Source organism: Amphiprion ocellaris, chromosome 16, assembly GCF_022539595.1.
Source record: "Amphiprion ocellaris isolate individual 3 ecotype Okinawa chromosome 16, ASM2253959v1, whole genome shotgun sequence".
Lineage (NCBI taxonomy): Eukaryota > Metazoa > Chordata > Actinopteri > Pomacentridae > Amphiprion > Amphiprion ocellaris.
This window is the reverse complement of record NC_072781.1, coordinates 17,118,923-17,263,101: the sequence shown is the minus strand read 5'-3', so window position 1 is coordinate 17,263,101 and position 144,179 is coordinate 17,118,923. Positions and strand designations below refer to the sequence as shown.

General features: G+C 40.1%; 3 protein-coding genes and 1 long non-coding RNA gene across 10 annotated transcripts in view; 1 reads left to right on the top strand and 3 right to left on the bottom strand.

The window, feature by feature from the left end:
- Positions 1 to 48,262: 48,262 nt before the first annotated feature.
- On the bottom strand, positions 48,263 to 58,810 carry LOC129350798 (uncharacterized). Of its 2 annotated transcripts, none has more exons than XR_008604318.1 (4): positions 58,668 to 58,810; positions 57,628 to 57,943; positions 55,026 to 55,130; positions 48,263 to 49,179 (listed from the first exon to the last, which is right to left on the bottom strand). It is a non-coding gene; the product is annotated as an uncharacterized LOC129350798 (long non-coding RNA). The 2 variants fall into 2 exon arrangements; XR_008604317.1 differs by lacking the exon at positions 48,263 to 49,179 and adding an exon at positions 52,360 to 53,907.
- Positions 58,811 to 65,255: 6,445 nt separating this feature from the next.
- Positions 65,256 to 115,638, bottom strand: disc1 (DISC1 scaffold protein). Of its 4 annotated transcripts, none has more exons than XM_055018726.1 (14): positions 114,983 to 115,637; positions 108,713 to 109,602; positions 107,595 to 107,664; positions 105,689 to 105,860; positions 104,612 to 104,708; positions 103,507 to 103,739; positions 99,100 to 99,154; positions 97,322 to 97,424; positions 96,959 to 97,147; positions 87,554 to 87,614; positions 78,652 to 78,895; positions 76,326 to 76,370; positions 68,572 to 68,694; positions 65,256 to 66,579 (listed from the first exon to the last, which is right to left on the bottom strand). In XM_055018726.1, exons 1-14 carry the CDS (start codon positions 115,050 to 115,052, stop codon positions 66,370 to 66,372), a joined length of 2,562 nt encoding a protein of 853 aa, XP_054874701.1. In that variant the 5' UTR covers positions 115,053 to 115,637; the 3' UTR covers positions 65,256 to 66,369. The 4 variants fall into 4 exon arrangements, 3 of the variants coding, with proteins under 3 accessions (XP_054874701.1, XP_054874702.1, XP_035797345.1); XM_055018727.1 differs by lacking the exon at positions 114,983 to 115,637 and adding an exon at positions 113,109 to 113,255; XR_004846071.2 differs by lacking the exon at positions 65,256 to 66,579 and adding an exon at positions 77,543 to 77,578 and having other exon boundaries at positions 68,629 to 68,694; positions 114,983 to 115,638.
- Positions 115,639 to 119,933: 4,295 nt separating this feature from the next.
- On the bottom strand, positions 119,934 to 129,627 carry tsnax (translin-associated factor X). Of its 3 annotated transcripts, none has more exons than XM_023295108.3 (6): positions 129,604 to 129,627; positions 127,441 to 127,530; positions 127,213 to 127,327; positions 126,651 to 126,781; positions 121,741 to 121,862; positions 119,934 to 120,545 (listed from the first exon to the last, which is right to left on the bottom strand). In XM_023295108.3, exons 2-6 carry the CDS (start codon positions 127,481 to 127,483, stop codon positions 120,168 to 120,170), a joined length of 789 nt encoding a protein of 262 aa, XP_023150876.1. In that variant the 5' UTR covers positions 127,484 to 127,530; positions 129,604 to 129,627; the 3' UTR covers positions 119,934 to 120,167. The 3 variants fall into 3 exon arrangements, with proteins under 3 accessions (XP_023150876.1, XP_054874703.1, XP_023150874.1); XM_055018728.1 differs by lacking the exon at positions 129,604 to 129,627 and adding an exon at positions 129,438 to 129,575; XM_023295106.3 differs by lacking the exon at positions 129,604 to 129,627 and adding an exon at positions 128,542 to 129,361.
- A 2,695-nt stretch (positions 129,628 to 132,322) lies between these two features.
- The window catches only part of egln1a (egl-9 family hypoxia-inducible factor 1a), a 20,558-nt gene continuing 8,701 nt past the window's right edge, over positions 132,323 to 144,179 (top strand). The window contains exon 1 of the mRNA XM_023295110.3: positions 132,323 to 133,295. Within this exon, the coding sequence (XP_023150878.1) occupies positions 132,615 to 133,295 (681 nt within the window). The 5' untranslated portion in view covers positions 132,323 to 132,614. The remainder of the gene's footprint in view (positions 133,296 to 144,179) is intronic.

The window sequence follows — 144,179 nt, the reverse complement described above, 5'->3', positions numbered from 1 at the left end:
TTCGTGCTTGTTTTAGTTGGACTTTCACACAGCTTCCATGTGAGACAGAGCTGTCAGCTGCAGAATTACTGCAGTGGGAGTTTTTTGTCATGGCAGAAAGGAAAAGGTCTCTTTTTGTCTACCTAGCCTTCTGCTGGGGTGCAAACGAACACTCTCCTCCTATGTGAGGTTTGTTGTCACCCTCCAGGCTCAACCGATGCTGGGTTTCCACGGCGACGGAGGCGTGAAATGCGCCCAGCAGCCAGGCTGTACAGTATGAGTGGCCATTCTGTCTCATTCCTTTGTCTTCTGTCCGTTCAGAGAGGCATGTCTGGCTAGAAAATCAATACAGCCTGGCACACACATACATGATGTAAATTCCTAAAGCTGCAGCACAGCTTCCAGAGCTCCTCAGGCCTTTTAGAGATTTTCCAAAGTGAAGATGGGAAGGTGAAGGGTCATCAGCAACAAGGATCAAAAGCTTTCATACAACAATTCAGAATTCAAGCTTAAAAATCCTAGTTTTGTATGGTATATTTGTGGGTGTTTGTGTGTTGTTCACTGCTGTGTGTCTGCGTGTTATCTCTGCTGCATATAGAATAACAAACTGTAAAACTCTGGGTACTGTACCAACAAACAGAAGCCTCTCTGCGCTGACTTTGTGTTGACTGGGTGTGTGACTGTTTTCCTTTTCAAACCACCAGCTCAGCAGTGACTCTAATGAACTGCTTATTGTCTTTGTGTACGAGCCTGCTGCTGATTAAATGTGGTCATGGTTACATGAGTTGTCTTGACTTCTTGGTCTTTGCCAGCTGCTTTTCACTGAGTCTGAGCCCTTCCACACAGACCTATTAGCAAATTCTTCTGCGGGCTTAACGTCACTTCAGAGCAGTGGGTGTAGACGTGACTGCTCATATTTGGGCATTTCTCCAAATACTTCAGTCGAATATTACTGTGTAAGCTATACAGCTTTGGATAATCCTGATTTAATTTAGGTTGGCTGATTAACATTAGGGTATATCTCGCTATCTGTTTGCTTGAGGTTTCTCATGGGGGCTTTGTTACGTTTAAAGCACAGTGAAGGTAAGAGAATTAGACTGCATTACAGTGTAACTGATCTGATTTCAACGAGGAAACTCTCTCTCTCTCTCTCTCTCTCTCTCTCTCTCTCTCTCTCTCTCTCTTTCTGCTTAGCTCAAACCTCTCAGAGGAAGGCAAACAGAGGGAGAGCAGTGTTGCTGTTGCTTTTTTTTCCTGTACTGTCACTACAGTTCACTGTGATGGAAAAGATAGAGGGAAACTTAAAGTCTTGTTTGATCAAAGACATAAATTTTATATTAAACTGGGGATGTCATGACTGCCACTTAATCTCTTGTCTAGTAGTAGAGTACATTTCATCAAAAGAAATTCTTCAACATCGTGGAAGATATGCACAAAGAAGCTATGAGTTAGAGGACAAGACTGATACCCCTCTCAGGCCCGTCTCCTGCCCCGTGCTTTGTTCTGAGCTAAGCTAACCGGCTGCTCTCAGTACTCTCATGTAGACAAGAGAGCGACGCTGATCTTCTCATCTCAACTCTTTTTACACACATGCCTGTAAAAGCACAATGAGCTGACATAATCCTGTAGTTAACATGATATAATGAGGTTAGAAATAGCAGGCAGGAGGCCAGTAAAGCCTCTGTAACTATTTTTTAATTATTGTAGAGTCGCGAGCACAGCACCAGGCCGACTGAACGATGCACGAAGGGAGAGAGTTTAACTCATGGAGACAGTCGGAAAGAGCAGTCAGTGTTCTGCAGTGTCATGTTGTGATCAGGCGTCACAGACACTTCTCCTCTACAGCCACCAAAACCCTACAAAGAGACGGCAGACGAGAGGAGGGAGGGAGGGAGTGGACATCCACCCAGGGATAGAAGGAAGCAGTCATGCTTTAAGCCTTTTTAGAGTTTTAGGTGGATGACTTTGCACTCTCTCTCTATTTGTCTGTCTCTCCCTCCTGGTTCCTCGCTCTGCCTGAGGCAAAGCAGAAAATCAGCTGACGTGTGCACAAACACAATGACCTCAGGTGTTTTGTGTTCTTGAACCAGGAAAGAAAGACAAACCAAGCAAAGACAGAAAATTGTGGAAGAGAGTGGAAATGGGGTGGCTTGTTTTCACAATTGTTAAAAGCACTGAAGGTAGCATCTCTGTCTTTTAGAAACACTTCTCCATGGCAGACATTTAGCCAGATTAAGTCTTGCTACTGCTGTTCATCACATTCTATCCAGGATGCCCAAAAAGGCAAGAAAAGCAAGTATCACCATGTTGGAAGGATGAAGAATATATAAAACTGATCATATCTATCACAGTCACTTCAGTGTTTCAATCAGAAATGTTCTTTTCTTGTGTAAACTTTTGTCCATCGTTCTACTTTGTTGGTTTGATGACACAAATGGCAGATGAGGCCCACAGGTGCAGTGCACTCACCTTTATGTCATTTCTTATTTAGGTCAAGAAGGTTCCGGTGTATGGACAAATGGACGTCTCCTGATTTATCCAGCTTTGTGTATGTGGATCTGTGTGTGTCTCCTGACAATCTGGTTTGGACTTAGAGAGAGGACAACAAAAGTCTGGCTAACTTTTTTTGCTGGCTGAATGCACTTAAGATATTTAGATATGTCCATCAATACCGACTGGATCCAAATACATTTAGCAGCATGACAACAAGAAGACCTAAAAGCAGAGTAATAATGAAGGCAGATTTGTGATTTTGGTTTGTTTCTTTAATTTTCATTAGTGTCTCTTTAGATAAAATAGATGGGGCACTTAAAAATGGCATCTCTTACATGGATAAAGCTGTTGTCAAAGTGGTTACTTCTGCGTTTTCACCCAACTGTAACATCTGCCGTAGACTTGAAGGTTGCAGGACATCTGACCTGTCCACAGGGTCACTTTAGAGAGAGATGAACTGTATCAGCATTCCCAGCAGTTTTTTCACCCGTTATTTTTCAGACAAATCTTTTTCTCACAAGCAGAGTTAGATCCTCACCAACAGTGACAGATGCTTTTTGTGGGCAATGACAGCAAAAAGCAGATTTAGCTTCGGGGCTTGTTTGACAAAGGTCAGTGGGTCAGTGTTTACATAACAGGCTAAAGGCTAATGTGTGTGTTATTTAGCAGCTTGTAATCTTGGGATTCCTCATCAGATGTTTTCCTTCACTGTTTTGTTAGTCAACTTAATTTAGCTGGTGTAGGGAAGCATTCACTGATCAGCCACGATGTTAAAACAACAGGGTGGAGCTTCTGTGGATCAGGTTTGTTTCAGTGCATTCCCCTCTGGTGCTCAATCTGATTGAGATCTCAGGAGAAATTTGGATGCCGGCTCAATGCTCTGAATTCTTTGTTGTGTTCCTCAAGCTGTTTGTAAGCAGTTTTTGAGGTGTGGCAGGGTGTACTGGGCAGCTGGAGAAGGACGATGCTGGTGCAATAATGTAGAGGTGGGTGATATATGTCAAAGTTATATCCACATCAATGCCAGAACCCAAAGTTTCCCAGCAGAATATTGCCTTCTAACAAGACTATCAATATTTTCCATTTTACCTGTCTGTGGGTTTTGTTACTGATCCCTGCTCCTACTCGGTTGGTTTGCTGAGAACTGTTATATGATTGTAGAATTGGACCAAATGAGGTCTTAAAGAAGAGCAGGAATTCAAAGTAGATAGTGGCATTTGCCTGGTTTATTTTTAACCACACTAACAGTGTTCCTCTACAGATGGGAGTGCCAGGCGGTCAATTGACTCCTACTGACTTTGGAGATAACCTGACTTTTCCTCTGGCACCACCAAGAGATTTTGAGAGGTCTTTTATGGTCTGGAGTGAAGTATTCCTACACTTTTCATATTGTGTCAACCAGTCAAAATATGAAATTATAAATCATATTTATATTATATACCTGCAAAGTAAGGCATTACCATGAGCCTCAACTGTACTCTGTGTTTAATACTAAATGTTTAAATATTTTAAAAGATTGCCTCAAATCTGTATGTCAATTGTATGGAAAGCTATTGTGTTTGAATGTCATAAAGCAGTGTCCCTATTTTTTTCTTGGTACCTACTAATGAAAATATTTTAGATTTAATTGCTTCTTGCTTTTCTTGGCGTGCTTTATTATGGTTTATGAACGTATGTCTTCTTACAAGACAAGAGTGAGATTGCGGTTTCTGGACTTCAGCTCTGCATTTAATACAATCGTCTAGCAGAAACTGGTGTCCAAGCTGGCAGCACTGGGAACCTCCTCAACCTTATGCAACTGGGTCCTGGATTTCCTGACCTGCAGGCCACAGAATGTCAGGATCAATGACATCACATCTTCCACCATCGTTCTGAACACTGGCTCACCCCAGGGGTTGTGTGCTCATCCCACTCTATAGGCAGAAACATGGATGTGCCATGGGCTCGCCAGTATCTCCTATTGTGGCCAATCTGTACATGGAAGAAGTGGAACACAGGGCCCTGACCTCATTTAACGGAGCAACACCGAGCCACTGGTTCCGATACGTGGACGACACATGGGTCAAGATCAGAATCCAGGAGGTGCAAACCTTCACCGAACACATCAACTCTGTGGACAGCAACATCAAGTTCACCAGAGAGGATGTAAAGGATAACAGTTTGCCCTTTTTGGATTGTGAGGTCCACATAGAAGAGGACAGAAGTCTGAGTGTTGGGGTATACAGGAAACCAACACACACGGATCAGTACCTGCTTTTTGACTCTCACCACCCACTGGAGCACAAGCTAGGGGTCATCAGGACCCTGCAACACAGGGCCAACAAGTTACCCACCAGTACCCAAGGCCAGGAAAAAGAACACAAACACCTGAAAGGGGCACTGAAAACTTGTGGATATCCTGACTGGACCTTTGTGAAGGCTCACACAAGATCCAGAAAGGAGAACAACCCAGTGAGAACTGAAGAGAAGGAGAACAGGCGAAACAACATAGTGATCCCGTATGTGTCTGGACTGTCTGAAAAACTGAGGAGGATCTTCAACAAACACCAGATCCCTGTCTTTTTTAAGCCAAATAACACACTCAGACAAAGACTGGTCCACCCAAAAGACCCCACACCACACAGTCAGAAGAGCAACCTGGTGTATGCAGTTAAATGCAGCGAGGAATGCTCAGATCTCTACATAGGGGAAACCAAACAGCCACTTAACAAGCGTATGGCTCAACACAGAAGAACCAATTCCTCAGGACAGGATTCGGCAGTCTTCCTTCACCTCAAGGAAGAGGGACACTCATTTCAGGACACCAATGTTCAGATTTTGGACAGGGAGGACAGATGGTTTGAGAGAGGCGTGAAAGAAGCCATCCATGTCAAAGTGGAGAAGCCATCTCTGAACAGGGGGGTGGTCTGCGACATCATCTTTCGCCATTTTACCATCAGGTCTTTTCAAAACTCCCCAAAAGAACTACTCAGCAGAATGACTCAGGTGAGGTGGCTCATGCTAACGACCACCATTAGCATACGAGGGCTTGGTGAAACTCGCATTTCAACGACCCCCTTTGTCACTCCCTGGCTCCCAACGACCATCGTTGAGGAGTCAGGTGGGCCTTGGTAATGGTCGTCGGAATGTGAATAACACTGACCACACCTCACAGAGGTTATAAGCTGAGGCAACATCAACCACCACCAGAACTGAAGAAGCCTCTTGGATGAGAGGTGAAACGTCTTCAAGGAACCTTCTTAAAGTCCAGTTGGATTGATTTAAACAATTTTGGATAACCATGACCTGGATGAATGAGAAACTACACGGTCATCCCACTGCTGTTCACACTGATGACCTACAACTGCAGAGCACACTACAAAAACAATCTCGTGGTGAAGCTCAGATGACACGGTGGTGAAGGGACTACAACCTCAACCTCAAGACCACAGAGATGGTTGTGGATATACACAGGTCTGGAACTGCCCCACCTCCTCTCCGCATCGAAGGTGCAGCTGTGGAGATGGTTCCCCCCCCCCTGTGAAGTGAACACCACTGTGATTACAACAGTGATAAAGACAAGCCACTAGCGCCTCTATTTCCTAAGGAAGCTGAAGAAGGGAGGACTGGAGGCTGATGTCCTCAGCTCCTTCTACAGCTGTGTGGTGGAGAGGACCCTGACTTCTTGATTTACTGTGTGCTATGGGGAGCTGCACTGTAGCAGAGAAGGAGGCACTGTAGAGGGTGGTAAAGTCTGCACAGAGGTCTAATGGCAGCTTACCACCCATCAGGGACATCTATATCACCAGATGCAGGGAAACACGCATCCTCCATGACCCCACCGACCTTACACAGAAACTGTTCACCCCCCTGCCCTCTGGAAGGAGAGTACGCTGTATCCAGGCAAAAGCATCCACAATGAGAAACAGCTTCTACCCAGAGGCACTTGCACATACACACTTTCAAATGGTCACTCTGCACATTCGCAACTTGCCTCGATGCTGCAACACTGACACTGTCAATGTAATTTACATCTGGTGAATAGTTGTAGCTCATGGACGCTGCTACTCTGCTGCTGTTTCACCACCACCTCAAAGCCGTTGCTGCTATTGTACGTCATGCAATATAGTACATAGGTTTTAGTTGTTGTTTACCTTAATTTCATGTTTACCTTAGCTTTATGTCAAGTTTTATGTTTACCTTAGTTTTATTTCTTTCATCCTAGTTAATTATACACACACACACACACACACACACACACACACATATATATTTTTTTTTTTTTCAGTCACCCTGTAAAAGCTGTGATGCATCAGAAAAATAAAACCTTTTGGTCCATTATAAGCTGAAATAAATATGACTTCATCTAAAGGGTGAGGACTGAGGAAATTTTAGCTTTCCTCTAAAATGTGTTCATTTCATCGTGAAAAGTGTATTTATGTCATGTTTTAACATTTCTGTACTACTAACATTGACTGATCTGTTTTACCTGCGTGTTTCTTACTAATGTGTAGGTTTGCACTTGGATAGTAGGGACACACATCTTTGCTCCCATGGTCTTCAGAGTGAGTGGGTTTCAGAAATGGCTGTTCCTTCCTTCCGAAACTAAGAGTGAGTAAGAAGCTTCCTTGTGCTTCTTTCAGAAAGACGTTGAGAGATGGAAGGAGTCTGTTGTTTGGTCAGATCGGCTGTGATTCAGTCTGCCAAGGAGGGGCTTTGGGTTTGATTTCAAGGTCCCACCAATTAGCAAAACAGCCTTTCACAAATACATTACATTGACTAAACACGGCCCAGCTAGTGTTTTGGGCGACAGTGAAAAAGATGACACTCAGTGCTGTGATGCTGTGATTAAAGCCAAATGTCAAAGTCGGCTGCAAAAATAAATAAGTCCGCAGTATCAGGGGAGGAGACATTTGAGTTCTGCCAAGTTGTGTCCAGACTCATCTCTTCAACAACTTCCTGTTTACAAATTACAGCCAGAAATAACTGCGCTCATTTCATCAAAAAGTCCTTGAGCCTAATTTTTGGTCTATTTTACAAATTCTCAAGAACTGACTGCAGAGTTGATCTAAAAATGTATATCTATTTTTAGATCTTTGTATTCTTCTCTCTCACCCAGCCCACTGTTCTCCCCCTCAGGAGAGAATCCAATTAGTCAAGATCTCTTTAAAGTTGGCATTTGTGTTAAGAGCAGGATACTGTAGTTCAACAAAATAGTTTTTACATGTTTTCATTTTAAATCTTTTATTGGGACCTTTAAGACCTTTAGAGTCTTGACAGCACATTTAATTGGATTTTAAAAATAGCTAGACTTTAACGTAGCACTCTTGACACACTTTTACTTATTTGAATGATGCACTTCAAAGTTTTAATGATATTTACTAAGCATGTAAGTTGTTTTGAACAAAAGTGCCTACAAGCAAACACACCTGAATAATAATAATATTCTTAGTTTGGTTTTATATATCTGATTTCTGATTAGATTTTTTTTTTATGTTTTTAAATGTTGTACAGCACTTTGTGTTGCATTTTTAACTCTATCAAATGTGCTCTGTAAATTAAGTTATTAAATAAAGTGATATGATTTGATTTGATTTGGATTCATATATTCTCTCTTCTTGAATGAGTTGCAAATGTCTAATAGCCTCAGAGGGAAGTCCAGTCAGGAGTGCATTACACAGAGTTTCCACCAGTGTGTTCCAAACGAGGCGAGCCACCAGTCCGGAGTTGACCCCCTGCTGGCCTTAAGCATTGGGGAAGGTGTTTTTTTTTTTTTTTTTTTTTACTTCAGTTACAGCGGAGCAACTCGGATGGAAACGGATCTAATGGCTGGAGAGCTCACTAGCAACACATGACGTTTTGCATCTCCACTGAGTCAGTGAGGCGAAGCCAGTGAGTCATCCTGGGTGGAGCCAAGCACAGAGTCCCAAGTAAGTTATATAAGTTGTCACAGAAACTAGTGGAGCTATTCTACATTACACAATGGCAAGTTGCATTGTTGGAGGTATTCAGCCATATGTCAGCCTTGATAAAGTGGACGAGTGTTGAAGTAGAGTTCTTATCTGTGCAATAAGAACTCTACTTCAACACTCAACCTCTTTATCAAGACTGACCACTTTACTTTGTATATAGTGCTTTGATTCTTTTTATTTTTAAAGAGTATTTTTTATCTATTTCTAGTCTTATTTACACTTCTGCTAACTGTCGTTTTCTTCCAGACAAATTTCGTTGTACTTCTGCACAATGATCATAAAGTCTCTTTCTTTCTTTCTTTCTTTCTTTGTAATATGTGTTCAAACCAGAAACTGATTCAAAGAATAATAAAGATACAGAAAATCCCACCCTGCCATTTGACAAGATTTCATATCTGAAGTCTGAATTTGTGCTTCTGTGACTGCCATGAATACATTAGAATATTCTGGTGGATATGCTCTGCCATGGTGTTAACTGTTTACATTGCCTATAAAAAGTATTAACCTCCTTTGGATGTTTCACCCTTTTCTTGCTTTACATGAATTCATGGGTGATATGAAAAAACTTTTTCATATCAAAGTGAAAACAAATTTTCACAAAATCATGTCAACTAATTAATAATATATAAGGTCAAGTAAATGATTGCATAAATTTTCATCCCCTTTAAAGTGACTGACCTAATTCAACAGAGGTCCAGCTAGTTGATACAAGCACAGTGTCACAATGAATGAATGCAGTTGATGTGTGTCAAGTGATTGTAGTATAAAAGCACCTGTATCTGGAAGGTCCGGTCTCTGGTTCATCAGTAGTGCTGCTACAAGTGCAACATGAAGACAAAAGAACACTCCAAGCAACTCAGAGAAAAAAAGCACTGAAAAGTATAAATCAGGAGATGGCTACAAAAACATTTCCAATTCATTGCACATCCCATGGAGTTCAGTTAAATCTATCATTATGAAATAGAAGGAGTGTACACTTGTTTAAATGTGCCTAGAGTTGATCATCCACACAAACTGAATGATCGGGCAGGAAGAAGACTGGTGAGGGAGGCCACCAAGACACCTACAACCACCCTAAAGGAGTTAAAAGCTTCAGTGGCTCACATGGGAGAGACTGTACATACATCATCTTTTCTTATTCTTCACCAGTCAAAGCTGTATGAAAGAGTGGCAAAGAAAAAGCCACTGTTGAAAAAAGCTCACGAAATTTCACCTGGAATTCACTCAAAGGTGTGTCGGACACTCCAAGGTCAACTGGAAGAAGGTTCTTTGGTCTGATGAGACAAAAATTGAGCTTTTTAGCCAACAGACTAGATGCTATGTTTGGTGAACACCAAACACTGCACATCACAGCAAACACAACATCTCCACCGGGATGCATGGTGGTGGCATCATCATGACATATAGATGCTTCTTTGTAGCAGGTCCTGGAAGGCTTGTAGAGGTGGAGGGGAACATGAATGCTGAAAAATCTCACCAAATCCTGGAGGATAATCTGATTCTGTCTGCAAGAGAACGACAACTTGGGAGAAGAGTCATTTTCCAGCAAGACAACGACCCCAACCATCCAGTAAAATCATCACAGAAATGGTTCAGAGACAACAAGGTGAATGTTCTGGAGTGGTCAAGTCAAAGCCCAGATCTCAATCCAATTGAGAATTTATGGCTGGACTTGAAAAGAGCTGTTCACTCCCAATCCCCGAGCAACCTGACAGAGCTTGAGCTGTTTTGCAAAGAAGAATGGAGAAGAATTGTTGTGTCCAGATGTGCAAGGCTGTTTGAGACATATCCACATGGACTCGGTGCTGTGATTGCAGCCAAAGATGCATCTACTAAATACTGACCTGAAGTGGGTGAATATTTATGCAATCATTTGCCTTATATATTTTTTATTACTTGACATGATTTTGTAAAAATATCTTCACTTTGATAATAAAGAGATTTTTATTGTAAATTCTTGTCAAAAAGGCCTAATTGTATAGACCATTATTTCATGTATAAAAGCAACAAAAGGGTGAAACATTCAAGAGGGGTGAATGCTTTTCATAGGTATTGTATGTTGCTCATGATGTATCGTCCAGTTTATAAAAATACAGTCATATCAACAAGATAAGGAAAAAAAGATGTATTAATTAGAGGGAGTTTTTAATGCTGTCATCACTTCATTGCTGGCCCACGCAGGTCACTGAGTTTTTACACCCCACCCACCAGGCTTAGCAACTTTTCTGGCAGAAACCCTAATTAGAGTAGCTGAAGGAAGCGTTATTGCATCCAGTTGTTTGGTTTGTAAAAATTCTGAAAATAGTCAAGACATGCTTCTACAAGAGCTTCAAACTGTGATCACAACAGTTGCCAAATTTCTGTCGTCTGATTAGCTGGTTAATTGAGCATTTGAGCTGTGCTTGTATAAACTCTTAGGATAGCTTAAGTTATTACAAAATACATTTTTGCATGTTCTTTATGTGTTTTGTATGCACAAATCTTAAACTGTAAACTACCTAAAGCTTACAGATAAATGTAGCAAACTAAAAACAACTATATTTCCATCTGAGATACTGTAGAGGAGTGAAAGGCATGAAAAGCAATGTCTCAAGTAAATCACAAGTACCTCAAACTTGTACTCAACAACAATACTTGACTAAATGTACTTACCGGTGGCTCTAACTACACTGAATCTTCTGCTCCCCAGTGATCAGTTGACAGTCAGTGTGTGAAATCCTTCACTGTTTCTTACACAGTGTGCAGCTGTGGTATATTTACACGTTTTATTTGATCACCCTCTAAAGCAAATAAGAGAAGCGGTTTGCATTGCACTACTCTCTGCTGACAATCCCACAATGCAATGTTCCACAGATGCAAAAACTTGTGCGATTCTTTCTTTGTCAGTGCTGGCACAAAATAATACTGGTTCACAAATGTCCAGTGACTGTCTGTTTTATATTATATTGAGTAGTAGTGATTTCACACACAGTAAGCTTTGACTTCTATGTTGTCTTTTTTCTTTCTGGACACTGAACCAAATGTTTGACATCTTTTCATACTTTATTTTGTGTGTTTTATAGATACATGTTAACTACACATCCAAAAACCTCTTTTTTGTCTGTGTCCATAGTGACTGCTCTATGTCTCCTTGGAAGTGTGGTGTTTCATCTCTATCTTTTCAAACACAAAAGAAAAAAACTGATGAATAGCTTCCCTGAAAGGAATCATCTCCTGATATTCTGTATCTCTGTGGAGGTCTGGAAATGCACTTTTCTTAAATCCAATTTACAGCAGGGAAGAGAAAGTAGAGAGAAAGGCAGTTATTTCACATGCACTCCTGTCAAAATGACTGCTGTCCACCCACACCAAGAAGGCAGGTATAATCAGACTGTCAGTCAGTGGGGCAAGGGCAAAAGCATTTCACAGTCAGAGTAAAATGAATGCAGGTCATAGACTTATATATGCATGTAGGTCAGAAAAACATCAGCAACAGCATGCCGCTGGATTATAGATAGGGACACCTCTGGCCAGATCCATCTCCATGTTGATGCTGAGATGGTGTAACTGAGTCCTCCTGTCAGAAGGCTAATCCCTCACAAGGACAGATTCAGCTGCCGCGTCTCATCAAGCTTTCATCTGAGTCCAGAGCTGATGTCATTGAACACGCTGCCCTTACTAACTGAGTTATGTTAAGAGCAAACAGCTTCACACCTGCTCTGCATCAGCACTGAACTGATGCTGCTGTTACAGAAGACAGACAACTGTTAGATTAATGAGTCAAGATCTCACAGGAGGTTCCCTCCTCACCAGAAACCGCAGAGCATCAGAAGGACTTGGAGTCGGTCAGCATCCTGACTCACAGACTGTCAAATGCCAGCAGGGTGTGTCGGTGATGAGGAGGAGATCAGAAGCAGCCTCAAAGCTCTGATCAGTCATCCCCTCCCCAAACCCTTTAAACCCCCTCTGGTGCCTGTGAGGCCGTCTGTGGACACCCTGCACACAGCACGCATTTACCCTTTAAGCTGCTCCCGAGCACAATTACCTTCACTCCTTAGCACAGCAACACATGGTATTGCAATAACGTATGGAATGGCCATTGATGGCTGTGTGTGTGTGTGTGTGTGTGTGTGTGTGTGTGTGTGTGTGTGTGTGTGTGTGTGTGTGTGTGTGTATGTGTGTATACAGAGTGTTGGGTTAGTAACACAACCCTTTATCCTTTCTCCCAGTTGGAAAGATCACACTGTGATCAAAGTCTCTTTGAAGATCTAATGGAGGTAAAATGGCAACTCCAATGTATTGATTTGAGAAAAATCTGTGTTTGTATTGATAATCTGCCAAGAAATAGAAGATTGTCACTGTTTGTAACAAACCATGTGCTTTTGTGGCCACGCTAGCAGCATGTCTCCAGGGATAGTAACAATAATATCTCTTAGCTTGTTGATCTACTGCTTCCCCTTTTTTACCACTCATTTATGCTCAGCATTATTGTCTTATTGATTCCTTAATACCAACATGTGTTCTTATATTTGGTTTCACCTCAAAGTAACAGACTAAACTGTCTTACCACTAGGGTTTCTTGGGCTGTCAGAATCTGCAATAATAATAATAATAATAATAATAATAATAATAATAATAATAATAATAATAATAATAATAATAATAATAATAATAATAATAATAATAATAATAATAATAATAATAATAATAATTTATTTGTATTACACAACACATGCAGCAATAAATCAAAAAAAGAAAATAACATATATTTAGAAAATAATAGCAATGAGACATATGACAATAAAATACAAGAGTCCCCAATAAAAGTAATAAACAGGTCTAATACCAGTAAATTATAAGAATTTACATTCAAACCATATAAACACAATAACAAAAGGTTACATTTAGCTATCTACTGGACCAGATGTTCTGGTATCCTTTGGAAGGCTATGACACAGAATGCAACATTTCCATATGTCCTCGTTCAAGGGGAACATGTAAGACATCAGAGTTAGAGGAACTTAGAGATCTAGAAGTGGTATAAATAACTAGCATACCCATGAGCTAGTCCGTTAAAAGATTTGAAAACTGAAAACGAAATTCTAAAATGAATTCTACAATGAGCAGGATGCCACTGAAGGGACTTTAAAATTGAATAGCGGTCTCTCTACATGTAGTTTTGCTGTGAAGTCATCTGATCATCAGAAGTTTTTTTTAAAAGATGTCTTTGGGAGGCCAGAAAACAGAGCATCAAAATACTGAAGACTGCTGGAAGTAAAAACATAAGCTGTTTGGTATCTTCTGTTGACAGGAAAGGTTGCAATATTTTTGAGATGTATTTCCAGTGATGTTTCTCAACTTCGTTGTTAAGCTATTAACTATGTGGTGACCTCTACATTTGAATGTTATTAAGACAACAAGAAGAAGGTTTATCAATTGTGCTTGAGAAAAATATCTTTCACTGTGAACCATCAGCATATGTATCAGTTTTGTGCTCTAATCATATGTCCCAGGAGCAGCATGTACTGGTGTAAAAGTGAGGGTCCTAGACTGGACACCTGAGGGACACCACAGCTGACCTCAGTTTCAGACAACACTGACTCACCCAGAGACATCACATAACATATTTTCATACCTGAACCACTTCAGAACTGTGCCTGGGATGTTATGACGGGTTTGCAGAAGTGGCCGTGATTGATGGCATCAAATATAGCAGTTAAGTCTAGAAGCACAAGAACTGATCTACATTCATTCTAGCATGATTTATTATCTTTACTAGTGCAGTTTTTTGAGCTGTGATGAGACCAGAAGCTGGATTGAAATTTCTCAGATCTCTTTAGATAAGAACCAAGTTATTTAGACACCAGTTTTTCTATGATCTTGCTCATGAAAGTTGAACCTGAGATTGGTGCGAAGTTACTGCAGTACTCCAGTTTGATTTTCATTTGAAGGGGTTTAACATTTGCGGTTGATTAAGAGCTGCGGGGATGGTAACTGTGAGCAAAGATTGGCTGAACATTTATAGTACAACTGTCCTCAAGACAACTAAAAACTTCTTCAAAATGGCAAGTGAAGATGGGGTCAAGCTCACAAGTTGAGCCTCCTGATCAGATCTTTGTCAAGAGTTGAAAATGTGTTCCACATGTTTGTATTCGCGTGATGCTGCTCTTTTCCCAGATTGCAGCAATTACTTTGGTGACTACAGTCTTGTCATAACTGTCCGAAATACTGACCAAAGCTGTAAAAATCAAACTCCAGTTGGGATACACTGGATTGTGTGTCTACATTAGAAACAATATTTACAATATCCACAACAGTGGGGATGTTGTGTGTCAAGAGGGGTGTGTGTGGGTGAGAGTGAAGGGTGAAGAGGTCTTTTGCGCTCATGCTCGCCCCTCTCCACATGCGTTTCCTGTGAAAGCTGCACACACGGCTTGGTGCCATCAATTGTTCGAGATGGCGAAGTGATTAATTTCTGTGTCAGGTCTTGGGCTGATTGGACATGCCTTTGGGGAGAGCTGGATTGATTGGATGGTTCCTGTTTCTGTAAAGCTGCAGCGGGTTGTGATGGTAGACGGGAGTAGGGGGGGAGGGCGAGGTGGTGAGGAGGCACAGGGTTGCTCTCTCTCGCTCTGTCTCTCTCTTTTTTCCTCCCTCTTTTTCGCTCCCTCTCTCTCTCCCTAGAGATCTGCTGCAAATTAATACAAATCAGAGCCCTCCTCTCTGCTCGAGCCTCGTCACTCACCTTCCCCCCAGGTAGGATAAAGGAGAGAGGACGCTGGAGCAGGTGCAGCCAAGTGCAGCGCAATCGGAAGAGAAATGATTGGAATATCAGTGAGTGAGTGCTTGAGAGACAATATGTGTGTGTTTGTGTGTGTATGTGTGTGTGTCTGTGGGTGCATGTGCTCTTGTTCCTATGTCCCAGTAGGGAGTTTGACCTGAATGTATACTGACACACTGGGATTCGTAACCGTAGGGATAAAAATTGATGTCCCCATTGGTAGATCCCAGTTTAGGGTGTTAAGACTTGGTTTTAAGGTTAAAATAGGGTTACTTTTAGGTTTTGGTATCCAGTTGTGATGGTTAAGGTTATGGTGAGGTGCTGCAGGATGTATTATGTCGTTAAGTGTCCTCACGGGGATACAGAGAGATCAGAGGAGGATGTGGAAAACTTTTATCACAAAGCCCTGGAAAAACATACTGTTCCAGTTTTGCTACTGACGGTCTTGTTAATACAGAACTGTGCTGAAATGTACATGTTGGTTTAACAGATGAACAGATGTTTGATTTCTAAATCTCCAGCTGTCATTTTAATCAAAACTTATTCACACACCAGCCCTCACCAGATTGGCAGAAACCTTGAAAACAAAATGTAAAACTGCAGGATGTGATGTAAAGCATTAAGAGTACTCACACATCTGTTTTCATGTGAATCTTGTATAAATTCAAGCTCGTCTGCACTGGAGGCTGTCATGTCAGGTTGCACAGAGGATACTAACAGTGATAGTGACAGAGTGACCCCTTCTGGTCTGATCCCCTGCACAGTCGGCTCTATAGCATGTGGGCAGTGCTCACCCAGAGCTCCCAGTCAGTGGTAGAAGTGCAGTGACATTATTCCTTCTCCTCTGTCACTAGAGCTCAACAGATGAAAACCATTTGTGTGGCAAATACATCAACATGTTGACGGAACCTCACAGTGCTTTAAAGGGCATTTTGTACTATTATATATGTATTTAGGTATATATTTTTTCTGTACTTGTTTGTTTGTATGTGTGTATATATACTACAGTGTGACTGTAAATCAAAGCTTATGGTAGAAAATAGTCATTACGTATTTTAAAGATTAGCAACAGTTTCTTTGACCCACATTATAATAAGAATACATAGTGTGGTCTATGCTTGCAGTCTATTACCTCTTAGTGACATTTCCTATTGTTTGACATCAGATAATCTGGTTTCTGACACTTGATCCTCCACACTGAGAGTATCAGGATTTCAAAAAGGGCTTTATTGATTAAACTCTACTTTCCGTCTTCCGTGTTGAGCATCATGAATCCACAGCATAAATCTAATTTTAGTGCTCAGGGCTGTATAGATAGTTGCATTACATGATACTGTTTATATTCACCATGGGATCCTACTCATTTCATTAACAAGGACTGAACTGCTCAGTGTTAATAATGAACACCAAAAATCAGTGTGCATTGTTTGTGTTGTCTACAATGAATGTGGTAATATTAATACCTTTTATTAGCTGTGAGACGTTAGTCCTTGGGGGACAATGGTGACACTTCAGATTGACAAATTGATTTCTTCTCACTTTGCTAACACAGCGTGTCACCATGGAGAGCACCTCAGATAAACCATACCCTTTAGCCCATGTCAAGCACAGCTCTGGGAGAATAACCTTGGACACCCTCCTTTGATGCAGCCGACACGTAGAGATTAGCAGTCTGGTGTCAGTTTGTCAAAATGGATCTAAGTCCAGTGGCGTTCTCTCTGAAGATGCCTTCTGTCAGAGGTAGTACAGTGCATGAGCAACCCTTTTTAGTGCTGCAGTTAATTGAGTTTCTGTGCACAAACCATCTACTGAACTACCAAGAAAAGAACATGAACAGGAAGTTAAAATGAGCTTCTAGTAGCAATAACAGCACTGTGTTGTGAGCATTATTGTCTAGCTAAAAGATCTACCTGTGCTATTATAATAAATATGCATGCCCCTTGAACTTATTGGAAGTTCCCTCACCTTATTGCTTTTCAGCAATAGAACATTTACCAAAGAAACAACTTTCAAGTCAAAGTTTAAAAAAGTAATGTCAAGTAATTACAAATCTAAAACGTAAAATTAAGTGATTGGGTAAGTATTCAGCTTTCAAGTCTTCTTCTTAAGTAGATGCACATTTGGCTGCAATTACAGGATTGAGTCTGTGTGGATAGGTCTCGATTAGTCTTGCACATCTGGTCACTGCAGTTTAACGCTAATTCTTCTCTGCAAAACTGCACAAGCTCTGTCAGGTTGCACAGGGATCGTGAGTGAATAGTCCAGCCACATACTCTTAATTTGACTGAGATTTGGGCTTTGACTCGGCTACTCTAGAACATTCACCTTGTTGTCTTTAAACCATTTCTGTAGCTTTAAATGTACGTTTCAGGTTAATGTCTTGCTGGAAAACACTTCTTCTCCCAAGACACAGGCTGCATAAGGTTGTTCTCTAGATTTCCACATACTTTGCTGCATTCATTTTACCCTCTGTCTTTCCAAGCCTTCCATGACCTGCTGCTGACAGGTATTGCAGCATCATGATGCTGCCACCACCATGTGTCTCAGCGGGCACAGTATGTTAATGATGGCATGTTATATTTGGTGTCCGCCAAACATAGTGTCTAGTCTGATGGCAAAAAAAGATCAATTTCCAGTTGGACTTGCTGACCAGTTTACTTCAGTCTCCCACTAGCCGTCTGGCAAAAGCGTCAAAGGTGTCTGGGTGGCCTCCTTCACCGGTTCTGTTTTGCAAAGTCACTCAGTTTTTGAAGATAGGATGATCTAGGTAGATTTACACACGTGTCATAATCCTTCTTTTGCTATCAAGGTGTAGTTATAGTCAGGAGAATTATCTGTGACTAGATACAGGTGTTTTTATCCTACAAACACTTGAGACAAATTCACTATACTAAGATTATCTCCATTTCACTAATTGTGTGCTTTCTAGCACCAACTGGCTGCACCTCTGTTCAATTAGTTGAGTCACTCTGAAGGAGATGAGTTCAACATTTTTAATTAATTGATATTACTTTGTAGACATCTTTATACTTTAACACGAATCTTTTTTTGTAAATTCTTATCTGAAAAGCAAAATTAAATTGATTTTGAAAAGCAATGAAAGAGAAAGCCTGTCAAGATGGGTTAGTACTTTTTATAGGCACTGTGAATGATGTGCTGACAGCAGACAGCCACCCCCCACCCCCTCACCCCCGGCATTTTGATAACCCAGACACTTATTTACATTTTAAGACACTTGTCTTGTCATGTGTACAGCACTGTTGTCACTTTCCATTTTAAAATGTGATATGTAAAAAAACTGAATTCATTTGATATAATTTAGCCTCTGGCATTCATGTTCATCCTATATGATAATCAATATGAAACCCTCTTATGGATCATACTTGTCCAAAACACTTTGACTACACCCTTGTGGCACAGTTATTAGCTAATAAAGTCCAGGAGCCAGTTGTTTCTCATTGTACCAGCAAGTGATTCTTATATGGAGATTTACACACCACTACATTTAATGGGCTGCACCATATAAATTGAGCAGAGATTAGCTGTTGCAAAATATTTACACTACTGTAATTATCAACCATGGCTGTATAGCTTACTGAATTAACTGACAGAACCAGCTTTAGCTTCATAAAATATGACCTACCAAAGCAAAGAGCAAAAGAGTAACATTTTTGATGCCATACCTATTGAAATGCTGTTTTAAACTCCTTCAGTTAAAATCGTGTTTCTTACTTTGTTTGCCTTGTTAATGTGTCCACGTGGTGCTTTGGATTTTACATGAGTGAAACAAGCAGTCAACGCCATGGCTGAGTATTTCTACCTTGAAAGTTCATGTAAAAAACTCTATTCACCAATTAGCCACAACATTAAAACCACCTGCCTAACACTGCATAGGTCCCACTGATTTCATCACAAATGCTCCTCTGACCTGGTGGCCATGGACAAGGAGACCTCTCCAGGCGTCGTATGGTGTCTGGTACCAGAACATGGGGAATGGATCCTTTGGATACTCTGGACCATTGCTGTGGGGCCTTCTGGGTATCAAACTTGTTCCATTGCATCCTGTTGATGCTTGATCACAATGGGGTCAGTCAAATCAACATCATGGGCAATTGTCATGTTCCTCAAGATGTTCCTGAGCAGATTTTGCACTGTACAAGGGTGTTTTTTCCTGCTGGGTGAGGCCAGTAACATTTAGCATTTCCATTTGCATAAGGGAGCTTACTTGTTCTGAGGCAACTTTTATTTGGGTGTCTAAGTCTCATCGACATGGATGCCACAATTCCCCAGCAGAACACCTCATAGTACCAATATGATCAGTGCTGTCCACTTCACCTGTCAGTGGTTTTAATGTTGTGGCTGATCTGTGTATATGTAATTTTGATTCACAGTGATGATTTTTTTAGGGGTTTCATCAACCCCTGAGTCAAGGGACTTTAATGAACTGGATTGAGTGTCATGGCCTAATCTGTGATCCCCGTGGTTCCTCTTTGTTCACTTGTGTCTCTTGTGCTTCTCTGTTTTGGCTGTTTGTATGTTCTCCATCATCAGTATTTCACCTCCTCCCTGCGTCAAAGCAGTTGCATACAGCACTACTCGTTTCAGTTCTTGTACCAGTCCAGCGATATAGACTCCAGCCTTCCATTCAGCCATCGCCATCTCATTCCATGCACCTTAGTGGGAGCTAATGCTCAGGGTAGCTTTGTTTATTCTTTGGGAAAGTAGTTTTCTTAACCCCGTTGTCTTTGTACTTCAGGTGATCCACGCTCAGCCTCACTCCACTGCTGCCAGCCTGCCACACAGCTCCGCCTGTAGCCCGACTACCTCCGACTCACCTGCCTGGTTCCATCGACCCCCCTCCGCCATCACCAGCCTGCCTCATCATCACTCATTCCTTTCTCCCTTCAGCAATAAACCTCTAAAACAATCGTGAAAAAGTCTGAGTCTTGCATTTTGATCTGCTTTCTGATAACATTAACTGAGAAGATCAGGTGTAAAAGAAACCGTACAATGTACAAAACACTCTGCTAATGTTGTTATCCTGTATGCAAGACAGTATCCTGAGGTTAGCATAAGTGGGTATTTTCAATTTATTCATCTTCTTTTATGCATAAATAAATAAAGCAGGGTCATATCTACACTTACAATGATAAACAGTGAAGTTTAATACAATACAATAATTTAATGCTATATACCCTTAACTGTGCAACCCAAAATAGGTAATCAGTCGATCTAAAATGCACTAATTATTGCTGAAGACTTAGCAATTACTTGTCATACAAGCCAAAGAATGGATTTCTAAATAGATGAATAGCCCACATTGGCCCCATTTGTGAGCCACGGTATGGAGCTGATGGACAAATTGTTACAGGCCTTGGGGCTCAGAATCAGCCATCAGTATCACAAGTGGGGCTCACATGGACATGTTGGTCATTTTATTCAAATGTTCCTCCAATGGGCTTTCACTTCAATCATTCACAGCACTTAAATGCAATCAGTGTGCCAGGAACCGGAGCTCATTAGCCTTATAAGAATTGATTAAAATCCATCCTCATGGAGAATACCAGTATTTATTCAGTTAATAATGGTTCTTGTATGTAGGTCAGTCTGTGTCCAGTTGTTTTTGTACAGTTTTGTCAAAGTGCAGTCTCACTGGAAAACGCTGCAGCGAGAGGACTCCAGGGCTACAAGTGGGTCGCAGAGGGACGCTTTTAGCTCTCTCACTCCTCCTCTCCCCTCCTGGTCTGTCATCATCCACACCCGAGTGCTTCTTTATGGTGTGGCCTTTAGTGAAATGGTCTATTGTGCACTAGTCTATGAGCTCACATGCTCCCTGTGCCCCCCAGGAAATCTACTGTCCACACTGGACCAACAGTATGCTGATCAGTGGCTTTTTAATTCAGTGCGATAAATCTTGTAAAACCACCTTTGTGTTTAGATTTTGTTCTTCGGCATGCTTCAGGGAGACAAAATTGCCTGTCTTGCACACACAGTTGCCTTTATCTCAAAATGAATGAAAAGCGGCTCCAAATCCTCCCTCGAGGCTATTTTCCCCATGAAACCTGTATGTCCACAGGGTAAAACACCATTCAATCCCCCTGTCCCTCCGCACCACTAATCACCTCTAAATCAGATGCCTTCAGCAATTGCACAGGACAATAGTGCTGCCATTTTTAAACCCTGAGGCAGATCACCATAAGGGAACAAGGGCAGGAGGTATTTGTAGCAAAATTGGAGCACCATATGTTTCTCAAAGGGTTTTTTTGATAATAGTTTTCTCTGATATGAGCAAACAGAGAAAGAAAGAGTGGGATGTAGGGAAAGACTGAAGGCTCAGGGAGGAGGGAAGCCCTAGATTTGTTCACCAGACATGCTGGTCAGCTGCTTCGACTGTGCTTCCAATCTTGAAGCTAAACTGAGCAGTATTGATCTTCTTATCTATCGCTCAGAAATGACATAATACTAAAATACACAAGACATAGAGCTGGAGCCAAGATGCAGCCTCATGAAAAACTATGCAGTTTAAGCAATAGTAAGTCAGGATGCTAATGGAGTCTGACAGTTATCGGAGAGGGGATTTGCTGTCACTCTGAATATCTCAGCTAGCCTTCCCAGCAGCTAATAAAGACAAGAATATAAATGAAGACAGTTCTTCATCAATAAAGATGCTACGGCCAGAAAATTTCAATAGTGTCTTGTTGCATGAAAGCAAAAATAAAAAAGTATTAGAAGATTTACATTGAATTAATATATCTTATCTTCCATTGTGATATCACGGTGAATTTTTCTGCCACTGCAAAAAAAGATCTGCAGTTTGGAATCATCACACAATGGCTGGATCAAGCGGTAAAGGTCAGAGATGGGTGCATCAGTCATATCCAGACAATGGCAGCAGTGGAGAGCGCTGGCTGGTGCTGAGGAGGAGAAACCCTCAAGGATCTCCTTTCAGCAGATGGGGGTGCATAGCAGGGCAGAGGCAATTAGGCCAGCTTTAATCCTCCATCTGCTTTTCTCCACCACCATCCCATCAACCAGAAGTGAGGCTGCCCCCAAACCCAGAAGACCAGGCACCTACTGTAGCAAGAAAAACCCTGACAGAGCACAATGAAACTAAACAAACTCTGTCAGCCATTTTTCCTTTTAATTTCGCTCGACCACTTTCTGCTTTGCTTTCATCACTTGCACCTGTTTTGTTTCAGGTCCTCTCCCTCAACACTTTGCTTCTCTAATTCTGCTCTTTTCTTCACTTTCCAGCAAAAGTGAGCCTTCAGCATCTTGAGGCTTAATGGTACTTGCTTGTATGCACTTACTGCAGACATAAACACATTGAGGCACGCTGCTGGTGTAAACAGCAAGATAGTGGAGTTAAAATTCCCTACATAAATAACACCTCTATGGCTGTTGTTTTTTTCTCTTGTGGTCTTGATGCTGTTCACTTTAGTGAGATCCACAGCAGGAAGACATGAAGTTTTGTGGCTGAACCAGCTGTGATCTGTTGTCTCATGGCTAACAGAGCAGAAACACACAGATGGGTCTAAGTAGAAAATGTAAGCATATCCAGCCATGATGCCTACTGTACCTGTTCCTCCTAGTGACAGTCTGAAGGCTTCAGTGTGCTTCAGATGAAGGTTTTGTTGGGTTGTCAGACAGTGTCTGCATCTGACAAATTTTGCAACTTTATAAACCCAGCAATTTGAGATTTACACCCACTTTATACAGTATAGTCAGTCAATGTGAGGATGGAAGAACAAACGTCAGACATTTTTGGAACAGATAAATGCTACATAAATAGGATTAGTGCCACCAAATACAGTATGTACTACAGGCAACTGACTTATGAAAGGAAATATTAAAGGGAAAACAAACAGACTGTCCTAGTAAGGGGCCGTCATATTCCACCAGAACAGCTTCACTTCTCCTTGGCATTGATTCTCCAAGTCTCTGAAACCCTACTGGAATAATGAGTACCATTCTTCCAAAGAAAATCTCCCTCTTCGGTGTTTTGATGGTGGAGGTCGAACACTTTGGTCCAGAATCTCTTCTAAGTATTGAATTTAGTTGAGATCTGGTGACTGTGAAGACCATAGGATGTAGTTCAAATAATTTCGAAACTCATCGCATCATTCAGTGACCTCTTGTCCCCTATGAAAGAGGAAGTTGTCATCCTGGAAGAAATCGCTCCCACCATGATAGAAATGTTTCATCATAGGAAAAAGGTGATCAGTCAGAGCAGTGAAACCTCCCTCTAAGGGGCAAGTGGACCCAAACCATACTAGCATCACACCTCTCGCAACATTACAGAGCCGACGGGATCCCTTTACTGTAGGCATTAAGTTCATTTGTCACCTGTCAGTCTGTCCGCCTATCTGTCTGTTTGCAGCTTTACATTTGATGGAAGAAGAACCTTCATCTGTTCCTTAAAGCCCTATTATACAAGAATTGATATGTTTTTTTTCTGGTTAGCCCTATGGGGATTTGAGATATGGAGTGAGAATAAATGGTGCCATTCTCCCGATTACAAGTCAGTTTACAATCAAAATGATTTTGATAATAGGCTGCTTTCCATAGCAGGAACTCGTGACAGGCGTGAAGTGACATTAACATTAACAGGAACAGCCTCATTAACAGCTTTTTCAGCCTTTCTCTTTCCTTTGCAGTGCAGAATCTGACAACTTCCACTGTGATAGCAATGCCAAGTGTGACAAAACAGCAGCAATTAGTAGTTACATAGGACATAGAAGAACAGACAGTTGGCTGTGTTAGTCTTTATGAATTTTGGATTGTGGATGGTGATGTTAGAGAGGACGAGAACGACATCAAGAGGGCAGAAAAAACTGCACTAGTTGTCTTTTCCAAGTGTAACCATTCACCCTAAAACAACCTAGTACCAATACTACACTATGAACATTCTCCCTAAAGACCTGGAATGAAGATGTTACCTAAGTAAAAGTAAGTAAGTAAAGCCAGGAAAATGTGCTTTAGGTATCAAAAGTGAAAGAATTCTATGCATAAAACTGACCCCACAACTGTTGTATAATGATACCATGAAATACATTTTTTTTTGTCAAGTAAGCAATACTTGTTGAAGTGTTGAAGTGGAGCCATTTTTACTTTGATTTTCTCAATTAACTGGTTAATTGTTTGGTTTGTAAAACTTGACAAAATGGTGACAAATGCCATCACAGTTACTCCCAAAGGAAACTTTCACGTTGCTTTATGAGTAAAATTATTAGAATCACAACAAAACAATGGTTCCTCACAGGACACCAAACTGTTTCCTACATGTAAGCCCTGTTTCCAAATTCCTATCTGCATCCTCCTCATACAGATGTTGTAGCTCTTTCAGGCTGGAATGTATTTCAATACTTTTCTTTCAAAACAAATAAGAATTTAGTTTAGATGAACAGGAACTGATTTTTTTTTTTTTTTTTTGAGACCGTGGTGTTGAGGCAATCTTTCATCACTCTCACACTGAGTTGCTAAATCATTCCTTTGTATATGAAGGTGCGATAATGTGAATAAATCAGCCATCATGTGTTGGATGTTCCAAAAAATCGAATAAAGAATGACGAACAGCTATTCAGTAATATGTTACTTGGTCTTTTCGCCTAATGCAACAATAATTGCTGTAATTATCACCAGGTCTGAGGTTAAGTGACAGTCCACTCATTCAACTCAGCACAAAAACTGACTTTTCACACTGACTTAAGAGTAAGAACAAAATGCGTTTCCGGCTAAAAAGCTTCTAGTTTTTAAATTGCAAAAAAAAATAAATAAATAAATCAGCTTCTTGATGGAACAAAATTGGCGCCGAACTGACTCTGCCTCCAGACTTCTGTTGTCACTGATGAATGTGAATGCTGCACATTTACTTCCTGATGTTAGAATCAGGCTAATTTTGGTCTGGACGGTTACCACTGAGCAGAAAGGAAGTCCTGATGAGTGTGCACATACTGAACATAAAGAGACCATCTGCTCCAAGTTTCTGCCTGTCTGGAAACAACATGACATTTGCTGGTTCATTTAAGCTGTCAGTCACATTAATTTTCTCATGTCTGTTGTTGTACTTACAATTAAGAATAAAGTGGCTCATTTGGGTGTTTATTCAGTAATTGTCTATAGAGTTACAGACGTATTGTTCTGAGGTGACTTGACACATTTTACTGCATGTGACAGCTTGAAATCTGCACAGTGCAGCTCACTGTTGTAATAAATAAAGCCTTGCACGACAAATATAGATACAGAGTATACTGTATTATAGGAGAAACATCCAGAGCTGTCAGCAGAACCAGGATAACCCATATATCATATAGGCTACTGTCTTCACGCCTACCTGCCCCAGGGAGAGCGTACAGCAACAATTCATAAATGTTTCTATTGTCACCAGTGGTACATTGACCTTGTGCAGTGTTAACAGGTCAGAGGGAGTACAGCTCCTGCCTCTGGAATAATCCATCGAGGCTAAACATCCTGACGAGAGGAGGCAGAAAAAACATACCAAGCATTCATGTCAATCAGATGAATTGCTTTCATGCAATTTTTTTTCGCAGAATTAGCACCTGGTGTTGCGCAAACTCACTGTTTATGTAAAAACTAATTTCATCTTGATTCACTTAACTCTACGTTGCACACTCACCAGATTGACCAACTCCCAGAAGAGATGAGAAATGAGTCACTCAGCTAGAAAAAAGTAAACCCTCTTATGTGTAGTCATGCTCCTCCTCTCAAAGAATAAGCTTTTTTTCTGAGCTGTATGGAGGTTTGTTCATTCTGGCACTCTATCCGGGGGCATCAGCGTTACTCTCTCAATGGTCTGCAGGAACACAGGTCAAGGGGTCAGTGCATTAGTTGCTGTTATTTTCTGAGTGTGGAACACAGAAGCAGCATGAGGCTGGATGAAGGAGAGGCACTTTTTCAGGTAGGCATTTTGTTGTGTCATACGATAACTAATTTCATAACACTTAACAACACAAAATTTTAAGTGATTATATTGAAATGTACGAAGCAGCTGAGGAGAATTTGTAATTATATGTCTTAAATAAGCCTAAATTGCAGATTGTGTATAGTTTAAAATCCACTACTTGAAAACAGACTTCACAAGACTTTGATGATGAAATTCTAGATAATGAATGGTTTCTATACCTCTAAATTCATATGCTAACCACACTCTTGATGTATTTCTGCTGATTAAGTCCAAACCAGCTGCTGAGCATCCATCCATCCATCCATTTTCTTCTGCTTTTTCTGAGTCAGGTTGCGGGGCCAGCAAGCTATTCCAGGGTATTCCAGATGTCTCGCTTCCCATCAGCGTTTTCCACCTCCTCCTGGGGGATGTCAGGCCAGATGAGACATGTAGTCCCTCCAGTGGGTTCTAGGCCTACCCCATGTTCTCCTTCCAGGTGGATGTACTGGGAAAACCTCCAAAGAAAGGTGCCCAGAAGGCATCCTGCTCAGGTACCTAAACCACCTCAACTGACTAATTTCTTCATAAAGGAGCAACTCACTTCCATGCTAGCCAGTTTTGATTTCATCATCCTGTCTCTGACGCTAATTCAGCCACTTGTATTTGCAATCTTATTCTTTTGGTTGCTACCCAGAACTCATGACTGTGGGTGAGGGTTAGGGAATGTAGACTGATTAGTGAATTGACAGCTTTGCCTTCAAGGGCTTTGACAAGTTCCCTATTCACCATGACAATGTCTGCATTGCTGCCCCAATCTGGCTGCCCATCTTATGCTCCATTTTCCTGTCACTTGTGAACAAGGTCCAGACATGACTGTCATCCCAGCTGCTTCACACTCAGCTACAAAGTGCACAGTATATGCTAAAGGTCATGGTCTAACAACAGAACCGTGTAATCTGCAAGACGTGGTGATGCAACTCTGACATCGCCAAACTCGACACGATGTCACATCGCCTACACCTCGATATCCTGACCATGAAAACACAAAATGGATTGGAGACAGGGGCAACCTCTGAGGAGCCCAACACCCACCTTTTATGAATGGGAAATATGGGGCTCCAATCTTGGAACCAGGCCTGGAAGGGGACCTCTCCGGCAAGCATCAGTTGGCTGAGGTTTCTTCTATGAGGCTTGTCATTGTAAAATTGTTGTCATTAGTACATGAGTGCTCAGTAATCGTAGGTTTGACCACACCCATCTTGGAATTTCATTTTGATTTCAACCATTTTGCATGGCTGTGATGCTATTGTGTTGATGAAATCTGTCTGCAGACTGACAGACATACTAACACCTGCAAGAGTACTAGAAACAGCGTTTGTAGTGCTTCCTGCCACAGCTGGTCTCTTCCAGGGTTGCATTTTCCCATGATGACACACACTCAGACTCAAAGGGTGAAACTATACCAGCTATGCTATTGTGGCTGATAACTACTCATTAATTTAATTTCTGAAACTGTCAGAATTTTTCCTGCAGGCTGTCTTTGGTCACCCAAGCTCCAAATTGGCCAATGGTATGACGTCTCAGTGCTTTCTAGGACCACCCTGTTGGATTCACAGCCTCAGTTTTTTTGTTTTGTTCTTGTTTCTCTCTTGACTGACAACTTACATTTAGAACAGCCCAAAAGTATGGTTTGTAATTAAAACTGTATGTGTGTGGAAAACAATATGGTTGGACTAAACATATCAGTACATTATGTTTTTCATATTTTTCTAGAAACTCCACATGTAAGCCTCCCAATGGCCTTGAGAAATGCTGAGGGTTTAATGTTATGGTGTTGATGTGAATGGAAAGAGTTTAATTTTTAACCCTCCATCACTGAGAATTAGAGGTCTACATTTCTAAACATCCTTTAAGTGCAAAAAGAGAACCATCATGTTGTAAATATCACATTTACAAATATGTGGATTGATTACTGGCAAAGCCATTTGGCCTCCAGATAGAAAAAAAGCTGCATTTGGCATGCACTAGTGGCCTGGGCAATCAGCATAGCCATGGCCCCACTTGATGAAATGCATTCGGAAAAGGCCACCTCTTCACATTTGTAAAAGTCACCTTCCATTATCTTCCGATGGTGGGAGTCAGTTGTTCTTGGAGCTCTGTAATATTATCCTTTACAAGTGTGGCAAGACCAGTGTGACATTTGTAAACAGTCACTTTGCTTCCTTTTCTCTCAATTCAACGTTTTTATAACCAATCAGCTCCGACTGTTCTTGCGGCCGGGGAGGCAGCCAGCTAGACTGAGGCATCAGAAGCCTTCCAGAGCTGCACTCATCTTTCTGGCTAAATGCCACAGTGTCATCGCTCTAGTATTTTACTGAGCAGGTCCTCTAAATTGTGTGTCTCATGCCACTCTACCAAATGTGACTGGATTTAGATGAAATACACCGGACTAATAATAACAGAGCAGTGTGACTGGTTTGCATTTGATTCCAAATAAAGTGTGTGGGTAAGAAACAATGTGTAAATGGCAGAGAGAAAAGGAATGTGTTAGCTGGAAGTGTGAAAGACAAACAGTCCTTTGAGCATATTGGAAAATCAGCAATCTGCAGTCTGTTGTGGTTTTGTTGGTTGAGCAAGAATCTCAAATTACTGATGCAAAATATATGTGGCTTACAGGACATATGAAATTCTCATTGTGTTCAAATTGAGACAGCATAATGATCACTACCATAATAACAAATGATGACGCCCTTTATTACAGGCATTCTTCTGTTTTTCCATACTTACAAGCTAATTATATATTTTTAATGGATCACACGCCACTGACAGCATAGCCCTTCAAAGCTGTGGAGAGGTCAGTTTCTCCAGGGAAAAGACTGCAAGCTAAACACTGTTAATCTAGTAATAATTCTCAATGAATTATTAGACAATATTTCAAATCAGTTTCATCTTGTTTTATTTATATAGAACCAAGTCATAACATAAGTTATCTTGAAGCACTTTTAATAGCATGGTGAAGACTATGCAACAGAAACCCAACAAATCCAACCACTGTCATTAAGCATGAAAGTGGGAAGAAAAAACTCGCTTTTAATAGAGATTTTCTAGCAGAACCAAAGTGGGCAGATATCTGCCTGAATTGTTTTGGGTGTGGGTATTTTTGTCTCCATGTGCACTATATGTCATGGCAATTTCAAATATTTGATCATTAAATTAATTACAAATATAAATGTCAGTTCTGATGCGAGTTTTTTCTTTAATTTTATAAATAGTATGGCGCCCGTGGAGCAGGAAGGGTTAAGGGCCCGACAGTGACCGCATCAGAGTTTGAGCTGCAGAATTTTCCATAGGTTCATTGCTACAAGAGATCCCTTTCGCATACACATATAAGAATATTCACTGGAGCAGCTTTTTTCCACAAAAAGAACCCTCACATCACTGCCCCACATTTTTTTCCATTACTGAATGCAGTCCAATCCCATGAAACCAGACAGAGAGTAGCAGTGGTGGAACAAAGACTGAAATCCAACATGAACACTGTTTAGACCCCAGCTGGCTGATTCATGGCAACACCCTCCACAAAGTGAACTGAGTGAAATATATGCCATGATCATGTCAAGTGTGGTCATGTTAAAGGTAGTGTAGCTGCCAAACCGCATCCAGTGGGACACCTGCACCGAGAGGAAGAGGAGTCGTGCTTCTGGCAAAACTCTGCTGGTAGTAGTTAATGTAGCATGGAGAGTCTGAGAGACGCTCTGCACGTGCCGTCATTCATTTTCATTATCACTGAGTGGGAGTGCCAATGGACATATCAATCAGTCTGTGGATACACATGCTGAAGCTGTCATGTACCACCATGCTGGAGTGTGCGGTGGCAGATGAAGATGGAAGACATCCTGGCACAGGGGATATCTTTAAAGTTGGAGTCTGAGATTCTGAAAGATGTTGTTGTATTTATGTTAATGGAATATTTAGATTTAGCATTGTGCCAGATTTACCATCCTTTTTGCTCCCACTGCTCCCTCCATCTCCATTTGCCCCATCCTGTGCACAAGCACAAACATGCACATGATTTAAAATAATGTTGTGCAAATTGGTCTGAGCCACTTTATTTCCCATTCACAGAACCAAGGCTGTGTCCAAACACCAGAGTTTGTTTCAGTGTACACACAGAAACGACAGGTAGAAAACTGTGAGGAGATATTCAAAATGTGTCCTGGATGCTGTAAAAACAAACTCAGTTCTAACTTCTAATTTTATTATTTATTTATCTGTTAATGATCAATTCATAATTAGTAGTTTCTGTGTTTACTCACTTTCATAGAAACACAGAGGGTCAAAAATATTTGAGACTGTCGTGATGAATGGAATTAGTCTGAGAAGACTCATTTTTCGATGTATGGAATGTAGATTTAGAGTTTGATATGTTCAAGAAGACTCCAGGTCCTTCTAGTGGGATTGATTTTCATCTGTAGTCAGCTTCATGTCTTTAAAAGTAGGACTCAGCATTTTTCGTCTGAATGGAAAACTCGCTATAGATTCAATATACAGAAACTTGGGCCAAAGGAAAGAAATTCTGTGTTCACTGTCATATGATAAACAAGCTGACAGGCTTGTTTTTTATGTTGAGAGAGAAGCTGGACAGGTTTTGTATTTATCTCCCTATTGCAATGGAATAAACTCACCAATGCGAAGTTTTCAACATGTGTTTTCTGTTTTTTAGAGTCACAGGAATCGTGCCAGTGTTCTATCCACCTTTAACATAAGAATAATGAGCCAATTGCAATTCAAGCAAAGAAAAACATTACTATGGCTGCATCTAGAGAGTTTTAAAGACAGTCTCCTTCTTTAAAAAAAGCATTTTAGTCATGTCTCAGAAATAACGTCTGTTCTTGATAACACACCTGCATATCACAATCTTTCACTTACACTGGGCAGGTTGGTGCCAGTGGAAACATGAAGCAGTAGGTTGGTTGCTTAGTTGTAGAAAACGCTACAGAGGAAGGGCAACAAAAATATATAAGGTAAAGTAAATGACTGCATAAATATCCCCACCCCACCCCACCCCCCACCCACTTTGAATTGACTGACCTAATTCAACAAAGGTCCAGCTAGTTGATGCAAGCAGTGTCACAGTTAGTGAAATGGAGATCACCTGTATGCAGCTGATGTGTGTCAAGTGATTGTAGTAGAAAAACACCTGTATCTGGAAGGTCCAGTCTCTGGTTCAGCAGTATTCCTGCTACAATCGCAACATGAAGACAAAAGAACACTCCAAGCAATGGGCTAAACATACTGGCCATGATTTCATGTATAAAAGCAAGAAAAAGGTGAAACATCCAAGGGGGGTGAATGCTTTTTATAGGCATTGTAACTCTCCGTTTTAGTGGCCCTAAAGAGTAGTGTGTAGTAGATGTAAACATAGCAAAAGTTCTAGGTTTTAAAGTTAAAATGCATTAGTATGCATGTAGCCTATGATTAAACAAACTATATAAATGTCCCTCCCTGAGTTATTTCATCAGAATGACAAAAAGACAGATTTCAGTGTGACGCTGCAGACAAGGTATTATCTCATTTTGTTTGTTGCCTTCATGCATGTCCAGGTCCACCAGCTAATGAAGTAGGTCACAGTGTGGTAGTAAAGTGACACACCTGAGCCAGTCACTGGCTGGCAAACATATTTGTGTGGCTCTTGCTGGAGCTCTGCAGCCTGGATGGAGCAGCGTCAGGTGTCTGTTCAAAAGATTTATAAATAGCACATAGCTGCTCCCCAAGCTGCAGATCTGCCTCCCTCTCGGTGTCATTAAGCCCAATTGGAGCGGTAATTGCTTATAGTGAGGCAGTCAACCACATCGCTGATGGATGGAAGGAGACGACAAGTCTATTTTTGGAAAAGCCGACATGAATGTGGTGGCAGGAGCTGAACGCCTTTCAGTGGCAAACAATTTTCTCATCAAACCTTACCTTACAGGTGCTCCCAAACCCCAAATCTAATGTTCTTATGCAGCATTTTGTGCATTTATGCTAAATTATAGAGCAGAAATAGGCCATATATACCATTTCTTCAGTATGTACAACATCAGTATCAGAGATCACAGAATCTTACATTTGACTGAGCTGCGGAGCATTCACACAATGAGCTATTATAGCTTCCCTGACTGCTTTGTCATAAACATTACGCACACCAGCAGCCGGCTGCTGAAAGGAGAGCACCCATCAAAAAGAAGAGGAACGATGCATTCCTCTTTTTAGATTCATTTTCTTTACTCATGAGGTCTTCTCTTTTTCTGGCTCTTTGGAGCAACCATCCAGAAGGTTATTTTTCACCTCACCTGTCCTGCGGCCTGCTCAGTGACAGATAAACCCAGTGGGCTTGCTCGGAGTCTTGCGCCTGCAGATGGCACGGTGGTGCTGATGGGGCACTCTGCTGTGCTGGAGTCTGCACAGGGACATGCGGAGGGGAGGTCTTAGAGCCTATCTGTAATAGTAACACTATCCGCACTGTGAAATGCCAGGGAGAAATATGGAGAATGGTTGAGCCAGTGCCATGGCAACGAAAACAAAGGGAGGGTAATAAGACTCCCAAGGCGATTGTTCATGCTCTTTTCCTGGATTTCCTTTATCACCAAATGCAAGATGTTCACTGGGACTGATAGCTCATTAATGCTGATGGGTTTGAGTGATTTCTATACAATATTTGTACATTTGCCACAAAAATAAATGAGGAAAAAAAAAACAGAAGCTGCAATTTGACATTTTTTTTCCTCATTGCAGATAAATCCCAAATCAGATACAAACTTCTAATGGATGCAAAATTAATTAGATTCTGCCGGAATAATGAACTGCATGTACTCCCCTGAAATAGTTTTTACACTTTTTCAACTAAAACCGCCTTCCTATTTTGCAACAAATGAAGCCCGGTGGAAGATATATAAGCAAAAGATTAAAAAATGCAACTACAAGAGCAGAAATGGGGGATAAATGGGGCGCCCAAATTCCAGACAGAGTTCAGTCGTAGCCGCTCCCACCAAGTCCATGACCTCGGGGTCGAACAGAGACAGATTCCCCTGGGTGTTTACAAAGGGCTCTTCAAGTTCATTTCCTCCACTGCGGGAGGACTGGCTGCTTTTGGGTCCCTCCTGGGGAGACGCTGCAAAGTGACCTCAAGGCTCTGCAGTGGACCAGCTGCAGAACTGCTCCCTCCATTGTCTCTCTGCCAGCTCTGTGTTATTGATCTGACAGCTGTATATTAATAAACCTCACCACTCTTAGTGCCACTACATGTTTGCTGTTTTCTTGTTCTGCCCTTGAAACCGCAGTGGCCTTAATTCAGAACGTAACATGGTGTTCCAGAGTGAACAAGGTCAGTCAGGTATGAGGACGAAATGCAGTTTGCATTTTTGTTCGTGCTGCTGCAGATATTTGGAGCAGGTCAATCTGAGGTCGTTGTAAAAATGATTTCATTTTCAGCCACGATGAGCTCCTCAAAGCCTTTCTTGTTCGATCAATGAAGTGTTACAAAAATAAACACAGTTTTGAATTTCTCTAAAGGATAAACAAACCTAATTCCCTCCATTCCACCTTTCTGTATGAACAGAAATAAATGTTTATTGACAATATGAACTGTAAAGCAGCAGTCCTCGTGCTATAAGAAAAGCTACTACCTTGCTTGTTTATGTGATATTGTCATCCTTTTCTATTTATCTTTTTTAAAAAAGCAAATTCTCTGAAGAGTGTTATACAATTTTGACCAAAAAAGACATTTCTGCCTGTCACTGTTGTCTAAAATTCAGTTTATAGATGTCATTTATATTTATGTATCATTTTCTGCTTTCTGGTCGCCCTCCTTGTTTCTCGTTGTAATGCACAAATTTGCTTTATTTTATTCAAGGTGATGGAGAGACTATGGGGAGCTAATTTGCAACACTAATCCTAGTCAGGTTTGAACCCTGGATGTTGCCGATGTGTGACATTCACTAAAACCATTCTGCTACATGGGGTATCAGAAGAGAAACCAAGTACAAATTAAAAAAAAAAAACAAAGACCATCTTTATTAAAATTCTTCTCTGGTTGTTGGTTTAACCCCTAAAAACTCTCCTCTGTTAGAAGTTTAGAGTTTCTTCTATCAAAATCCCCTCTTCATACCCTAAAATGGCTTTAATGTAACTTTACTGTCTCTCTAAACAACTCTATGCTACACAATGGCAAACTGTATTATTGTGATAATTAAGCCATACATGTTTGATTTCTGAAGTAGAATAATGACACTGAAAGTCCCACAAGTCCGTGTTTTTGAGACTATCATCGGTACTCTGCAGTTTTAAGATGCAAATGCTCAGCCATGGTGTTGACTGCTTTTTTCGCACATGATGTGTCTCCCAGCATATAAAAAACACCATATGGACATGTTCACAAGGTAAAAAAAAAAAAAACAAATTGACTTCCTCCAGAGGTTTTTTTTTTTAACTACACCTGACACAAGAGCTGAAGCCTAGTGCTGGTAAAGGAAGGCAACAAGAGCATAAGGGAATAAACTGAGGCAAGACACAAAGTACAACAAGACGGTACAAGAGACAAAAGTGAGGAACACAGGAGTGGAACTCAGGTGATGAACACAGTCTGACACCTGACAAGCGGAAGGACTGAACTACAAATACAGAGACAAATGTAACAAGACTCAAGGGAAAACAGTCACACAATCAGGGCTAAAACACAGCGAGCAAAACAACCGAAGACATGTAAGGAAAGCGATTAACAACGTTACACCAGACGAGACTAAGCAGTGGTACGAGACTGAAACACAGAAACAGGCCCAATAACTACCTCCACGCTCACAGCCACTTAAAGACGTGTTGACGCGAAGTACGTGAGGGTTCAGGGCTGTGCCACTGTCAAATTGTCAAGTGCAAGAACTCCGATGGCACACTATTATACACCCTTTCTCTTACTATGTATATCTACAGACTTTTACTGAGGGACTTGCCCATAGCTCATCACAAAACTGGTGATGTATAAGTCCTGAAGAGTCCTTAAATCTTTATCTGTAAGTGACAGCATCTGACTGTGGTCATTTATTGCACATTAGTGGAGTTGTTTCAGTCAAATTTCTATATAGAATTTATAGATTTTCATAGAATTTCTGACTTTTGGTGGTTTGCTGAAATGTATAAACACTGTAGTGTCACAAACAGGAAGCGATCAAAGGAGCAGCTCATCAAACTGCAGATAAAACACGAGTCCAAGATCACTTGTGTGTGGTTGTATAGTTTTCTGGCAACATGTGCTGTCACAGTAGTGTCTTTTAATACAGATTTGTGTTTTCACAGGCTCACTCAACACACTCAACAGCTGTGACGTCAGTTAAGCGTGAGGGTTTAGTGTTTAGGCCTCAGGGTGGAGACTGAGATTGGGCCAGAGACAAATAGAGATACAGGCAGAGGTAAACACTAAAGAAAAAGCAAACACTAGTAAACAGAGGGGGAAAACAAGACAACAAATGGTGCCACAAAGAACGTGGCACATTCAGCTACTGGAGCTAAATGCTAACATGCTGATGTTTATACTGCTTGTGGTGTGTTTGTCATACTAACGCAAGGTCAATGGGAATGTTATTGTTTTTGCAGGTATTAAATCCTAAACTAAAGTAACGGCAGAGTATTAAACTACCACCAGCATGTACAGCATGTTTAACATTACAATACATTGATAGACTTTATTCTGAAGGATGGATATGAAGGTCTTCCATTGCAATCCATCCAAAAGGTCCAGGACATGTCACTAAAAATGAAAAATACAAATCTCATGGTGGCACTAGAAGAAAGCTCAAAAGGTTTAGGGTTAAGGTTACACCTCAATTCAAAAAAGTCAGACTGGTTTTGAAGGCCTTCAAAAAAAAAAAAGCACATGTAGATTAACATGAAGGCGTGACATGCAGCCAGCTTATGAAATACTTTTATGTGACCTCGAGGTTAAACTGGGGTTAATTCAGATTAAGAAGATTTAGATTGAGCATTAAGGCATTTGATATGGGCTTTTGATGTATGTATTAGTTCTAGTCTATAATGTTGAGTGCCACTTTAATCAATTGACATACAGTAAGTGTGTCTCTGCTTTGCGTGTTGAGTGAAAATTCACATTCCACCTGTCACAGTTTTAACTGATCATGCTAACAGTGTGTTTTTCTTGAATTTCACTGCCCCTTGGCTGTTTACACAGTTGTGAAAGTCATAGCAACAAATTAATATAGAAAAAGGAACCACTGCAGGACAGAAAACACTGCCATAATCATCATTAAATTGCTAAACTAGGTATAAAAACAATTTGTGGCCTGAATACATTTTTTTTATAAAACGCTATACTATTTGAGGTCCTTAATTGATTCTTGACATACAAATTATGATTTACAGGTTACTTATGTGTCTTTAAGACAAAAAAACCAACAAATGTTATTCTGATATATAATGATTTACAGCCAGTGAGCAGTCAAATAAGCCTCAGTAAACACAAATACACATTTATTTAACTAGACTTTTCTTGGTGTCATGACACAATATGCAAGTTTAATCCACTCTCATGCTCTCAAACTGATGAATATTAATGTTCCATTTAAGTTTATCTTGTCTCGTGTAGCTGTGAGTCTGCTTATCGAGGTTTACCGCTTCCATTTCATCTGGATAATTCATGCTTGGTGATTGTCACACAGATGTAGGCAGCTGTAAGTCCCAACATTTAGCAGTGCAAAATGATTAATAATGAATCAAAGGACAGGAGTTCAAGTGAAACAGCAAAACATTTCAGATCTACTTTGTGTTGCAGAGGAAGAGCCTCATATTCCAAGAGGCATCTATTCTCAGCTGTGTGCTACAGCCTGCACTTATATTTATCCTCCCTACAGGAATACTCTCATTGCGATCTGTTTTCTCTGTCATTCTCCATTTCTTCCTCCCTTTTTCACCCTGCTCCCATTTTAAATTCCAAATGGCACTACTACCCTTGGGCTGCTCTTCATCGTCTGTTTGTTGCGTTACTGTGTTCACACTGTAAAGGATGGGGAAGTTTAAAAGGACCTATATAGCTGCTTTTGACACATTTATTAAAATGTTGCAAGTCTCAGGGCTAAATTACTATGAATAGTGTGTTGGGCTCTTGTCGGATACACAGAATTGAGTGTGGCTATGTGGACATGAATGAATACACAGGGTAACTATGCTACCCTGACACCCACGGCTCTGTGTGATCACACAAGTTAAGTTGAAACTGAAAAATCTTGTGGCAGAAGATGAATCAAATACTTTCATTCACACCAAGGAGTGCTTGGTAAAATCAAGATATTTAATGCTCCAGTCAGATCTGCGTCTTCCAGACTGTGACCCCTTTCGGCTGGAATGAACAGAGGCAACCTAACCCAAGTCAAGTGTCAAACTAGGGTCAGCGCAGTAATCTGGCTGACAAATACCTCATATTAATAACAGTAATAGCAGGTTAAAGGGTCAGCAGAGGAGATATTTGACTATCCAGGCAGAATACTGATATATTTCAGTATTTCTGAGGGAAAATGAAAACTATTTCCCTCTGATTATAATGGTCCAGTGTTGCTCGTCAGTATGTTATTACTGTTCTGGTCTTGTGGGATGGATTTTCCTCCTTGACCACAAGTACAAAAAATCTGCAAAAGCACTTTGTTGAGTCTTTCTATTGGGTATGTCTACAGCAATTGTAAGTACATATTTTCTTCAAAGAAAATAAAGTGTTTTTTCCCCCCTTAATATGTCCATATGTTTTTTTTATATGCTAGAAGACACATCATGAATGAAATGAGCAGCCATGGCTGAGCATTTCAATCTTGATGCTGCAGTGCTCCAATAACAACCTAAAAAACATGTATCCATAGAGCCAGGGTTTCATACATACAGTTGGGGAGTGGAGAGAGAGGTATGGACTTCATAGATCTGGAATAGAGGTACAGTTACATCTGAGCCATTTTAATGAAGGAAAGGCATATTTTCCTGGGGAAAAATATTCATATGTAGCTTTGATACACAAAGATGAATTTTCAAGGGCTAAATGAAAGTCCAGAGAGAGACTATAAAGTCAGTGCACAATATCCTAGTCTATTCAACAATGGTGGAGCTTGTTGTACATAGCATACAGTACAAATGGCCACTGGGGGAGTGAATGATGTTACAGGGTGTCTTAACATAAAAGCAAACATTGTTTCCTGTGAAGACGCAAACTACAAAAGTCTGAATGCAACCTCGGAATCCTACAGGGGTGAAGTGTTTGAATCATGTACTCTGTTCAGGATTTGTAACCTAAAAGGGTTTCATTACAAACACTCTTTACAGAATTTTGAACAATTGTGATATAGCACTTATCTTTTGTCCCCTTAAGTTATGGTTGTACATGCAAATGGTTACTTATTTACATGCCCAGCAGATAATAAGAATTAGCATTAATTTTTAGTCCTGTTTTGTGTCCATTGAGACAAATGCAAGAATTTTTACCTCTGCTTAGGCCTGAACCAGCACCTGGCACAAAAGTCTCACTGTTAAGTTGTTAAATGTTCCACTCGGCTCTATTTGCACTGAAGTTGGATGCTATCAGCCCATTAAATGGCCATTATTATTGCAGATATTTCCCATACATATGGAGACTAGGAAACTCCTCCACCTGCAGTAGGCTATTATTCAGAAAACAGAAAGAAAACCCCAATAATGTGGGTAACCTCTTGCGGTTGTGTGCATGTACAGTCTCCAGTGTAATCACCATCCTGGAAATGGACCAAACTGAGCTTTATAATGTGATAAACAATGACATTTGTATTTTAATCAAGTAGTTTTGGTTGCTTATACTTTAGCAATCACGGATTGAAATTGCAAGTAAACACTGAGTGACAAACAGTGAATGAAAATGATAATCAAAACAAGAGAAAGAAAAAGTTAAACTTATGGATCAAGATGGGAATCAGAATCAATTTTCTTGTGTGAAAATCAGAGTCAGATAATGATTCTCTGTCGGTTTTTCACTACAGATGACCCCTCTCACATAATAGCTTAAGCCATTATTATTATAAGGAAACTATTGATTAGTGCAGCTTCAATCATTTCTGTTTTACACCTGGGGCTACTAGAGCAGCCAACATTTTTTGTTGGACAGCATCCAAGAAATAACGTCACACTCTGCAACGTTGTGTTGCTCGTTCTCTGTGGGTTGCAGACTGGTCAGGACAGACAGACGGACAGCTGCTGAGAAGCAGCATCTCACATCACCAGCTTCCCTCCAGGACATGAGCCCCTCTTAGGCTCATTAGGCCAAACTGGCAGCTCAAGCGAAAGGAAAGAGGACCACGTACTCGGCTTCCTGTCGCAGAAACCTCCCCATCACTCACAGGAGCTCTCATTACTTCTCTCCCCTCCCCTCCGTCCTGCAGCCGTCCTCCTAAAGGCAGTCAGCTCCATCCATCAGATGTATCGATCCTGTCTCCCCCTGGTGTGGTACCTGTCTGTTTTTTAGACTAAGTGGGAAGGATGGCAGAGCTGGCATGATATTTCAGCTTTCCAGTGACAGCCCTGTCCTCTTGGGATGTACAAGGTGAACTAGAGACTGAGCTTCTTGGACGAAGTGTTCCTTCATAGATCTAAATGAAAGAGCTCTCCCTGGAGGAATTACTAATAATATGTTTTTCCTGCTCGGACATGGGAGTCATAATCAGTCTGTTGCTTCCTCCGCTGTTGTCACTGCTTGCTGAAAAAGACGATACTTCCAGTTCTCCTGATACCACACACGAGACAGCGGTGTCAACACATCTTTGCTCGAATCAAACTGAACCTCTTGTTTCTGAAAACACTGTCACAACTGTTGTTTCAGGTTCAGCAGTGATGTTTCAAAACAGCATGGGTACTATGTATCTTTTTACAGAGATTTGATGGTGCATTACACAGAGTTTCTCTTTACTTTGATCTTATTACTATGATGGTTTTTGGGCAGAAAAGCAAGCTTAAGCTTTTAAAGCGATTGCCTGTAAGAAAACCCTTTCAGATCAGTCTGACATGAGCACTTGTTTCACTTCTAACTGGGATTAAATTCACAGAGTGAGACATCATTTAGAAACATTTGTCTTTTTACCGGATTCATCCAAAACTATTTTAGTACGTATCCTCAGGGTCACTCAGAGTAAACTGACTAATTTACTAAGCTGAAGTTAATTTTCTTTATATAGAGAATTTTGCATGTTTGATTGGGAAAAATGATGCACAACAGAGGCCGTCCAGTGGCCCAGTGGTTACAGTAGATAATTCATTATTGCAATATCTACAATTTGAATCCCTGTTCAGTGACCTCAGGTTGCATGTCAGAGGTCAGAGCTGTTATCTATCAAATAAATGTGAAAATGTCCCCAAAAAGTACAAAATATACACAAGATACACAGCACACTTCCAAACAAGAAAAGAACGCACACATCCAGTGATCATGAGCTTGCGTTCCTCCACACACCCCACCATTCACAACATTTTGTTCAGATAACAGGAGTATTTTTGTCAATTCATTCTATGTCCACAAAAGTGTCATCATCTGTTCAACTCCCCAAAGATCTGCGAGGACCCTTCTGAAATCGTCTGTTTGCTGCCAAAAATCTGTGTTAGCTCAGTACATACACCGATCAGCCACAACATTAAAACCATTGACAGGTGAAGTGAATAACATTGATCATATTGGTACTATGAGGTGTTCTGCTGGAGAACCTTGAATTTTGGCATCCATGTCGATGACACTTAGACACCCAAATAAACATTGTCCCAGAACAAGCACGCTCCCTCATGTAAATGGAAATCCCGAATGTCATTGGCCTGCCCCAGATTGAAAAAGCATCCCACTGCATTCTAACAACTGCTCAAAAACATCTTGAGGAACATGACAATCACCCAAGATGTTGATTTGACCTCCAAACTTCTTAGACCCCACTGTGATTAAGCATCAACAGGATGCAATGGAACAGGTTTGATTCCCAGAGGCCCCACTGAACAACCCAGAGCACCCAAAGGATTCATTGCCAGCTTCCTCGTACCAGACACCGTAGGACACCCCGAGAGGTGCCCTTGTCTATGCCCTATGGTTCAGAGCATTTGTGACAACAGAAGTGGGACCTATGCAGTGTTAGGCAGGTGGTTTTAATGTTGTGGCTGATCGGTGTATATGGAAAACCAACTGAATGTTTGTCACGAGGAGAGACTGTCTCAAAAGATTTCTTGCTACCCCACTTGGGAAGTGCTTTGATTTGTTCATGCTCTCCATCAATGGAGCCCAAACAGAGTGAAGTTCTAAATTCTCCAGAAATCCTGTGGTACGTCTGCCCACTGTGCTTGGGATAGCAAAAAACTAACTACAGCTACCGGCTTGGTACACCTCAAGAATAATCATTAACATGGTGCCACATGTTCGACCTATACCTAGCTGCTAGATTTTTTTAAAAAGGGCAACGTTGCAGCCAGTCTTCCAGAAACATCCTTTGCAGTGTGTTTTCCTGTGTTCAGTGTGAGGGGATGAGGTGAGGCAGGTGTGTGAGGGCTGGAAAATACAACACTATTAAAACTGTCTTGGGTGCACCCAGGATGCAGTGACAGTACCTCTGCAAAATAACTTATTTTGGAGGACATTTTGCATGTAGGGAGGTAAGCACTGTCAGTAACCCTATGAAGCCTCAGCTATTTTTGAGGCAAGTTTAACTACCTCTTCATTCACCCCCTTTTCTTGGTCATTAAAAGTCTAGCCCCTTTTGTGGAGTCAAACAATGAGAATAAATGCAGACAAAAAAATAAATAAAGAAAAATAAAAGGTCTAGCCATCCATGGTGTATCTTATATGTATTCTTATTATCTATGGAATATTTATAAATAATTTTTTTACTCTTGTGGAAAGTTAAGTTGTGAAGTTCCACTTCATATGTGCTGCAACTTACTGCAATAAATACTTCCAAGAGCAACTGAACTGTGAAGAAAGGATGTGAATTTGAGCACAAACTGCATTTGTTAGGTTTTAACGAGGAAAATGGCAAATTGAGAAAAAATAAATGAATAAAAATAAACTGACCTGCCACTGTCCAAATCTCCATCAGAAACTACTCTTTTCAGAATGTAGGTTGCAGTTTGGAGGTTATTATTGTTTTAGCTAGAAAAGGGGATTTTGAAAACAGTAGTACGCAGATAATGGAAGGAGAGGACAGTGTCATGTGAAATGTGTGGCAGAAATGGCAGGCTTATACTTGTAGTCTACCTCTGGGCCCTAAATTCTGACCATAAATATACTAAAATTGGCTTACACTGTACCAGTCATCATGTATTGTAGCACACAGCTTCCTAAGGTTGTTGAACAAACCAAATTTCCAGAAAAAAAACTTTAGTCACAACCTTAGTTTCCTCCTCGTAATTATCGTTGACTGAGCCTCTTCTTTACCTTGTTCAAGCTCGTTTGCAATGATTCTGATGCTACCTGCACAGTTCTATTAATTACAAACAGCTGAAAATGAAAAATACATCTGTGATTGTACAAGAGAGCCGTTATTTTGGGAAGAAACTGCCAGAAACTGGGGCTCAATTATGGAAGCAAATCAGACTCATCAGATTCTGAATTTTAAAAGCTGCTGAATTTCTTACTTTGAATTTTTTTGCATCAAAATTTCGTATGTGAATTTTTTATGCCTGAATTTAGCTCATCAAAATTCTAAAAACCAGTTAAAAATTCAATGTCTTCAAAATTCGCCATCAAAAAAATTCGATGTGTTCAAAATTCACCATCAAAAAATTCAATGTTCAAAATTCACCCATCAAAAAATTCAGTGTTCAAAATTCGCCATCAAAAAATTCAATGTTAAAAAATTCGCTGTCAAAAAATTCGCTGTTCATATCTGGGGGACTCAGGCGTAAACAATCGATCCAGGCCAAAATCGAACCAATGCCCAGCCAATCACGTGGCGCTCCTCCGGTCATGTGACGCAGACGGTTCACCTCACAAGACCGAGGTCAAACAGGGCTACCAGCATGAACGACGGCGCTTCAGTGAGTGTATTAATCCTTTTTGTCCTGTATGTGGTTTGTTTTTGTGAGAGTCAGTAAGCTGTAATGCATGCCGTTAGCTGCGCTAGCACAGCGTTAGCCGCGCTAATACAGCGCTAGCACAGCGTTAGCCGCGCTAATACAACGCTAGCACAGCGCTATCACAGCGTTAGCCGCGCTAATACAACGCTAGCACAGCGCTATCACAGCGTCAGCCGCGCTAGTCGCGCTAATACAGTGTTAGCCGCGCTAATACAGTGTTAGCCGCGCTAATACAGTGTTAGCCGCGCTAGCACAGTAATGAGGTCATACAGACAGCACGTTCTGCAGCTGGGTAGTTGAGTAACAATTTTATAAACGCACAAATGGGTGGAAGTGTGATTTATGCGCCCAGAGATGCAGTTAAGTCACAGAGCAGTAGGGTTGCCACCTTTCAGAAATGAAAATAAAGGACGTCCACCACGGCTCCTTGGGGCCACAGTTCAGTAAAATCGGAAAGATATTCACAGATTCAGAATTCCACCATCAATAACTCATTATAAACGATGCCTCTTTTCCATCGCTGTAAGGTAGACAGTGTGCTACAAGCCTAGTTTTATCAACAGTAGCTGTCTTTCAAGCTGCAGAAATAACATTGGTGTCAACAGGAGCCAGTTGAAGGCTGCAGTGATTCTGGTGACACTACAGTGTATCAGAGAGAAGCTATTGAATATTTGTGTCTCTCTTTGCTGTTGCAGCAGTTTTGCAATTTGCACATGGTCCCTGTTCACTCCATAGACATCAATGTTATTCGTGCAGCTTGAAAGACAGCTACTGTTGATAAAACTGGGCTTGTAGCATATTGTCTACCTTACAACGGTGGGAAAGAGGCATCGTTTATGTTTTGACTAGTGTTGCCAACTCCTCAGTAAGGAAAGTAGCTATTGGCTGTCCTAAAAGTCACTAGAAGTCGCTAAATGATGTCATCGCCTAATTTGCATAATTTCCCGTTTGCATGTAATTGTAATCAACATTGTGGGAGAGACAAAAAGTGAGTTTAAAATACCCAAAATATATATTTCTGAACTAGAGGCTAAATGCAGTAATTTATTTTAGTGTGACAGTGAAGAAACATTTTCATTTCCATCCCGCTCTGTAAGCAGGACGGGATCTGCAGAGACTTTGATTCATCTGCTGTCTGGACATGGAGTGATGTGGGTCTCCTCTAATCAGACAGTGGGATGCTGCAGGTCACTAGACCAGTGGTTCTCAACTGGTCTGGGCCTGGGACCCACCATAAAACTGAAATGACAAGTCGTGACCCAAACAATATTTCTCCAAAAATCAACAATTTATTGATTGAGCGTTCAAAGACAAAACTTTTAAACCTGAATTCAAGTACTTCACAACAACTCAAAATCAAGCAGCAATACTAATTCAAGTACTGAGGACTTTGAAACAAGTAGAACAATAGCCTCAAGTAGTTCTCAGGATATATAAAAGTGCATTTTTTTTCTACAAAAAGTGCAATTCAACAAAACCAGTAGCTTCTCATAATACTGCACAAGTCTGCAACATTGCTGTTGTAGCTGGAGAAACTATGTATAGAAATATGTGCAAAAGAGTCCAAAACATGAAAACTGATGAAGTGCATTCAACAAATTATTAAAGTGAAGAAATGCTTAATGTCCTGATCAATCTCAAAATGTAAACACAATAAAACATTTTTCAAAGGGCTTAACTATATTTGAAAGCCAATATTTGGGGAAAAAAATAGTGTGCAATACTGAAAGAAAAGTGAAAGAAAAGACAAAAGTCACAAGTCACAATAAAAGTACTGCAGAACTACATGAAGTTCTAATGGCTTAGCTGAGGATGCTTTTTGGCCTTTACAAGAGTCTCAAAATCTGGCTGTATGCATGATAAAGCAACTCTGAGGTCATGCTCAATGTTCAGTTTTTTTCGGTATTTTGTTTTCAGCTGAACAAGAGCTGAGAAGCCACATTCACAGAGGTATGTGGTGCTGAATGGTAGGAGGATTTTTACAGCTCGACTAGCAATGGAGGGATACTCTCTCATCACATCGTTGCACCAGAACTGGGAAAGGCTTACCTCTGTGAATTTCTTTCTGAGAGTGCGGTCACATGATAGCTCCACCAGCTGACATTCATCGCTGCTAGGCAACGTGATGCTTTCCATGTTTATTCCAAACGGGTCGCGCACCCAGTCGTCCTCGGGTTGTTTATCGGGAAAGTAGTCGCTAAACCGCTCGAAAAGTTTATTCAGATGCGTGCTTATTGTTTTCGTCATTGTCTTGTCATCGCAGCGATGTTTTTAAATCCTGAAGCCGTCTGCGAAAGTAATCAACAGGTTTTTGACTCTGCGATGAGTGCTTCGTTTCCAAATGACGCTTCAGTTTGGATGGCTTCATGCTTTCACTTGCCAGTACCTCACAACACAAAATACACTGAGGCTTTTGGACTCCTTTGTCTTCGATGTAGGAAAATCCATATTTAATGTACTCGCTGTCGTACTTGCGTTTAGCCATGCTGCTGTTGCTATGAAAACATGCAGTTTCTTCTACAGTAATACGAGTGTCCTCACCGGTCGCTGCTGACACGACGACCCCCTGCGGGTGCGGAGGGGAACTACAATGACTCGCCACTAAATTGGATTATCTTTATTTTTCTCTCTTTTTAGAAAAAGGCTCGCGACCCACCAAAAACGGCCCCGCGACCCAATTTTGGGTCGCGACCCACCAGTTGAGAAACACTGCACTAGACTGACCCCCTGTGCTTTGGAAGGGGAGGAGCTCACAGCGCCACCTGCTGCTTGTTGAGGACAGTAACTGCAGAACGATCCCAGCTTTCATGTCAGACAGGGGCGGATCCAGATTAATTTTAGTGGGGGGCGGGGGGCACGGGGGGTACAACAGATATTTTGGGGGAGGGGTTGTAAGTTTTAAAGCTGCTACCGACCTGTCGCTTTTACAAAGTTTTTTTTCATGGGTTTTTTTTTTGGCTCTTTAACCCAATAGGAAAGCTGTATATGACCTTTTAATTTTGGGCTGTTTACATTCAAATTATGATGGACTTGTTTCCTTGTTTATGTGAATTAAAACATCATTAGCTGCAACATCTGCCTGTTCTGTAAAACTGGTAGCTCAACGACAGCATCCTGAGGGCAATTAAGTGACAAATACTGTGCAAGAACAGCACGATTACAACCCTGACAATTTCCACTTGTTAGAATGTTTACTGCCAATTATCACACATAAAACAAGAAATAATATTCTGTACTAATACTTCTGTACTAGCCAATACACAGTGAATAAATATTATCTGAAAGTCGGGTTATTGTTTTTTATCAGCACAATACAAAAAGATTCATGTTAGACATATTCCAGTTAAGACTAGAATATCATGATTTATGTAAATTTACCTCAATAATATGAATGTTCAGGTTAAGATTGTACAGTGATATTTATTATGTAAGTTTAACTGATTAAATTTAATGACTCTGCACTACAATATTATTTATTATTTAGATTTACATCATTATTATAATATTTAGGGTCAGACTCTACAGTATTAAGATTAAGAAATCAAATATTCTATAAAATGTAAATACACTGAACTCATTTGGATATATTTAAGTGAGACTCTACAATATTCTTTGACACAAATCTATCTAAATCAAAATTTTAATCATTTTTACTCCAAACATTTACTGGACTGATTTAAATATTAAAATCACTCCTTTCTAATCCTCTGCTGTATGTTCAAACCTGAGGCCTTAAATAGAAACACACTAGTATCTGATTGAAGGAACTTCTGCAGAGTCCTGGTTCCAGAACATGATGATAGAATTATAGACAAACTTTAACAAAAGCTGCCTGAGAGTTTACAGGTTTTTATGTTGGATTTCTTCAGTAATTTAATGAGAGTTATCAGCAATAATCAAGTGTTCATTTGATGAACTTCATTTCCTAAAACATCCAGAATTGGAGCTCATATCTTTGGCAGCTGTAACGTTTCTGCTGCTTCAAAGTTCACAACACAATGAATGAATTCCTAAAACACTCTCAATGCTGGAGAGCAATGTTCCCTGTAATTTTTCCTGAGTGTGAGCAAACACACAAACTCCCTGAGCGTCCCTTGGACCACTGTGAGCAACATCAGACGTGTGCACTGTGGTCACACCAGCATCACATCCATTCAAGTTACATGGTTCATTAAAAGAATCAAATTACAGCATTTACATTTCTGTTAAAACACTTTGTCAACAGGAGCCAGTTGAAGGCTGCAGTGATTTTAGTGACACTACAATGTATAAGAGTGAAGTTATTGAATATTTGTCTCTCTTTACTGTTGCAGCGGTTTTGCAAATTGCAGACGGACCCTGTTCACTCCACAGACACCAATGTTATTCCTGTAGCTTGAAAGACAGCTACTTTTGATAAAACTGGGCTTGTAGCACATTGCCTGCCTTGCAACAATGGGAAAGAGGCACCATTTATGTTTTGACAACCTATATCTAATGAGTTATTGATGCTGGAAGTGTGAATCTGGAAAAAAGATGCAAAAAAGGACATTTATTGATTACATATAGGCTGTTAAATGTTTATTAAAAACTAAAAAGCATTTTAAATCAAACAATTCAATTCAATTCAATTTTATTTATATAGCACCAATTACAGTCAAATTGTCTCGAGACGCTTTACAGAACCAATATGCCTGACCCTCAGAGCAAGCCAAAAGGCGACAGTGGCAAGGAAAACACCCTTTTAACAGGGAAAAAAGCCTCGAGCAGAACCCAGCTCTAATGTGGGGGGACCCATCTGCCTGCTGGCCGGGCAGGTTGACTTAGGCATTTATTGAGTCACTAAAATACTGTAGAGTACAGACCACATCAGCATGATTATAAGCATCCTCTGGTAAATGAACAACCAGATACTGATGTCTCTCACCATATGGACTTCAGGAGATGACTGGGGGATGATAAACTGTGACCTACTGGTTGGGTTCTCTCTGTTCTCATGTTTCTTACATGTTTGTCCCCTGACAGCCGGGTCCTAATGTTTTTTGAGCAACACACCATACTATGATGTTTTTACAATGATGGTTCTACTATGGAACCAGTTTGACATGTTCAGGTGTTCTTTCTTTGAAAACTCAGAGATTTCAGGGATCAGAAGGTGGTTTTCAACTTTTTGTTAACTTTCTGCTTCAACTTTAAAATAAATTTCCTTCACTAACCCCGCCCTCTGGACTTCCAGTAAGCTGTGTTCCTATTGGCTGTCCAGGTGGCTGCTTGGTGTTATCAGGAACACCTGAGCAGCTCAGTGTCTTCCTGCTTTATTTAGCTGCAGACAAACATTTCCTCTGCTTCTCTTCACCACTGAACTGGGTTTGGCTCTGTTGCTCTAGTTTGTTCTTTAGACGTTGGCTTGCAGCTTCCAGCAGTAAAATCATCTTTAATGTGTTTCTTGGTGTGTTTTAGGGCTTTGTACTGGATAGTTGTCTTGGTAAAGGTGGTTCTTTAGCCACAGTTAGCACATGGTGCTAATGTGTGCAGTGATTAGTGGATTTGGTACAGCTGAGTTGTGTATTTATCTTGGCTGTAGTGAGTCTTTAGAGGTTTTTGGTCAGACACATTCTGTATTCTTGTTTGAGAACCAACGTTGGTTGTCCAGAAGGTAAGAGTTCCTGTCCTTATTCTCTGTTCTCAGAGGTTCTCTGGTAGGCTGCAGGAGACTTTAGCGTTTGGGTTGTACTAGTTTGGTTTTTGTACAGTTTCATTTGGACGACTATCTTGAGGCCCCTCCATGTGGTTTAGTGAGGTTTTCTGCAACAGTTCTACAAAGCAACCTGCAGCAGAAGAGACTGAGAGTTTTTAGGAAGTTCTGGAGACCAGACTTTAGAGCAGCAGAAACATTTGTCAGCAGTTTAAGCAGGAGAAGGTGAGCTTCAGAGTAGAAATGAGACGGAAACCTTCTTGACCCGTGTGGTGAGGTCCTGTACCAAGAGTTTGAGCAGGTTGTGAAGAGTCTGTAGTTCTTTGGTCTAAAAGCACAAGAAGAGTCGACTCATTAGAGGAGAAAACGGGAGATATTGTTGGTTCTTCTGTCGCTCTGCAGTTTCCTTAGACTGAATGTCAAGTTTATATATTAAATGATTTCCCATGTGAGCCCAAGAAGACTTCAATAAAGTCCCTCCATCCCCTGGACACAACATATTTTATTACCATGTTAAATGTTTTTTTTTTTTTTTTTTTTTTTTTTAAATATGTTTTTTGTTTTAATCATAGTTTTAGCATAGTTTTTTCTCTTTTTTCACAGTTTTGTCATCTGTGTCAAAGGTGCTGAACAAATAAAGCTCAATTGATAAACTGAATAATTGACTAACTCATGATTGTGACAACAGAAGTATTTTCATTGTGATTTAAGGGTTTGTTTCATTTCTAAGGTTGAGGCTAAAATCTTGACAGAAAAAAAAGATTAAAGAAATAAACTACATTTTAAAAAAGCAATTAAATCAAAGGAAAAAAAACATTTAATACAACAGAACTTTTAAAAAGAAAATTAAACATTAAATACAATTAAATTATATTAAACAGACAAAATAATTAAATAAACAGAAGATACAAAACGTAATTATGAAATTAAACAAAATTTATTAAACAAAAATATGAAACATTGAAGATTAAATATTTTAGATAATTAAACATTTAAAAAATAAAATTAAACAAGAATATTACACATTTTTTTAAAAATACAAAACATTAGATTTTTAAACCTTTAAAAATACAAAACATTGAATTAAAAATTAAATGTTTAATTGGAAAATTAAATCTTTAAGACAATAAAACTTTAAATAGGAATTAAACAGAAAATACAATGAAGCATTTAAAAAGAAAATTAAACATTAAAAGGTGGTAAAACATTTAAAAAGAAAAACCTTAAAGATTTAATTGAAAAATTAAACACGGGGAAAGAAAAGGAAATTTTTCAAACAAGCCGATAAAACATTTGAAAAAACAATTAAACATTAAAAAGACAAAACATTTGGAAATCAAATCAGACAGAAAAGAATAAAAGGTGAGAAAAGAGCAAAACTAAACATTTAAGAAGAATCAAACTAAAGACAAAACATTTGAAAAGACACCAGTTAAACTTTAGAAGATCAAATTAAACAGAAGAAACAATAAAATGATCAAAAGAGCAAAAACAGATAAAGGTCTGAAAGCTTTTTCTAGTCTGAAATGAAAACATCGTTTCTTCAAACATTTCCTCTTTCTATGTTCTTGGTTTGATTGTGGACAGATTTACTAAGAACTCATTTCAGAAAACTGCTTTCCAGATAAAGTCTACTAGTAGTTGAAGGCATTTATAAAACTAATGTTACCTTCTGATCTCCATAAACTTTACTGTTCAGTGAAGAGAATCAAAGTTTGTTGAGGATTTCTAAAAACCCACAGATGAAGGTCTGAGAAGAACTCAGATGGATGGTCTAAATGTGAAATCAAGACTCATGGTCACAAGGTTTAAAGCTTCTGTTAACCATAAAGTTCAAACTAACAGAGAAGTACTGAGAAACTTTTAAAATTTCAGTCCTCAGACTGTCTAAAGGTTCAAACTAACAGAGAACTACTCAGGAACTTAGAAGATATCAGTCCTTGGACTGTCTGAAAGTCAAATCTAACAGAGAACTACTGTGGGACTTAGAAAATTTCAGCCCTCAGACTGTGTGAAAGCTCAGGTCCTGAGGACTCGGGAGGTGTGGAGGCTTTGGAAAGTCTTGGAACTGAGGGTTCCACCCTCCAGCACAAAGGCTGAAGTCCAACCTCCTGAGAAAAACGGTCGAGTCGAGACTCGAGTTAAAAAAAAAAACTCGAAAACAACAAAAAATAGATGACAAATGCGCAAAAAAAAGAAAAATTAGTATCTGAGCGAATAGCTCAGGGGATAAGAAGAGAGACTACCAACTGGAAGGTCGCAGGTTCAAGACCCACCACCGGCAATTTTCTTTCTTTGTCTTTGTCAGGATTTTGACAAAACTTTAAGAAGGGTCTGGTCTTGAACCAGCGACCTGCAGCTCTACAGGCAAATCCTTAACTCGCTGAGCTACAGATCAGATGAAAAGAAATAAATTCGTCGTCCCTTTGGCATCGTAGTTTCCGAAGTGACCACATGGGTGGAGCTAAGGTGGAGTCTGGGTGGAGTCTGGGTGGAGAGTAGGCGGGGAGGTGGGTGGCGGCCTCCCCCCTCTACTCCCCCCACCTCCCCCCACCACCTACCACACCTTCCCCCGCCCCACGAGTTCTTCGAGTCTCCACGAGTTCTTCGAGTCGCCACGAGTTCTTCGAGTCTCTATGGGTTTTCCCGAGTTTCTGGAGTTTCCACCAGGTCGGAGGCAGAACAAGTTGTCATGAAGAGGTGTTGAAGTCGGCCAGGATGGACTGACTTTTTACAGCGACTAGAAGGAAGACCACTAGAAGAGCAGGTCTTTAACCAGCATCCATAAAATCCATGGAGTCGGCTCCAGAGAAATGAAGGGAGGTCAACTTTTATCAACCTCCATCCAGATGTTCAACTTGATATCTTTACTTTGACATTTTTAGCACCACAAACCTTTAGTATCACACTTTATTATCATTTATTAGGACTTTAATGGAATCCACAAGCAGATTTAGTTTTTGTTGAGAAACTTTATTCTTGTCATTGTGGGACTGCAGTATTTAAAACTGTTCCTTCTATTTGACCTCATGTTTATTAGTTTTAGTGGAGAAAGTTATTTTAGTTGTCGATTAGTCTCTTAAAAACCAAATAAATTGGATTAGTCAAGCGGTTTAAATTTCTTACTTTGTCATATTTTAAATGTGACAGAAAATGGAAAAATAAAGTGTCTTGAGACAATTTCACCTGTAATTGGCGTTATGTAAATAAAATTGAATTAAAATTGTATGTATCTTGTAATGTTGGAGTAATTCAGCCATATATGTTGGAAAACACATTTTCTTTGACCATTAATCTGTTGATTGTTTTCTCCAGTAATTCATTTCTTGTTTTGGTTTATAAAATGTCAAACCCAAATATATTCAGTTTACTGTCATAAAAACCAAAAAGATTTACATTCATGATGCAGGAATCAGGCAGTTTTTCACTTTTTATCTTAGTTTAGTCAGAAACATAGTTGATAATGTGTGAATTTTTGCAGCTTGTGAGCCGTTAAAGGTTTTAATCTTTGGGGCCGAGTGTCCAAAAACATTTAGAAACCAACATCCACGAAACACTCAACAAAGATTTGAACATCATTAAAGGGAAATCCAACTTTTGCATGACAATGTCTAATTAAAGGACATTTATTTCCAACGTAAATGTGTGATATTCATCCTCTGGAGCTTTCTCTTCACATCGTCTTCCACCTGGACTGGTTTGGTCGGGAGCATGTGCAACAAACATTTGAAAAACTGCACTTTAACATCAATGAATGACACTGAAGTTTAATCTCTACATAAATGAGACTGAGTCTGGATGTGCTGCTCTGTCATTAACTCCTAAGTTTAGGGAAAGTTCAAACAAAAGAGGACAGTTCAGATCAGACTTGAGAATGAGCTTACTTTGAACAAACATCTCAGACTTTGAGCTTCAGCACCTCTAGCAAGATATTTTAACAACAAGCAACTCAAGAGATCCAGAAGTTGGAGAGAGTTAGCTTTAGCTGAGCCAAAGAACATGTGGGACGCTAACCTAGCAAACATTTCAGACTTTCCTCTGTGAATTCTGAGAAATAATTTCCTATTTAATGACAGAGCTACACATCTTAACTCAGTCTCATTAAAACAGACTCTAATTCAGTGTAATCCATCCATATTAAAGTGCAGTTACCCAAAATGTTTGTTGCATGAGCTCCAACAAAACCTGTCCAGGTAGAAGGCCACTTTGACAAACAGGAAGTGGACGATTCCAAGCAGATTTATAGAAGGGGGAACCGGACTGTACTAAGTGTGGTTGAGTATAGAGGGGTGTTTTGTGGGTTTTTAAGGCTGATAATGATTATTAGTGAAACATTTGGAGTAGATATTCATTTGCAGTAAATGAAAGTATTTAAAATCTTGGAGTTAAACTTAGAAGAACACAAACTCTAACAGAAAACTTTGTTGATACGTTTTTGTTTTGTTTACAGATGTTAAGTTAAAGGAGTTTTATTCGTGACAGATAACCAATCAAATCACTCCAGAAGACAGAGCGACCACAGGTAGATAAAGGTTCAGAGCCAAAGTAGCGCCATTTTTAAATGGATTTATTACCATAAATCAGCAAAAAAAATAAAATACTGATAATCAGTAAATCAGTCAGCACACAATTACTACAATTCTACAATGTATGTCTCTTTCCTTTGACTTGTTATTTGTACAATATATGATGTATATGATGGTGTTTTTTCATACCAAAGGCTATACTATGATGTTTTCTAAGAGACATACGATGCTACTGTGTTTGTTCTGGCTCTGGGCCGCTGCACTCCTCCTCTGTTGTTTTCTGGATTGTACTCAGCTGCATGCCTTCGTCCACTCGGCCTCCGTTGACTCGTCCCGCCTGCCGTCTCTGGAGCTGAAGCTGGATTGGAACAGACCAAAGTACAGTCCAATCACGATGCCAGCTGCCTCTCAAAAGGCTCCTTCATCTGGCAGGTGGCACCACTTCTTCTGAGGGGAAGCTGAGCTGGACCAGCAGAACTTTGGAGATGTGTTCCAGTGGTTGGTGGATGTGTGGGGAGATAGAGAGGGACCTTTGAATTGTTTACAAAGGAAAACAGGGAACCCATTGGTAGTTTTAGTTTAGGGTGCTACTGCGGTGTGTTTTTGGGTTTTAAGAGGTGAACAGGAAGAGGTTTTTTTCGTATTGATTATCTTTTACTTTGTTCCTGGTTGGAATGCCCATCAATGTCAACATGAAGTTCACTTTTAGTTCTGTTTATTTATTTTTATTTTACTAACACCCATTTGCTTTTAACCCCCTCACATGTTGTGTTGTTGTAAACTTAGTCTTTCAAATAAATACTCATCTAACCCTCTGGAAACCAGCGTTTGGACTGTTTTTGTGTTGCTCCTCACCTACTTCAGACAGCCGGGACACAACAACGTTTTGTGGACTAAAGGCTATACTATGACGTTTTTAGAGCGACATGCTATACTATGACAATTTTAGAGCGACATGCTATACTATGATGTTTTTAGACCAAAGGCTATAATATCACGTTTTTTGGGCGACATGCTAAACTGATGTTTTTAGACCAAAGGCTATACCATGACATTTGTTGGACGACATGCTATACTATGACGTTTTTAGAGCGACATGCTACACTACGAGATTTTTAGAGCAACATGCTATACTAAGACGTTTTTTGGACCAAAGGCTATATGATGACTTTTTTGAGCGACATGCTATACTATGACATTTGTTGGGCGACATGCTGTACTATGGACGTTTGTTGGATGACATGCTATACTATGGACATTTTCTGGACCAAAGGCCATACTATGACGTTTGTTGGGAACATGCTATACTATAGGCTTTTTTAATTGACATATTACTATGATGTGGTTTTTTTGTTTGTTTTTTAGCAACATATAATAATATGAACAGTTTTAAAAATTACTATACTTTTACTTGTGCAATGAAATATTATTCTTTTTAGGCAAAGGCCATGTTTGATTACATATAGGCTATTAAATAAATTATTAAAAACTAAAAAGCATTAAAAAATAATAACCAACTTAGGCATTTACTGAGTCACTAAAATAGTGTAGTCTATGGCCACATCAGCATTATTATAAGCATCCTCTGGTAAATTCACAGCCATATACTGTAGGAAATCTAGCTGATCTCATCATGATGTCCACTTACCATATCGACTTCAGGAGATGATTAGATGATGATAAACTGTGACCTGCTGGTTGGGTTCTCTCTGTTCTCATATTTCCTCCATGTTTGTCTCCTGATGCTGCCTTACTTCAGCCAGTCCATGAGCAACAGAAAACACAGTTTGCCTTGTTCCCATTGCCAGGGGTTCCACTCTTCCCACTCCAGTCTGTACATTTGCAAACGTTTTTGCTTCTTTGAACGTGGTGGAGTTTCAGGTGTAGACATTTTTAAACGTGCGGGTGCAGCAGCGTCTGTAACCTGGCAACCAGAGACAGGACCGGACAGGACCGGACACACAGAGACGTCTGAAGTCTGTCCACTGGACCTGGCATCGGGTCCTCGCTACGTGAGTCCTACAAAGATGAAATTGGCTGCCCTTAATATTTCCTGTGTTTTATTTTATTCATTATGCAGTTTTGATGAGTGTGTGACAGATGTGTACGGGGCATTTATGAAAATACAGAACAACTTGCGTCCCGTATTGATTCAATACGGGACGCAACAATTAATTGTCAAATAAAGGACGTTTCCGTATTTTAAGGGACGGGTGGCAACCCTACAGAGCAGTGTAAAGAAACTGGTCACCTAGCAAACTGAATTATTCTAGGTAACACTTTGTTTATTATGTGTGTTTTCTGCTCAAGTTAATGTCCTGGTTTGATTCATTTTAAATTACTCCTGATCTTGAAAGGTTTTAAACTGTGCAGTCAAAGTAGTTACAACTGTGAGCGAATAGCTTGAAATGAACTGCCCTAGACTGCCCTGTTCATAGCCGACCATTCTTTCACAGCAGCTATATCAAGAGTTATTGTGCAATGATAGATAAATGCAGCCCATTTTTCAACCGTTTCCTGTTTAGTATGCGTAACCTCCTCTTAATTTGTTCTAAAAGAAATGTCTAATGAGGCAGTCTAGTCTTTCAGTCAGGTTAAGTCATTTTTCCCATTGGTGGTTTGCATTATATAGCTTTGTTTTTCTCTGTTCTAGGAACTATTGTTAAATCATCTTTATGTGAGACTTTGTTCTCGTTTGGAGCATATTCTCGGATGCATGCCTTTGGATCTGGACTTCTTAGAGTTCACTTGCACACAAGAACTTGTGTTTTTAAATGCTTTATCCAACCAAGTAGAAATTTGCCCAGCTATTTTAAATGCACTGACACAGCTACACCATCTTATCAGCTCAGAAAAAGAAAACAGGAATCAGTACATTGCAACTGTGCACTCAGAGAGAGGAGCAGCTGGGCGACAAAGAATGGTCACATCCCCAGAGCACCTTTGTAACTTACTGGAACTTAATATGTCTGTCCCATGTATAGATAATGGTATCTGTGAAATACTAGCTGAGTATGTCAAATACTTTTAGATTTTTTTAAGTGGACCATAGACCTAGTTTCAGTATTTGTTTTTTCTCACATTCAAATTTGAGGCTATATATAATATATATGTAATATCTCAAGAATAATTCAAGATAAAAGCCTGAAATTTTCATTTATTTGTCTTGCTAACATTAGCATATCCGATTGCTGTTAAATACAGCGGTGGAAAGAAGTTTTTGGACACCTCATACATTTGTGAAATATTGCATTAAGAATCCCTCTGAGGTCTTCAAATGCAATTTCTATTAGTTCAGTCACAGCCATAATACGAAACAAATCCTAAAAAAGTCAATAAAAACTTGAAATTCATTGGTTCCTTAAAAATAAGAAATTTTGTGTATTGGGTCATTTTGGTAGAATTTAGTTTTGTTAGTCATGTAAACAATAAACAAAAAAAGCATCATTTGTGTCTGTCTAATGCAGTCACACCTTTTGAAACACAAAAGACTTTCCAACAAATATTTCACGATAATATTTGAGATTGTGGAAAATTTTCAAGGTGCCTGAAAACTTTTTTCCACCACTGTATCTGTCAAAGCATGAAAATTTGCCATTGGAAAAATGCCACTATATTCAGAAGGATATATGTGGTCATGGTTCCATTATGCCAATGTCATGGTAATGACTGGATGCAGGGCTAATTTACAAAGAAATTACACAAAACAACATGTCAGGTTTCAAAGACTGGACTTTTCATAGACCACTTCATTTTTTTCATATTTCAACTCACCCATAATCTGAGATTATTGATCTACTTGTTCAGTATTATAGATTTTTCATCATTGTTCTGAGATAGTGTCATTCAAACAACCTCAAATTTCAATGTGCAAAAAAATGCCTGTTGAAATAGGTTGACAGTGACAGCCAATTTAAAAATATTTTTTGCTCTGACAGTATTTGGCATACAATATATATATATATATATATATATATATATATATATATATATATACCGTCAGCCTATAAATATATATATATATATATATATATATATATATATATATATATATATATATATATATATATATATAGGCTGCTGTTTTGTAATATTGCAACGGATTTTCATCCCATTCACCAGTGAGAAAATAAAGTCAGTACAGTCCAGTTCATTTTTAACTCCTGCTTTAATGCTGTGATTGCACGTATTGTTCACCAGAAACATTCTTAACTTCAGATACTTTAAATGTATGGCAGAAATACGCATACTTGAGCCAGATAACCTGTCAGGTGAGTTGGGAGAACAGGTAGGGGAGGGAATCCAAAAGTGCACTTAGTTTTGTCAGTCAAGTAAAACTAACTAGAGAACAACACCTAACATATCTTGACTGGCAAGTGCAAATACAGGCCAGGATGTCAGTCTTAAATGATGTGTAGTCCTTGTAATGTCCTGGGATGTCTAAGGTCTCATAGCAGGTGGAGGCTGTCAGGTATCTGCCATTCACTACTTCTGTGGAGAGAGTTCTTGGTAGAGTCTCCCATCCAGTCCAGAATTTCACCAGACTGGTCAGTTCAGACGGTGTTGCTATGGAGTGGATTAAAATTGATTAAATAAATGGCTACAACAAATGATCAAAAACAATCTAGGGTACGCATACTAAACAGGAAACGGTTGAAAAATGGGCTGCATTTATCTATCATTGCACAATAACTCTTGATATAGCTGCTGTGAAAGAATGGTCAGTTATGAACAGGGCAGTCTAGGGCAGTTCATTTCAAGCTATTCGCGCACAGTTGTAACTACTTTGACTGCACAGTTTAAAACCTTTCAAGATCAGGAGTAATTTAAAATGAATCAAACCAGGACATTAACTTGAGCAGAAAACACACATATTAAACAAAGTGTTACCTAGAATAATTCAGGTTGCTAGGTGACCAGTTTCTTTACACTGCTCTGTGACTTAACTGCATTTTTGGGTGCATGAATCACACTTCCACCCATTTGTGCGTTTATAAAATTGTTACTCAACTACCCAGCTGCAGAACGTGCTGTCTGTATGACCTCATTACTGTGCTAGCGCTGTATTAGCGTGGCTAGCGCTGTATTAGCGCGGCTAGCGCGCCTAACGCTGTATTAGCGTGGCTAGCGCTGTATTAGCGCGGCTAGCGCGGCTAACGCTGTATTAGCGTCGCTAGCGCTGTATTAGCGCGGCTAACGCTGTGCTAGCGCAGCTAACGGCATGCATTACAGCTTACTGACTCTCACAAAAACAAACCACATACAGGACAAAAAGAATTAATACACTCACTGAAGCGCCGTCGTTCATGCTGGTAGCTGTGGTTGACCCCGGTCTTGTGAGGTGAACCGTCTGCGTCACATGACCGGAGGAGCGCCACGTGATTGGCTGGGCGTTGGTTCGATTTTGGCCAGGATCGATTGTTTACGCCTGAGTCCCCCGGATGATTTCAACTCACCACATAATCTGAGATTATTGATCTATTTGTTCAGTATTATAGATTCTTCATCATTGTTCTGAGATAGTGTCATTCATACAACCTCAAATTTCAATGTGCAAAAAAATGCCTGTTGAAGTAGGTTGACAGTGACAGTCAATTTAAAAATATTTTTTGCTCTGACAGTATTTGGCATACTATATATATATATATACTGTCAGCCTATAAATAAATAAATAAATAAATATATATATATAGGCTGCTGTTTTGTAATATTGCAACGGATTTTCATCCCATTCACCAGTGAGAAAATAAAGTCAGTACAGTCCAGTTCATTTTTAACTCCTGCTTTAATGCCGTGATTGCATGTATTGTTCACCAGAAATATTCTTAACTTTAGATACATTAAATGTATGGCAGAAACACGCATACTTGAGCCAGAGAACCTGTCAGGTGAGTTGGGAGAACAGGTAGGGGAGGGAATCCAACAGTGCACTTAGTTTTGTCAGTCAAGTAAAACTAACTAGAGAACAACACCTAACATATCTTGACTGGCAAGTGCAAATACAGGCCAGGATATCAGTCTTAAATGATGTGTAGTCCTTGTATGTGGGATGTGTAAGGTCTCATAGCAGGTGGAGGCTGTCAGGTATCTGCCATTCACTCCTTCTAAGGAGAGAGTTCTTGGTAGAGTCTCCCATCCAGTCCATAATTTCACCAGACTGGTCAGTTCAGACGGTGTTGCTATGGAGTGGATTAAAATTGATTAAATAAATGGCTACAACAAATGATCAAAAACAATCTAGGGTACGCGTACTAAACAGGAAACAGTTGAAAAAATGGGCTGCATTTATCTATCATTGCACAATAACTCTTGATATAGCTGCTGTGAAAGAATGGTCGGTTATGAACAGAGCAGTGTAGTGCAGTTCATTTCAAGCTATTTGCTCACAGTTGTATCTACTTTGACTGCAGTTTAAAACCTTTCAACATCAGGAGTAATTTAAAATGAATCAAACCAGGACATTAACTTGAGCAGAAAACACACATATTAAACAAAGTGTTACCTCGAATAATTCAGGTTGCTAGGTGACACGCTTCTTTACACTGCTCTGTGACTTAACTGCATTTTTGGGTGCATAAATCACACTTCCACCCATTTGTGCGTTTATAAAATTGTTACTCAACTACCCAGCTGCAGAACGTGCTGTCTGTATGACCTCATTACTGTGCTAGCGCGGCTAGCGCTGTATTAGCGTGGCTAGCGCTGTATTAGCGCGGCTAACGCGTGTATTAGCGTGGCTAGCGCTGTATTAGCGCGGCTAGCGCGGCTAACGCTGTATTAGCGTCGCTAGCGCTGTATTAGCGCGGCTAACGCTGTGCTAGCGCAGCTAATGGCATGCATTACAGCTTACTGACTCTCACAAAAACAAACCACATACAGGACAAAAAGGATTAATACACTCACTGAAGCGCCGTCGTTCATGCTGGTAGCTGTGGTTGACCCCGGTCTTGTGAGGTGAACCGTCTGCGTCATATGACCGGAGGAGCGCCACGTGATTGGCTGGGCGTTGGTTCGATTTTGGCCAGGATCGATTGTTTACGCCTGAGTCCCCCGGATGTGAACAGCGAATTTTTTGACAGCGAATTTTGAACATTGAATTTTTTGATGGCGAATTTTGAACATTGAATTTTTTGATGGTGAATTTTGAAGACATTGAATTTTTAACTGGTTTTTAGAATTTTGAGCTAAATTCAGGCATAAAAAAATTCACATACGTAATTTTGATGCAAAAAAAATTGAAAGTAAGAAATTCAGCAGCTCTTAAAATTCAGAATCTGATGAGTCTGATTTGCTTCCATACTCAATCACTGTTTATTCTTAAGTGAAAATTATATTAGTTGGAGTGGAGTTGCCAGAGCTTACTGTTACCACAGTGGTATTAGACACTCTTCAGTGGCTTCTAGTCGCTGCAGTATTATCATTATATAAACTCCACCAGTCCCAGTAGGTCACAGCACTTGCAAGCCTGAAGAATGTTATTATCAGATTCTTTTGCCATGAAATACCTCAGTATCCTTGATTGAAAATGTTGGTTTCTGTCCTCCTGCTGTCCTCATAGATAAATTGCAGCTCAATTAATCCACCTTTGAAAGCTTAAATATGTAAATAATTGGGTTTGTGCAGCAAAACTCTCTCTGCACTTGTACGTGTTACACACATCCACTTCTGGTCTCTCAAACTGCAATGTTCCTTCAGAAACACTCCGAGTTGATGTGTAATTTATTAAATGCCAGTCTGTCAATTTCATTGTATGAAAATACAGAGTAAAATACACAGCTTTGAAAATAATTATTAAACCACCTGTTGTTTTCTTTTGCAAAGTCGACTCAACAGGCCTTCATCTCTCTGATCAGTTCGGATTGAGTTTTATCGTAGTGTTTAAATAATTACAGCGTTTTCTGAAAGACTTGAAAAAATCTAATAACAATCCAATACATGGAATAAATGATTTTTAAAAAGATGACATATTGCAACTATGTAATGGTAAAATTCATACTAGAATTCACACTTCAACAGATAATGCAAACTAAATTATCACTAAACAATGCCTACCAGAAGAGAAAGGTGAGAAGAAGAGAAAACGATGATCACAGGGGTCTAAATATTTTCAAAGCTGCAATATATTTAAGTTCATTTATTACTACATACTGTATGAAGACTCTGTACAATATCATTTTTTCTCCATATACAAGAATCTGTCCAATGTCAGTCATTTTGGTATCAGTATTTTCTGCTCATGCAACATTCTGTGATACTAATGTTTATTAGTATCACATACATTCAGATAAACCTGGTTTCTTATATACACAGGAAACTGCACATCATCAACAGTACTTCTGTATTTTTCTTGTTTTTTTAATTCTGATATCTCTAGATATTTATAATTTATTTGCCGTTAAAACTTTTTTCATTTTATCCAGATAAAAATATTTATGCATTCAAAAATATATTTATATACTGCTCAAAAAAAATTAAAGGAACACTTTGAAAACACATCATATTTCAATTCGGGGAGAAAACAAACTTGATATTTACATTGGTATGGACTGAATAATGTGTTAGGAATGAAAAGATGCCATATTGTTTGATGGAAATGAAAATTATCAACCCACAGGAGGGTTAAATTCAAGACACCCCAAAACTCAAAGTGAAGAACTGATGAGGCAGGCTAGTCCATCTTTCTGAAATTCCATGGCAGCAACTCAAAATGGTACTCAGTAGTTTGTATGGCCTCCACGTGCAGCCTGACAATGTCGGGACAAGCTCCGAATGAGACGATGGATGGAGTCCTGAGGTATCTCCTCCCAGAACTGGACCAGGGCATCACTGAGCTCCTGGACAGTCTGAGGACCAACCTGGTGGTGCCAGATGGACCAAAACATAATGTTCCAAAGGTGTTATATTGAATTCAGGTCAGGCAAGCGTGGGGGCCAGTTAATGGTATCAATTCCTTCATCCTCTAGGAACTGCATGCATTCTCTTACCACATAAGGTCAGGCATTGTCGTGCACCAGAAGGAATCCAGGACCACTGCACCAGTGTAGGGTCTGACAATGGGTCCAAGGATTTCATCCCGATACCTAATGGCAGTCAGTGTGCCATTGTCCAGCCTGTAGAGGTCTGTGCGTCCCTCCATGGATATGCCTCCCCAGACCATCACTGACCCACCACCAAACCGGTCATGCTGAACGATGTTACAGGCAACATAACATTCTCCACGGCTTCTCCGGACCCTTTCATGTCTGTCACATGTGCTCATGATGAACCTGCTCTCATCTGTGAAAAGCACAGGGTGGCAGACCTGCCAATTTCTGTGATCTATGGCAAATGCCAACCGAGCTCCACAGTGCCGGTCAGCGAGCACAGGGTCCACTAGAGGACGTCAGGTCTTCAGACCACCCTCATTACACCTGTTTCTGATTGTTTGGTCAGAGACATTCACACCAGTGGTCTGCTGGAGGTCATTTTCTAGAGCTATTGCAGTGTTCATCCTGTTCCTCCTTGCACAAAGGAGCAGATACCTGTCCTGCTGACGGGTTGAGGACCTTCTATGGTCCCGTCCAGCTCTCCTAGACTATCTGCCTGTCTCCTGGAACCTCCTCCATGCTCTTGAGACTGTGCTGGGAGGCACAACAAACCTTCTGGCAATGGCACGTATTGATGTGCCATCGTGGAGGAATTGGACTGCTTATGCAACCTCTGTAGGGTCCAGGTATCATCTCATGCTACCAGCAGTGACACTGACCCTAGCCAAATGCAAAACTAGTGAAAAACAGTCAGAAAACATTAGGAGGGAAAATGTCAGTGGCCTTCATGTGTAAAACCATTCCTGTTTTGGTGGGTGTCTCATTGTTACACCTCTAGTGCACCTGTTGTTAATTTCATGAACACTAAAGCAGCTGAAACTGACTAAAAACCACCTCTGCTACTAACTTGACCAGATCAGTATCACACGTTTGACTGACTTGATGCAATACTTAGATTAAAAAGTGTTCCTTTAAATTTTTTGAGCAGTATATATACATGCATGTGCGTGTCTCTGAGTGCGTTTCATCCAATCCTGTGATTTCTCATACAGCAATAAGTGATGGAAAAAAGGTCTGTTTCTAAGGAGACTACAGCTCCCTCAGGCACAGTGTTTATAATCGAGTGTGATTTTCATCAACAGGCTCAGACCACAGGAAGAGAATAAAGCGGGATATTTCCTGTTGTACCAGTCCAGTCTGCTCTGGTTTTCATTTGTGCCTAACTTCTTTCAACAGTTTGACAGAGAAATATGCAGATTTGGAGTTGGGAAGACTTGCAATTAAATGATTTAAAATGCTTATTAATTCCACGGGAATTTCCCCCCGTGTTTAATTGCTCCGTTGAATTTATTCAACAGTTGAGGAAAGCGCAGAGTGAATTTGAATGAGCTCCTGAAAACACTGGAAAGGAGCGAATTAAAGGCCACTTGCAGACAGCGGTGAGTTTTGTGTCCAGTTTTGCTCAGTATAAAAAACACCTCTCAGGAGAGTTAGCTTCACTGACTCAGTGACCAGAACTGACATGCAGTCGCTCACACATAACAGAGGTGTCAGTTTCAGAGGAGGATGCAGAAAACCTCCGAGGATGTGAAAGGCTCGAACACAAGAAAAAAAACTCAATTTGCATTCATTAGTGGTGTCTGTGATGTGGGTTGAAGGGGTGCAAGAGCAAAATCTGCAACACGAACTATGATTCTCCCCATGGTTCAGAGAGTTTGTACATGTACCTGTCAAACAACATAGCAACTCAGCAGGGAATCCAATAAACAAATCCACATCCCAGAGCCAAATCCCCTGACACAGACACATTCCTAAAATCACTTTCATTTTGGTCAGAAAATATTCTTCATTCCACCAGTAAAACATTCAAACAAGAGATGGAACACCACCCCGCATTTGCATGTCATTTTCAGATGCTAAATTGACTCCGCTTTTATTATTTTTTTCATCACTTTGAAGGTAGACAAATTTTTTCATGTACAAATTAATTTGAAAAGCTTGTTGCAGTCAGAGCATTTGTGCCATGCAGGAAGTAAAGCTTGAGCAGAGGCAACAGAAACTAAGAGGATCTGACTGGATTGTACAGGATAAGTAAGGAAATGTTTGACTAATACAGCGTTATATGAGCATTGTACAATAACCTAGAAACCAGACTGCAGAGATAAAGGGCCCTACGCTGCGTGGCGCTTCATTTTACATCAAGAAACATCTCACCATGCTATATCTGCCTGCTGAAAACCATCTGGGTTTTTTCTCTGTGGCCATTTCATGAGCAGATCTGCCACGTGGGGCACAGTATGGTGCAAGCACAGATTCAATTATGAGGTGGGGGGGGTTGGCAGGAAAGTGTGTATGTGCCAGCTTCTGTCTGTCTGTACGCTGTCTGAAGCTGATAGATGAGGAGCTGTCTGGCCTGGCAAGTGCTGTGCAACCTGGCAGTAATGTGAGAAAGGCCCATTGTGCTGTGGCGGAAAAACCCCGAACACTCAGCTGTGTTTACAGCCCAGAGTGAGGGACAGCAGATAGAGAGAATCCCCGAACAGCCCCCTGCTCCAAAGAAGACACAGGGCCAAATCAGATGGAGACAAAACAACAGCGTCCCATTTTTCCTCACCGTGTCCTCTGTGAGGCTGCCTACCAATTAGCCACAGTGCTGCTGCTGAGGTGAGATAACAATAGAAACCCATGTATCCCCTAAAGACCTCACCAGAAGACCTTTATTACCGTATTGATATCTCCTACATGTCACCACTGCCCCGTCTTGCCTGGCAGCATGCCCGCACATTTTCTGTGAGGGAAAGTCACCAGAGGGGCTGTAACTCAATACAAGAAGAAAACAGCAGGACACGACATTAGGCTGAATGGTACATGCTGTAATTAGTGAGATGCTGTAAGGAATAAATATGAAAACCAATACAGCGGCTTCAAGCTGCACAGTGAATTAAAAACTGATTAATGAGTGAAAGTACAAATATGTTTTCTGGCAAGAAGTCAAGTGACACCCAGTGAAAGTATATTTGCAAATAAAATAAAAACAATCAGTGGCAGTCAGTAGGAAAACAACAACAACAAAACAGCAGTTGCAAATACTTACTTTATGTGCCTGCTGATATTTTATCCTTCACTATTTCCGACATGCACAAAACACAATTTGACTATTGTGGCAGATGAATTTTAAAAATTCAGAGCACGTCTACACTGCTTGAAGAGAGCAAAGAAACAATCTAAATATTGCATTTTCCACACAAAGAAAATAAAGTGTTCAAGTTAGGTCACGTTTCGTAGCACCACAAATGTTATTTCATGGACCAAATTACACGGAAGTGAAGTCCAGTCGTACAGAGAACACACAAAAGTGGCTGGATGACCTGAAAATTAAGTATAAGTTTTAGTTTATGTGCAAAACTGTTACCAGTAATACAAAAAAAAAAAAAACACACAAAAAATACTTTTAGATTGTCCACTTGGGCAAAATTCAACAAGTTTGTTCTGAAAAAGTTGCAGTCTTACTTTAATTTTAAACTTCTGAGACTCAACCGGTTTGCAAATGACAACAAAATTGGTTATGTTTATACAGTAAAAATTGAAAAAATATTAATTGCTCAGCAAGACATGGCATGAAATCTAAAAACATCTTAATTTAAAAATAATTACCATATAAACTCTTGGTCAAAGGCATTCTCAAGGTTTGAGAAACTTCCAAAGTTTGCAGGAAAGTGTCTCACGTGTTGCATTTGTATGAAAATGCTTCATGTTTCTCCATCTGAAGATGGATGAATGTTACACAGACTTTCCAAGGCTTTGTAGTGGAAACTTCCAGCAGTACCACAGAGGCTGGTTGTGAAGCGCTTTGAGTGAGGCTTTACAGTAAATGGATATGGGGTCAGTTCTACTGCAAAGCCGAGGTCAGGCTCTCCGAGAGCCCGTCTGTGTGTGAGTGCCCATGAAACACTACAGGATTCCATTTCAAATGTCCCAACTGTCACTGAAGTACTGGTCCTCCTCCTCTTCCTCTTCCTCTTCTTCTTCCTCAGTCCCATTTTTCATGAGGTCATTCAACTCATTCACTTCCTCCTCTTCCTCCTCCTCTTCTTCTTCTTCTTCTTCCACCTTGAGCTGTGCGAGCATAGTTTGTAAAGTGGATTTCACTTCCTGAACTTCTTTTTCTAAAGACTGTGCAGAGTGAATTAAGGAAGAATCTGATGCTACAGACAGACACACATTAACATGTAAATAAAAAAAGCATGCTAGCAGACGAATATCAAAGCAAACGTGATACTTGTGGTCCCCGATGGTTAATGGTAATAGCAAAGGACAGCCATAACCTGATGAAGTCCTCAATCTCCAATTTGGCCACCAAATGGATTACTGGGACAGATCATCAAGTCATACCCAATTTAACCCCATCCAATTCAATATTCATGAGCTCGTCTCAACTGTGAAGCTGGGCGGCAATGTGGGGACGCAAGCAAACAGACTGCCCAGCTAAATTATTCATAAACCATCAATGAAACGGGATAGAGGCTGTCATCAGTGGGGGGATTGTTTAACCTGCTTAGAAACTCAAATTAATCGAGAGTGTCCAGCTTAAGTGGCAAATCAAAGGGATGGCTTTGATGGCAGATGGGGCCTGATGGCTCGTTTTACTGTCTGAATGGACACAGATTGTCCTCATTCATAATTAACCAGCCGTTAAAGAGATTTTTTTGAATGCTGCAGAAGGTTCGACAAGCCTTTCACAAGGCAACATGGTCCAAAATGGAAGAAGTTCAGAACTGCATTGAAAACCTTTAAGTGAAGTCTCAGATACTGACAGGATTTTGCCTGTTCTTGTCTTTGCTTTTTTTCAGTCCGACTCTTTGTGGTTGTCCATACACCTCCTGTTTTTGAGAGCAGGGACTCAATTAAGACCCTTACAGACGGTTTGATCTCCCTGTCACTATGGCAACAGTAGCGCCATCACCGAGTTCAGTTTCTTTTCAATTTCTGCAAACCAACAATGCTGTCCTATGCTGTATATTCAGTGTCTTCAAGTTTCTACGGAACTTTTGTATGAGTGCAGATACTTCAAATATGAGAAATAAATGACAAATAAGGACGTGGAAACAAAAGGTGGAGAGAGTCGGCCGCTCACTGTCCATCTGCGACTGCCAGGCTGCACTGATATCATGCAAACAGTGGAGGAGCCTGTCCTGACCCGACAGTACAGCGAGGGACGAGAATCTCTAAGAAGATGCAAAAACAGTCCAGCAACATTTCAACAAAGAGACCGTGCTGCGCAACACTCTGCTTTCACGGATCTCAAAACTAAATAAACCCTCTTCATCGCTTTGAACAGATTGCAGGAAGGTATTTTTGTCAGCCCGAAATAAGAGAGATGAGATGTGACAGAAAATAAATACATAAATAAGGCGGCAGGTTAGGTGACACATTTTCTTCATCCCCATGCTGGAATATCGCCTTTTCAATCTGCCTTAATAAGCTCGCCATGCAGAGGGGAAAAGTGGAGCGAGAAAAACACACTAATCTATTTCCAATCAGCTTTCTAATTAGCGCAGAAAATGATGTATTGTGACCTGTAATCAGCTTCAACAGTTTGATCTGAGTCATTATCATGGATATTGTAATTTCCTCCGAGCCTGATCCAGCAAGTGGAAGCGGGCAGATGGGGAAAGGGAGGCGAGGAGGGCTGAGGGGAGGAAGGGAGGGTCAGCAGGAGGATGGACATTAAGATATGACCGAGGTGGAGTCATTACAGTGACATTCCTCTATCTGCCGCGGCACTGTCCCTGTCAGATGGCTTTAATCTCAGCACAGGGTGACTGGCAGTCCACATCAGCATCCCTCTAATAACCACACATGGACTTTTACTATTTCATTTTCCAGTTTGCAAGTCCAGCCTGTCAAGTAAAATCCTCTGATCCCAGTTCATCTTCATTTCCTTCCCTCAATGGACTCATAACATCAGATAAGACAAGCAGATTTTTTTTCCCCCTCTGTGAAGGTGAAGTCACAGAAGGCTAGCATCAGTCAGTGTAAAAGGTAGTTTACTTTTGAGGAGTGAAAGGACATGAGGAAAGTAGGTCCTTCAGATGGATGGACAGAGACAGACACACACACACACATACAGTCTCATTCGGGTGCATTAGAGAGATTTAGAAGGATATGGGTGAGGGCCTGATCCCGGTTCAGTATGGCCGTCTGCAATTCATCCTCTAAGGTCATTAGTCTGTCGCTGATCAGTTCGCAGCGCTCTGTCAGGTCTGTAGCCTCGGCCTCGCTGCACCCATCCTGGGTAAGAAAACAAAAGAGGATCAACACATAAAGCTGCAACTGTTCAAATATATAGGTGTGATGTTGAAAGTGTAGCAACACAGAAGTATATCTAACAATAACTACATGCATGCTTGTCTCAGTCCTGCAGTTTTAGCAAATATCAACTCGAAACATCAAACATCTTCAATTCAACTATATTAACTGTCATATTGTTACTTAGTGCATCAAACTAACCCCTTCTACCTTAGATCTCTCTGTGCCTGTTTACTCAAGAGGCTGTCTGACTACAGTGGATGTGATTTGCTGTGTTTCATTTCACTTGCATCAAAGTTAGTAGAGTGGCTGCTTTGAAGTTGTAGAACATCAGTGTTTGCTGAGTAATTGCTACGAGGCTACTATTCACTGTCTAATTTCCTGTTTTGCTTAAGCCAAAGTAAAAATCCCCATTTCTGTCGGAGGTTTTCACATCAAACTCTGTCTCTCGGTGGTGATGATAAGAAGGCTGATTGTGTTTCAAAAGTCTCCCAAGTGTCTCTTATTCATAGAGTCCAAGGTTGTTCAGTTTGGCCTCACAGTTTTGCAGCTGCTACTCACTACATTTCAGGATGTTTTTTGGGGTGGAAGTTTTCAAAGTAGGTCAGCATTTACAAATTCCATGCAGGGACACTACTGCTGAGCATGCGTGTTACCGCCCTGGTAGCGTAGCACAGATTTTGAGCTCCATGCTCGTGGACTGGATGAGATGACAAAATTTACATCACGTGGATCCTAGCAGACCTTGATATGCTAACAGATTCAGAAATATAAAATCAGTGTTATACTTTCTAAGTCTCAAGGGTCCACTAGGGTAAATTTCACCATCTATTCAGTGTGTGACAATCCATATGGGTACGCCAATCCTACAAGGGCAGTACACTCAGCAGTACATGTGAGGAAAACATAGATGCTGCATCCATGGTGTACACATCTGCAAGAGAGTATATTTTAGGCTCAACACTGACCAGACACTGGGCTTAGTCATAAGTTGGCTTAAGCTCTAAAAAGACTGGATACATTTCGCATAATGCAACTGGACAGCGTTTTTTTTTTTTTTTTTACCCTTCCTGTGTGTGGGAATTTCAGGTTCCTGAAGCCCACTGTATGCAGACTCATACTTTTAAAGCCTCTCTTAGGTTGCCTCCTGATTTGCAAAGCTCCCACCAACTTTACTCTTCAGTCAGATGACATTCTGATGACATATTAAGCCACTTTTAAACAGCTCTTTGAACCAGCAGCAAGTGCGACTAAGCCAAAATGTAAGCCTGCCAAAATCTTTATCTGGTAGAGTGCCAAGGTCATAATCTACACGAGACACAGCAGGTGAGCGGCGTGTACAACATTCAGCGGTATATCTACAGACCACATGAGAAGACGCTGCAGGGCTGAGGGGGTTTTGAAGGATGGAGGGGGTGTGAGGTTGGTGGCGGAGCAGAGTGCAGCAGGGCAGAGCATTCACAGAGCAAAGCTGGCCATAATTAGAACAGGCCCCTTCGCACACATCGTGTCCCAGTTTCCTCACACTTATCAAGCATAGAGAACACAAACACACACCCAAAAGTGCACTACAAGCAAACAGACACACACACGTGCACACACACCCAGTGTTCTCCTCAAGCAACACATAGAAAGCCTAATCTGACTTATAGCTGCAGGTAGAAAATATCAACTCCCTGCAGCTCAGAGGTGTCAGAACAATCACTGGAAAGTGGTGTCTCTGGTCTCTGTCCTGGAATAGCTTCTAATTCTCTGGATGATGTAACACCCCAAAAGAAATGTACAACAGCAGCAGGCCTGAGGCGCAACACAATGTACAAGATGGTCCTGATGCAATTAAGAAGTTGTGCTCCAAATGCAAAATAGCCCACAGTATTCAATATTTAAAGAGAACATGTTTCTGTGTTTGAGGAACTTCAACTGAACAAACAATTGCTACAATGAGTGTAACCTCAGTCCTCACCTTAGATGATACTGCAATCCTTGTGCTCCAATAACAAAGAGGATGACAACGAACTTATAGATTCACAGAGCTGCTTGTTCATCAAGGTTAGAGACATCTTCAGCAAATAAGTGCATTGTGTTTATGTAGCTGATTGATTCTTTACTTGCCAGCCTGCAGTCTGCTTTTGTAAAGTCAATACAACTACAGGGTAGAAAACAAAAGCTCACTGTGAAGAGTGACACGGCTGACAGTTTGTTAGCAACTTCAGTCATAAAAAAAACTTGAAAAATGTATTCAGAAGCTGTTTTGTTGCACCAAGCGGTGATCAAAACAATACAAACTATAGTCTTTGCTATCGCTGCCTTTGACAAACAAGAAAATATTAGCAATGGGATTTTAATTTGGCTGACACAATCACTGGCTTGCATGTATTGATGTGTTGATTCCTGTTGCACATTAGTGCTACTGTTATTAGACCAAAGGTAAACAAAGCAGACTGCAGGAGCATGAAGTTGAGCAAATTATTTAGGAATTCGATAATCAAACTCATGTATACACAGGTATGATTATTCAAGCAATAATGAGTGAGAGGCAGCAGGTAATGTGCATGCTCCCATGGGTGCTGTTCTGCCTGACACTCTGCACCAAGCGGACAAAACAAAGCAATACTATCGCGCTGATGTTATGCTGAAGGTTATAATTGTTTCTACAAACAATAAAGAGGCTTAATTCATTTTAAATAAGAAATTAACTAGCTTATGATTAACTTGTCCCACTATTTCTATTGTTTCCCTGTTAGAAAGTTCATCTTTTGTACTCTCCATTATCCATTCTTCCAAGACAAAGATCATCTACAAACATGTGCAACAAAAATATGAGACGTTACCAATTCTGAACTATAACTGTGTCCCAATGCTACAACCTCATTCAGGACAGGTTTTGAATTTGCTTGATCTTTGAACCTGTTTTCACATATATTTTTACATATACAAGACAACAGCCAGTGCATCAAAGTGCTTTCCACTAAAAAAGATAATGATTATGAAACAAACCCAACAAATTTAAATATTTGGGTAAAGATATAGTGTTATTTGTGTTGATTTAAACTGAGTAATATACATATTAGGTATTACCCCACAAAAATTATTTACAATACTACTTTACCTGACTATAATACAAATTAAAGCTAACCTTACACTGTTGTTGTTTATGGAAAATAACATAACTAATATAATAATATTGCTAAGACTATATGGTATTATAACCTTACTTACAAAAACTTATAGGCAAAGACCCTTACAGCATTAAATCAAGGCCTCCCTCGATCATGTTTGTAAATGTTAAGAGTTGAAAACTTCAGTAACATTTTTTTTATCTGTATATAAAACATTGCCATAATATCCAGGTCTGAAAATTGAAGCTAATGCAGATGTGCCTTACACTTTCAGTTTTTATAACAACCAGCAGGGGGCGACTCCTCTGGTTGCAAAATGAAGTGTGATTATATAGAAGTCTATGAGAAAACGACCCAACGTCTCCCTTAATTTCTTCCATTACTAAACATTTTTCCAAATAGTTGATGGTCTTAATTACTAGTTGCAAGTCAAACTTAATACAACATGGTGTTCATTTTGTAAATTATGGTCCCATTTACAGTAAAATATGTGATAAATCAGGGTTTTCTTTTTAGTATGGGGCTAAGTTGTGAGTGACCGGTTGCTACTGTATGGCCACGCGTAGTGTCCATCTGTCATTTGTCACATCCTACTTGAAAATGACAAAATGGCGACAGTTTAATTCCAATTTTTAGGCTTCTGAACAGGAGTGCAAAAACCAGGGAAGTTGTGTCACACATCATTACTGAGTTGTAAATGTACACATTCAAGTAAATATACTCAAAAATATCACCTTAGTTACAAAAGCTACATCTGTGCACAGTTTTAGAATGATGGGAAGGTGCAATACTTTTGCTTTTGGTCATGAATCCATCTGTAACTTTTTAATGTTACCGAAAACTGAACTTCACAATTAGAAAGCAAAATGTTTTTTTTATAATGCAATTTTTCCAAAATCTTCCTGGAAATGTGTCACCACCATTTCCAACTGACTTTAATGTTTTGCTATTCATTAGGAGGCAATAGTGGCCATCAACAGAGCACTCAAAAATCAGCCATTTCATAGTTTGCATGATGACAGTTTTGAGTGTACATAATTTGGCCACTATTCAAGAGTGAAGTGGAATTTGAATACAGCTTCAGGTTTGTGCACCTCTGTCCAACAATGCACAATTCTCCACAATTGTAAAAAAAAATCAAGCTTTTCTAGATGGTTTTTGATTGGCAATGATATTCAAAAGTTGCAGTTTGACGAACATCCGGCAGCACGTGTACCTGATCACCTATTACTACAGACAATAGACCAGATCCAAAGATACTGTGTAGTTATTAGGCTGCACAGAACACGAACACAGTTGGGGAATAAAAGATTTAAAAAAAAAAAAAAAAGCATGTACCAGTATTAAATCTTTCAAAAGTCTTGAATAACATGATTTTTTAGTAAAGTTAAACTAGGAGAACTATCACTGAGTCCCACTTTGATGTCTGTAAACATCATGGAATTTCCAGTCAGTACAAAGTGGAAAATTCAATATAGTTCTTGTTTACTGACTACAACAGCAATATACTGATATAATTAGTATACACTGGGCACTTTATACAAACAGTAAGGAACTGTTGCATAGCAGTCAAACAAATCTAATCAAAAACTTTCAACACTTTGATTTGATATTGTCTCTACTCATGTTTGCTGCTCTGGGTCAGTGTGAAGAGGGGGATGTGAGGACCTTGAGAGGATAAAAGAATAATTAGTGGAGATGAGAAGAAAACAGGGTAGCGCCAAAACACACACTTGCACAAGCACACACACACACCAATCAATCTCCATTGTGGCGGCAGGGCAGCAGCTTGGCAGCAGCTAAGTGGAAATCATTTACTTAAAGTCATTATGGAAAGGAGAAAGAGGTCAGACGCTGTGTGGAAGCAGAGAATCCAGCTCCTCCACAGCGCTATCACACCACCATCAGGAGAAAGATACCTGCACTATTAAACCGCCGTCATATCCTTTGACTCAGTGATGCATCATACTTTATTGTGATTGAACCATTTTGATGTCAGCTAATTTTTCAATAATCCAGAGTGATTTAAAGTTGCACAGTTCACACAGAGAGGCCACTGTTCTATCCACCTTTTCAAACAATGGATCCTTGATTTCAGACACACTTTCCAGCTGCCATTGTTCGACTTTACTGGCTAAACTGCCATTCTGTTTCGCATAAATTACAGGTGAGGTTCAGCGTCTTTTTCATCTGATGTACCTCCACAGGCCTGTCAGCTGGTCTGGACTGGACCTTCTTTAACACTCAGATATGTAGAAGTGGATACTGTTAAAACATTTTTCATGTAGCGAAACTGTCGCCCCTACAAAAGGTAAATACTGACAGCAAATTTTGTGGTTGTGGCCACCAGGGACAAACTTTTTAGCAATATTCTTCTAATTAGGAGAAGTTTGCAACTTTGCAAACATGTTCACCAGTGGTTTTCCACCACAGTTTGTCAGTAGTTTTAAACTCCTAGGGACCTTTTAGTGAAAAGTTTGCAATTAGCTGCAAACATGTCAGTTCATGTTTACCCTGAACAGCATTTCTGGTAGTAAAGGTGTTATTCATAGTTTTCTGGCAGAGTTACTGGTCAGCTGTACCTGCTGGTTTCCTCACACAGTCCAAAGACATGCATGGTAGATTGTTTGGTGATTCTAAACTGACTAAAGTTGTGAATGTGAGCATGAATGATTGTCTGTCTCTTTATTTTAACCCTGCGATGGACTGTCCTCTCTCTTGTCATTCGCTGGGACAAAAGATGAAGTGGATACAGCCAAAGGATGAAGTTTTCCATAAAGTTAGCTAGAAGTCCACTGCAAATTTGCTACTAACCTGATCTGCATATAAAAATATGACCTTGCTGCAAATTTGAAGGCAAACATTAACCACAGCTGTTTGCCAGAAACTTAAGATATTTTTAAGTTTCAGTTATATATTTTACATTTATCCATTACTGCCAGCTTTCAACAGTTTCAACAGTTAATCCACACTGTTAGCGAACAACTGCTAGCAATACCTGTAGCGAATAATTTAGCCTGCTTATTAGTTTTAGTTAGTTATATCAACTGTGTATCCATTACGGTTAGCTAACATTTAAACTTTTAGCTAAAAGCTTCAACTGTTAGCCAAAAATTTTTGCTCACAATTTAAGTTGTTTATAATTACTTTTAGCAAAAGGTTTTAACTGCCATATTTCTAGGTGGATAGTGGAATCTTTTATGCACTTTTTCACTTTTAATTATCTACTTTAATTCTTTAGGTGTTTCTATTTTCTGCTTGAACCTGTTCAGGTCCACTACATTGTTTAATTAAACTGTAATTTGTGTTTTTTTCTGATGAGTTGAGCCAGTCTATCCATGCAGCTGCTGACTACTACATGTACTCCTGGTTGGGAATCAGTGTATTACAGTGTATTGTGCTAAAGGGCTAAAGCGGTTTGCAGAATTGTAAAACCAGTATTATACATTCACATACTGCTATCCATGAAAGTAGGTTCGACTTAAACATTGGGAAAACTGGGTGTCTAACCATTAAGTTTTTTATCTGCATTCTGGTAAATTTGTATGTTCTAAATTGTGTCTTTTCTGCATCAATTCATGGTGGAAATTATTTTGTTATTTTTATTTTTGTAAAAGAAAACACCAAAATTAGGGAGCAGTGACATTTCAAAATATAATAACACTATACTGTGGCAATGCTTTCAGGCATTCTGTCCTGCTTTTAAATATTAATTTTACTTGTATAACAACTTTTCTCATTTACTATTATGCTTGCTCAGTCGTGCAACTTGCTGGCTGGATTTACTCTCCTGCCCTATTTTTGTGTGTTTTGTTTGGCGAAGGAATATCTTTTAATGTGCATGTGATTCCTTTTCCAAACAATGATAAATTAATTCAAATTAATTAATGAAATAATACCCACTGGGGACTCTAATGGCTCATTTGGGTTTCAGCAAGATGTGTGCTAATGTTAGAACTTTCTCTACATTCAGAACATGGTACACATATCTGTTTTGAGGTATGTTCCATCTTTGAGTGAACATTATAGTGTGTGAAAAATAAAGTTGCACATGTTCTAAATCTTGAGGGAAAAGTATCTCTTGCATCCCACCTGAAATCTACTCCTCTGCTATTGTCAGTTTCTTCTGATTTAAAATTCCTGCATGGGATGCTCCTTTAACAAGCGTAGTTGCCTCTATACTGTTTGGTTATCCGGTGTGAATAAATGAATGAATACAAAGCAGGAAGGTGCTGGAAGGAGAATATATGCTCAGCAAAACCCTCCGCTGGATGAATAAAGGTCTTAAAAGGCGTGGTGCAAACTCAGACAGTCTGGGACACCAGGCCAGGCTCCTCATGTAGATCAGTATTGATCAGACAGTGAAAAAAGGTGACAGCGGTCGTGTTGAACGTAAGGTCAACTAACAGATTCTCCTGCTTCCCCCAGCGTCAACATAACTTTAATTACGTTGATGACATTCAACCCTGCAGTGACAGAGATAACATTACCAACCTCTGGGTGGTTATCCTCCATGCAGAACAAAAACTCCTCCAGTTTCTGCAATGAAAAGGGAACATTTGTTAAGGTCCGTCATGAACCTGCTCATGAATTATTGAAAATGCAATTATGTTGGCTGTGTACTGTATGTGTGCAGCATCATCATAATAGGAATAGGTTGTAATTATTCATCACCAGAACTGACAAGAAGAAAATAGATTAACTGGCTCATCTGTACTGCAAGTTTCCTTTGTTAGCATTCAGACTATGTAATTGTACATTCTTCACTAAGGAAGGAGGTAATTACTGTACCTATTGGAGGTTAACATAGTTTTTGTGGCTTTAGGGTAAGTACATAAGAAGTTTTAATTATAATTTTTTAATTAAAAATTGCCAAGCATCTAACAGCGTTCATTGCTTTGCTCTCAGGTAAACACAGTTGGCCATCTATACATCTTCATGCAGCATCTGAGCGTTTCAAATACTGCAATTTTGAGCCACTCACACGAACATACTGGATCGCCGCTGCTGTCTCTAATTACATCCATCTCACAGCAACATGTAATCTGTCACATGCAGTTTTCTAAGAAGAGATTGCAAAGATAGTCTGGCATGCAACCAGTAAAGCACTATGTGTTTCCTTGAGATGAAAATACTCATATTGACCAAACCAGCGGTCAAATGGAAAGACATGTTTGATGGGCATGTCCTTGAGCATTTAGAAAAAAGTAAAGGAGAAGCTTTATCCATGGAGAATGATATTAAATGGCAGAAACACAATATCAGTAAAAGGCTATTTGCTTCCTCTGAGATGCAGAACAAAAATTGTCCACTAAATGTGCTGCTACACATCTTTCGTCTTTTATTAGAGACTATAAGGGGCTTGTCCTAATATAAAACATGTTAGCTGCTTAGCTGACACATGAATGTATTTTTATTTATGTTACATTTACAATACCAATATTTATACTCCGTCTGTGGATATTAGAGATTCGTTCTATTGTATTCAATAGAATATTTTTCAGCCATTTACGGAAAAAAAAAAATCTAAATCGAGCACGTCCCGAAGGATTTATGCTGAAATGTAAAACTAAAAAGTACAATTCTGCAGCCACATGATAAACTCCAGGGTGAATTCTACTACATGGAGCTCCAGTGTTTCTAGCTCAGAGGACACAAAGAACAGAGCGCACAGGACGGAGACAAAAGAGAGAAATGGTTGGCTGTCTCACCTTTTAGTTCTTGGAGAAATGTTAGGAGGGGCCGGGCTTCAGGAGGAGAAAGAAAAGCAGAGAAAAACAAAGGGAAAGCAGAAAATAGATCCATGCAATTTGTAAACTGAAGTCAGGGCAAGGCAGGGAAAGAAGACATTAGTGCAAAGTGTGTCTCTATGGATGCACAGAACAGGGCTATGAGAGAAGTTAAAGAGGTTGCAAAAGAAGTATGTCCATGAAAATCCACAAATTCTGCCAACAGCACCAGTTAAGACTACTGACAAACTTGTGCTTATGCCTACAATGCGGTAAATCACTGCATTGTCTACTGAAACAGGTAGATTAAAGATTTACAGCAAACAAGATGGTAAATACCAATCTGTGAGCCAAAGTAACAAACTATAATCTCCCAAAAACATGCCTAGAAATTGTGCAGTGTATCTTTTTTGGCTCTGTTGGCTTTGTTCCTATCTCAGATGAGTCTGACAGACTACGTGGGAGGAGGAAAGTGTGAGAAGTGGAGAGAGGGAGTCGGACTCGGCCCCGAGGCAGTGGACCTCAACTCACTGTGGGATACACCAGCGCAGAGAATTCACACAGCACACACATGCATTCCAGCTAAACGCATGTAATCGTGCAGAAACAGACTCTCAGATCTGCACTCTGCAGAATGAAATTTTTCAAGGAAGCCAAAGTGTTTCCAAGTGGTTGCCTCCCTCACGCCCACACTTTCCTCGTTTAGGAAATACCTTCAAGCAAACACGCTAATAGACTTCTGCTCATCTGACTGCAGTCGACAGAATTTCAGACTCTTACAATAATGAATGTATGAACTGAAAATGTCCTCTCCAGCCAAGTGGTAAGTCTGACAGAGGAGGCAGACTTTATTTGAGGTTACAGAAAAGCAAGTAAATCTGAAAACGTGCCATTCTTAGTTGACCTTTCAGTGGCATAGACGGGCTATCTGCAGAAAATATGTAGGAATTCAGTGGTTAAAACTCTCATAAGGGAGTCTTTTACATTCAAGACACTCTAAATCGAAGCCTCTCTCATGCACTGTAGCACCTATACATAGAAATTTTGATGAATAATACATTGTGTGTTGTTAACAAGATTTTTCCTGTTACCTTAGTGAACTCTGAGTTCTGTAAGTTGGCCTCGGGACACCAGCGACCTCCTAAAGCAGTCAACATGGCACAGTCTTCTTCCTCTTTGGTGCATAGTTGGGTTGGAGGATAAACTGTTGCGGGGGGGAGGTCTTCGATATCTGCTCCACTGCAGCTGGGAGTCCGCAGCTGGAGACCTCTCAAGAAAAGGTGACATGCTTCGAGGTCGGCTTCCCAGATTCGCTCCAAGCCTGGGCAACCACAACTAGAGAGAGAGGGAGACAAGTGCGTTATGCACTACGATACAATTACATAAAATACACCGCAATATCAGATACAATGATGTTTTATATATCTGATATTCAGCATGATATGTGATATGAGAAACACAAGAAACATCTCTCCAGACTGTACAATCAAATACAACGTGACACCATCTGAAATTATATAGTGTGACACAATAGTGCAATAAACTAGAATTAGCCTTTTGTGGTTACATCTTATTCCAATGAGTGCGGTTAAATCTACAACCATGTCTGTCCAGACTTGTAATAAACCCTGAAATGTGTAAAATTCATTGAGAGAAACAAAAACTCAAAATCCTTGCATGTGCTCACAAGCTTGTCTAATAACACTGATTCTAATTGGACACTAAGTTGTAGGCATGACAGTAAACAATTCTTCAAATATGGATTGGTGTTGCAAAGAAGCTACAAACTCTAAAACATGGATGGTTCACACACATCTTTAACCCAGCAGCACAGAAGGTCTATAGCACAATCGCCACCCTTTCAGGGGAATCCAAAATCAAGGAAACAAACTCAATAGTAAGCTCATAAGTTATCATTACTCCGCCAAGGAGGCAGAGTCTTGGTGGAGTTATGTGACGATTGGTGCACGTTTATCTGTCTGTCTGTCTGTCAGCAACATTACTCATAAACGGACAAACGGATTTGGATGACATTTTCAAGGAAGGTCAGAAATGACACAAGGACCAAGTGATTAGATTTTGGCAGTGATGCAGCTTATAGTCTGGATCCACGGATTTGTTAAAGATTTCTGTATCACTGCGAGATAGCGGCACAGCATCACTGTAACTATGACAACAAGTGAATGCTACCAGCTGCCTGCTGACAATCACATGATTGCGATCCTACTATAAATCGACCGGTGCGGACTTATGGGGACTTATCCATTGGAAATGATACAAGGAACAATTGATTAAATTGTGGGGGTGTTTCCGAGTCCCATCAACTCCCGTCACCCACCACATATTTAGGTCACGTGATTTGGTATCTGTACATAATGTACACATACATAATACACGCCTGTGCTCAGCGCAAGGTCATTGTGTTTGTGGGTACATCTATATTAAATGGCCACATTCTATAATGTCGTGATTTCTGCCATGATTTTTTTTTAAAGATTTCAGTCGTCGGAAATGATACAACGACTGAGCAGCCTTGGCAGAGTGCTGCACTCTCTGAGTACTTTTCTTGTTCATTTATCTATGTTATTTATGCGAATCATCTATTTATACTCAGTTCCTTATGTTTACTTTCCAGGAATCAAAATGCAAAAATATGTATTTTTATATTAAACCTAACCAGGCTCTCAGCTCAACATGTATGTGCGTCATACATAGGAGGGTCAAGAATAGAGACCTCAGGCACTCATGAGGAATTGGTTTCAGTCTGAAGAAGCTCCTTTGGCAACATATAGAATACAGACTGAGAATGTCTGTGATTGTCAAGAAGAGCTCTGAAGGTCAAACCTGCTGAACCATTAAAAACAAGCCCATGAAAAATGGTTTTGTGTATACTCTCATACTATAAATAGCTGGCACTCTTGGTTTCTCTTCAGAGAAAATTCTCCTTCAGAGAAATTTCTCTTTCAGGCAAATGCTGGAGAAATATCTACCTCACTCCCCTACAAAAGATAAAATTACCAAGCAACCAGAGTTTCCTGTTTTATTTCCTGAGGTCATAAGCATCGTCACAAATTCAGGATCCAACCAAAACTGAGTTCCCACTTCTGTTACTAAGTTATGCTGCTGAATAACGGCTAAAAAAAGGTTTTTGCATGTGACAGAGAAGTTGGCCTTTGACCTTTTGGGTATAAAACATCATCCATCCACTATTTTATCCTATATAACATTTGTGTGCAGTTTTGCCATAATTCTTAACATATACAAAAATGTGTCTCAGAGGTTATAGTAGCTTTTGACCACCAAATTCTAATCAGTTCAAGTTTAAGCAAAATTTGTTCACGAAATATCACATTCACAAGAACAGTGCTCCAACCATGACTATCACATATAAACATGATAAGATATAATACGACATATGCCTATGCATGTAAGTAGGTAAACAGTATGTACATATTGTCTTATGTATGTCTCTTATGTTTGGACAATTAGTAAAACACTTTGGGAAATATGCTTCAGCACTGACTTCACATTTATATGTCTTTAAGATTCTGAACATATATGTTGTGAAACAATGTAAACAAGAAGTGTAGGCATCACAGCAACACTAATATTAGCACTACAGGTGATGAATATAATGAAAATATACATTGAGAGACAGCGTGTCTGGCTAACCGAAGCACAGCAGTTATTCAGGCACAGTAAAGGACATCTTTAATAGGCATCTCTAAAATAAAGCACTGAGTGACAGTGGAGGAGTGAATCATTCAGAGCTTATAATTCCATTGACAAACTGTAATGAGAGTGAATGTTCTCCTGATAGGCTGCCCTTTTCTTCAAAGAGCTGCAGCAGAGAGAGAAAAAAAGAGGAGCCTGGAAGTGTTATCTCTGCCGGGGTCACTGAGGAGGAGTTCAGAGGGAGGACAAGAGGATTGTTTTTTTGTTTATCTACTCATTGAGTCACAATCAGTCATCCTCCTTCACTCTCCCTCGCCATGACCCTCGTGGCATCCAAGGTGCAAGTATGAAAACAGAAGAGAAGAACTGAAGGAGCTGCAGCTGATGGAATGTACTTCGAGAATGAACAGTAAGGTCACTGACTTGGTTCATTGTTTTAAGTTCTACTGTTCAAAAAGACACTGTGTTTTACAGTAAGACCAGATTTTTTGTTGTATCTGTTTAGTTCATTACAGTTATGTTACCTGTAAGAGGATGGGAGGCTTGATGTTGAATTATAAGACACTCCTCCTTTTTTTAATGTAGCTAGCTCGAATTTGAGACCTCTGACCTTTAAAATATTCTTGTTTTTTTACCTTCTTCTTTCAGTGACCTTTAGATAACAAATTCCCAAATGAGTGTGCTCCCAAGTGACATTTTAAGGCCCGAATCCATTGATCTTGTTAGAAAATTTACCTTTAATATATTTTAGACCACACACAACAAACGCACACTCACAATATCATAACTATTAAAAAGTCAGAAAAGATATTTTCGGTCTTTACTTCACACACGGGGGGTCAATTTTATTTCTAGGAGTCCATCTTGTGTAGAAAACAAACTAAAGCTGACAGGATGCAGGGACAAAGGTTTAAGGATTTATACATACGAGATGGATCAAACATCCTTAAGGAAGAAATGTCCTCCATCTCTCTCTATGTGCCAATTTTCATCCCAGGAGAAGATTCTCTGTCACAAATATTAATTCTCACATTGAGTGACTCAGAATGATAAAAACAACAATTTCACACTCCAAGCACAAATATACTTACACATAAGCATCTATAATATATTCAGTATTTTCACCTAGAGACTGCTTCCCTGCTGCGCATTCAGATTTGAGAAATTGCTCTTTCTCCATCATATGTAAACAAACTCAAAGGCAAAATGCACCCAGACAATAATGTTTAATCTCTCCCTCTGTTCCTTCTCCATCTCTCTCAGTGATGAGTCCCACTGAAAATTGAATGCCACTTGTTTTCCAGCCCATCTCCTGCCTGAAAAGGCTGCCAACCTCTGTACCCTGCCAGCGCACGCCTCTCAGCCGCTCTCTAACCTTCATTTGGCAGACAGACAATAGAAAAATTGCTCGGCCCGGCCCCTCCCCTGCCCCTGCCAATTCTGCAATAGTAGGGACGCACCCAATGAGCCGTGCCATTGTTATTTGTCTCTTCTGAAGTGGAGAGCGACGCACACACACAGATATGGGTTAGCACACATGTGTTAACTTACACACACATGCCCATAAATCACTCTCTGCTGGGATTCTGTGTTGTACAATCATAAATTCCTCTAAAAATGTCAAAGCTGGCCTCATCTATCACAAAAAGCTTCTCTTCAGCGACAGCCACAATTCATTACAAATAACTGGCTTTGGCAAAAGGGATCTGTGTACTGAAAATTCGGGCAACACGTCAGCGCTTAAGCATCCCGGTGACTGTGGCGTCCCGGTGCCCGTTGGTATGAACTTCTCGCCCAGGGGTTAATTGGTGGCAGCCGCTCGGCCTGCCATCTGACGGTGGCCGGGTGTGGGCGTGCTGCGCCGCTGATGGCCCAGTAATAAGAAGGAGAAGCAGGAAGGCACACTCCTTCCACAGTCCTCCCTGTGGGACTGCTGACTGACAGGACTGCTCTTTCTCCTCAAGGCACTACACACTCACAGCTACTGAGGACGGATTATAAATACACCAGAACTGCTGAATGGGTTTCACATACTGTCTGACCAACAGTCTGAACCAAACCCAGCTCATATGTTCGGCTGCATCTCCACGTCTCACACACCGGGCTGGATTAACAGACAGAAAAGCAGCTCCTGTCTTCATCCACAGCTGACGTCTATCTCAGTACATTCAGAGTGAACTAAGCGCTCTCTCACCAAGAAATTACTCGTGTTGAGGATAATCAAAAGCTGTATACAAAATGAGAATTCACACATTAGAAAGGAAAAGGGAGACGCTAATGTTTCGCCTTACCATTGCCATCTGAAATAACACCAGTTGTGGAGAGGTGCTAATAATACAGAGAAATACAAGATGGGAACAATTGGAAGAGGTGTGATAGATGGTGGGTGAAGGTAGGTTTGTCTCGGGGAGGTTTTTACAGCAGCCAGCTGAGCAACTAAGGTGCCTCTGTTTCAAACACATTTCTCTGAGGTGCATTCAAGGGTTTGTGCATTAAAAGTGATAATGGAGCACATTCCTGTTCAGTTTTCTTGCTTAGATGCCCACAGCGTGTCTTCTACTTTAACTAAGAGAACATGTCTGAGCATTTTAATGACACCAGTTGGTTTGTTTCCATCACACGGGATGAATGGCACCCAAAACGGTGCGGAACAACAAATGTAGGACAAATACGAGAAGCATTTGCTAATGAAACATCCACAAATTGTATGAATCAACCGTATGGTGCTGCTAATCTGAATAAAATGTTTTTTGTTCTGGTGACACACTTACAGCATCTGCGCTGCTCTAACATCCTGTTCTAATCGTTAGCAAGGAAGAGATAATTGGTTTTTTCAACACCATCCGTCTCCACGGAGACCAGACATCTCACCATACTAATCTGCCTCTCTCCTCCCCTCCTCCTCCCCGTCTCCATCAGCACGGCACTCCATCAACGGTAATGTACATTAGAGCTGACTGATAACATTTACAGTGGATGATGGGTGCATGTGTGTATCTGTTGTGTGTGTGTGTGTGTGTGTGTGTCTGTGTGGTGTACACACATGTGGGGGAAACTGCACATTCAGTCAAACCAAATATATGTCACTGTGCCAAGCAGGAGCTGGTGAAAGCTGCCGGTGTTCGCCAGAAGTCAGTGCTGCATTTGTGATTGGAGCTGGACCGCCTCTGGCTACAGAGGATGATCCAAGGTGGGAGAGCCAATCAATTAATAGAGAATGTGATGAGCAGGAAAATGATTTTAGAGCCAGCGGAGAAGGTGTCCTTTAATGTGATTTTTCTTCCGATGGTGATGACAGATGCATACAATCTAAAGCATATAATCTGTATTCTCTGCAATAAAGTATCTGTTAGAGAAACTAAAACAGAGGAGCACGAAGGAGCTCCACTAAAAAAGAAGAGATAAAACAGCCAGTAGTCAGACTGTTTGGAGGCCAAACATTCGCTGATGTATTTTTGTTTTATTGGTGTTGGTGGTCTGGGACTAACAGGGGCTGATGTTGAAACAGAAGCAAGCTTGCTGGATTTATAATCTCCAAAGTTTACAGCAGAGGAAAATAAATAAGCTATTTTTGTAATAAATTAAAGGGGCAACTCCGCTGATTTATACACCAAGTTTTGTTTATTTTTGTTGAGGAGTTTGATGTTTTCTGTGGCCCCAGAGGAGCTTTCCAAAATCTGAAAAACAAAATAACCCTGACAATGTCATGGACTTGGAGAAGTTATTAACAGAAAGTCTGTATTACAAACAGAAGGTCACAGAGAGGGAGGGTGTCGCAATGATATCATTGAGATGCATTATGTGAATTTTGGGCTCCAGCATTTTCGCATCAGTTTTGACAATTACTTTTAAATTTGACCCTGAGTCTTTTGGCTTTATGGAAATGCAACACTGAATCACCATATGAGCATTTTTTAAATATATACTCAAGGCTTTAATTCTGTTGTCTGTTCTCTAACATTTAATACAGTCTTCTAATATTTTGTTGAATATTTTTTGTAGTGCTTCTGTTTGTAAATGTGTTGCATACTTTAGAGGCTTATAAACTGCTGCATGAAAATGTTTATAGTGTGAGTAAAAAGAAATGTATTGTGGCTAGAAATGTGATATATGATATGATGACACCTGGACAAGTTACCAGTCTATCGCAGGGCTACATATACAGATAAACAATCACACTCGCAAGCACACCTATGGACAGTTTAGAGTTACCAATTCACCTGAGCATGGTTTTGGACTGTGAGAGGAAACCGGGCTACCTGGAGAAAACCCATGCATGCACAAGGAGAACATGCAAACTCCATGCAGGAAGATCCCGGGAAGGCCGGGACATGAACAGCTCTTTTAGCTGCAAGGCGACAGTGCTAACCACCAAGCCATTGTGCAGCCCCGGAATGAAATACCACTCTTTCAAAAAAACGCTCCTTCATGTAGTGTTTTCATGATGGTTGGGAGAGTTCTGTCTCCAATCAGTTCAAAATCTCCAATAAATGTTCATTTAGGTTAAGATCTGGTGGTTGTGAAGACCACAACAAATGATTCACATCATTTTATAGCTAATCAAACCATTCAGATGCCCCTTGTGTCCTTTGGGTGAGAACACTGGGGTGAAGTACGATTCATCCCATATCACTTTTTTCCATATCTGTGAAAGAGTTTTTGCTCCACTCTCAGCTGTACGTACATTCATCTTTGTAATGGGAGCTTCATACAGCCTGCTCTAATATCCATCTCTATTTTTAAAAACCAACGGACTGTTCTTACTGGCAGTCTGATCACGTCCTGCACTGCAAATGCGCGCAGTCGACCACGATTTCCGACCCTATTTACTGATATCTTTAGTCCCATAGATCTGACTATGGGACTTTAGTCACTGTTCCTGTTGTGCAGTCTTTGTGACTGCAGTTCCTATCATCTGTGCCCCAACAATGAACCCTCTTTCAAAGTCACTTAGATCTTCACGTCTTGCCATCTTGATGCAAAATCAGAATCAGCTGGGACTGCTCAGCATTTTTAGACATGCCACAGAGCATGGCTGCATGCTAACGGTATGGTTGTACGCTGCAAAGCACCTGTGTGGAATCTGCATTCATTGGGTTATGGTTTTTCCTTTAATTTGTCACCTGTCTACATGAAAAAACTTCAGAAAACTGTCAGAAGCCAGAAGTTTTGCCACTATATTTTTTTCACATTAGACACATGGTGCAGACAGGTACTCTCAGAAACATCACACAAACACCACACAAAGCAGCCATCTGCCCTATTGACAGAAAAGATCCACAGGCATGCTTCCCTGCTGGGCACTGAGATCGCAGCCATGTTGCTCTTTGACCATGCAGACCCCCAGTCTGCGCATTCCTCAGTAACAAACAGCCCTGCAGTATGTGACTGATTCCTGGCTCCAATCCAAGGAGGTGAAGTTGCCTCTCTAAGGATGCAACACAAAGAGCTAAACCTGCTCCACACTGCAAACAGAGACAAGGGTCAAACAGACACACAGGGTCTCTGATAATAAAGGTTTTTCCAAGCTCAGACTAAGCCCATTCTGCCTCACCTTCCTCTTCAAAACACTTAAAAAAAAAAAGAAAGTGGAAAATACAGCTCATATGGTGTACACAAAAAACATTATGGGCTCTATTTATCCATCTGTAAAACACAAATTGCTCCAAAATGCTGCAGAACAAGAACCAGTCGCATCACAGCTGCTTGGTGCTGCCTGTCTGCCGAGGAGATGAGCTAAGCAGCTCTAATCTACATAAGGAAGCATAAGCAGCCGTATGGTGTCAAAAGTTGACCGGGTTCCACACCCTCTGCTCGAAAATTCAGACGCTCAGCTAACCAAATCTTTCAGGTGGGCTGGGCATCCACTCACAACACGACAGACCTGTCCTCAGTGATTTAGAAGCTCTGAAACAAACAGAAAAAGACACTGCTTTGTCTAAAATGGTTTACACAAAAGAAGGGGGGGGGAGGGTGGACAATGAGCTGATGTAAATGCCAGAAAAAGAAGGTATAGGAAAAATGTGAGATGGTGGAAAGGTGGAAAGAGGAAGACAAATTGTGCAGGTGAGAGACGGAGTGAAATGTGAGAAAGGGACTCTAGGAGACAACAGCATGAGAAAAAAAGGTGTGAGTGCATGATGTGGTTGGTGAGGTGATGTATTGGGGAGATGATGCTCTGGTTAGAGGACAACGGAGGTGAGAGGAAATTCCTTGGAGGCTGCTGCTCTGTTTATGTCTCCTTGTTTATTAGTCCCGGGGAACACTGAGTCTTCATGTGTGTATTAAAAAAAGAGAAAGAGAACTGAACACAATTACCTGTGCAATCTGTCCTCCAGTAGCTCGATATACTTGGTAGTGTTCTCTTTCAGGCGGCTTTCTGTATGGAGAGAGAAGCACAAAGAGTGCGACAGCCTGTTACTTCACTTTATTTAGTACTTTTATTAGCAATGGTGGGGTATCCTAGCAACAAATCACAGCCATAACATCATTAAAATTGACTTGTTATTAGCTATTTCATACATGGACTCTGTTCACAGTTGGTGATGGCATTGTGCACAGAAACTGCAACAGTACAGTTCAATACAGAGGACCAGCTGGCTCTCTCTCTTAACACAAACACACAATCGAGGAAAGATCATTCCCTCTGCTCGAAGAGGAGATAAAACCATAGACGGCCTGAGGATAAAAGGGGATTGTATCGTGGCATAGTTCCTTATATCATGCCAGATTTTCTGTGGGGCATGAAGTTGGATGGATAGCTTATGTTGCTTCCCGTGCCCTTCTGCCAGCAGTGAGCGGTGCCTGAGGAGGCAGACGGAGGCTGGCTGAGCCTTAGTCAGGATGGAGAGGAGGGCAATCTGAGCACCGTTAATGAGCTCATGTATGAAACATGAGAATATGCCCCCCACAGCAGCAGATCCTCCAACACAATGGGATGCACTTATACCAAATTGCAGCGTGTATATATGTGCACAAAAGCCATAACGTTCAATTTAAACCCTCCTCCTTCTCCTCCTTTCCACTAAGATACAGACAGACAAAGCTGCTGGCCTCGTAAATCTGTCCATCCCAGCATCTGTGCAACTCGACAACCAGTTAGAATCAGTTCTTTCCCACAATCTGGTGCAGTGATTCCGACCTTTGAATCTTTGGGTAAAAGAGCAAGTCAGTCACAGACTTGTCTCTGGTCAATGCTATTTCCTTGCAGAATACTTGATACTTTTATCTCTCTGTGCCTGTAAAAACATTCAGAAGTTTTTCTGCTAAACTGAGCCAAACAACTCCATATTTACTTTACAGAAGCATCAAATGTCTCATTTAACTCTTGGCACGAAGAGCAAATGAAGGTATTTCCACAAAAAGTTGAACTATCCCTTTAATTGAACACATGCCTTGACGAAAACCTCAGATTAAGGGTTAGAAGAAGACAATGTTTCATTTTAAGGAGAGATGAGCCAAAAATAGCAGGAAACTACTCCAATGTAATGCCACTTAGCCTGATCACATTGAGTAGAACTCACACAGAGACAAAGTCACCTAATTGGGTGTTCTGAATCACACTGATGTTTGAAATATCATTTGTATCATTGTCTTAATGGTGGTTATTAGACAGCATCGGCTCGGAGATGAGACAGGCTTAGGAGCAGGCACAGCAGGAAGAAAAGAAAAATGTCTCTGAGAAAGTGGCTGTGACACGCACGCACGCACACGCACGCACGCACGCACACACACATATCTGTCCATACTTTGTGAAAGAGCTGCTGTGGAGATAGTTGGGCTATTTATGGGGGCTGCATGCGTGTGTCACAAAAACTGATCTTGCCCGAGTGTCGTTTTCATTCAAAGTGGCCAAATCTGCTCAATCAGAGTTAAGAGGGAGGCTACTGGAGGAGCTATCACATATCTCATGAGCAGATCTGGTGTACGTGGACCAGACAGCTCACTTGCCACCCCTCTAATTGCTATGTGAGATCCTATCCTACCTGACAAAGTCTCCCTTGTCAACTTCCATTCATGCTGGCTCCGTTAAGCAGCGTGCAAGGAGATAGCCACTGAATAATACATGGGGGCATTAAGCCTGACTTTGGATGGCACAAAGCATGTACAGATGCGAGATGACTAAGTAGGCTAAGTCTTGAACACGAGCCAAATTTAGAAATAATACTGAGCAATCAGAAACAATTCGTATAAACACCAGATGAAGATGGGAGGTGCAAACACAAGTGTATTAACTGTTAACTTAATACTTCTTGCTGTGCTAATACTGTCGCACGCAGGGGAGAGTCAGTGTGCCATCCAGTCGCCATGCCAACCGGTGGCACAACTAGTGAGCCTTTTCGGGCGTGACAGATGAAAATAATCTTTCCTTTATAGAACGGGACAAGACATCAAGCAGCACAGCCTCCTCCTGCGCTGAGTGGAACCAGAGCACTGGGTGATATTACCACTTCCTGTAAGTCTGCGGGGGGCTGCTGTCATTGGCAGGCCATGCGAATAAAATCGGCACTAAAAAGCCCATAAAGAAGACAGCCAGTCCCTTACTCCCGATACATGTGGCAGTATATTTGGTGTTGAAGGAACTTCACAAAGGCGTCTACAGAGCCTGCATTGAAAATTCATGAGCTCAGCCTCCCCCTCACACCAGTGATCTCAGCAGGCGTTAAACATCACTGATTGCTGCCAAGGACCTCGGCCAAAATCGAAGAGGCCGTTCATTCATAATACAAACAGAACTGAGACACTATTGAAAGATGAGAAGAATGTGTTGCTGGGTGTTGCAAAGAGGCTGTTTGCTTCATATAGGTCATCATATGAATTCACCCATCGTATGAGGAAATAATTACTTCTGCAGAATAGATAAGGTTGATTAAGATACCGTATGATGAATGTGATGATTGAAATCAGTGATGTAGACAGACAAAGCCAATAAAGCAGGCATATCACACAACTGATGCACAGTTCCCAATGATGAAGTTCTGGCCTTTAATTAGGCTGCAGAAGTTAGCGATGGCAAGGTGTTTAGATTTCTGAATTATGAGCATTTGAGCAGCTCTCTAATTGAAAGTGAATAATGGCGTAATTTCTTCAAGGCCTTGTAACAATAAAAGCAGCCAACATCTGTGAGGCCTTCGTGTTGTCAAACAAATTAGAGGCGGCTCGTTGCTAACACAGCACCAGCGATATGCGTGTTATGAGAGCCCGCGCATAATAAGGCAGAAGAGAAATTGTGTGTCTTTGTAATTGAGTTGAAGTCACCGACTGTGATTAATGTGTTTAAGCTAGGCTTGGGCTGCTCGAGTGCGACATCACTGCAGGTAACACAAACACACAGTCAGCATACGCAGACGCCCACAATGTATGAATGTATCTGAACGGAGCTAATGGAGGGAGAGGGACAAGCTGATTATCAGACAGACACTCAATAACCCATGATGCTCTCGCTGTAGGATCACAAAGCAGACTGCAGCTGCCACTGTATCACATATTGTGGGGTTATGCACGAACGCACAACAAGAAGAATCATTTGACAAAAAACTGCCTGTGTGTACAAAATCCGTGCTTGGGTTGATATATATCTCATTTCTGGATGCTGAGTCACTCGTCTGAAATCTTAAGACGCATTCACTGTCATTATAACTGGAATTGAACTCGGTAAACAGAGTTTGCTTAGAAGAGACTTTAAACTTTAAATCCACTGCTTCAGGCTGCAAAAAAACATTTTCTCTGAGAACTAAATCTGGAAAGCAGTAAGAGGGCCAACAAAGAGGAACTCTCCCAAAATATGTTGACATAAAAACTGCAACACTTCACCTGCTCACAAACTGGCTCCATTGAACATCTTATTTTTTCCTTGGCTTCTTTTGGGAACTCCAGGTTAATACATTTTCCACAAAAACACATTTCTGAATTTGCCACTGTCACCTTCAGCAGAAGAATTTTGCCTAAACAAGACTAAGCGCCTATAGCCATCGGCTCTCTGAGGCTGTAATTAAACGTTGTTTAACCTTCTGAACCCCAAGCAGTCTCTGGGCATATTTTGCTCCTGTGACATTTTTATTTGCTGTGGCCTCACAATTATAATGCCATAAATCATAAAAAAGAAAAAAAATTAAACTGAATTTCTTTGACTATTTATTTAACCATTATGTCAATACTGTAAAAAAACTGTCTGCATGGTATAGGTATTTTAGTATTTACATTTTAACAACCTTTACCACACCAGCTGTGCACATCAACTCTAGAAAGATATTTCACCATGCTGAACGTATCTTGTATCAACAACTTACTCCTTCCTCTGCATGCTGTTTTTGAGCCATGCCAAATTTATTTTATTGCTCCAATAGGTTTTGAGCAATAAACAAATGTTTTCCATATTTGTCTTTTGTCTGTTTTGTGTAAACACGGTCTACAGTTCAGCATAGTCCCTGATTTTTTGTTATCTTACCGTTGTTCGCACCTGAGTAAATTATGGCTGCTCAGTTGTGCCAAGAAGCATGCATTTTTACATTTTTGATGAAATTTCATGATTTTAAGTTTAGATTTGGTTAATTTTCCTGACGGAACAAGACACCACACATGATTAGTTAAGGAAAGTTCTGGAAGTTGAAAACCATGTTTTTAGAGTTTCTGGCTTTGATAAATGATGTGTTGTCAGTGGTTGTTTGAAGATCACCTGTCTTTCAAACCCATCAGCATGTTTTGGAGTTCAGAGGGTTAAGCTGGTGGTTTAAACTGAATGCTAATGTCAGCATGTTCACAATGACAATGCTAATAACTTGATGTTAGCATTACGAGCTACAGTTTGTCATGTTCAGAACCTTAGTGTGTTAATTAACACAATGTATAGCTGAGGGTGATACCAGTTTTGCAGATATGTGGACATGAGCCTAAACCTAAACCATCAATGGAAAGTCAGTTGGCATTTCATTGTGGACCAACGTGGTGGACAAACAGACAGACATTACAGAGGCACTGCTAACATGGCTGACAACACACCTTTATAAGAAGTTTTGAGCTTTTCTTTGTTTGCAGTGAAGTGTAGAAGTGATATAACCAAGACAACAAAACTTCATTTTGAGTTGTATTGATTTGAAGAAAAGAAACTGATTGATGCACCCAGACTGTAGCGGTTCCTCAATCAGCTTCCCTTTGTTTTTGCTGTAGTTTGTGATACTCCTGACAAATTCACAATGGAACCACATCCTCTAGTGAACCACAGGAAAAATGAGTCTTGCCAAAACTCCAGAGACAAAAACCGGAAAATATTCTCAGTGGTCCACTTAACCACCACGCTGCTCTCACTCATTCAGATGCTCTTTAGGAGAAGAGCTGTCATATATTCCATCATGTTCTCAACAGAAGCACCCTGAAAGAGGCAGAGTCATGAATAAATCATTTATGTCCTCGCCTTCACTATTGGCACTCCAGTCAAAGGAAATTGCATTTGTTTAATACCACAGAGTGACAGTTTTCTGATGTGCACTTCAGACACTGGACTAGTACGACACAGTTGGCCTGAACAGTCTCCAGAATCCTGCATAAGCAGTGGGAGCTGTATGAAGACAGAGTAGATACTGGAGGTCCAGTAAAACACAATGAAAACATTAAGTAAATGTGTTCAAGTGGAGTCCTGTGAAGCAGAAAACCTGCCATCTTCATTACAGATAACCAAATTACCTGGCTGCTACAGAATATACTGCCAGCATACTAACAAAAGCATTAAATAAGCATCACCAGGGCGCTTGGATAAATCAAGAGGGATGCACGCTGATGCTGCCTCCGCATTCGAATGTCCTCACTCCTGGGGGCCATTTACTCATCTTATTCAGCTCTTCAATTATTTATTTGTAAATTTAGTATCGCTCGAGATCTCTCTTGGGGACAAAATTATACTCTCAGCAGGGAATCAAACCTCCGGCTATAATGGGTTTGGTATTCATCAGCACTCGCGCCAATGGCAATTAGGGACATAATGGCTCCCAGGCCAAAAAGCTGCCACACTACAAGGTACTCAGGGCGGAGATGTTCAACAAGCTGCAGCCGTGTAGCTTAACTGAATGTATGTGCTTTGATTGTGTCATTGAACTACATATATGCTGTTCTAGAGCTCATGCCAGGATAATAAGCCTCTTCAAGAACAGACATACTGCTGTGTTGTTATAAGATGACACTAGTATGACAAGTGTTTGCTGCAAATGCCTCAGAAACCAAAACGACAGCCATCTTGACTTGGAATTAGAAAGTAAATTCCAATCCCCTCCAGCTAAAGAAGTGGTAATGTGCTGTTTGTGGGCTATCAGTTTCCAGCTAGTGTGTGCCAGCCCCTTATTACCAAATAGGATGACAGTTTAATGAGCCCCTTTGCTCGGTGTCAGCAACACATTGTGAAACTGCGCCTGCTGCCATATTGTGTGTGCCCACTTGAGCATTTAAGCGAGCCGCACAACCAATCATTAACTCGTCGTCTTCTTTGTGACGTGTTACCCACCTGACTCCCATTCCTTTGTTTGGCCGCAGCATTTGCATGTCGCTGGTTCCCCAGCCGCCATGTCCCTGAGAGTCGTATCATTTTATATGTTCAGGACACGCAGGTGAACTTAAACCAGTCTTTGGTGCTTGTCATAGAAGAGATTAATGTTATTGCAGGTGGTTTAGTAAGTAATGATGTTCAGGACTGTGTGTCAGCAACAAAAATCCAGGTAGGTGACTGAGTTTTATGCACACAGATGAAAGGAAATAAGACATAATTGCTTTGAGGTGAAAATAGCTGGTTTGTAGTTACAACATTATAAAATTATAGAGCCAACATGAACAAAAACACCAAGTCAATGCATTACCGTACACCCCATAAAAACTCAACAGCCTCAACAATGAATTGCAACAATAAAAGGGTGCCCCCTAGTGACAGCAGAGGGTGTTTTCAAGACAAGACAATGGCACTCATTGTGACACCGCAGCCACAAACCTTAATGATCTAGATAACAGCATGTTTGATGGCTGGTTGCACGCGTTGGTGTTGTAGCAGGAGACTGATCCAGAGCTCTCCAGTCCTTTGCTACCTGCTCTATCCCCGTCACTTCGCCATTTCTCTTCCAGCTCTGTGTTCCCATCTCAGCGTCTCAGAGAGGGAAGTGACCTTTTATAGAAATCTCCCTGTGACTGATGGACTAGAGAGAGCAGCACCGCAGGTGGTGCCGTCAAAATCCATTTAGATCTCTGCCAGTGCCAGTACGCCAAATCAATCTAGCGCCTTCCCCACCCTCAACCCTAAAACACAAGCCCCTTCTTTAAGCAGCATTCAAATCTGGTAGGAGAGTATGCCAATGCTGATACATCATGTGTGCACCAGACACACATGGATGTAACTGGCTACTTCACACTATCTAAAGCTCATTTCCCCTGCACCCCCAACTCACTAACACCCCTCCTCTTAACAACTGCCAATCCTGCTGGTAACCCATTTGAAGCCGAGTCCCCACTGACAGCGGATCACTTCTCCTTCATTTGGGAGAGAAGTCATTGTTCACTGATGTCCTCACAGTGTGAGGCAACATCAAGAGAGGACTTATTTGCAAAGAGCTCTCATGATTCACATTTGAATTGGTATTTAAAAGGAAAATTCAAAGAAAAAGAAAGGCACCTTTCAAATATACAACAAACGTTTCCTTGTCTCAGTGGGCAGCAGGAAAAATGCAGCAGTGCTCTTACAGGTAATGGTGCATTTATTCATATTCATATTTTAAAATGGTTATTCAGAGCTGCTATAATAATCAATCTTTTTATATTAACAATGGAACAAACGACTAACTGTAGTATGAAAGTGGCCCCATGAAGATTTATTACATGGCTCAGTTCTCGACTTTTTTTTTTTTTTTTTATCCATTGTAGCATCTTTCAGATCATTGTTTTTACTTTGCAGTCCTTAACTTTACAGATCTGATTCATAAATCATCAAGGTCATTTCCAGACACAGAAGGCAAAAGAAAGCTTTGAAAAATCCACACCAACTTAGCTTTACTAGGCCAGAAACATGACAAATGAACGACATGGGGATATAAGCTAAAATCATACTTATGCCAGTTTTATGTTCTCTATCATAAATATATAGAAAACATCAACATAAAAGCACTGATTCTACAAGCTTTATATAACTATAATAACAAATTAAATTGAATATATGCACCATAATCTGAAACAACACAGCTGCAAGAAGTAGTAGTTCTGGACACCAGTTTCATTTACTTCAACTTTACATCTGAGAAAATCTGACATGATAGACGAGTCTAAATACTGCAAAATTGATGAGGTCTAGCTGCCACTGCCTTAGAAAAGAGGTCAGTCAGCGGCATGAAACAGACCGGTATCAAATTAAAAATTCTTCATTGCCACAGTTAAGAGCAAAAAACAGCTTCATGGTTATGTCAAAGTGAACTGATTCAAGCTGTAGCATGTTTATAATTTTATCAACCGAGTAACTTTTAGCTTCCTCAGGGCGTGTAACGACTTTGAGCTCAGCATTTGGATGTTTCCTGCCGATGTTTCATACCTTGGGAGTCACAGTTCTGATCTAGCTTGAAGTTTTAATGGACACAGACCCGTACTTTTGAGTTTTTGTCAAAGAACCAGATATTTAAAACACTGCTCTTCATCTTTTGTGCAGTTGATTTAACTGAGACACTTTGATGCTGCAGCTGAGTCACATGAGGTGGTTTCATGTAAAAATGAACGGGAAGTTTTACTTCTGTAACCAGGAGTGTCCCAAAATAGCCACTCCCATTTTGCAAATTGAATCCTCCATAATATTACAAAATTGTAAATGTTTACACTTCACTTTTAGTGTGAGTTAAAAAAGCAAGACAGTGTTAAGTTCGGAGTTTTACAGGTGCTGGTAAGTTGAGTTTATTACCTTTGGAGATATCAAGGATAGTTGTTTCCACCTATTTGTAGTCTGTGTTACCCCTTGTGTCGTCCTGCGGGTCAAAATTGACCCGTTTTAAAGTTTGAAAATGTGGGGAAAAAAAATATTTTCAGAGTGAAACTTTTGATGTCCACAGTTTCAACATTTTTGGGAAATTTTTGAACATTTTTTGGTGGAAAAAAGAAATGCTAAAATAAATGTTCTTTAAGAACATTCACAAAAAAATCAACCAAAATCCAGCGAATTTCGCTGGATTTTGGTTGATTTTTTTGTGAATGTTCTTAAAGAAAATATTACAAGTTTTACTGATATGTATGTGATCACTTTAGATATTTTTAGGATTTTTTTGGGAAGATTTTTATAATTTATTTATTTTTTAATATTTACAAGAATTTTCTTTAATAAAAATAAACATTTAAAATTTAAATAAAACTTTCAAGGGAAACTTTTTAAGGAATTATTGGAATTTCTTCTGAAAGGTTTTGCAAATTTTCTGAAATTTTGGGAATTTTTTTGCTGAACTTTTGAATTTTTTTCAGAAAAGGAAACAATATTTTTTGGTGCCCGTAAATGAAGACAACGGGAGGGTTAAGCTAAGCTAACTGGCTGTGAATGGTGACTTCATACTGATGTCATCAAAGACAGTGTATTCCCAAAGTGTCAAACTATTTCTGTAAATATACAGAACTAAAAACATCTATAAAGCTTTTGATAGCCAGTAGTGATGAGTATTTATTAGAATAATGAAGGTGATTTGTTGCTTTCAGTTGTGTTGAATACCCTGCAGCAGAGCAGTGACTCACCATGCTGGGCCTCCCTCTGCTCCAGCTCCTGTCTGAGCTGCTGCCGCTGCTCCTTCATCCTGGCGAGCTCCTGGCTGCTGCCCGAGCTGAGGCTGTGCAGCCTCTTGGCCAGAGCCTCCAGCCGGTCCCGCTCCAGGTACACCGCCTTCATCTCAGCTTTTAGCTCCTTGGCACTGCTGAAGTCATTACCTGCACCGGTGCACCACAGGAGGACATTACGCTTACACCAGCCATTAACGAGCGTCTTGATCATTAATGGCGTAATTAAGTGAGGCTAATGGTGGACGATTCAAGTAAATGAGGTAAATAAAAGATGTGTGATGTAGCACGGATGTATTGGGGTGGGGCTAAGTGGAAAGTTACCTGAGATGGCTGCCAGTTTGGCTTCATGCAGTGCCAAAAGCTGCGTTTCAGTCTCGCTGACTTTCCTCCTCAGGCTGCTGCCCAGCCTCTGACTCATGACCACCTGGGGAAAAGAAGGAGGAGAGGATATAGAGGAGAGAGCGGGGGGAGGGTGGTAACTAACAAAACCTTTGCAGACACATGGATCCCAAAGGATGCATAGCTCATTTCCAATTCCGCTTTCATTTTCTTTTTGACACTCATTCTTACAAGACCTTACAGATTCATTTCCGTCCTTCTGCGCCTGCCCTGCTTTGAATACACAGCAGAGCATCAACGCTGATGTGTTACCTTGTCTATAACCTTTAGAAAGGCAAGAGAGTGCTTCTCCTTTCACATAGACAGACAGGGAAATGTGAAATCTCCATAAAAGATATCATTAGAAGGTCAGAGAGGAAAAAGGCCTTGAATGTCACTGCGTGATGGGGATGCAGTACCTCACCTGCAGAATTGGCAGAGGACTCGATGGCGTCAGATACAGCCTGTCTGGCCTCCATCTGCCCTCACTCTGTCCTTTAAACCTCTGTTCTTTCCAGCGTATACACTTTGAACTACAGCTAGATACAATCCCCATGACGCATTTCCTTCTTTTGAGGAACTATTTTCACTGCTCAAAGGGATGTGGAGCCGGATTTTCTGACGCATTTTCTCCTTGAATCTGACACATTTTTGTGCAACACTTTGAAAGGGCTGTCAAATAGGTGGGTATTTCTGAGGCAGAACATCTCCAGGGAGTTTTCTTCCCATGGAAATACAGAAAACAGTTTTTTTTATTATTCAAAGAGGCTTGGATAATTTTATTTCATACATTACATGAACTGGAGACAGCTCTGGAGTGCTTTTCAAACTGTAAAAATTCTACCATTGGTGATTTAATTTCAAAACATCAGGCTATTTGTCAATTTTGGAAAAGTCAATGGAGAACGAGAAAGTTACTTTCATGCCAGCAATCATTTTGTCACAGCAGGCATGCCATTTTGCACATGGTGGATATCTCATTTAGGAAGAAAACTTTTCATTTTGCCTCAACAATGAACAATCTTATGATTGTGGTGAAAGTGTCTGTTGGTGGAAAGCCTCTATATTCCTTTGAGGTGCATCAGTTGGAGCATCAACCAGTCATTTGATGATGGCTTTCTAAAGGACACAATGGCAGTAAAAAGGCCCCTGTCCCCTGCTGTGCCTCTCACTTTCCTTACACTCCCACTTCTCACAGATTTCCACTGCTTCTTCCTTTCTCCAGCTGCAGAGATCTCTGTATAGTTTGAAGGAAAAGCAAATCCCTGAGAAGCAGGAGGGGATTCCAGAGACAAATCATATAAAGGGAAGCATGCAAAATTATTTACACATAGGAATACAAACACAGTAAGACCTTATTAACTTTACTTATTCAGCTGCTCATCAGAGAAGCAAAAAAAACCTGTTTTTACCAGCACTGTATTGTTTTACAGAGGATTTTGAATGTAGGGAGAATTTATTCAAAATGGCATCTCCTGCTGCTTCTGAGTGTTGCATAAAACTGTGGAGAGTTCACTGTCTTGTCAAATAGAAATAAGCACATGAATACAGACACTGACACTTAGTATGCATATTGAACACGCTGAAGCTGGCACACAGCATTTTCTGTCTGTTTTGACTTACTACTCATTAGACATTCATACACATTCAGTCATTGTTGGCATGCTGAGGGGAGGCTGAGCTGCTATGGAATAAATCGGGTCAAAGGAACAGTGGCTTACTTTAGCTGTAGCTTCCTTGATGGACAGATTCAGTGCCTGCTCCTGCTCCTGGAGTCTGCAAAATGGAAATAAAAATGTCACAGAGCAACTCTGAATGTTACTGTTTTTTTTTTCCTTTTGGAACTGAAATCAACAGATGTCAGTAAGAAAGACTATAAGGCCACAATTTTATTTTAGCATCCACTCATCTGGCTGCTAATGACAGAATAATGTCCCAACTATTAAGAGGGTTACTGATTCTTATGTAACATTTGCAAAGGACATTCTGTGTGGGGTTTGCATCTTCCCTGTGCTTGTGGGCGGTTTTCCAGACACAGTCCAAAAACAAAATTGGCCTTAGTGTGAGCGTGTGAGGGTCTACCAAAACTTTTGCACAGTGTCAGCTGGGATAGGCTGGATGAATGGCTGGATGGCTGGATGGTTTAAAAGAGCTTGTCCAATGAATGTGAGCAGAGGAGAAGGCATTTATTATTTGATAATACGTGCATCATTGCATTCAGCAGCCACAATTTTGGGCAAAAACCTGCAAACATATCTGTAAACAGAATAGCAGATGGTACAGTTTGGATAGTGTTAAGCTGGCACTGTGGGGAAACATAAAAGAAAACGACTATACTATGAGATTTTACACACAGAGGCTGGAAACAAGGCAGAAACAGCAAGCCTTAGTGTCAGATCAAATGCCCACTAATAAGTAACAACATTATATCTCTCTTTTATAAAAGCGGCACAAACACTAAAGCGTGAAAACATCAAGTTTGAGGGTTTGTATCAATTAACTGTTCTTTCAATAAACTAATTGTTTTAGCTGTAGTAAAACTGTTTGTTCTTTCAACAGGCATTGTTTCCATTCTGTAATAATGCTGTAGTTGGTAACCACTGAGAAGTCCTGAATGTTTATGAGTCTCCAGCACCTGCATTAGCTTAGCCTTTAAAGTCCCTCTCCCATTGATCTTTTAACCTCTAAAAATCAAAGTTACTTATTTATAAATATTTTTCCCCGAAAAATCTTCCCTTCCTTACGTGTGGAAACAAGAACTGGAAATAGAATAATGATACAGTAAGCACCCACCCTGCACTGGATTGGTACCTCAGATTTGACAACCTTGAGGTCTGAATCTGTGTTTTTGAGACTGTCAGGCTGCAGTTTCTCGGTGGAAATGTTTAAACATTGCACAGACTGCTTATTTCTGTCATGACATGTCTTCCAAGAGATAAAAAAACACCATATGGACATGTTACTAAGGTGAAAAAAATATTATTCACTGGAACTGGTCTTTAAGAACGGTCTTGGCTGTCATTTTGTATTTCTAAATGCAAAATATCATATATGGAAGTGAGATATGACTGTTTACAAAACCTTTTTTGGAAAATTGCTTTCTGTTGAAGTCAAGTAGATAAAAATCAATCAAAAAATTAGCTCAAAACTAGTCTGTGAGATGATCTGTTTCTTAGTCACAGCTTCAGTCTGTCATATCAAAGTGATCTGTGACAACAGTATTTACTTGGCTGAAATAATGGAAACCTGAAACCATGATATTAACAGGATACAATTGTCTAGATGAATATTTAAATATTATTTATGACTATCATTTTATTAATGTCATTACCGTACATGTATGCCAACAAGACACACCATAAAGGTCACATTATTTGATGGCAAAGATATAAATCAATTAGAAGATGGTAAAAATCCATTATGCACAACAGTCACCTTGAGACAGTCCTAATTGTCTCATATCGCAAAAATCAACACACCCTTTACATGTTATTCAAGCTGAATGAGTCAGAGTTAAATTTCTCTCAACACCCTGTTACAGCACCCTGTTATTTTTAGGCATGCAGCTGCTGTGGATAAAGTGGATTTCTTTAATTCAGTTCCTATAAGGAAAAGCGCCTTGATATGAGAAAGAAATGTCCTGTGTTATTTGGAAAGGGAACTGCAACACAATCATCACGATGACCCAAAGCGCGTCAACCAGAGATGCGCAGCTGAATATCCAATCTGAGGTCGCAATTTCAATCAGCAGCGAGAATAAATGCGTTCCAGTTGGGGTGACAATATGTCAGATATGAAATTATGCCAGTGATGGTGGGTCACACCACCACGAAGGCGATAAGTACAATTTACATGTCTTTCTAACGAGTGGCAAGACAGAGAGGCTTTCCACGGTGCTCCCTTGAAAGCTATTAACTTCAGAGGATATGATGCAAAGTAATCATTAGCATCTGAGAAAAACCATTAAAATTCAAAGCAGGTTCAAGCAGGTGTGAGAGAAGAGGATTGAGGGCACAGGGGACACAAGGAATGAAGAAAAAGTTGTTGTGACGGCTTGATGCGTCCTCTCTGAACCCACAAATAAACAAATCACTCCTCAAATCTTACAGATTCTTGCATTGCATTACATTCATCTGTCAGGGGCTTTTGTTTCTAAAGACCTACAATGAGTACATTCAGCCTCAATAGAAACAAGAGCTAGATGTCACTAAAAACGGCATCAATCAAGCAACAAAGTGAGCAATTTTAGCAGATAGCAGAGAGAATATTGTACATCCAGTATGAAATGAGATTGGTCCTCTGGGCTTGTATTTGAGATGGTAATTTAAATGAAATGTGATGCTGTGATTTTGACTCACACTTTCTTGGCACCAGACAAGACAATCCTGCGGTGTGATTTATTAAAACTGCCTCTTTGTCAGAGGACGGAAGAAGCTGGGAGGCAAAGATTTAGTGAAACAGAAGAACCTCACTTAAACATCGTCCCCAAAATAAGCAAATTTAATAGTAAAGAAAGTGCGTAAAATGATAAAAGAAAAGGCATTCGTGAAATAATGTTTGTTGTAGTGTCAGTGGCATTCACAGCTCTTCAGCAGCCCCAGCTGGTGACTTAAGGTACTGCAGACACTCGCAATTATTCCATCCATCCACTATCTATACACTGCTGAATCCTGTCGGAACATGCAGGCACAGGGAGGACATGCAAACGTCACAGAGAAAGAACCCAGACCAGGTTTTGAACCCAGGAGTTTCTAACCATGAGGCGATGATGTTAACCACCGCTCTATCATACCACTCACAGTTACTCACTGTATGAAAAGAACTGAACCCTGTTTCATGTTGAATAAACAGATAAGACAATAGGCAGCTTTTGTCCAATCATACATTCCAGTGGAGGTTTCTTTTTAACACAGTGGAAAGTTAAAATCAGCCTGATATTGATGGCTACTTTTACCCAACTACTAAATGTTTTGATTATTTTTATAATATAGCAATAATCAAGGTAAACTAACATCTAATATGTCTCTCCTTCAGGATAAACTCACAAAGTTTCCTGGATGAAATCTGTAAGCATCTTTCAAACTTGTTTTGTGCTGCCAGTTTGTTGAATCAATATTCTTTAAAATACAAAAAAACTGGTCTTTCATATGCCACGCCTGATGATGACTGATATGGAGATTGCAGTGGTATTCCTCAATATATTTAAGTGCCAGTGATTGTTGATTGTGAGCACATATTTGAGGTTTGTATATAAATGTCAACAAATAATTTCCACAAGGATGGCACGGTGGTGCAGTGGTTAGCACTGTCACCTTAACACCGGACTCTGGTTTTGAAGTTATGTAGAGACTGCATGTTCTCCCTGTGCCTGCACTGGTTTTCCTCGGTTCCCTTGCTATCATACATGTTTCTGGATTGATTCTAAGCTCATGAGCCATGATTCCAAATTGGCTGTAGACATGAGTCTGAGAAGTATTGGGTATCTGTGCCTTTGTGTTAGCCTCCAGATGTAAGGAAGAGTGTGATGTTCAGGTGAGGTGAGCGCTCAGTAGGAAAACCCATCACTCTAAGGTGAAAAATATAAATGTATAAGGTGTGAATTTTTTCTTCGCAACATTCTAGTGTCATTTCCATGTTTCACATACATCTGTATGTTTTCTCTACTATGCTGGGCAGCAGAGGCATATAGGCTTCCTGAACAACAGAAGCTAGTAATATGTTTAATAATCTGCAATGAAGGCTTTAGTTTGCTCTTTTGGAGTTTACTCTCTGCATGCACTGATCAGACAGAAAGAATTTCCCCAAAATCCAATGCTGTTCCAGAGAACAGCAGGTAATACTGGTGCTTTGTAATGGAGCCTAATATTTGATTAATATTGAGAAAAGCAGGCTTATGTTACTCTGAAAATGACTCATTTAATCATATCAATGGGACTAAAGCATCGCTACAAAATATGTTTGAAAGAAAAACCCTGGTATGAACGTTATATGTTTGCCAATTTTGCTGATTGCACACTTTTTGTACATGCGGACAAAACTTGTCAGAACCATTATGTAACATTCGTGCCAACAAATTATCTGCTGTGACGAGAAGCAACTAAAATATTCTGGCGATATGTGACACTGACCTGAGCATGGAGGGCGGAGGAGACACGGAGATCTGTGTCCGGTTTTCGGACGTGACGAGGTCCTGCAGGGTTCGGCTCATGTCGCGGAGCTGAGCCACGGTGCAGCTCCTCAGCACGGAGCCCTCCAGCTCCTCGGCCTCCACCTGCTGCTCCTCCTGCTGGATCTGCTGCTCCAGGCATCGACTGCGGTCCTTCAGCTCTGCCAGCCGCCGTTCCAGCTCCACGATTTCCTCCTGTACAAGTTTCACATGGTTCATTTTAAGGCTTTTTTCCTTTTAGTTGGTTAAGTTTATTTACTCTACATGTGTGCGGGACAAAACACTGCTCATACAGTAGTGATGATTCAAAAAATGATCCGACTTTTATGAGGCCAGTCGGGATTCTAATGCGGGAAAAAGTGGGCAAAAACTTCAATTACTTCCATTCTTTAATTATACAAACCAGTACATTTAGCATTATAGATACACTACCGTTCAAAAGTTTGGGGTCACTTAGAAATGTCCTTATTTTTGAAAGAAAAGTATTTTTTTCCAATGAATACAACATTAAATTAATCACAAATACAGTCTAGACATTGTTAATGTGGTAAATGACTATTCTAGCTGGAAACGGCTGATTTTTAATGGAATATCTCCATAGAGGTACAGAGGAACATTTCCAGCAACCATCACTCCTGTGTTCTAATGCTACATTGTGTTAGCTAATGGTGTTGAAAGGCTGATTGATGATTAGAAAACCCTTGTGCAATTATGTTAGCACATGAATAAAAGTGTGAGTTTTCATGGAAAACATGAAATTGCCTGGGTGACCCCAAACTTTTGAACAGTAGTGTATATTCAAATACACGACTTGAAGCAGAAACAAACTTCACTGATTCAAACAACTCAGTCTTCCTATGAATTATCAACATTTTTCAGAATTATCAAGTTATAATGCGAGTTTTATAGTGGAAGCATCAACAGTGAGATTAGGGATTTCACTTTAATTTATATATTTTTAAAATTCCGTGAGGAAAGAGAAACTAATAGAAATGTTCAAATGGATGATCAGTCAGAGTCAGACAAACCTGGGACACACATAAGCACCACAAAGGGACGTATCATACCTCTACCAGCCGTTTCTCTTGAATGAGACGTTCTCTTCGTTGCAGTGGACCCTGCGATGAGTCAGATCGCTCCCCTGCATCAGGCTCTGCACCCTCCCTGCCAACCAGCCATAAAAAGACACATCAGTGGTGTTTCAACAGCTTTAATCTTAACTTTTCTGCACTGTATTTTTTATAACCTTCGTTCACATTTTTGATCGTTTTGGACTCTTTGAGTGACAGCAAAAGTGAGGTAAAGAGGCAGTAATGCACCATGTAGAATGTTAATACATTGTACTATTATCTGTTTTAATCAGTTTGTACTGCCTTTTTTAGCCAATCTGTAACTCAGTAAAACAGGGAGAATGTTTCAGCCATAAGATAAGATAAGATAAGATAAGATAAGATAAGATAAGATAAGATAAGATAAGATAAGATAAGATAAGATAAGATAAGATAAGATAAGATAAGATAAGATAAGATAAGATAAGATAGTCCCTTGTTTCTCCCCACGCCAGGGGAAATTCACATTGTTACAGCAGCTTATGTAGCAATAAACATAGTATTTATATAGGTATAAGTACAGTTATATATAGGGAAAACACTGTAAGACAGCTTTAAGCTTAACATTAGTTTATTCAGAATACCCTCTGTATAAGCCCCACCTGATTTCCTTCCTGTGACAAAAGCTATTTTTGAGACCTCTCCCCTATTGCTCTGTGCTACAATACAACAATGATGGAGAATGTATTATCATGACCAGAAAACAAAGCGTACGACCTCAGTTTAACCCATAAAGTTGAATAAAAATAGAAGGCGATTGCAAAAGAAAAAAGGAAACAAAGTAGGAAATGTAATTTTTAATTCAACCACCTTATACCTTCACTTCAGTGCAGTTAACATCAATTTAAATACTAATCAAAACTATGATTATCTGTGTGGCAATGTGAAGTTATATGATAATTCATACAAACACAGTAACTTGTGATTGCTGTGATTTTAATTTTCATTGCATCAGAAAACCTAGCAGAAACCTGTCATGATGTTCCTCCTGTCCTCTGGGTGTGACCATTTTCCATTATGATCATCATTTCATACCATTGAGTCACTGGCCTGCGCTGGCTGCAGTCGCTCCTCTGGAGGGCGCTGTGCACCACCTGTCTGAGCCTCTCCAGGAACAAAGCCACGCTGGGCTGTCTGGAGGGTAAACCCAGCTGCAGAGCTCCTCGCTCTCTGCACAGCTCCTCCAGCTTCTTCCCAAAACGCTCAGCTGAAAAGACACATACAGATAATGAACAACACGTAGCAACATCTGCTAAACATTTACTAAACGAGGTCAGCTTTCAGTTCCAAGTCAATGGAGCAGCTTATAATGTCTGTGCAGGTACTGCTGTGCTGCGTCTGCACAGTAAGCTAATTATTGTGATCAGTGTAGCCTACTTTTCCTGGAAAAACATGACTGTACATCCTTCACCTCTGATTCAATTACTTGATTATCTCTTAACTAGAAGGACCTTCAGGAGAACAGAATTCTCTCACTGCGGATCAATACCAAGCTGCTCTTTTTGAGATTTCTCATCATTTAAACCTTAGAAAGCCTACATTCCCTGGTTCAGCCACATATGCAAGATTGTTTCTATGACTGGAACTGACCCAGTGTGGTTAAGTTTAAAAATGATCTGCATGTCCAGATCTTCCTCTACAAGAAGATCTAATCAGCTCTCTTTTATTGTGCACAAAATTTCATGGAAAGCTGTTGTTAAGCTTTTCAGGCACACTGCTGGCAGAAAAACAGAAAACTAAGTCAACATGGGTGGGAAAGAACTTCCCTGACAGAGCTTAAAATGTCAGAGAGAGGTTTGTGATGTACAGTATGAAAAGGCAAACAAAACCTGACCGTGACCCAAATAAGCCATCAAACAGATCTACAGGACACCAGCAGCAGATGTGTCTCATGTATTTATTTCTGTCACAAGGTCTGAGAAATAGGTCAGGAAACTTTCCTCAGGTCAGCTAGAGAGAATATTCAGGTCAAACAGGGTCTTAAATAAACGGGGGCAATTCAATAATGAATAATAGATTACATTTGTTAGGTTTGAGGACATTCTTTCCAATGTAATGTACAAGGTGAAGCATAAATTCCTGTGCACAAAGTCCCCAAGGTTTCTTGTAAACAAATGCCGACTTTGATTCTTTTTGATTCAGTTTCACCTACGCTACTTTCTGCCTGTGACTGCTACTTTTAGCTTTAACTTTTTACTTTAGTTGATTGTCGAGATGAGTTTAGTGTTTTAAAGTACAGATGCACAGAATGAGATGAAAGATCAGACTGCTTCTGTTAAATGGAATGCTTAAGCTTATGACAGACTCAAACACTAAAATTGTAAGTTTTATACAATACAACTAATCCTAAAACTGAGGGAACTGTGAAAAGTATTAGATGTGATGTATACATTTTTAATAATTCCTTTTTTTATAATTTGCCTATAATTCTTTATAATCATTAATTCAAGGCACAAGAAGACTTAAGTAAATGTCACTGAACTCTGCTGATGTGGCCAATAGTCAGTAAACAACAGCTCTTTTCGTTAGCTCTTTTACTGCGCGTTCTTCCGCTCTCAAACATCTCAGTATGATCAACAGCTAAAGGCAACAGGGAAACTTGCTATATTTGCTTCATCTTTAATGGATATCAACCCCCAAATGTAAGGATCTAAACATATCAGTGAAATTTCAGTATGAATGAGTCAGAGGGATACCAGCTTTAAGTCCAATTAGACAGTCCACTTTCACTTTGTACTGTGCTCTTTTGATTGGGAGTGAAATCATTTCTCAAAAAACTTCAATTTTTAAAAAATATTTTTAAAAAAGAAAGACATAAAGCCATACCATAGATTTAAGTCAGTTCAATGTAAGCTTTCATCAAACCATTCAGCTGCTGGCAAACTAAAGCTGGTATGACCTCCTTATTAAAGCAAATGTTCGACTCAAAGTCTTAGTTCACCTGCGTCATAGTCGTCATCCAAAATGGCTTTCTGCTGAAGTCTCTGCAGCTTCAACATCATGGACTCAATCTGAGAGATATGCAGCAGACAGAAGACAGAACCGGTTACCTCGCAATCAGCCTAGAGGGCAATGCTCTTTAAAAAGCTGACACAGGTCAAAAAGGGTGCAATGGCCACTATTTCAGAGAGACACAGGATTAGCACATTGAGTACCAACAGTAGTTATTACTAGAACTACTACTACTATTATATATACCTACATAAGTCACAGCCAGTAAATATAGATACATACATACATATATATTGCTTCATACAGTTTTATGCACATTTTGGCACATTTCTACAATCAGCTTCTGTCAGGTGAAATAGGAGGTAGTTTTATCACTTTTAGCCTGTAAAGAAAACTTCAAATTAAACATTCTGAGATGACAAAGCTCACTTTTCAATAAGAAACATATGAAAAAAGCTTTGTGCGTAAGTAAGTCCACAGTACAGTGTAAAGTCGCAGACTGATGGTAAATAATTCATATAACTTGATAAACAATGCATTTACCCTTAGGTAACCTTTTGAAGGTTAATAGTAGCAATAATAGGCATTTTGCTTAAGCTTTTTCACTTTCTTCCTCCTCAAAGTTGCATAAAAACATCAACACCACTCTCGTGTCTATAAAAAGCTACAGCCAGGAGCTGCTTAGCTTAGCTTAGCACAAACATTGTAAACAACATACACCCTGAAAACACACAACTTCAAGTTTTTACACATCAGAATTAACAAACTGCATATATAATGTGATAATTAGAGTTGGTCTTGTGGTAGGCAAACTTAATAGTGCTATACCAGCTGTTTCCCTTGTTTTCATATTCTTGCTATGCTAAGCTAAAGTGTTAATGGCTGCAGCTTCCTATTTGCAGTACAGATATGAATGTGGAATCAATCTTTTCATCTAACTCCCAGGAGGAAAACAAATAAATGCGTTTCCTAGAGTGTCAAACTATATAAGAGGACATCATGATGTGTTTTGGTCTCAGTCATGACTCTGGACCTGTTTCTGTAAACAGATTTAAAACATGTAAACAGTGATTGTGACTTCTCGTGTCAGGCGTTGTTTCTGCCCACCTTGGTGTGCGTGCGGTTGTTTTGGAGGCAGTCCTGCAGCACTCCCTCGTATTTCTTCACCAGGTTGTCCCAGCCGTGCTCCGAGGCAGGCGTGGCGCTCTCGTAGCCGGAGGTGACGGAGGAGGCGGAGGCGGTGTCAGAGTCCACAGACAGCGAGGAGGTCACCTCTATGTCAACAGGTCGAGAGTCACAGTCAGGCAGCCAAAACCTCCCACCTAACGACAGCTCCTCTCTCTCTGCATGGCTGCCTGGAGTGGAGGCAGACAGTGTTTGGACAGGAGCTGCCTGCTTTGACAAATTGTGCTCACTGGATAAGGTTTCTGGTTTTGTTTGAGGCAAGTTAGGTGCTTTACTTGATGGATTTAGTGGTTCTGGTTCCCGTGCTGGTGTAGTGATTGTGTCCGTCCTCTGGCTGGAGCTGAGCGACTGTTGGATGAAACTGAAGCTGGAGTTGAAGGAGTCCTCTGATGGGGGATGGAGGGCCGGACTCGGACTTAACCTGAGTTCCTTCTGTGGTGTTGAGGATTGACCCAGATGGCTGTTAACAGAACTGCAGTCCAAAGCGGGGAGATGACGGGTAACACAGCAGAGAAAGCTCTTACTCTTGCAGGAGGTACATGCGAGTTTATCAGGCTGCAGCTGACTCATTAAGGACACTTTGACAGCAGGAGTTAGCCTCTGAGCACACGTTGCATCAGGGATGTCAGCGTGACGTACAGATTTTCCGTTCCTCATACAAGTAGTCCTCCCATCCTCCTCTTCCTCCTCCTCCTCCTCCTCCTCCTCCTGAGAAGCGCTCTGTATTCTGGACTGCTCTCCTCTCATGTACCCTGGTCTTCTGTGGAGCCTCTTACGGCCGGAGCTGCCAGCTGTCCCTGATGCTCTGCCACCTGTCGATGCAGAGATTAACCATTAAGCTGGGTAACACGGTCATGAGGAAAGATAAAGCATGAGCTCACACAACTGGCAGGATTAGCTGTGCACTCACGGACTACAGCAGGAAAATGTGATGATGAATGTGCCAATTAGACAAGAATGTAAAGCATCATATCGTTAATACTCTCAATATCGTTAGTACTCTCACAATAAGACTTTCACCCAGCCCCGTCCCAGCACCCTTAAAGCTCGCATCATTGACTGAATGAAAAACAAACTGGGCAGCTGTGTGAAATTTCTCATGGTTCTGCTCCAGCTGTTGGGAAATACCAAAGCCACGCAGTCATTTTAGACACGCCTCTCGGTGGAAAAGTGGCTGCATGAACATTTCCTGGAGTTACATTTAAATTAGTTAATTTTTGAAAATGCAGCTGTATTGCTCAAGACAACAAATTCAAATAGGACAGTATAACTAAATAAGACTGATTTACATTGGAACAACAGCAAAACTGCTCTGACGCTAGCAATGCTGTTAAGGTTTAAGGTAGAAAGATTGTGGACAATTACAATTCATGTTTTTCTTTTACCAAAAGTATATACTGCTAACTTGTGAGAGAAAAAAAGTTGCCTATTTACACATCCAGCAGATATAGAGAAACATTAATTTTCATTTGAAGTTGTGTCACACACGACTTTCCCAACTGAAATACTTACACTACAGACAGGTGATAAATTACAGAAAAAATACTCAATAAATGAGAAGAAAAACATTCAACAACCTCAAGCTAAAAGGCATGTATCAAAGTGGTGAGCAAGCCCAGATGATTCAAATTTTCAAGATGAAAAGATGCATGTGATTTTGAAAGAAGGTTCAATATTAGGGCACAGATGGCAGGAGCTTCAGCCACATAGACTCCCCAACTTCAAGAGGAACTGTAAGAAATGATTGATTTTTGTGAAGAAAAGGCAGATCTACAAGAAAGACAGTAAACAGAGACAGAAACTGTCATCACGAGAGCACATTTGAGCAAAACCATGGGTAACAGACGTGAAAAAAGTAATATGGTAGGATAAGTCATTCCTCGGCATATTCTCAAAGAGGTTGCAGTTGAATATGTGGTGTAGATTAAGAAGACAGTACAGGTCTGAATGCTTCACCCCTATATGGAGGGGATCAGGTGGCTCTGTTAAACTGTGGGTGGCATTTTGCTGCCGTGCTTTGGGTCCACTTGTTCCATTAGCAGGAAATGTCACTGCAAATCAATACAAAGCTGTTGTGATTTATCGCCTTTACTCCTTTACTATCCTGAGGGGAGAGGTCTCTTCCAGCATGACAATCACTCCATCCAAAATGAAAATGGCCCCATTCATACTCATGATGAGTGTGAAAATGATGTGAATTATATGCTATGACCTTCAGTGCAAGGTGCATTGGAACTGTTGTAGCAACACATGGTGCCAACACCTTACTAAAAACACTTACATTAGTTTCATTTAAATTTCCCAATATGGGCCATTTAATCAAAAAAATAGACTGAATGATGCAAGAGAACAAAAACTCCATAAATAAAAGGGGAATTAGCAGAATTAGGTGACAATTACATGTACAGATTTGTCACTTCAAGCAGCCACTTTCACATTACAAGTATTTTTGACCAGTTTGCTTCTATACAAAAGACTTTGCAGCTTTGCCTTGCACTTTGACTCACAAGATAGTAGGAGAGAATTGTGTCATTTTTGTCTAAAACCTTTATTAGTTTGTGAGAACTACTGTTGGTATTGCTTCAGCAAACTACTGTTTTTAACTGTTAAATGGATGATTTAAAAAGTAAGGATTTGTTGTTTTTTTTTCAAAGGAAGCATAACAGAAATTGGTTGAGAACCGCTGGAGACAGACATGGCCAACCGTACCAACAAGAAATAGTAAAAAATTAGATGCAACCCAGGGATAAATCACAATACAGCTAAGTGCAATATCCATATTGCAAAAGCTGCAGTTTTTTTGATAAAGGTAAACTGTCACAAAATACTGTCATAATGAAGCATTGTGGTCCTACAAATAATATTCTACAGGCATAAGAGAACATGCTTGTTGTCATCATTCTCACTAAAGTCACAACTTACATCGCAATCAAATGTGATTTTCTTGCATAGTGGAAACAGTATTTGGCCTGAAAGTGCAGCAGGATGATAAAGGCCGGTTTGTGATGGGAGCGAGACACCTGCTGCAGCGCCGCCATTAATACATATAATGTGTAGAATTCAGAGGAGGCAGGCTGCAATGTCGGGAATCAACAGCCCCTTTGTGTACAGCTGCACTGCTGCCTCCTTCTCTTCTGCCTCTCGGTTTTCTCTTCCCACTCGTGCACACACTAAAGACACACAGACACACACTGACACTTTTGTGCTGAAAACAGGAGTCAGTCGCATTCTTGTCATTGCAAACCCCTGTTAGACATTTTAATAACACAACCAAAGTTTCATTTATGAAAATCCAACCAGATAATACACCAATATAAACTATTACTGGTTTTGTAATGGAGCAGTTTCTATGTCTGCAGCTGTGTGTCAAGACAAGAATGCATTGCATCAAACAAACCATGACCACTAACCAACCACAGCCTCCGCCTCAACACCCTGTGACCTCCAGTGATGTCACTCCTCAACTATCCCATGTGATCGGAGAGGAAGACACAACAAAAGACACCACTTAAGGGAGAATTGGGACGTTAGACTGACAGGAGGCCATGATTTGTAGTGAGAGTAACACTGGGGTGTTTCCATTGCACCCAGACTGAATGTGAGCATAGAGAAGAGGACCCTGTTCAATAAGACTCTCTGTCCACTGGGACCACCACACTGAAGCTCAGGTTACATACAGCTCCATTAGTGTTTCTTTGTAGACGTGGCCACTGTCCCATAACCAATTTAAGAAACCCAACACTCTCCGTAGGTAGCAAATACAACCGCAGACCATCCGCCATCTGGTGTGGTCAAGATATTATGTAGAGCCCTCTCTCAGGAGGTAACGAGGCGAGCAGTTAAAAGGAGACGGACTCGTTGGTGGAGTTAGTGTGTCCTTCACCATACTTCGATTACACAAAGACAGCTCTACTCAGTAAAGGGGAAGGAAATGCCTCAGGGCCCTTTGGGTGTGTGTGTGTGTGTGTGTGTGTGTGTGTGTGTGTGTGTGTGTGTGTGTGTGTGTGTGTGTGTGTGTGTGTGTGTGTGTGTGTCTGCTGGTGAGTGAATGTGTGTGTGTCAGGGGAGCATCCACATCTCCGCTGAAGCCTTTCAGAGGCATGTCACTGGCTGCTTCCGGTCAGCCTTTGTGCTGAAATAGTTTGCCAGGAATTCCGGCAGAAAATAAGCAAAAGGAGACCTAAAGTGGTTCAACACCCACGATGAACCGAATCCCACTGCAACAATAGCAGCGTCATCACTGTAACTTGCTGCTTGTGTCAAAGAAACTCAGCAGAAAGTGTGAGAAAATGAAGTCAGAAGAGGCAAGATTGTTTACCTTTGGAGATTAGAGAGGCCCTCTCAAGCCCTTAGGTTAAACACTGCATCCCATTGGTCGCTTAAAGTACTTCAGCCAAAGAGTGTAGGAATACAGAGGATCTCATAAAAACACAAACGTTTGAGGAACGAGCTCAGCACCCTTCAGACCCACACATATACAAGCAGATCTGCATGTCAGCAACCTCCTGAGAAGCAGCACTGCTCGGCAGATGTGCAACACTTGGCCACATGTGACCGACCACAGTAGCAGAAACAGGGAAGCGAAAGTTAGCCGTGATATCTGCTATATCTTTCTGGAAATAGGCTTATATTAGCTGACAGGAAACTGAACTACACCACATGAAATTCCAGGTTTGCATCTCTGCTCTGCTCTTGTGAGACTTTAATAAGAAAACAGTTCGGGCACATGAGGATCATAAACCAGCTGAATACTGTGGTTAGTGCTGTAGAGGTGTATTTACATGCTGCATATAGTCTTTAATAGACTGTTTAACTTCTTCTTTGTTGCAGTTAGGAGCTGTTTAGTGGTGGAACATAACTCAGCACATTTACCAAAGTACTATACTCAAGTACAGTTTTGAGTACTTCACTTGCATTTTTTATTTTCCTGCTACCTAATACTTGTAATTCACTACAGTTCTGAGACAAATATTGTACTTTTACCTGTGCTGCATTTATCTGCTAACATTGCTTAGTTAATTTGCAGGATTAGTTTAATAACACAAAATGCAATCTGTCAAATAATTATGATATAATGTGATATAAGTTAAATTAAAGTTTATTGATCTGTAAGGGGACATTTAGAAGCTACTAAACAGATTAGCTATATAAAATAGTTAAATCGCCTTTACCGCCTCCAAAATTAAAGTCATGAACACATGAATGCATAAAAAATCCAAGAATATATCTCAAACATGACATTCCTCACAATAAGTACTTTTACTTTTGGTACTTTAAGTATACCTTGATGCAAATATGTTTGTACATAAGCATACATTTAAATGCAGGACTTGTAATCACAACACTACACTGGTGGTGCTTTTCCTGAAGTACAAGATCATATTACAGAAAACAGATTATTTCTACCGCAATGCTGTAAAAACCTTGTTGTGGACTTTTCGTCATTGCCTTTATATATTAATTAGAATTATTAAAAGAGTGAAAATGTTAACCTGAAATACAAACTAGACCACAGAAAGGCTTGTCACATACACTAGCCTTATAGCTGTCACAATTTGAAAGATTGCAGCATGATATAAAACAATGATACCTAATGTGCCACATCTAAAAAGGCACAAAAAATCACTCTAAAGTTGCAAATTAGCTACAATACCTTTATTCTTCTGTATCTTAAAGAGGATAGGTCTGCTTGTAGGTGTCCTGTCTGGACATAACTACACATAGGCAGCCATGTAAGTTAGTTGTGCAAGAGAGATAAGATATATCATCCTTCCTTTGTTCACAAATTCTGGGGAAAGCATTCTACAAGCATTTGCAACTCATCACCAATCATCATTTCTAACAGATGCTCACTGGTGAGGTGCTTCTGACCTCAGTGACCTGGTGGACTGGGAACCTTTATACACACTTACCAGATACTACAGCTGACACAGTGAACCAGCAGATTGATGTCTTTTGTGGGCTGGACAAGCTTGCAAAAGTCATGTATACTCACTGTGTGCACTTCCATATGATAACGTTTACCCTCTTTATCCACCCAACAACACCGGGGACTTATTACCGCCTACTTTTTTGCTAGAATCATTACACTAAAGTAAAGTAAAGCTGCTGGTGGAAAGGATTTTTGTCACAGACATCCTGGTTTAGTTGATGTGAGAACATCAAGTGATAGTCGAAAAAGTTGTTCTTTACCTTCCATGACTTCGCAGTGGTGAAGCAGAGAGCTGCTACGACAGTCCAGTCCCATCAGTCCAGCAAACATCTTTCCACCAACAAAAAGGTATTTACATCCAGTAGAGAAACGGTGTCAGATCCCGGCTCTGCGTGGACTTACATCGACCATGTTTCAGAAGAAGTGGAGCCAGCCAGGCACAGGGACTGATCTCATTTCCGTTGTGGAAAAGTGAACCCAGACTTTTATTTTTTCCTCTACACCGGAGCGACGCGTAAAAGCGGCTTTTCGGCGCCTAATAAACATTTCCTGACAGACGTATTAGCTGCAGATCAGTTTCTTACATTTCTCCACTGAGGCAAACAAGTTGGGTTCAGTTACGCACGAACGTCTGGAGAGAAAAGCTGGTCTTCACGTCATGTTTCTTGTTGGAAAAAAACGGAAAAAACATCCGATGGTACAGCTGTAATGGCAGAAAGAACAGCCGAGAGGAATCTGGTGTCTGTTAGCCGCTCGTCCACCGGTCGACCAGTAATCCGTTAGTCGCTGCGCCCTGCGTCGTGCGTCGTGTTGGAGCAACGTGAGGAGCTCCTACGTGTTCAGGAATTTGACTCCAGACTCCTTCAGACCGCCTCATAACCTCAGCAGGCTGCAGCCCATTACACACCACTGCTGTCTGAGTTCCAACAGGCTTTATCTTTGGACCGCTGCAGATGATGGAGGAAATACTGACATGAACAATAATAAGTTTATATGTCCATACTCAGGAGGCAGTGATAGTTATTTTAATCCCACATGATGGAAGACTCCAAGTATGCAGACAGCAGTTTTGCATGTGAGAAACCCATATCGCATCTTGATGTAACTGTTTCTTTGTTTCTGCACTGGAGGAATCCTTGAGCAGAACAAAACTCTAGACCCCACATAGAGCAGAGTCCTTTCATCCTCCTTCCACACATCCAAATGTCCCTTTTATTCAGCCTCACTGGCTGATGGACAAGACTCAGCTGAAAGCTGCAGTTCAGTAGGCAGCAGAATGCAGCCCTTAGTTATTATGGTGGGTTGACTTTTAAAATATTCAGTATTTCTATAGATTTTCAAATTAGAAGTGTTTATAGTATTGTACAGCAAGCTTTTCAGAGTATATATTAACCTTTAATGTTAATATTATAAATTTTGGTAAACAAATCAGCAAGCTGGAGTCTTTAGTTTCCAGGAGATTCGTTTTACTAATCAGTCAAAAGAGGATGCAACTCATGTGTCAAGGAACAAATATTTTTCAGGTACTTTAACTGAACCCTCATGCAGCCTTAGGGACACTTTTGTCTTTGAGGTCCTACTTGTGTTATTTGGAATCTGACACTGCACCAAAAAAATGCATCAGAATCAGTGCTGGTAATCACTGATGTGACCCAGACTGTGACAAGAAAAAATACTCATCTTTTAACATTTAGCATAAACAAATATTGCATTTTTTGATAGCACCTGTGCTATCATGTAAATAAATTGGTATTTAAAGGGTTAAAATTCAGAAAAAAATCTGAATATTTTGTAATTATTACTACAACTGACACTGGTTAACAAATTACTCAGTGAAACTGCAACAATTATTTTATGGCAGGGTTTTTTTAACCAAACATTTTTACCTATATGTGAGAGTTTATTTTTTAATCTGACACTGCCAATAATAATAATAATAATAATAATAATAATAATAACACATCACATTCAATATTGTTGCTAATCACTGAGATGTCCCAGTGTGTGATAATCAAAGAGAACGTTTTCTTCCTAGTGTTTAATATATGCAAAATATTGATTTTTTTTTAATTTTAAAACTAATGTGACATCATGTTAACAATGTAACATTTAAGGAGTTAAAAGTCTGAAAAAGATGAACATTTGGTAGTTATGATCAGGACTGTTTGGGTAAAAATTAAAGTGTAAGGTAATATTGATATATTTCATATTTTATGGCAGTTTTTTGACACAGACATTTTTGTTTTTAAGGTCCTTTATGTAACTTTTTTTATACATATATTGACACCTAAAGTATAAATCTTTGGCTTACCTCTGTGAATTTCACTTGCAGTCTTGCCACCATTAACTTTTTAAAATATTAGAGCAGACTTGTGTTGATTTTAATTTACAAAGAAAAAAGGGACAAACATGCCAGTGTGTGAGAAACTTGTGAACAGGATAATAAAACAACTTTAGGTGAACTGAAATATTGACATAATCATGTTTATTTTACATTCTGATAAAGATAAGATATGCCAAATGAAAAGGATGTAAATAAAATACTTCAACCCTTGCTTACCTGGGTGGGCAGGGAACTCACATGACCAGGAAAAATGTGGCAAGAAACTTCAGTTAGATATTTTTCACAGCAGACATTTTGGCTCATCACACACAAGTGTGACTAACCACAGCTGCAACGCAACAACTGCTGGAAAGAATTATCTTTAATGTTATTTGTTTCACCCACAAGGAGAAGCCAAACTGTCTGCTGGCAGCACAACATCTACAGTACAACAGGACAGCAAGAAGAGGTTGAGAAATCCTACTTCAACAACAAAACAAAAGACAAAGACTTAACAACGCACTAATACTACTGAAGATCCTGCCTCACCCTCTGCTGCTGTGGTCCGGCCCACTCTGTCTGTCTATCCGCTACTGTTTCCCTCCATTATAATCTATCCAGACCAGCACTACACTCTTCTACACAGTCCTACCCATCATAGCAGGTGACGCAATTTAGGTATCACACAAAAACATCACAGCAGTGGTCTGGTTTTAAGCCTATAATGAGGGATTGTAAAAGAAAAGCACCTACATGGGATGCCTTTTTCCTTTTCCTCTCACCATATGTCTAACTATGAACTGCTTAAATGAAAAAGTGTGTCTATGCACTTGGAGAGAAGATTGCGGTGGAATGACTGTGCCACCACACTTGTGCATGTCTTGTAGTGTATCCTGCTTCTTTCACCAGCAGATGTCAGACTTCACACAGATGATGTGGCTTACTTCACCCCACTGCTTTAACCCTGGATGTATAAGTGGGTCAAAAGTGATCTGGTGAGGTCGTTTTCTTCCAATATAAAGTTGTCATCATTTCATATTCCAGCTGTTACTCAAAAAAACATGTTTTTGATAAGATTCCATTTAAATTGTTATGTGACCTTTTACACTTTTAAATAAATTGTAATATTTGTATTACTACCCCAAGCTATGATAATATCATACAAGAGGTGATGGAGGGACAGAGAGCAGCAACAGCTGGAGGAAAAGAAAATGGATGCTCACATGCTTCTATTGCTGTCCTGTGTAATATTCTTCTTTATCAGATATCAAAATGTTCAAAATGTGTTATAAAGTGAAAAATAAACATATTTCAAACATGAAATCATTCTTGTGTGGGCCAAAATATAATACAAACAATAATACAAATGATTATTCTTAACAAAAATGGCAAAAATAGCACAAAAACACATTGATTCTTATATGGGTCATTTTTGACCCACTTATAGAAGAGTGTAGGGTCCAATCACTTGTGCATCTGAGGGTTAACTGAGCTATTTTTAGAGGAAAGATTTTTTAGTTTGCGCACAAACTTATATTCCTCTATATATGCACATTGTCTACCTTTAGATCATTTTGTCTGATACATTTAAAGTCCTGTTGATGTCGATGATGTGTTTCCTACTTTTGATTCCAGATATTACATTAGATTAACATTATATATTCCCAAATTTGATCCCATTATGTGTCATCAGTGGCACTGCTAATTCATTTTCACAGAAGAGTAACAGCAAGATCTCTTTCTTCTCTCTTAATAAAATGTGCAAAAAGACAGAAAATATTTCAGGCTGACATTACTTTCTATAATAGTGTATAATAAGAATTTGTAGTATTTGCATTCAAACATTTAAAACCAAGAAAATGTTTTCAGTTTTTATGGGAGTAAACATCAATGGAGGGCATTGAACAGCAGATGGCAGACTCAAATTACAACAGCAAATTGTCCCTGGCTGTCTGAAACATAAAGAGGAGCAAAATAATGATCTTTTGCATGGATATAGGTTTGATTTGAACATTATAGGGGACACAATGAACATCACACAACTGATTCTTGGCATTCTAGGGAATTTTTATGCAACAACTTGTGCCTTCTCTGCATGTGTCTGTGTTGTTGCATTTTTGAGTCATATTCTAGTGGCTTTTTAATGTCTTTATTGGGGAATGCATGCGATTTAAATATTAGAGAGGACATATCCACCATGTCAACCACCTTTCAAAATCTGCACCTATGATGCTATGAGATATGCAAATAGAAACAAAATTACTAGGCAGCAAACATAAAGCAACAAGTAGTTTATATTTAGGCCCAAAGCTGAATTAGTCATCAGTAGATAAAATCTCTCCTCGAGCTGCATGAACAGCAGCTGCCCAGGAAAGAAATGGGAAACCTAAAGAGGTGTTGGTTTGAATAATCTGACTCATAAAATGACGCTTACAGTGTAATTAAATACAGGCTTCAATGGCGTGTAAGAGATTTTAGTCATTACTTTGTGGCCCTCCAGTAACACAGAAGGACAGTTTCTCAGCGCCTCAAACATCCGTCTGGACGGTAATAAAACACCATCAGGTGATGAGGAAACAGCAGGAGGAAGATATCAGTCCTCTGCCAGAAATATACCTCCGCATGAGGCGATCCCTACTCTGAATTTACGTCACGGCAGTGCGATGAGGACCCACTGAGAGAGGGAAGAATGAGGAGGCAAGGTGTTGTTTGTGTGTGTGCCTGCCAGAGAATAATGATGTGCAATGTACAAAGGCCGCATGTTCCTCCTCCACACAGAATGCAGCCAATGGCTCTATAGATAGATGGAGAGAGGGGACGGCAGAGAGGAAATAAAATACACACACAAGCATTTTTCAAAGCAGCTTAAAGTCTGGGAGAGCATGGCATACTTGGCACGGAACTTTTATTCATGCAAAACAACTGAAGTCATCAGATCTTTATCAAGGAAAAAAATCCATTGTCTATTGTAAGACTGATGTAATAATAAAAAAAATTAACAAGCATGTCACGAAATGTATGAAACATCTGTCAAATCCCATTAAAAACACATACAAACATCAAACTAAAAGAGACAATGACACCATAGAGAGCGTCAGAGGTGTTGTTGCAGCAGCGCAGGATTAAACCACTCCTTCCTCAGGGTCGATGAGTGTGGTCCGACTGGAAAACACGTCAGCCAGCATGTGTTTTGGGATCTCTGAGCCGCGCACTCGCAGGGTGTAGCAGGCGTCTTCTACCTTCCCCAGGCTCTGTCGCAGCGTGTGCAGCTTCTTGGACACCTCGTACGGGCCCGTGTTCCCGATGTAGGAGAAACCGTCATGGATTTGACGCAGGAACTGGCTCAGCTGGAACGGTGTGTCGATATCACCGTTGCCCACGCTGCTGATGCACATCCGCATCAGCTCCCCCGTCAGGTCGGCCACACCCAGCAGGTAGTCGGATGGCGTCACCTGGAAGGTCAGGACCTGAGCGCCCTGCGGCAGGGCTTCAGCTGAGCCCTGAGATGAAAAAACATGATCGGAAAGAATATAAAGACCTAAAAGGAAACATCCATCCATTATTTATACACTGCTTAATCCTCATTAGGGTCGTGGGGGGGCTGGAGTCTATCCCAGCTGACTTAGGGTGAAGGCAGGAGACACCCTGGACAGATCACCAGTCTATCACAGGGCTACACATAGAAACAAACAATCAGACTCACATTCACACCTACGGAAAATTTAGAGACACCAATTAACCTCAGCATGTTTTTGGACTGTGGGAGGAAGCTGGAGAACCTCGAGAAAAACAGGGAGAACATGCAAACTCCACACAAAAAGATCCCAGGCCCAGGCCCGGACAAGAACCGGGGGATCTTCTAGCTGCAAGGCAACAGTGCTAACCACCGAGCCCTCACAGGAAACAAAATAACACAGTTTATACACAGCCTTTGGCATCATTTATTTTAACACTTTGCACAAAACTTCTTCCCTACACAAGATCCTTGATGAAACAACAATATTTACAAGATGTGCTGTGCCTCTAGTAAAAGCCCGGGGCTACAAATAAGCAAAGTGCTGCTGCTCTGTAGCAGGATGGTGCTTCTACTAGAAAATACTGAGATCCAAGCAATTTTGTCTGCATCAACATACACCCATCAACATTGAAAATAACACACAGAGTGGACAAAATGACATAATGACGCATAATGCTCATGAATGGAGAACACAGTAACACCCAATGCTGCTTTTGTGTGACATTAGCACTGCTTTAAAAGGAAATATGCTAAATTAAGGTACCCAATTGCTTTATTGCTGAGAGTTAAATAAAAACAGTAATACAACTCTTTTGTCTGTACTTTAAATGTGAAGCTAAAGAGTACATGTTTACACAAAGCAGGGTCTGTGCTATGCTAAGCTAAACGTCTGCTGTTTCATATTTAGAGTGCAGGCATGCGAGTGGTATCAAACTAACTCATAGTAGGAAAGTGAACTAATGCATTTCCCAAAATGTTAGACTATTCCTTTAAATCTTTTTATTCTCTAATTATTCTTAATTTCTTTATTTGTATTTAATATCTTTTGAAAAAATAAAATTTCCCCCCCATAACTAACACTTCGGTGTCTACTACAACCATGTATTTGACTAAAACTAGGTCAGTTGTGTAATATAAGATGACAAACAGCTTAACCATGAAGTCTTTTACAAATGTACCTTAGGATCTTCTTTTTCTGTTCTCATGAACACCAGTCTGGCGTTGATCTCCTCCAGGCTGATAAGGCTGCGATGACGGATGTAGTGCAGGAAAGACACGGCCTCCACATACTCCTGAATCCCTAACGCATAAAATTACATTTTAATGGATCACAAGATATTGACAGTTCATCCAGATATTTCACTGATAGAGCTGATGAAACTAAACATGACTGTCAATGGTGCATTTTTTTTGTGATTTACAAAAAATGACTACTATTACTGGAAAGCAGGTCAACTACATATCAAATAAGCACAGCACGTAGAGAGTGTAAACACAATGTGGTATCTGCACAGTATAGATCACAGATGTAGATAATGATTCAAATAAAACCTGTTTCCTGTCTCTGTCTTTTGATAGAACAACGGTAGTTTTTTTGTGGTGGGCTGAGATGACCGCTCATTTGTTTTCTGGCCCTGAGCAAACAATAATCAAATAATCACAGGACGGAAGACTTTGTGTCTGAAGTTTACTTTTGGAGCAGCAATTGAACTTCAAAGGGCCTCCTATCTCCCTGTAGCTAACCACAATATGCTACACAGAGCAAGCAGGAGGATGTGCACTTCAATTTGAATAACTTTCACTTCTCTTATTGGGATTTTGGTCCAGTCGCACCGGCATTTACATCGACTAGAGACAGTGGACTGAGCTTCTCCTCTGCACTCAGGAATATGAGAACTGAAAAATCTCAGCTCTTTAAAAGGTGCTTCAATCATATCATTGCTACTTTACTGTTTGATTTTCTCAAATCACCACAGACCTCTCTCTTCCCTTGCTTGTCACCTATCATCCATATCATTTAATCTTGACATGACATTACTCACAGTGAATTGTTAAAGACCCCCAAAATCTATTTTCTCATTCAACTTTGATGGAGTTTCACCTGAACATATTTTTTGTCAAAGTTATCGTCGCTTTGGTTATTCCCATGACAGATTTCATTTACTGACACTGAAATAATCAGACTGTTGCAAAATTTGACTTCCAGAACTACACAGATTTAGATCCTCTCTGGTGAAGATCAGGTGTTTTTCCTTGTTAGAATTCGCGTATGCTATTTTTACATGCTGCAAGACATGTCATAAGTGAAATAAACAATCAATACCATGATTGAGTATTTCAACCTTGAAGCTGCAGTGAACTGATGATGGGTTTTACACAACAAACGCAAGAAACCAATCCTGTCAGCTTGCAGGATGGAACTTCTGTATCATTATTCTTCTTCAGAATTGATTTACAGATCAAACATTTAGGACTGAATTACTGCAATGTTACAACTTGTCATTGTGTAGCATAGCGTAGTAAGCCATTTTAAGGCAACAAAGGATGACTTTCATTGACAAGCCTTTTAAATATGTAACTTTCACCCTGTTAATATGATAGCTGTATTACCTGGGGACCCCTAGAAATTTGTAAGAATTGTGGAATTTGCCTGTGATTTTAATCCTACATGAATCTGCCATGTCTGTAATTTGTAATGTAAAAGTTCCACCACAAATATCCTACAGAGGTCTTGTGATAATTTTGTTGTTTTGTTTTCACTGCACCTTCTGCACCTCTACTGTCCAGTGGTATGGAGTATAAATGAATAATTCAAAGTCTGGACAGGATTTTGGGGGCAAATGTAGGAGGCTTATGCCACTACACATCATTCACAGAAAGCTCAAATCCATCAGAAGAGTGGCATCTCAATGGATGATTAGATTGATGGCATACATGTGAGCATGCAGTAAAGAACATTTTACTGTCTTTAATACAACTAAAGAGCCTATTGATATCATATCTGTGTACAATGTCAATAAATTTAAGTAAAACACTGACTTTGCTTATGCCTTGTGATGAAACACAGACGGAGGGGAATCATTTCTAAATCAAAATCTCAGTTGGGCTTTTGATACACAGAGATGAGTCTTTAAGAGTTAAATCAGTGACTGGACAGGACCTTCAACACTGTGGAGAGAAACTTGCTGCTGGGCTTTTAGATGAACTGCTTTTTCAAGAGTACATATCCATGCAGTACATCCTAGTAGCCACATATTTCTAGCTCAGCCCTGAGCCTTTTTTGTTTACTTTATCAGAACCTTTATCAACAGAAAACCTGCTACAGACATCTAAACATTGACGGTGGCTACACAGCTGTGTCACTGGTTTACAGTGGATACGACACAATCTGGGGCAGACAGGATATGCCACGGAAAGGTTACACGGGCTTTGAGGCAGGCAGGGGGAGTTCAGTTCCTGAGTTTACTGCCAGGAGCTGCTCATGTTATTTACTCTGAAGCAGCAGTTACCTTTGGTCAGTGAGTCCCAGAAAAAAAAATACTGGATGTGATGTCTAAACAATGACTAAGGGGAAACCAAGTGGAAACTACAGACATTTTATTGGCACAGCAGTTGGAGAGGCTGATGGAATCAGATCTGCAAAAACAGACCTGAATACTGCTCAAATACTGAATTTTAGAGGTACATATTCATGTATAGAGAATACTCAGCATTTAAAGGTTAATTTTTGACCACAGAGCGGCTCACTGACATGCAGGCGAACCATGGGAAAAGTGCTAGTAGTAAATGTGTGTTTACACTACCTCATAGCTGCTAGCTGGGTCAAACTAAAAAGCTTATCAAAGTGCCGCACTGCCCTGTTATCAGCAGCAATTACTTTTAGATTCAGTCCACAATATCTTTGATGGTCCTTATATAGAAAACAGACCCATTAGACATGCCTGGAGACTTCTCTTACAGCCAAGATGATGTGGAGAGCCCGTGCAGCGGGCCCAGTCTCAATCTAATAAAGACGATAAAAATGGGGAAAAAATGAAACGTCTAATTGGTGGGAACTGCCACTAGTCACGTTGCGGAGGATGCAGCAATGATTCCTGAGTGACCACAATCTAAAAATGACTTCCCCAGCTGCTAGATAACAGCTCACCCAGCAATGTTTTTCTCCGAACTCTGCAGACATTATGGCTACACTAACAAAATGATATTGATGCTAGTCCGAAAACAACTTTATCAGAGGGTGTGTCTATCATATCCAGGCCTGCATCAAGGTCATGCTCTCACACTATCAGACACTTTACAACACATTCATGGAGGACAGAAAAAAATGAATAAAAGCAAATCCACTTTGGACTAGAGACAGGATGTAATGAAATAGCTAAAATCAATTATGATTTTACAGATTTCCAAAAGGATAGTTTGGAATTAGTGACATCCTTTCATTTGAGAGTTTTCTTTAACTTATCTATTACTGTATTTGAACATTTCTTATTTTTTATTTATTTATGTAATTTATTTATTTTTGTTATTTATTTGTCTCTGTTTATCTCTGCATTCTACATTTTTCAATTTTATATTTTAGGTTTTACATTTCTTGTTTTATTTATTTCTTGCTGTCTACACTTTTTTATTTTAGACATTTTTTTGTTAATTTTTTGTGAATTGCTACATTTCTACATGTATTTATTTCTGTCTTTTAACATTTTTAGGTTGATATTTTTGTATTTCTATATGTCTGCATTTATTTCATTTATGCATTTTCATGAGTGAGGTTAGCACCTCTGAGCTTCTAAACAGAAACAGAAATAAATAAATAAATAAATACATACATACATACATACATACATACATACATAAATAAATAGAAGAATATGTGTAGAAATACATAAATGCACAATAGCCTTCACAACAGGTCATGTACGGAAATCAATAATTCCAGACATCTGACCCAGACAAGTATATTGGAATAGACAAGTAGAACTACCCACTTATGAACAGATTATTCAGCTCTGCAACATGGCCTCAAGAAACCTCATTCAGAATAGAAGACAGGGTTGATTAGCATGCATTTGAGAAGACTTTTTAAGTATATTAATGGAGGACACTTAGAATTTCTCGTGGAAAACAATGAATATAAATACTGTAAAATGAGAAACGTTTGTCTACAATGTTTGTAGATCCAGTGGGCAGGCAAACGTACACACATACATGCATTCTGATATGTTATGTTTTTTCCCTATATTTCATTGTTGTATGATTATCTTGTTGTTTGTGTGTGTTTATACAGTCCATAAAAATCTAGTACTCAAAAAATATTGAAACAGACATTACCAGTTAAATCTTATTTGCTCTCAAAACGCTGTAAAATACACTGAATGCAGACTTGAAAAGAGCTGTAAATATCTTTCAGGAATCAGAATAAGTCGTCGCTTTAGGTATGAATACAAACAGATCAGTAATATCAAACATCAAGCTGAGAGCTGAAATAAGAAAACATGAGTCTCTTCTGCTATACTGCTAATTGTGCATCTCTGCTTGACACTAACTGGTAATTTTTATATTGTGAATCTGCTTAGAGACACTTTCGAATTGAGCTAATGAACCATTTGATTCTGAAGAAAGCAAAACGTTCTCCTTTACCATATGCTACAAATATCTTTCAGGATAAATACTTGCATTAGATATTAATAAAAACCGATTAGTAATATCAGACATCCCTAGTGAGAATTGAGGTGAAGTAAAGTATTTCTGCTAAACTGTCTGTCATTTGCATGTCCCTGCTTGACACTAGCTGGTGATGTGCAGGCAAATGTCTGATCTTTTTAATATATTTATAATTGTCCACAATGATTTCAAATTCCTCCCAAAAAAATTAGACACATATGGAATGGGTATGGGGTTTATATTTTCAATCTAGTTTATAAGTCTAGAGCCTTCATAGCATATTTGTGGTAAATAAAGAACTTTGTACAGACGACATTTTTGTAGCACTCTTATGCAAGATAGGCTGTAACATCACAGGATAATAAAACAACCACATTAAGTTTATTTGGAGGTTGTTTGCTTGTTTAGGAGCCGTACAATAACTCACCTGGAGTGAAAGCTCTATGAAACTGAAAAATGTCCTCTCCTCTCAGCTCTTCAGCAATGTGACCGATCTTCTGCCTGACCCCGTCCAGTTTCACATCAGCCTCGTTCAAAACATCCTCTGCGTCTGGTACACTTCACACCAAAAGAAAACAGAAATGAAAGGTATCTTTACTTACTTCCTTTGAAAGGAAGTTAGAGCATGAACATTAGAATTGATTATATCTCCAGGTGATGTGTTTTGAGTTAGCTGAATGACACCGAGTTGTCTTTTCTTTCTTTTATTTAATTCCAAAACATCTTACCCCACAGCATTATGGCACTTCCCAAAGAACATCTAAAGACTGGTACACTGAGCCAAATGTAGACAATTCACCTCATTAATAATGACTGTTGTTCAGGTATGTTTACTGTATCAGTGATATAAACACTTCCAGAGAATAGACACCACAAAACACAAACAAATTCCAAAGCAGCCCTCTTGAAATCTGAATAAAGTAAAGAAATCTATTGTACTTTCCAGCTGAGACAGCAAACATAAAAACAGTACATAAAACAGTACATACTTGGTCACTCTATGCAAAAGAAAAATAGTCCTCTTGCTTTCGATGGTGATGTCTCGACTGATCTTAACAAGACGCTCATATTTGTCGTGTTTGGTGTCAAGCTCCTGCTGGAAAACTTAAGAGAGGAAAGTAAATAAACAAATGCTTGAATGCAGATATTTTAACATTTAAAAAAAATCAAGCATTGAGGGAGGAAAAATGCAGTCAGACTGCTGAGGACACAGTTACCTCTGAAGGCAGCAATGACAGATGAGGATGGGTTGACACTCATATCCTGCTCCTGCGCTGAATCAACATTTTTCCGTGAAGATCCTTCACCTGACACAACGTGGGAGAAGTCAGGTGTGTGTTAAATGATAAATGGCTTTGGTTGCTGTCATTTTCAGTAAACTGACCTTGTCAAATTAAAGGCACACTGCATAACAATTTGCTAGCTTGTTTATCCTAATATCATCACAGCTGTAATGTAAATTGTGGGTATACAATGTGGAGCTTATGACAAAAGATGCCACAAAATTGTATTCTGTAAATTGTAGAATCTAACTTTATTTTAAAACTTCATTTAGGTAAAAGACATCAGAATATGTCAGCCTCTGCTCCACTGATTTTTGACAATTTCCAATATAAATGTATCCTAATGATTGCACTTAATGGGAGTGCAATGTTAAATTTGCAGAAGAATCTTGTTAAATTGTGAACTAAAGATGAAACAATTAGTCATTTGACAAAAAAAAGTTTTGATAATCTATTAGGGCTGAACAATGAATGCATTTAAAATCAAAACCACAGTATGAACAGATACAATCAGCAAATTACAAAGGACGCAATTTATGATATTAGTGGTGCGGTTATTAAATAAGGAGACTAGTGACTTTCAAGGACTGTTCATGCTTGTTTGTTGATCAGTTTATACTTTGTGGTTCATGCATTCATGCTGCGGTCTGTCTGAAATGAGCCCAGTCGCATTATTAAATAACCACACACCTTGGACACACATTTTGTCAGTCATGCTTTGGATGGTATGTCATGTAGTAATGCTACAGCACAAATTTTAAATCTATTACACTGTGAACTTTAGTTAAATGATGTGGTTTTGGCTGCTCTCATTTGAGCAGGACATACTTGGAGTTTAAAAAAAGTAACACATGAATCATTCTTGGCCACAACCAACTCTAAATAGCTATCATACAACATGCTATTTTATATGTATAAATTGCTAGCTAACTAGTTAATGCAAAGCTAGTTATCTCATGCTGGTGGCAACAACTAACAACACAACTCGCCTGAAAACGTTGTTATTCTTAGTAGAGTCTCAAATGCTGGACTTACCTTCTCGCTTATTCATGCTATCAGCGTTGCTAACTAATATCTGAATAAATGTAACTCCTTTAAGTTCGGTTGTATTTGAACTGTTTAGCCACAAACGACCGTGCAGCCAAACCAAATGTAACGGGGCAGAGTATTTCACGTGTCAGGGATTATAAAGATCTTTAAATAAAACAGCTCTGCTTACTGAGACAAGTAACCATATCCAAACGATAATAAAGCGGCTACGTGAAGTCAGACAGTCCTTTAACGAGAAAGAATTCGTATTTATTAGTTTTTAATATCAGGCATTAATGTGGACATCATGCTACATGGGGCCTTTGCGCTACTCACACGCGTAGCAGGAAACAAGAAGAAGTGCATCATGGGGGATGTAGTAGTATGGAAGAATGTAAGCGCTTATTTTAGTACACAACTTAGTAAAACTATATTAGATTAATTTGAAATAATTCGAATCTGATTAAAATAATTTCAGTTAGCGACCACAACCTGAAATAGCCTTTTGTGTAGTTATATGTGAATATTACATATTGTATTTTTGCACTCATAGTTGATTTTTTTTTTTTCAATAAGCATTCAGTGTGGTGCACGGTTGATTGTTGCAGATACTGTATCTAATTATAGGCCTATTCCCGCACTTAACTGATTCCGTAGGAGCCACACAGGGCAGCCTTTGCAGCCGAAAAGCACTTTATCTTTGCAGTCAAAGCCGTGATTCATCGACATGTCATCTCCAGGCTGCCATTCTAGATTGGCCTGTGTCATTTCTTGCTATTAAAGTATGTATCATCCAACCTCTGTTGATCAGATTACTCTTCTCGCCATAACCCCTCCTCCAGGGACTCCCGTAGACTGTGTACGTGCCACACGACTGGTGCCAACTTGAGCTTGCGCCTTACCTCTGCACAGCGGACCCTGTCACTCAGAAACCCGCTTCAGTCATTAGAATGAGGACTGATATACCCCAGAATCACACATGATGGCATATTTATCGAAATATGTTCATGCTTCATTAAATTCTAATTAAAATATGCATTCCATTAGTCGATTCAAGCCCCTCTCTACCTCAGTCATGAGTCTCCTTAACTGCACACCAATTGATCAGTCTATCATGAAAGCAGCGAGGTCTTCATGCAAATTATTCTTTTGTTGTTTGAAAGGAATTTCATATATGCGAGCCAGGAATGAGGGGACAACACACTGACGTTTACTGAAGATGCCTTCAGGGACTCCCTCCATGCTCCGACAATCGAACTTTCGACCCGCAAGGTTTTATAATGTTTCTGTTGTAGAATAATGCATCTCGCCATGTGATAGATTAGCTTATGAATCAGTCTCAGTCACTGATGATCTAAGCCAAAATTGTAACATCACTTGTCATTGTACTACATTTCTCCTGCACATGGGGTCTGTAGTCCTTAAGCAGAACATTTTGAGCATCAAACACTAAATATCCTGCATTCTTCTGCCATTTCGTGCCTATTCTGCATCAGTTTATGGTGATAATCCTGTCTTTATTTATGTAAAGCAACATAATTCACGATACGCAGTAACAAAGTACTCAAGCGGCCTGTGCGTCCTAAAGCAGAAAATTTTGAGTATAAAACATCTGATTTCCTGCATAGTGCATATTTTTTATGTTGTGCTTTTTGTGCCTTTCTGCATTAGTTTATGGCAGAAATATTCTACTGTATGTAACTAAAAAACAAAATTCTGTATTCAATGTTATCCCTGCTGAGTCAACAATCATATATATAGCAGGCCCGATTTACTTGCTTGTCCTCTTCTCTTTCTTTTGTTTAGAGAATTTATCTCTATACATATGCACATCGCACCTTTTTTATATCAATCAGAGACTCATATTACTTCATTTGTGACTGTCTGTTTATTTCTACTGTGGAGTTGTGGATCAAGCATCTAGACCCTATGTTTACAGTGGGTACGGAAAGTATTCAGACCCCCCTAAGTTTTTCACTCTTTGTTATTGGAGCCATCAGTTGCAATCAGTCATCCTGTCTCTGCAGCATGATGCTTCCACCACCAAGCTTCACTGTTGCATTTGTATTGGGCAAGTTATGAGCAGTGCCTGGTTTTCTCCAAACATACCACTTAGAATTAAGGCCAAAAAGTTCTATCTTGGTGTCATCAGACCAGAGAATCTTATTTCTTATAATCAGGGAATCCTTCATGTGTTTTTTGGCAAACTCAACCTCATGATTCTCATTTACTCTGACATACACTGTGAGACGTAAGGTCTTATAAAGACAGGTGTGTGCCTTTCCTAATCAAGTCCAATCAATATAGTTAAACACAGCTGTACTCCAATGACGGTGAAGAACCATCTCAAGGATAATCAGAAGAAATGGACAGCACCTGAGTTAAATAGAGGAGTGTCACAGCAAAGGGTCTGAATATTTATTGCCGTGGGATATTTCAGCTTTTCTGATATAAATCTGCAAAAATGTCTACAATTCTGTGTTTTTCTGTCAATATGGGGTGCTGTGTGTACATTAATGAGGGGAACAAAATGAACTTAAATGATTTCAGCAAATGGCTACAATATAACAAAGAGTGAAAAGTTTAAGGAGGTCTGAATACTTTCAGTACCCACTGTAGGTATGATCTGCAAAAAAAATAAAAGCACAAAGAACACATCCTCTCAGATTGCTTTTTAACTATATGTATTATGGATATATATTAATATTTTTGAATTAATGCATTCACATAGATTTCATTTGAACGGCAAGAGAGACACAGGGGTATGAATTTTTATGCACCACTTTGTGCTTTTCTGCATCAATTTATCGTGGAAATGTCTTTATTTATGTACTGGTAAATGGAATAATCCAAGCATTAGGTTACACTTTAAAATATAAGGGAATATAATACAGCAAGCCCTGCTGTGTTTCTCTCAAGTATTTATTGTTGTGTAGATCAACTTTTCTCTTTTATTATTATCCCTGCTGAGGCAACACACATATATATGGTAGGTATAATTTAAGCTTTTGTCATCTGTTGTTCAAGTAAGTAACCTCATTTAATCTATATGTATGTAGTACCTGTAATTGTAAGTATTCAGGAGGATGTTGCCCTGTGCTCCTGCACATATCCATGAACTTTGGATTGAATGTAAATAAAAGCCCTACCTTTACAGACCTATTACAGATTAGCCTTGAGCTCTATAACCTTGATAAGGTAGCAAAGACTGAAAGGTAAAAAATCTGTCCTTTTATTTCTACTAGACTGTATTCAGTGACGGAGTAAGTATTCAGATTCTTTATGTTTAAGTATAGACTGCGCCGTCTGGATTTATTTCACATATCTGTTCTTCTGTAGATCAACTTTTTCTCATTTAATATTATCCTTGCTGAGCCAACACACATATACAGTAGGTAAGATGTAGTCTGGATTGCACACATTTTATACTAATAATATGAAGAATTTTTAACAGCAGAGATAAACCAAAAGGTTCCAGAGAAAGTAAATGCCTCAACACTATTATACTAATGGGACTGTACATTATCTGAGTCTATAGGTCAGTGAACATATGATTACAAGGAATAATCACTGAGGCTGAAGCAGTCACGATAACATTATTTTTTATCGACTGACCACTGGGACTTTATCACGCATGGGCCCCTTAGCGCATGCTCACTGCTGCCCTGCCGTGACGCTGATCAGCCAGCTCCACGTGTATCTAAACGCTTCCACAAATGTCCGACGGCCCTGAAGGCAGCGCTGCGGGGGCGGAGCCTGCGTGCTTACATCAAAGCAGGCTGGACTGAGACGGGCTGAGCACACACGGAGCGGCGCCATGCACTACCCTGGGACCGACAGCTAGCCTGCAGAAATGCCTCCCGAAGACCTCGACCCACCCCGGAATGCTCGGTCCTGGGCGCACATTGTGGCGTTATTTCACTGATAAAACACCCGGAGAGGGATTGAGTGCGACAAAATGGCGAGGTTTTGAGTGAACTCGGTGAGCCGCGGCAGAGGCAGCGGATCGTTTCCAAAGTTGTCGGTTAGCAAGGCGCGTGTGAAGGATCGGACTTAAAGGAGCAGTAAAAACCGCAAACATGGAGAAGCAGCAGAACGAACAGGAGCGAGAGCGACAGTACTGTGAACTTTGTGGGAAAATGGAGAATCTTCTGAAGTGTGGTCGGTGCCGGAGCTCCTTTTACTGCAGCAAGGAGCACCAGAAACAGCACTGGAAGAAGCACAAGCTCATTTGTAAGGAGGTTGACAAGGCGCAGCTTCCCAAACAGAAGCCCGGGAAGGCGCTGCCGCCGCCGGGGGACGCCGAGGGTCCGGAGAAATCCCGAGACGAGAAAAACCCCAAGCAGGCGGACAGCGCAGCTTTACACGAAACACCCGGGGTCGGTGACAGACCTGGAGACAGCACCGCCACACCTAACGGACAAACTAGCTCATCCTCTCAGAAACTTGCCATGGAGTACATCGTACCGTGTATGAACAAGCACGGCATCTGTGTGGTGGACAACTTTGTAGGAACAGACACCGGTCTGGGGATTTTGGAGAACGTGAAAGCTCTGCACAAAACGGGCAAATTCACAGACGGGCAGCTGGTTAGTCAAAAAAGCGACTCCACTAAAGACATCCGAGGGGACAAAATCACGTGGATTGAGGGGAGGGAGGCCGGCTGCGAGAAGATCCTCTTTCTAATGAGTCGCATGGACGACCTGATCAGACAATGTAATGGAAAACTGGGAAACTACTCGATAAATGGAAGGACAAAAGTAAGTATCACAACTATCTGTCTGATTGTAGTGAGGTGACTGTCCCTGAGGATCCAGACCCTGCTGGTCTCTTGGCTTACACCTGTTCAAGGGGGGGGTCAGAACACCAGCAGGACTCTGGTTCTTTGGGGACCAAAATGAAAAGTCTTGCATGTATCTGAGTGTTCCACCATTTAGCAGAAGTTGCAGATCTTTAAAACAAATACATTCTGCCATCAAGGCACCATTACTTTGAAAAGATCAGCCCTCTTTGCCAATCAGACCTGCTTTAAGTGTAAGAGGCTAGTCAGTCCTGTCCAGCTCCAAGTTAAAGCATGGCTAATGCCCTGAGTCAGAAAGGTGGATTATTTCCTCTCTGCAGAGCTAAGTGTGTGCTCAGATGAGTGTTACTCAGAGCTTCATGTTGTTAATGAATATTAAATTTGCACAGAAAAGCACACGAGCAATGACACCAGTATGAACAAGCTGGATGAAACCAGTTATATGGAAGCACACCTTTAACTTTTTCTTAGTTAAAACGTACACCTGAACTAATACAAACTAAGGCAGAAAGGTGGTGTCTAATGGCTTTAGCTATTAAGCAACTTCAAGAATATATGTTTAAGTGATTAATCTATGCTGTAAGAATCTATCTAAACTGATATCTCTGCATTTTTAGCATTGCAGTCGCCACAGAATATTACTTCAATGCTTGTTCTCTGTATATCACTGCTCTAAATCGGATTTCATTCTCAGGGCCTGCACTCAGTTTTCAGTTTGTTATGGTAAACTAATACACCAAAGACTAATGCACTTTAATACAGCAGCCCTGCAATAAATCCTACCTTCATTAAGGGTGTAATGTTTAGATTTTGTTGAAACTGTGTTTATTTGGCTCATTTGAGAAGCTGTATTTTGTAGGTGTTTCTAAGGCTCCAAAATGAACATCAAGCTTAAAAAATGCCTCATTAAAATCTTCTGAGTTACTACTGAATAATCTAAAATTAGCACATGTAAGATTTATTGCCGGGATGATTTATTTGACTGCATTTGTTTCCACAAAGTGTAACTAATAAGCTGACTACTGATTGTATAAGTGGCACAAGTAGATGACGCACTGAGACTGTATAACACACTGCACATGTTCTTCTTGTCACGCTGTTCCAATAGACACGTGCTGCTGCTAAACACACAAACGGATAAAAATGAAGATGTCGCGCTCACACACATCAAAGGATGCATATTGTGTTTAGCTTTAATTTTTATTGAACTTAAATAACAGGATTTATGTGCAAGCATTTGGCTAAAACATGAGTCTGATTGTGCTGTGAATCATCTACAGGGACATTGTACTGTCACGAACTGTGGCCTCTGACCTCCCTGTACAGAGGTGGCAGTCAGCAGTGATGAATTCAGTTCACTGCCTCACACAGACAGGCAGCTGGTTAGACAGAGGATTCCTACATTGGAAGAAGGACCTACATGGTTGGCAGTGGAGAGGAAATTGTGGGCACAAACTGTTACGCTGAGGTGTTCTTTCTCAGAAAACGTTAAAGTGAAGGGTATTCTCGGTTTCATGCTGGGTTTCTCTGAGACAATTGGCAGCATGTGTACGTTGGAAAGCTGTCCTTGCATGTTTTTTTTGTTGTTTCTAACTGTAACTATGAGCACAGTTTCAGAAAAGCGGGCTAAATGACGTCACGGTAACCTGGCTCCATCTTGGCTGCTGGGTTGCGTGTAACCTACGACTCTTCTTTCAGTCAGATCTGGTCGCCATGACCTTGTAGCATGGGACTGAACCGGGAGGAGATGAGCTGCCTCCAGCCTCCCCCCTCTTCCTCCTCTCTTGGGGGAAATACTCTGAAGGCGACTGTCACTATTCATTTAACAGAAGTTCGGCTAAATCCTTTTTTGGATAACTGGTATGCTAGATAAACATGGCTAAAATAATGCAGTCTGACACAACACCCTTTTTTTGTCAAAGCTGTCTCATTTTGGAGAGTGTAGTTTGAGAGTTGTTTTTGTAATGTTATATCCAAACCATATGTATCAATTTGACTAAACGCCTGTCAGTATAGGACAATCAATTCTACAGCAGACACTGTACCACTGTCTTTAGAATAGTTAGACAATAAATGATCATTAAAACTGTCATGAAGGTCAGATTTATTGCAAGACTGTTGATAGTATTGATCTGATACCTCCATCTAAAGTTACCACTTTACGTGGTCTTTTCTTTCACATTTACAGGAATTTAAAATGGTTATTTCGCATGCTGATCAGTGCACTTGGTTAACTTTTATTAACGTTACTCTTTTCATGTTTTATGAAGGTAGCTATGTTTTTTGATCTTGAGACGTACTTGAGGCTGAAGGTTAGTAGTTAAAGGGAGACTGGTATAAAAGTCAAACAGTAAAAGGACTAGGATTACCAGATATATAATACTCCTGCAAGTTTAACTAAACCCATAGAGGATAGTCACCGTTCGTACCATTTTCTTGTTGTGTCCTGTTCTAACAGTGCTTGACATTTAAAGGATCTAGTGGTGAAAGAGCCCACACCGGCTTGAAGCCCGTGGCCTTTGCTTGCTTCAGATACTTGGTTATCCGTGCTGGCACAGACCTCTGATTGCCGTATGCTGTTATTTTTAGGCTGCTCCTCCTGTCCAGTTGTGTTTTTTCCCTGGCTGGTTCTTGGTAGATATGAAATGTTTTTCAGAACCCACATTATTTCAGGTTGTGCAGTTGATCCATGTGGCAGACCGCTGAGTCAAACGCTGTTGAGAACTTGACTTCCTCGCCTACTGGCCTAGTTGCCCTGGCAAACGCACGACTGGACTGTGACTAGCAAAGAATCAGCATGACTTGCACAAATGGAAGGCCGTGAGTATCGATGGCTCAAAGGGATACAACACAATGGAAGCACATTTCGCATTAGGAAAGACCGAGAAAAAAGATTTTGCCCAAATAGTTATTAAATGTCATTGTTTCCATTTCCCCTTTTCACTTGATAACATTGTGGAGAGTTGCAGGCAGTGGGACGTGTTTGTTTCTCTGCAGATCCAGCATGTTGAATGCTCTCTGATGCCATTATAGTATTACAAGGAAACATAAAGAAGCCTGTAGCAGAAACGTGATTGTCCTGCCAGTGAGTTGTTGCTAGACATTGAACATTAGTATGTCCTGAATGTTAAAGCGGTAGCTTACTAAGCCAAGGCTGCGCTCTACACATTCTTACACCTCATCTACAAAGCTATTATTAATACACTTATGATGTTCATGTGAAACGTGATAGCGCTGCATATTGTCGCTCAGTAAAGAATTTAAACACTGGATTTAGATATCCCATTATATGGTCTACAGGGACTGGATACTTAATATAATGCAGTCCAGTACAATAGTGAGATGTTGTCTCTTATTTGGTGCAACTGATAGTTGGGCCACTTGCAGTATCCAATCTAAAGGCAAACTGTACTTAAATTTAGAGGCCAGCAGCATGTTTGTCTGAAACAACTTTTCAGTCTAAAAAAAAAAAATGCGTTCATGGGTGAACAAATTACCCTTAAGTCGACATAATTACACACAACTCTTTGTAAATGAAAATATTAATAAACTCAACAATTAAAACGGTTTCTGGAGGTTTACTGCATGAGTTGTTGGCAGAGACTATGTTTTTTCACAAGTTGCTTTTATTACTACATAAGGCGTAGTCCATCTAAAATGTTTAGGGCCTATTGCTTGACTATATACACTACAGTTCAAAAGTTTGGAGTCACTTAGAAATGTCCTCATTTTTGAAAGAAAAAGCTATTTTTTTTTTCAATGAAGATGATGTTAAATTAACCAGAAATCCAGTCTAGACATTCTTAATGTGGTAAATGACTATTCTAGCTGGTAACGGCTGATTTTTAATGGAATATCTACATAGAGGTACAGAGGAACATTTCCAGCAACCATCACTATGGTATTCTAATGGTACATTGTGTTAGCTAATTGTGTTGAAAACCCTTGTGCAATAATGTTAGCACATGAATGAAAGTGTGAATTTTCATGGAAAACATGAAATTGTAAGGGTGACCCCAAATTTTTTGAACGGTAGTGTATGTTAAAAATGCTGTCTGTGTAAATTTTAATGAGATATAAAGTAGTTGCTGAGATTTTTTTTTCTAACGATTCATGTCTACCCACTCTCAGCATTTAGTTTTAACATTTTGAAATTTGATAAATAACAATATGTCAGGAAATACTGAAAATAAAAGTCTGAAATTTTCACTGGCATGGACAGATTTCATACAATTCTAGATTGCGTTGGGAAGATGTGTTGAGATAAAGTAACTTTTCAAGTAAAGTTTTAGAAATTCTGTTCAACATGTCTTTTGGAGTTAAAATATCAAAGTAAAACTGTCTTTCGTGATGTAAATATCTAACAAGTCAAGGCCAATTTAGGCAGTGGGTGAAAAATACTGTAAATTCATCACTGCTATTAAACAGTCCTGCACTGATTTGCAGCATTCCATTGCTGTTGCAAAATCCCTGTTGTCTCGTGGCAGAGAGGTGTGTTGTCATGACATTTAGCTGTAGCTCACAACTAGCCAAGTCTCTCATTTTTAGCAAAAAATGCAGACAGATGCTATGAAGCAATTTAACTTCAACAGGATAAATCTGGACAAAATCAATCCCCTCTCATCCCACAGTGTTGAGGTTGTTATTGAGCAGGTGTGTTTTTATGTAGACTATTGCGTTGTTTGTGTTGTCATGTGTACTATGACACAGTGACTGCGAATATGTGTGCTTTCAGAAGGAAGTTGACCCATGACCTAAATCTTAAAGCTCTGCAGAGTAAGTAGACTAGAGGAAGTCATGTGATGATGGTCCTCTGTGGGCTGGAGCCGACTGTACATTATGATATAGGCTGTGAGAGGCGTTCATTCCTTCCGCCGACAGTACCAGCATGACTGAGGCAGCACCTTGCATGCCACCTTTTTCCTGCTTATTGTTTAACCATGTGTATGTAAACCATAAATAGTTCTGGTATAAGTCAGAACGCAGGCTCATCTGTCATCTGTGGTCATGTATAAGCAGCCAGTCTTCTCTTAAAACCCTCTGTAATCCAGCTGTGGATTTCTTCTGCTTGTAGTAACATTATTGTAGTGTAACATGGTATGTTCTGTGATTTTTTTTTTTTTTTTTTTTTAAATTAAATGTGATACACACTACAAACGGAGGTAAAGACATGTTATTTTTCATGTTGCTCCCATGCAAAGAATTTGTTGTAGTTGGCATTTCCATTTTACTTTAGCTTTGAGCACACATTTATCTCTCTGTTAACTATGCTGTGACTGTCTGAGCAGCACCTGGCTGTTATCCAGGTGGAGCCGTGAGAAAGGGGTCTTTGTTTCTGATTTTTTGCAGCTGTAGAGTTGAAGACAGGGAGAATTTATAGTGGGTGGAGCATGACTCTAAAAATTATTGCGCATTTAAAAAATATATCTATTTTATTGCAACAGTTCATGACAAAATGTTTAATTAAACACTTAAATAATTGCAGTTGTTCCTTTGCCAAGCTCCATCTTCTGTACAGTGTAAGAATGGAGAACTAATTGAAGTGGTGCTTAATGTAAAGCTCTGATTCCCCATCTCAAGCAACGGCTGTCTTTTTTTTTTTTTTTTTTAAAAACCCAGCTCTTGATTTTAAACCTTGATTGCCGTTATAGCTTCAATTTTTCAAGTGATATTCTTCCTATGCCCAATCTTTGACCACTGGCAAAGAAAAAGTATCAGTGACTGATCCAATTACAGAATGAGTTCACTTGGCTCTCAGACAGGCATGGATGGAGCCATTGAGTGAGCAGGCGCTGAGAAGTTACTGTACTGCACAGAACAGACACAGTCCTTTTATATATCTGCTCTCTTAGTGAGCTAATGTTGTACAGGAATACAACACAATCTGACTGATTGCAGGACAGTTTTGAAGATAAACAGATGCTTACCGATCCAGTGAAATATACTGACTTATCCTATTACAGTTCACAAATTGAGCATGTGCAATGGTAGAAACGGCGGATGTGCTTGCTTATGTGAGTGCATCCCCACATTGAGTTTATTCCAGATAAATCTATAAGCTGCTCACAGAAATCAGCATATGCATTCATCTTGTGTTTGCCAGTGGGAGAGTGTGCTGAGACGTACAAAGCTGACGACTTTACACAATTCCCTTCAGAGTATTTGCGTAACAATGGCAGAGGCTGAGCTTGTGTTTCCGCTGCAATATGTGGAGGGTAAAGGGTATTGCTGCTGCTGTATATGTCCCCCTATTGTTTATGGCCCTCCATAAAGAAGAAAAGAGTAAACTAGGTCATTACTTTAAACATGGATTTCCTCTGAGGGAGCACCACTCGCTAACAGATAAAACAGTGCGCTATCCCGGGCTTGGACCCAAACTGTCTTGGTTCCCACACTCTTTTGCGCTACAAGGTCTCCATCTGAACTGTTGAGCTCATGTTTGGAGAAGCACCTCTTCTGTGAGGTGAGCTGACCCCTTGCAGCTCAGCATTGTGATTCACCTCAGTTACGTCAGTTCTGATCAGCTTGGTGTGGAATGAAAGTTCTCTGATCTTGTTTGATTTTTAGGGAGAAAAATTCTGATATGGATCCAACAGTGAATTAATAGTATTGAAAAGGGAAATTGATGGGGTTGTTGTCCGTTAACTGTCCAGCTATGTATTTCCCAAACTAGTTATCAGCTTACTGTGAAGACATCACTTGGCTCCGCACCACCATCTGCTCAGCTGTGCATACTCCGCTACATGTGCTGCAAATTGTACTAAGAGTTTTGTAAACAATGGAATTGGAGTAACTTTGCTGAACAAATTGTGTACTGACATCATTTCTAAATCACCTCAAGCATATTTTTTTGCATTATGTTCTATTAAAAGTAGGTTTTCATATCAGGCAACATACTTGTACTCGGCACAGCTTTATGAAACCATTTGATTTCATAATGGATCTTCAGTTATTTTTTTACTCTGTGGCAGTAGTGACAAAACTACAAACATGACAAATATAATCCCATGAAGCAGAGACACTGAGCCTCTCTCTGGGCTTCACAGAATCTTTTCCAAACATCTTACTCCTATGCAAAACTGAGCATTTTGTTGAGGTTTGCAATTTGAGCAAAGAAGGGAAATTTGTACCTGTCGGCCATACTTGACATCAAAACAGTAGTTTAAGAAGCATCATTATTCGATGCCGTGGCGGCTGGTCTGCAATTATGTATGCCTGCTGATTGCACTAACGTAAATGTCAAATCAAGGATTTCCGATTTTAGCAAAATGTTGTGTTCTAACATGAAAAGTGGTCACAGTGTCTGCTGTGTTTTACTGACCAGTTATTTATTATAATACAGGGGTTTAGTTAGATAAAGTCATAGAATGACAAATCCGCTACATGTCTGATTTATTTTGATATTGGCCAGTAAATGTCGGCTGCGGAACTTGGCCACTTGTTCACTCTTACTGTACTAGCACTGGAGGTCTCTATCTGTAATATAGCAAACCAATAACCTTCTTACCAACTTTTCTTATTAAATGTAATTAAACATAGGATATATACTACCGTTCAAAAGTTTGGGGTCACTTAGAAATGTTATTTTTGAAAAAGCTTTTTTTAATGAAGATGACATTACAGTAATCAGAAATACAGTCTAGATATTAATGTGGTAAATGACTATTCTAGCTGGAAACGACAGATTTTTAATGGAATATCTACATAGGGGTACAGAGGCCCATTTCTAGCAACCATCACTACAGTATTTTAATGGTACATCGTGTTAGCTAATGGTGTTGAAAGGCTAACTGATGATAAGAAAACTCTTGTGCAATTATGTTAGCACTTGAATAAAAGTGAGTTTTCATGGAAAACATGAAATTGTGTGGGTGACCCCAAATTTTTGAACGGTAGTGTAAGTGTAGTTTTGGTCTAACTTCAGTGTTTGGTTTACATTTATGTTATGGTTACATTAACAGTCTTTCAACTGATTTAGAAATATACATATAAAAAGTGCAATATTTAGAACAGTGATATTCAACTTACAGCCCAGCTGTCAGGGTGCAGAGCACCTTCTGGCCTCCTGCCCAGTTTTCTAGTTCAAAAAGAGAATTAATGTATTAACAATTGGATGTTTTTGCTTGATTATATAGTAAATTTTCAATAATATATGATCGCTTGGCACAGTTAATTTGAAAATAAATAATTTCAAAGATGGGTTATGGACCTTTTAATGTTCAGTCATTTTATCTCATAAATATTATTGTTTGTAAACTGGCCCCTGGCTTCCTGTTATTTTGCCAAAGTGTCCCTGAGGGAAAACAAGTAGAGTATCCGTGATTTAGAGGATCATAGGTGATAGTTGGTTTACAGTGAATCGGTGCTGCTGGCAGTACATAAATCATATTAATCTTGCTAATGCTTGTCAGGGCCCATCCAGTTTAAGCAGCTTGAGTTGCAGTTGTCTCAGACAAATTTAAAGCATGACTTATATGGAACACAGTCTTTAGCACACAGAGGAATCCCTCACTTCAGTTTGCACCTGCCAAAAACTTACTGTGTTTAACAATATTAATGCTCTTGTGGTGTTATAGGCAGTGACTTTATCGTGAGGAAGAAATATTAAGCTGTCCTTCTAGAAATTAACACATGCAATGAACAATGAGAAATGTACAGTTATAGTCATAAGTTTGCTTGCACTGTGAAATTATTAAAACTCTTTTCTTAATCACTCAACATATTTCATGTTATCAAACTATAGTTTTGGAACATCTGTTTGTTAATCTGCTTTATGCATGAAAAATATTTCTTCCAACAGACAGGTCTTTTTACTTTTAATTTACTATATCACATTTCTGCTGGATCAGACGTTTGCCTATGTTAAGTTGTGGCAAAATAGCTTTAAAAAACAACAAAGTAAAGGTATTGTAGTGTCCTTCCCAAAGCCCTGACCTCAATTCAGTTGAGAATTATTGAGCATAACTGATAAAGCAGTTGTCACGACGGAGGCCTACAATCTGACTCAGTTCAATTCAAAGGAAAGGGTCAAAACTGCAGCAGCTTATTTTAAGAAGCTTGTGGAAGACTTCCTGAAACGTCTGACCCAAGGTTAAACTATTTAAAGCCAATGCTGCCAAATTCTAACAAAGTGTAGTGAAACTGTTCACTGTTGCTATGATCAAAGAAAGAAATAAAAGCTGAAATACATAATTCTCTCCACTGTTACTGACATTTTACATTTTGTTGAATGACAATCCTACCTGACCTAAATCAGGGGATGTTTACTGGGATTATATGTCAGGAAATGTGAAAAACGGTGTAAACTTCCAACTTAAAACTGTATCCATTGAATCCAATTGGCTTTTCCTTTGGCCTCACTGAAGGCCTCTCGAAGCGTATTTTGGTGACCTCTACTCCTCTCGTTCACTGCCTGTAAATGCCAGTCTGCCTCTGAAGCCGTGTATATGGAATGTAAACAAACAACATGAAGAGCAAGGTCAGCCTCCTAATGAGGGCCGCAGTGGAACGCGGAAGAGTTGATGGCTGCAAGAAAGGAAGCTCAAATAGATATAAAGGTCAGGGGTGAAGATGGCAAATCCTTCTACTGTGTAAAGGAGTCCTGTTCAGATGGAGAATTAAGCAGAATTTTTGGCACTAGTTGTTGGTATTCCCTCATTGGAAATCCCATGCGTGCGATTGTGTCTGTATGTTGTGTTTTCATTAAGGTTTTAGCTGCAAACCATTTGTGATTCTCTGACAGAGGGTTTTATCAATAGCAGTGTCTCTTCTGTGTACTTCAGCTTGTTGGTTCCCATGACTAGATCACATGAAAAGCAAACTGCACTTCATACAAAGTTGGCATTTTCAGATACTAGCTGCTCTGCATGCCAGTGTCATTTCAATGTATTCTGTGGACATTTTCTGTGCACAGTTGTTTCTATGTTGTATCAGTGCTTTTAAATGCTAGTGTTTGTCCTGATTTATTTATTTTTAAATGTTTCGAGATACAACAAAACCTGTTTTTCATAGCAAATTGTATATTTTAGTATGATCCTTCCTGGCACACTCACAGGTACATAACTACATGCATGCTGAAGTCTTGCGGTAGATGATGCTGTATAGAGGTTCTGCAGGTGTCCAGTTAAGCCAAGTGAAAGGCGAAAATGCTCTGTCCGAGTTTTTTTGCGGAGTGCCGAGGCTCTCACACCTTCACTCAGCCCACACACACCCCCCTGGCCCTGCACACATCTGAATCCACACAAACATGCTGTTCCAAGCAGCGGCTGTTTACCCATCTCCAGCCTTGCAGTGTGAGTCCTGCAGTTAAGGGTGGGGAGGGGTGACATAGCCGAGGATCAGCCAACCTTCCTCACGCTCTGCACGTAGCACAACCATTAAAATACTGCTCCCTCTGGAGGGAAGCCAGGAGTCAAAGTTTACAGCAGTTCACTCCTCTCTTCTCTGCTGCTCCACCCCTTTGCTTTCTCTGTCTGTGCCCCTCTCCCTCTTTCTCTGTCCCACACACACCGAAAAGCTCACTGTATTGCGTCTTACAGACAGGAAGCCTTTTGTCAGTTTGCATGCCCCTCACTTGGCCGTTTCTTCTGAGAACCACTCTCTTTTTTTCTTTTTTTTGTTTATATCAATGAAGTTCACGCGACCAGAGTAAGACACGCCACCCCCTCATTTTTATGTTGTAGTTTTGTTGTTTTTCAGCTTTGAATGCCCTGATAATGTGCATTCCAGTGGTAACCTGCATCATTCATGATGTGAGCACAATGTGGACTGACGTAAGCAACTGCTGTCAGATGTGCAGGCTAGTAGGGTTCAGACGTATGTGTGTGACGTAAAAACGATTTTT

Excerpts from the sequence above, each read along its gene's own strand:
- disc1 (XM_055018726.1), bottom strand. The coding sequence starts at position 115,052 with ATGTTTGCTGGACTGATGGGACTGGACTGTCGTAGCAGCTCTCTGCTT. Across the intron at positions 97,148-97,321 it reads CAAACTGGCAGCCATCTCAG|GTAATGACTTCAGCAGTGCC; the intron begins GTAACTTTCCAC and ends GCACCGGTGCAG. Across the intron at positions 76,371-78,651 it reads AGAACTCAGAGTTCACTAAG|AAACTGGAGGAGTTTTTGTT; the intron begins GTAACAGGAAAA and ends TTTTCATTGCAG.
- tsnax (XM_023295106.3), bottom strand. Across the intron at positions 126,782-127,212 it reads CTTTTGCATAGAGTGACCAA|TGTACCAGACGCAGAGGATG; the intron begins GTATGTACTGTT and ends TTTGGTGTGAAG. Across the intron at positions 120,546-121,740 it reads CAGAAAAAGAAGATCCTAAG|GGCTCAGCTGAAGCCCTGCC; the intron begins GTACATTTGTAA and ends TTTTCATCTCAG.